At 43.2% G+C, this 144,179-nt stretch overlaps 1 protein-coding gene across 1 annotated transcript; it reads left to right on the forward strand.

Annotated features, from left to right (window-relative positions):
- Positions 1-28,778: 28,778 nt before the first annotated feature.
- LOC141112115 (3-galactosyl-N-acetylglucosaminide 4-alpha-L-fucosyltransferase FUT3-like) lies at positions 28,779-90,992 on the forward strand. Its single transcript, XM_073604582.1, has 2 exons — positions 28,779-28,897; positions 88,747-90,992. The coding sequence occupies exon 2, from the start codon at positions 88,754-88,756 to the stop codon at positions 89,810-89,812; it is 1,059 nt and encodes a 352-aa protein (XP_073460683.1). The 5' UTR covers positions 28,779-28,897; positions 88,747-88,753; the 3' UTR covers positions 89,813-90,992.
- The last annotated feature ends 53,187 nt before the right edge of the window (positions 90,993-144,179 follow it).

The following is a 144,179-nucleotide window of genomic DNA, read 5'->3' on the forward strand; positions in this document are numbered from 1 at the left end:
CAGGTCCTCCCAGTCCTCCTCCAGGTCCCCCCAGTCCTCCTCCTCCAGGTCCCCCCAGTCCTCCTCCTCCAGGTCCCCCCAGTCCTCCTCCTCCAGGTCCCCCCAGTCCTCCTCCTCCAGGTCCCCCCAGTCCTCCTCCTCCAGGTCCCCCCAGTCCTCCTCCTCCAGGTCCCCCCAGTCCTCCTCCTCCAGGTCCTACTCCTCCTCCTGCCACATCTCCAACTGCACAGCCACAGCCCGGAAGGAAGTGTGAAAGGAAGACCAGACAGTGATTGCCCTGGGTCCAGTCTGGTCGGCCAAAAAATGCAGCCTCTTGTGGTACCACAGCCTGGGGACACAGATGTCATCTGCTGCTATCCGGATCTCTGCGAATCCCGGACCAGACTGCCCTCCCTTACATATGGACTCCTCAGGCCACCAATTTTGATGTTGAAGAATTGATGTCTGCCGTGCGGGTCCCAGGCTTCGCTAATTTCTCCTGTTGATCCAGTGTTGCCTCCCTCTTTGTTTGGTTCTGATCCCTTAATAAAGGATTTTTGTTTTGAATTATACTCTCCTATGTGTTTTACTTCAAAAATGACAGTTTGTTTGTGAGGATTCAGGTACATTTCTAATATAAAATGTGAAATGAACAAGGGACACCATCAACAAACAAACAATCTCCTTGAGATTAAATAATAAAAGATATCAATGGTGTTGGGGTAACTTGCCACACAAAACACACACAAAAATATTCTGGAGTAAAAATAAAAATAACATTGAACAAAGATCAGCCTTGGAAAAAATCCAAACATTAAAGAAAAAAAAAGGCTTAAAAACAAAATAAAAAAAAAACATAAAAAATATAAAACTGTCAGATGTGACAACTAATAACAATATATTGAGGGAATCCCACTAAAAAAACACAAATAAAAGTTTGTGAGAAGTGTGTGTGAATATGAGCAGCAAAACTACTTAATTCTTGTCACATTATAAAGAAGAAGAGAGTGCGCTGTATTAAACCATTTTTTACATTGCAGCGTGACGAAAGTGCTGTATCCATTGCGAACGCTAAGTTTACCAGAACGAGCTGTCCCGTGTCGGAATTTCTTCTGAGCATGCGTGGCACTTTGTGCGTCGGAACAGGCCACACACGGTCGGAATTGACGCGATCGGATTTTGTTGTCGGAAAATTTTATCTCCTGCTGTCCAACTTTGTGTGTCGGAAAATCCGAAGGAAAATGTCCGATGGTGCCCACACACGGTCGGAATTTCCGACAACACGCTCCGATCGGACATTGTCCATTGGAAAATCCGACCGTGTGTACGGGGCATTAGACCGATGTAAGTATGGATGTGTCATTTAGGGCCCATCCTGCTGGAAAGCACTGTGGTAGGCACCGCTACTACAGTGATCGTCAATAATTTCTGGGTCATATGCCAAGTGGCCTCCTTGCTGCATTATGAACACAGGACCAGGGGCGTATCTACCACGAGGCAAACAAGGCGTTTGCATGGGGCGACATTTTTCAGGGGGGCGGCAATTGCACCGGCCTACTACTGTCACAGGGGATGTTTACATTCCTTGTAACAGCAATAAAAATGATAAACAAAATAAATAAAAAGCAACCGTGGGGAAAAAAAAAAAAAAAAAAAAATAGTAAACTGCCCCCATGCTCACACACAAAGGCAAACGCGTGTGTCAGTCCCACACGCACGCAAACGGCGATCGTCCCCACATGTGAGGTATCACCGCGAACGTCAGATCATGGGTAGTAATTCTAGCACCAGACCTCCTCTGTAAATCTAAAGTGGTATCCTGTAAACGCTTTTAATGCATTGCCTATGGATAGTAACATTTACGTTGTTTAAACTTGAGCACGCCCGTGCAACAGAGACAAAGCCGCTGGGGACAAATTTAGATGGGAGGGGGGGGCACCCATTTTTAGTCTTGCCTAGGGCAGCACAAAACCAAAATCCACCACTGCACAGAACCTACACTCTGCACAGGCGCCACTCAGAATACAAAGAGTTCTCTGACTGGACAAAGGTGAAAATTGTGATGTAACCTCCTGCCTTTCTAGCTCTTTCAGCACTCGCTCACGTTGACTGTGGCTTTGAAATCCTGCGACTTCATCTGAAAACATACGACTTCAAAGACGCACGTCAGTGCGACTTTGGGTGCGACTTGGAACACATCTGTTCAGCTTCATGCACAGGTGTCAATGCAAGTCACACCCAAAGTCGGCAAAAGTAGCACAGGAACTACTTTTTCAAATCTATGTGGCACCACAAAGTCAGCGTCGCACCGATTTGAACAGTGCAATTGCCAGCAATAGGGTGCAACTTGTCAGGCTATTTGACCTGTCAGATCGCATGACAAGCCGCTCCAATGTGAACAAGGGCTCAGAACATTTTGCATTGATTAAGAAAATGCACAGTGTTCTCCCATTGGCAACCATGCTGAGTAGGCAACAGCCTGTGTTCACTAAGCAGTAGGGCAGCCAATTAGCATGGGACTCAGAAGCCAACAGCGATCACTGTAGTAGCAATTGGAAATATAAAAGTGTTTAACCAGGCCTGCAGAAAACACCACTCAGCGCCAGAACACCCAAACAATCCCCAGATGCAGGTAAATAGATGAAAAAACAAAATTTAAAATTAAATAAATAATCAAAAATACATACCGTAAATAAACAGCAGTATGCAATTAAAAGATGAAATAAGATTGAAATCTACTGTGTCTGTCTAAACAGAGAGACAATCTAGTATGCAGCAGCTGTCTCAAACCAAAGAAAAAAATATATCTAAAAAAAGTGTTATAAAATAATCAACATTTAGACTAAATTAACACACTAGACAGCGCTAATGTTGAGCAAATGAAACTTGTGGCCAACAACACATACATGGACAGTCTTAGACCAAAAAAAGAGTCCTTTTAAAAGAGAATCCCTTATAAAGGGAAGTGATGAAAAGTTCAGGGTGTTTAATCAGATAATCTCCAGGTGATCTTAAAAAAAGACACAGATCTCCACATGCACCTTCCACCGATCACTTGTGTAATCCACCCGGTGACACACACTCTCCCCCCTAGGGGGTTAAACTCACCAGAAAGGAGAGTAATAAAGCCTTCAGAGCCAACACTCTTTAGATGCAGTATTTTGTTGTCATCATCACTAAACAAAGGGCCACAGGTTTGCAGGGCTCATAATAAACCAAAAACAGAAAGAAAGGTGCACATAGCGTAATCCTGTTTATTGATTCAAACCCCTTACACAAAGACAGACAGAGAACCCTTCAATAAAAATACGTACATCAAATAAAATAAACATCAAGCAATCGATCAAACAGGCAGATAATTGTCAGTATGCACACTTCACCCAGAGCTGTCAACGCCGCTACACAGGAAAGAATCGATACTTCCTGGTTGTGCAGGTGATCCAGGTGGAGCGCACACGTCACTTCCGGCGTCGTCTTGGCCAGGCCCTGACGCGTTTCGTCATATCCTTTGACTTCAACAGAGGGCGTGGTCAGACGACGTAATGGCCAGCTTATATACTCCTCCACAAGCCGCTCAGCCAATCACAGCAAGCCTAGGGGGACGGCAAATGCACATTCACAACTCCAGCTTCACTGGCGGCTTCATGTAAACAGCGCGGAGGGGCATAAACGGCCCTGCACTAATCCAATATAATAAATCACATTTAAAACGTGGACATAGGCAACCTTGACCAAAATACATTAATTTGAAAGTATGCATCTTAGCATTATTGATTACCATCCACAGACAACAAGTGCTTATTTTAAAAAACAAATCGTAAATAAAATACATACATAATAACATTGATAGATAATAAACTCATCTACCTAAAATCAAAAATCGAACACATTAATTGATATGTACACATAGAATATGCATGTAAAAAGGCATCTCTAATACATTTACATATCAGACCTTTCTGCACTCCTATGCACATATAACTGGTGAAAAACAATATTCTAATAAATAGGTAAAGAAAGGGACCATCAAAATGATAGTGATGTTAAATACAGCCCCCAACCTATACACCTATTGCTAGTTTTAATAATTACAGCCAACTCAGCAAATAGTTAAAGAACAAAACATCAACAAATGATCAAAGAAGAAAATATATAAATCAGAAATAAAGAGGTGACAAAATCGCATAAGAAAAGACGAAATGACAAAATTGCAAATCGCACAAAAAGCGCACAAAAGTTAAAAAGATGAAATCAATAAAATTAATCTGTATCTTATTATTTAAGAGCCAACATCATATCAAGGCATTCATATCAAAAAAACCAAAGATACGCCATAGACACCGTGGCTAAAAAAAAAATCGCATAGAAATAAATATAAAAGCAAAATTAATCCCAATCTCTATGTGAGAATCGGATCATTGTACATACTGTGCTACTAAAGGAAGAGCAAACCTATATCTCAGAGAGAAACCAGAGATGTGCCCTAAAGGAGAGCAAACCTATATCTCAAAGAGAAACCAGGGATGTGCCATCAACAAGGAGGCTAATCAGTCGCATGATAAAATAGAATTGATCCCCACTTCTATATAAGACTCAAGTGATCACACAGGCTATAAGCAGACCAAACATATATCACAGAGAAATATTTCACTTTAACCTCACAAGAACAAAATCAAACTGCCTGCTAAGCTACCAGCAACACATGCGATCAACCACTAATCGCAAATATTAATAATCGCTTATAAAGCAGTTGATATCCAAGTCCACATTGAGTCCCCGTGGTGACAAAGTGTCAGCCATGAAGATCCACTGGGTCTCTCTTCTTGACAGATCACGAACCAGATTGGACCCTCTCCACTTTGGCCTCAAATGATCTACACCCCAAAACTTGAGGCCTGAGGGATCTTGGTTATGCTTAAGCTTGAAGTGGAGCGATACATTGTGATCTTTAAAGCCCGCCTTTATGTTCGCTATGTGTTCTGCAATTCTGACTCTCAACAATCTTTTAGTGCGCCCTATATACATAAGGCCACAAGGGCATTGCATAGCGTATACCACGTAGGCCGTATTGCACGTAATAAATTCATTAATGCTGAATTCCCTACCATTAGAAGGGGATGTAAAACTTTCAAGAGCTCTCAATGGTCTATCAACTTCCCTACATGCCCGACATCTCCTACAACTATAGAACCCTTTTCTGTCCCAAAAGGTTAAAGGCCTGGAGGGTGGGTCAAGTACTTTTCGTACTATCTTATCAGCAAAACTATGGGCTCTTCTATAAATAAACTTCGGCCTACATGGGAGAAATGGGCCCAGTGTCTTATCCATACATAGCACATGCCAGTGGGCATTGAAGATATCTTCCACCTCCCTAAATTGGGAGTGAAACCCTGATATAAAGCTCCACTCATAATTTTCCTTATTCTGGACCTTAGGTTGATCTGTCAAAAAGGAATCTCTGGGTCGTAAAGCCAACTCCTGAATAGTGGAGTCAAGAGTCTCCCCCACATAACCTTTTTCCACAAACTTTTTTTTAACAACTTGGGCCTGCCTTAGAAAGTCAGCATCATTAGAGCAATTTCTTTTCACCCTAGTGAGCTGACCCTTGGGTATATTTCTCAGCCACTTGGGATGATGCCCACTACTAGTAGGTAAGTAGCTGTTAGAGTCTGTAGGTTTAAAATAAACCTTAGTACCCAATCCATCTCCTTGCCTGAAAATGTTTACATCCAAAAAATGAATGTCATTTTGACTAAATTCACTGGTTAACCTGATGTTGTTATTAGAATTAAGCTCCTTGAGGAATTCCTGCAAACTGTCGCTAGATCCTTCCCAGATAAAAAACAGGTCGTCTATGTACCTTTTATAAAGTAACAGCTGAGTACGGGTCGTGGAGAATATCCTTTTATCTTCCCATTCCCCCATAGACCATTGAGAGCTCTTGAAAGTTTTACATCCCCTTCTAATGGTAGGGAATTCAGCATTAATGAATTTATTACGTGCAATACGGCCTACGTGGTATACGCTATGCAATGCCCTTGTGGCCTTATGTATATAGGGCGCACTAAAAGATTGTTGAGAGTCAGAATTGCAGAACACATAGCGAACATAAAGGCGGGCTTTAAAGATCACAATGTATCGCTCCACTTCAAGCTTAAGCATAACCAAGATCCCTCAGGCCTCAAGTTTTGGGGTGTAGATCATTTGAGGCCAAAGTGGAGAGGGTCCAATCTGGTTCGTGATCTGTCAAGAAGAGAGACCCAGTGGATCTTCATGGCTGACACTTTGTCACCACGGGGACTCAATGTGGACTTGGATATCAACTGCTTTATAAGCGATTATTAATATTTGCGATTAGTGGTTGATCGCATGTGTTGCTGGTAGCTTAGCAGGCAGTTTGATTTTGTTCTTGTGAGGTTAAAGTGAAATATTTCTCTGTGATATATGTTTGGTCTGCTTATAGCCTGTGTGATCACTTGAGTCTTATATAGAAGTGGGGATCAATTCTATTTTATCATGCGACTGATTAGCCTCCTTGTTGATGGCACATCCCTGGTTTCTCTTTGAGATATAGGTTTGCTCTCCTTTAGGGCACATCTCTGGTTTCTCTCTGAGATATAGGTTTGCTCTTCCTTTAGTAGCACAGTATGTACAATGATCCGATTCTCACATAGAGATTGGGATTAATTTTGCTTTTATATTTATTTCTATGCGATTTTTTTAGCCACGGTGTCTATGGCGTATCTTTGGTTTTTTTGATATGAATGCCTTGATATGATGTTGGCTCTTAAATAATAAGATACAGATTAATTTTATTGATTTCATCTTTTTAACTTTTGTGCGCTTTTTGTGCGATTTGCAATTTTGTCATTTCGTCTTTTCTTATGCGATTTTGTCACCTCTTTATTTCTGATTTATATATTTTCTTCTTTGATCATTTGTTGATGTTTTGTTCTTTAACTATTTGCTGAGTTGGCTGTAATTATTAAAACTAGCAATAGGTGTATAGGTTGGGGGCTGTATTTAACATCACTATCATTTTGATGGTCCCTTTCTTTACCTATTTATTAGAATATTGTTTTTCACCAGTTATATGTGCATAGGAGTGCAGAAAGGTCTGATATGTAAATGTATTAGAGATGCCTTTTTACATGCATATTCTATGTGTACATATCAATTAATGTGTTCGATTTTTGATTTTAGGTAGATGAGTTTATTATCTATCAATGTTATTATGTATGTATTTTATTTACGATTTGTTTTTTAAAATAAGCACTTGTTGTCTGTGGATGGTAATCAATAATGCTAAGATGCATACTTTCAAATTAATGTATTTTGGTCAAGGTTGCCTATGTCCACGTTTTAAAATGTGATTTATTATATTGGATTAGTGCAGGGCCGTTTATGCCCCTCCGCGCTGTTTACATGAAGCCGCCAGTGAAGCTGGAGTTGTGAATGTGCATTTGCCGTCCCCCTAGGCTTGCTGTGATTGGCTGAGCGGCTTGTGGAGGAGTATATAAGCTGGCCATTACGTCGTCTGACCACGCCCTCTGTTGAAGTCAAAGGATATGACGAAACGCGTCAGGGCCTGGCCAAGACGACGCCGGAAGTGACGTGTGCGCTCCACCTGGATCACCTGCACAACCAGGAAGTATCGATTCTTTCCTGTGTAGCGGCGTTGACAGCTCTGGGTGAAGTGTGCATACTGACAATTATCTGCTGTTTGATCGATTGCTTGATGTTTATTTTATTTGATGTACGTATTTTTATTGAAGGGGGGTTCTCTGTCTGTCTTTGTGTAAGGGGTTTGAATCAATAAACAGGATTACGCTATGTGCACCTTTCTTTCTGTTTTTGGTTTATTATGAGCCCTGCAAACCTGTGACCCTTTGTTTAGTGATGATGACAACAAAATACTGCATCTAAAGAGTGTTGGCTCTGAAGGCTTTATTACTCTCCTTTCTGGTGAGTTTAACCCCCTAGGGGGGAGAGTGTGTGTCACCGGGTGGATTACACAAGTGATCGGTGGAAGGTGCATGTGGAGATCTGTGTCTTTTTTAAGATCACCTGGAGATTATCTGATTAAACACCCTGAACTTTTCATCACTTCCCTTTATAAGGGATTCTCTTTTAAAAGGACTTTTTTTGGTCTAAGACTGTCCATGTATGTGTTGTTGGCCACAAGTTTCATTTGCTCAACATTAGCGCTGTCTAGTGTGTTAATTTAGTCTAAATGTTGATTATTTTATAACACTTTTTTTAGATATACTGTAGTAGCAATGCCTACTATAGTAACCTTGGACATTGCAGGTATTCCACACCTCCATGTAGGTTTATCATTTGCTCCTAGCACCACATGCTGTGGTTTCTCTCAATGGCCCCTTTGTCTTATATTGACATTCGAGTCAATAGGAGCATACAATACATGTGGCAGGAAGAGCAGGTATTTGATATGTACGCAAGTGCAGAATACCTGCAGGCTGAAGAGCACACACCTTTAAAACTACACCCATAACCACTCTTTTCTCTTTCAAATATGTCCCCTTTTGTCAAAAACAGAAAAGAACAGAGAAATAAGAATGCATTATTTTCATTTCAATGGGGAGGGTTGCTTTATATGTCCCTGTTAAGGATTTTCCCTCATTACTGGTCTGGTAAAACCGTTGTCACTGTGGGATTGATTTACTAAGGCCTAGTTCACAGTTTTTGCAGAAATGCACTACAGTCTATTTAACATGGTTTCTTATGGGTCACTTTCACATCTGTGCATTTTCCACCAGTGCATTTTTTGGAAAGGGTCAGGGACTTTTTTTCCACAGCAAGCTGCGTTTTGGTTCCATAGATTTCAATGGAAGCACAGTGGGAATGCATCAAAAAGGCAGTGCTTGAGTTTCTTGTTGAGTCTCTGCTGAGTTTTTGCAGGTTTCTCCTGCAAGGCAACAGACATCTCCCAAAAATGCAAAAAATCAAAAACTCACCCGGAAAACGCATAACTCACAACTTGCATAGGTGCGAACCAGGTGTAAAACTGGAGAGTGCAAAATCTGGTGCAGCTCTGCATAGAAACCAATCAGCTTCCCAGATTTTTTTTTTTTTTTTTGTCAAAGCTTAACTACTTCAGCCCCAGAGTATTTGGCTGCTCAATGACCAGAGCACTTTTTACAATTTGGCACTGCGCTGCTTTAACTGGTAATTGCGCGGTCATGCAATGTTGTACCCAAACAAAATCTGCGTCCTTTTTTCCCACAAATTAGAGCTTTCTTTTGATGGTATTTGATTGCCTCTGCAATTTTTATTTTTTGTGATATAAACGGATAAAAACCGAAATTTTTGAAAAAAAAAAAAAAAAAAGATTTTCTACTTTTTGTTATAAAAAGTTTTTTATAAACCATTTTTAGTCATGCATTTAGGCCAAAATGTATTCAGCCACATGTCTTTGGTAAAAAAAAAAAAATGTCAATAAGCGTATATTGGTTTGCGCAAAAGTTATAGCGTCTACAAACTAGGAAATTGCTGAGAGGCATGTTGAGCCCATTGAATATTTTATTTTTTCACAAGTGATTGAAAAATAAAAAAAAAATAAAAATACACAAAGTTGTCACTAAATGATATATTGCTCACACATGCCATAGTTATATGTGAAATTACACCCCAAAATACATTCTGCTGCTTCTCCTGAGTATGGGGATACCACATGTGTGGGACTTTTTGGGAGCCTAGCCGTGTACAGGACCCCGAAAACCAAGCACCACCTTCAGGCTTTCTAAGGGTTTACATTTTTGATCTTACTACCTGTCACAGTTATGAAGGCCATAAAATGCGACGATAGCACAAAACCCCCCCAAGTGACCCCATTTTGGAAAGTAGACACCCCAAGCTATTTGCCGAAAGGCATGTTAAGTCCATGGAATATTTTATATTTTGCCACAAGTTGCGGGAAAATGAGAATTTATTTTTTTTTTTTTTTGCAAAGTTGTCAAATGATATATTGCTCAAACATGCCATGGGCATATGTGAAATTACACTCCAAAATACATTCTGCTGCTTCTCCTGAGTACGGGGATACCATATGTGTGAGACTTTTTGGGAGCCCAGCAGTGTACAGGACCCCGAAAACCAAGCACCACCTTCAGGCTTTCTAAGGGCGTAAAAATGGTGATTTCACTTCCTCACTACCTATCACAGTTTCAGAGGTCATGGAAAATTCCCGCAAAATATAAAATTCCATGGACTCAACATGCCTATCAGCAAATAGCTTGGGGTGTCTACTTTCCAAAAAGGGGTAATTTGGGGGGTTTTGTACTGTCCTGGCATTTTATGAACAACATTTAGAAGCTTATGTCATACATCACCCACTCTTCTAACCACTTGAAGACAAAGCCCTTTGACACTTTGTTTACATGAGAATTTTATTTATTTTATTTTTTTTTATTATTTTTGTTATCTCAGGGAATGTAAATATCCCCTATGATAGCAATAGGTAGTGACAGGTACTGTTTTTTTGAAAAAATTGGGGTCTATTAGACCCTAGATCTCTCCTCTGCCCTCAAAGCATCTGACCACACCAAAATTGGTGTGATAAAATGCTTTGCCAATTTTCCATTGGCGCTGTTTATATCCGGCGAAACCTAAGTCCTGAAATGCTCGTAGCTTCCGGTTTCTTAGGTCATAGAGATGACTGGAGCTGTTCTGGCCTCTGATCATCTCTATGGTCAGCTGGCGGAACCACCGGCTGCATTCTCGGGTTCCCTGTTGGGACAGGAGAGCCCGAGAAAACCATGGAAGACTGTTAATGTTCCCTCCCACTGCTTATAAAAATTAATTAGCCTAAATTAATTAAACTAATTAGCTGCTAGGATTGCTTTTACATGAAAGCCGACTGCTGGCTGAAAATGATACCAAGTGATACCTATACCTGCAGGCATCATTCTGGTATAACCACTCAAATTCCAGCAACATACCAGTACATTGCTGGTCCTTGTTGGGCATACATTGTAATGTTTTCTTTTTTCATGCAGCCTGTGGGCTGCATGAAAATAAGAGATTGATCAGTGGGTATGCCCACCATTACAATACCACCCTTCATCCACCCACTTCTAATGATGGGCATACATGTACCAACTGTGGTGGTGAAATCACCTCCTACAGAGCTGGAGTTGCTGATTTATGTATCATGGGAGCAAACGCTGTTGCGGTCAAGATAAATAAACCCGGGCTGCAGCTGAATGGCGTAACTGCTAAGCAAATGATGGTTAACAATAAAACAATGTAACATTACAGTATAACAGTAATGCCGTGTACATACGATCGGATTTTCCGACAACAAAGCCGTGGATTTTTTTCCAAAGGACGTTGGCTCAAACTTGTCTTGCATACACACGGTCACACAAATGTTGGCCCAAAATTCCGAACGTGATAACGCGGTAATGTTCAATGGGACTATAAAAAAAAAGGAAGTTCCCTAGCTAGTGCACCACCCTTTGGGCTCCTTCTGCTAATCTCGTGTTTATCTTGTGTTAGTAGAAGTTTGGTGAGAGACACTGTGCGCTTTTTAGCCTCGTGCTTTTCAGTTCGTTATTGCTTTTCAGTTTGTGCTTGTGGGTTTGTATCTGTTCTTCAGTGCGTGTCGTCAGTTCATTCCTGTCTTTCAGTGCATTCTATTTATAGTTCACTTCTGTTTTCCAGTGCGTTGTTGTCCGCTCGTTTCTGATTTTCAGCTCGTTCTTCTCAGGTCCTTTCTGATTTTCAGTGCATTCTATTAGTTCGTTCTGAGCAGCTGACCGTTTTCTAGCCATGTTGCGGTTATGTTCTCGTTGAAGAGCTTGTGTCATTGTTGGGCTTGGTGGTTGAAGTTCTTGCTTTGACCCAAGTCCAGTCCATAAAACAGGGCGAGGAGGAGTTCATGGACGAAGAATTGGTTGCTCCAGCGTGACCAATTCTCTCACATGCCTTTGCTGCGGGAGATCCAGGAGAATAATCCTGATGTTTTCAGGAATTATCTCTGGACGACGGACCCCATTTTTCACCATCTGTTGGCTTTGCTACATTCTATGTATTTAATTTTTGTTAACCACTTGCCGACCGCCTAACGACGATATACGTCGGCAGAATGGCACGGGCAGGCAAAATCACATACCTGGTACGTAATTGCCTTCCCGCGGGCGGGGGGGTCCAATCGGACCCCCCCCCCGGTGCCAGAGGCGGTCGGCTTTGGTCTGGGAGCGTTCAGTGATGAGGGGGAGGCCATCCATTCGTGGCCCCCCCTCGTGATCGCTCCCAGCCAATCAGAATCTTCCCCCTACCTCTGTATAGTACACAGAGGCAGGGGATGTGACGTCATCTCTCCTCGGCTCGGTATTTTCTGTTCCGGCGCCGAGGAGAGAAGACTGAAATGTGAGTGTAAAACACAACACATCCCAGTAGAACATGCCAGGCACACAACACACCCCCCCCCCCCCCCCCCCGTCACACTGACACCAAGCAGTTTTTTTTGTTTTTTGTTTTTTCTGATTACTGCATGGTGTCAGTTTGTGACAGTTAGTGTGGTAGGGCAGTTAGTATTAGCCCCCTTTAGGTCTAGGGTACCCCCCTAACCCACCCTAATAAAGTTTTAACCCTTTGATCACCACCGTCGCCAGTGTCACTAAGCGATCGTTTTTCTGATCGCTGTATTAGTGTCACTGGTGACGCTAGTTAGGGAGGTAAATATTTAGGTTCGCCGTCAGCGTTTTATAGCGACAGGGACCCCCATATACTAACGAATAAATGTTTTAACCCCTTGATTGCCCCCTAGTTAACCCTTTCACCAGTGATCACCGTATAACTGTTACGGGTGACGCTGGTTAGTTCGTTTATTTTTTTTATAGTGTCAGGGAACCCACCGTTTACTACCGAATAAAGGTTTAGCCCCCTGATCGCCCGGCGGTGATATGTGTCGCCCCAGGCAGCGTCAGATTAGCGCCAGTACCGCTAACACCAATGCACGCAGCATATGCCTCCCTTAGTGGTATAGTATCTGAAAGGATCAATATCTGATCTGATCAGATCTATACTAGCGTCCCCAGCAGTTTAGGGTTCCTAAAAAACGCAGTGTTAGCGGGATCAGCCCAGATACCTGCTAGCACCTGCGTTTTGCCCCTCCGCCCAGCCCAGCCCACCCAAGCGCAGTATCGATTGATCACTGTCACTTACAAAACACTAACCGCATAACTGCAGCGTTTGCAGAGTCAGGCCTGATCCCTGCGATCGCTAACAGTTTTTTTTGGTAGCATTTTGGTGAACTGGCAAGCACCAGCCCCAGGCAGCGTCAGGTTAGCGCCAGTACCGTTAACACCCACGCATGCACGGTACACCTCCCTTAGTGGTATAGTATCTGAACGGATCAATATCTGATCCGATCAGATTTATACTAGCGTTTCCAAAAACGCAATGTTAGCAGGATCAGCCCAGATACCTGCTAGCACCTGCGTTTTGCCCCTCCACTCGGCCCAGCCCAGCCAAGTGCAGTATCGATCGATCACTGTCACTTACAAAACACTAAACGCATAACTGCAGCGTTCGCAGAGTCAGGCCTGATCCCTGCTATCGCTAACAGTTTTTTTGGTAGCGTTTTGGTGAACTGGCAAGCACCAGCGGCCTAGTACACCCCGGTCGTAGTCAAACCAGCACTGCAGTAACACTTGGTAATGTGGCGAGTCCCATAAGTGCAGTTCAAGCTGTTGAGGTGGCAAGCACAAGTAGTGTCCCGCTGCCACCAAGAAGACAAACAGGCCCATTGTGCCCTTCCTGCTGCATTCGCCAATCCTAATTGGGAACCCACCACTTCTGCAGCGCCCGTACTTCCCCCATTCACATCCCCAACCAAATGCAGTCGGCTGCATAAGAGGCATTTTTATGTCCTCCCGAGTACCCCTACCCAACGAACCCCCCCCTCCACGAAAAGATGTCGTGTCTGCAGCAAGCGCGGATATAGGCGTGACACCCGCTATTATTGTCCCTCCTGTCCTGACAATCCTGGTCTTTGCATTGGTGAATGTTTTGAACGCTACCATACACTAGTTGAGTATTAGCGTAGGGTACAGCATTGCACAGACTAGGACACTTTCACAGGGTCTCCCAAGATGCCATCGCATTTTTAGAGACCCAAACCTGGAACCGGTTACAGTTATAAAAGTTAGTTACAAAAAAAAAAAATTGTAAAAAAAATAGTTCGCTCTCGTTCGCGCTCGCTCTCTCTCCTTCTGCAATGTTTTATTGTTATTATGTTTTATCATGTTTGCTTTTCAGGTATGCAATTTTTTTATACTTTACCGTTTACTGTGCTTTATTGTTAACCATTTTTTTGTCTTCAGGTACGCCATTCATGAGTGGTTTGAGTGGTTATACCAGAATGATGCCTGCAGGTTTAGGTATCATCTTGGTATCATTCTTTTCAGCCAGCGGTCGACTTTCATGTAAAAGCAATCCTAGCAGCTAATTAGCCTCTAGACTGCTTTTACAAGCCGTGGGAGGGAATGCCCCCCTCCCCCACAGTCTTCCGTGTTTTTCTCTGGCTCTCCTGTCTCAACAGGGAACCTGAGAATGCAGCCGGTGATTCAGCCAGCTGACCATAGAGCTGATCAGAGACCAGAGTGGCTCCAAACATCTCTATGGCCTAAGAAACCAGAAGCTACAAGCATTTTATGACTTCGATTTCGCCAGATGTAAACAGCGCCATTGGGAAATTGGGGAAGCATTTTATCACACCGATCTTGGTGTGGTCAGATGCTTTGAGGGCAGAGGAGAAATCTAGGGTCTAATAGACCCCAATTTTTTCAAAAAACAGTACCTGTCACTACCTATTGCTATCATAGGGGATATTTACATTCCCTGAGAACAATAAAAATGATTTAAAAAAAAAAAAAAAATATGAAAGGAACAGTTTAAAAATAAGAGAAAAAAGCAAAAAAATAAAGCACCCCTGTCCCCCCTGCTCTCGCGCTAAAGCGAACGCAAGCGTCGGTCTGGCGTCAAATGTAAACAGCAATTGCACCATGCATGTGAGGTATCACCACGAAGGTCAGATCGAGGGCAGTAATTTTAGCAGTAGACCTCCTCTGTAAATCTAAAGTGGTCACCTGTAAAAGGCTTTTAAAAATGTATCAATTTTGTTGCCACTGCACGTTTGTGCGCAATTTTAAAGCATGTCATGTTTGGTATCCATGTACTCGGCCTAAGATCATCTTTTTTATTTCATCAAACATTTGGGCAATATAGTGTGTTTTAGTGCATTAAAATTTTAAAAAGTGTGTTTTTTCCCCAAAAAATGCGTTTGAAAAATCGCTGCGCAAATACTGTGTGGGAAAAAAAAAAAAATGAAACGCCCACCATTTTAATCTGTAGGGCATTTGCTTTAAAAAAAATATATAATGTTTGGGGGTTCAAAGTAATTTTCTTGCAAAAAAAAATAATTTTTTTCATGTAAACAAAAAGTGTCAGAAAGGGCTTTGTCTTCAAGTGGTTAGAGTGGGTGATGTGTGACATAAGCTTCTAAATGTTGTGCATAAAATGCCAGGACAGTTCAAAACCCCCCCAAATGACCCCATTTTGGAAAGTAGACACCCCAAGCTATTTGCTGAGAGGCATGTCGAGTCCATGGAATATTTTATATTGTGACACAAGTTGCCGGAAAGAGACAAATTTTTTTTTTTTTTGCACAAAGTTGTCACTAAATGATATATTGCTCAAACATGCCATGGGAATATGTGAAATTACACCCCAAAATACATTTTGTTGCTTCTCCCGAGTATGGGGATACCACATGTGTGAGACTTTTTGGGAGCCTAGCCTCGTACGGGACCCCGAAAACCAAGCACCGCCTTCAGGCTTTCTAAGGGCATACATTTTTGACTTCACTCTTCACTGCCTATCAGTTTCGGAGGCCATGGAATGCCCAGGTGGCACAAACCCCCCTCCCCCACAACCCCCAAATGACCCCATTTTGGAAAGTAGACACTCCAAGCTGTTTGCTGAGAGGTATAGTGAGTATTTTGCAGACCTCACTTTTTGTCACAAAGTTTTGAAAATTGAAAAAAGAGGGAAAAAAAATGTTCTTGTCTTTCTTCATTTTCAAAAACAAATGAGAGCTGCAAAAATACTCACCATGCCTCTGAGCTAATAGCTTGGGGTGTCTACTTTCCAAAATGGGGTCATCTGGGGGGGTTTGTGCCACCTGGGCTTTCCATGGCCTCCGAAACTGTGATAGGCAGTGAAGAGTGAAATCAAAAATTTACACCCTTAGAAATCCTGAAGGCGGTGATTGGTTTTTGGGGCCCCGTACATGGCTAGGCTCCCAAAAAGTCCCACACGTGGTATCCCCATACTCAGGAGACGCAGCTAAACGTATTTTGGGGTGCGATTCCACATATGCCCATGGCCTGTGTGAGCAATATATCATTTAGTGACAACTTTGTGCAAAAAAAAAAAAAATTTGTCACTTTCCCGCATTTTGTGTCAAAATATAAAATATTCCATGGACTCAACATGCCTCAAAGCAAATAGCTTGGGGTGTCTACTTTCCAAAATGGGGTCATGGGGGGGGGGGGGGTTATGCCATCTGGGCATTTTATGGCCTTCAAAACTGTGATAGGTAGTGAGGAGTAAAATAAAAAATTTACACCCTTAGAAATCCTGAAGGCAGTGATTGATTTTCGGGGCCCCGTACGCGGCTAGGCTCCCAAAAAGTCCCACACATGTGGTATCCCCGTACTCAGGAGAAGCAGCTGAATATATTTTGGGGTGCAATTCCACATATGCCCATGACCTGTGTGAGCAATATATCATTTAGTGACAACTTTTTTTGTATTTTTTTTTTTTTTTTCCATTATTCAATCACTTGGGGCAAAAAAATTAATATTCAATGGGCTCAACATGCCTCTCAGCAATTTCCTTGGGGTGTCTACTTTCCAAAATGGGGTCATTTGTGGGGGGTTTGTACTGTCCTGCCATTTTAGCACCTCAAGAAATGACATAGGCAGTCATAAATTAAAGGCTGTGTAAATTCCAGAAAATGTACCCTAGTTTGTAGGCGCTATAACTTTTGTGCAAACCAATAAATATACCACTTGACATTTTTTTTTTTTTTACCAAAGACATGTGGCCGAATACATTTTGGCCTAAATGTATGACTATAAAATTGAGTTTATTGGAATTTTTTTATAACAAAGTAGAAAATATCTTTTTTTTTTTTTTTTTTCAAAATTTTCTGTCTTTTTCCGTTTATAGCGCAAAAAATACGGCAGAGGTGATCAAATACCATCAAAAGAAAGCTCTATTTGTGGGAAGAAAAGGACACAAATTTCGTTTGGGTACAGCATTGCATGACCGCGCAATTAGCAGTTAAAGCGACGCAGTGCCAAATTGTAAAAAGTGCTCTGGTCAGGAAGGGGGTAAATCCTTCCGGGGCTGAAGTGGTTAATGTATTGTATTTATTTCATCATTCCATAATTACCATGATTGTAATATGCTGTGAATGTCCTTTTTGTCCTCATGCATGCTGGAAGCTTTTAATGATCCTTTTTTGTCCTTTATGCATATTTGCCTTCACTAACCCCCCCCCCCTGCATGCTATCCTGGGCCCATACACACCTAGCCTGTATTTTGTCAGCTCCATTGTAGTGCTTACCCTAAACACCCCCTAAAATGTGTACAAATATTATTGTCCTTAAATTCAGTTAGAGTGTAACATTTTTTGGGGGGCCAAAACTCATTTGGAACCCCCCCAACCGCTAAGTCAACCGATACAATACTCTATCTGCTGACTTTGCCAAACCCATACACACTATACCTACCTCTTTTGTGGTCAGATTTATGGATGAATTCACCAAAGCATGTAGTTCAAACAATGGTGGGACAAGGTCAACTAGTGCCCAGGGCGAAAATGCCAAACTGTGCCCCCCCCCCCGCGAAGGAGTTAGATAAGTATATGCAGCGCTGAAACATATGTACTGGTTACAGCAGGCTGCTGCAATGATTACAACTTACCAAATCTCCCAATGACCCCCTAATTGCAAAAGCAGATAATCGGAGGTATACATTCTAATGCATATTGGGTCTGACATACTTTCCTCTTATGTATGTTCTAACCTATCAGAGTATACACATATCCTTATTCTTAGAGAGAGTAGTAGTACACATGTCAGACCTGATATGCATTAGGATGTGTAGCTAGTCCTGGGTACAGATTATAGTAAATGTTGGATATAAGGAGAAATCTTGATAAATTGTTTTATATATGGCGGTATACACATGCCAGGCTGTGATGCTTTGTATCATAGTATGGCAAAAATTCCCTGAAGTGTTTGGTGGGAAGTACTACCTGCAGAATATGACCTAATCGGCCACCCGAAAACCATTTGCAATTTGTGTACCCACAGCACAGTGGTGAAGACTTTTTAGAGGTTCAGGCTGGGTTCTCACTGGTGTGGTGTGGGAAACCCTGCAATTCCTGTGCGGGTTTCTGCATTGCACCTAAATTGCCAGCAGTTCACACTGACAACTGTGAACTGTTGCGGGTGTCAATATGAAGTTAAGGACACACCCAGATTGGTTTGCATATCGCAATGTGTAATGGTACAGGAATCGGATGGCATGGGTGTGAATACCCATGCCATCCGATTCCAGTGCGGACCAAAAAAATGTGATGTGAATTCAGCCATACAGCTTATACATCTTGACCCCATATCTGGCACGCTTGCTGGGAAGATACGGTTTGAATGACAAGCGGCCAGAAAGTGTAATCAGGGATTCATCAAACGCAGACAACTTGATTGAGAGTAAACAAGGCTGCAAACGGTTGAAGTGGTTTACGGGGGGCCGAATTTTGTAGAGCCGATCAAATCCAGGGTCACCACGAGGAAGAGTTAATTGTCGCTGAAATGCATGAACCGCAAGATCTGCTCGTATCGTGTCCTGGTCATGGAGGCAGAGAACACGGGCATATGGTGAATTGGGTCAGTGGACCAATATGACCGCAACTCACTCTTTTTAGTTATGCCCATGAGGAGGGATAGGCCCAGGAAGGTCTTAAATTCGGAAACTGTAATTGGTTTCCAATCTCTGGCAAGGGTCAGCTGGGGATTAGCGGCGATGAACTGACCAGCATACAAATTGCTTTGGTCCACAATAGATCTATAGAGATCTTCGGTGAGAAACCGTGAATAAAAATCAAGTGACGTAAAATAAACTGTTTCCACCTGAATTCCGGGTTGGCCAGTGAATGGGGGAAGTACGGGTGCTGCAGAAGTGGTGGGCTCCCAATTAGAATTGGCGAATGCAGCAGGAAAGGCACTATGGGCTCGACGGGCCTGTATTTGTCTTGGTGGCAGTGTGACACTACTCGTGCTAGCCACCTCGCCAGCTTGAACTTCACTTATGGGACTCTCCACGTCACCAAGTGTTACTGCAGTGCTGGATGTACGACCAGGATGTACTAGGCCATTTTTGTCACTAATGACACCAGTACAGCGATCAAAAAAATCTGTATGCTGCACTGGGTGACACAGTGACAGGAGGTGAAGGGGGGGGTGATTGGGTGGTGGCAAGTGTAGTGTTAGTGCACTTACTATTAGATGTTCTCTCTCCTCGGTCTGGAACAGAAAAAAGACCAACACGAGGAGAGAGGACATCACTTCCCCTGTCAGTGTTTACTAGGGATGAGTCAAACACCCCATGGTTCGGTTCGCAGCAGAACATGCGAACAAGCAAAAAATGTGTTTGAACACGCGAAGACCGTTAAAGTCTATGGAACTTGAACATGAATAATCAAAAGTGCTAATTTTAAAGGCTTATATGCATGGTATTGTCATAAAAATGTAGTAAAAGTGTAAATAAAAGTGAAATGTTCCTTTAAATTTCATACCGGGGGGGGGGGGGTGTCTATAGTATGCCTGTAAAGTAGCACGTTTCCCGTGTTTAGAACAGTCCGAGAGCAAAATGACATTTCTAAAGGAAAAAAGTCATTTAAAATTACTCGCGGCTATATGACTTGTCAGTCCCGGCAATACACACAAGTCATTGAAAAAAAAACAGCATGGGATTCCCCACAGTCCATTACCAGGCCCTTTGGGTCTCGTATGAATATTAAGGGGAACCCCAAACCAAATTAAAAAAAAAAAAAAAAATGGCGTGGGGGGTCCCTCCAAAAATCCATACCAGACCCTTATCCGAGCACGCAACCTGGCAGGCCGCAGGAAAAGAGGGGGGGGATGAGAGAGCGGCCCCCCACCTCCTGAACCATACCAGGCCACATGCCTTCAACATGGGGAGGGTGTTTTGGGGTAGCCCCCCAAAGCACCTTGTCCCCATGATAAGGACAAGGGCCTCATCCCCACAACCCCTGCCTGGTGGTTGTGGGGGTCTGCGGGCGGGGGGGGCTTTATTAAGGGGACCTCCAGATCCCACCCCCCCCGTGTGAATTGGTAATGGGGTACGAATGTACCCCCTACCATTTCACAAAAATAGTGTCAAAAATGTTAAAAATGACAATAGACAATTCTTTTATTAATGTCTTCTTCTTCCTCCATCTTCTTCTGGTCTTCCTCCATCTTGTTCTTCCCCCGCTTCATCCTCCGGTCTTCTCCTCCGACATCTTCCTCCAGTCTCCTCCTCCGGCTTCTTCCCTGTTTTGTCCGCCTCAATGGGAGTCCCCCGCTGTGTGACGCTTCTGTTCTTGTGACAGCTCTTATATAACTGAGGGCGGGGTCACCCCCCTCTGACGCACGGCGACTTCTCTATGGCTTCCCCCGTGGTGTCAGAGGGGGCGGGGTCACCTGTTTACGTAAACTGGTGACCCCACCCCCCTCTGAAGCGCCAGGAAAGCCATAGGGATGTCTCCGTGGATCAGTGGAGGGCGGGGTCACCCGGGAATGTCACTGTGTGGCCCCGCCCTCAGTTATAAAGAACAGAAGCGTCACACAGCGGGAGACTCCCATTGTGGCGGATTGTCCGGAGGGTGAAGCGGGAAGAAGCAGCTGGAGGAGAAGACCAGAAGAAGATGCCAGGAGGAGAAGACCGGAGGATGAAGCAGAGGAAGAGGGGGGGGGGAGAACAAGATGGAGGAAGAAGAAGAAAACTGAAAAGGAAGAAGTGAGGAAAGAAGAAGACATTAATAAAGGAGTTGTCAAAAACCGGCTATTGTCTAACATTTTTTACACTTTTTTTTTTTGTGAAATGGTAGGGGTACAAAAGTACCCCATTACCAATTCACACGGGGGGGCCAGGATCTGGGGGTCCTCTTGTTAAAGGGGGCTTCCAGATTCCGATAAGCCCCCCGCCCACAGACCCCCACAACCACCGGGAAGGGTTGTGGAGATGAGGCCCTTGTCCCCATCCTCCCCATGTTGAGGGCATGTGGCCTAGTACGGTTCAGGAGGGGGGGGCTCTCTCGCACCCCCTCTTTTTCTGTGGCCTGCCAGGTTACATGCTCGGATAAGGGTCTGGTATGGATTTTGAGGGGGACCCCCACTTTTTTTTTTTTTTTTTGGCGCAGGGTTCCCCTTAACCACTGGGTACTTAAACCCCCTTCCTAACCAGACCAATTTTCAGCTTTTGGTGCTCTCACATTTTGAATGACAATTACTCAGTCATGCAACACTGTATCTATATGAAATTTTTGTCCTTTTTTTCACATAAATGGAGCTTTCTTTTGGTGGTATTTAATCACCGCTGGGTTCTTTATTTTTTGCGCCGTAAAAGAAAAAAGACCGAAAAATCTGTAAAAAAATACATTCTTCATTTCTGTTATAATATTTTGCAAATTAGTAATTTTTCTTCATATATTTTGGCCAAAATTTATACCGCTACATATCTTTGGTAAAATTAACCCAAATCGGTGGATATTATTTGGTCTTTGTGAAAGTTATAGAGTCCTAAAGCTATGGTGCGAATATCTGAAAATTGATCACACCTGAAGTGCTGACGGCCTATCTAATTTCTTGAGACCCTAACATTCCAGAAAAGTACAAATACCCCCCAAATGACCCCTTTTTGGAAAGAAGACATTCCAAGGTATTTAGAAAGGTGCATGGTGAGTTTTTTGAAGTTGTCATTTTTTCCCCACAATTCTTTGCAAAATCAAGGTTTTTTTTTTACTTTTTTTTTCCCCACAAAATTGTCATATTAGCAGGTTATTTCTCACACACCGCATATGCATACCACAAATTACACCCCAAAACACATTCTGCTATTACTCCCGAGTACGGCGATACCACATGTGTGAGACTTTTACACAGCGTGGCCACATACAGAGGTCCAACATGCAGGGAGCACCTTCAGGCGTTCTGGAGCACCCAGGCAAATTCTGACATTTCTCTCCTACATGTAAAAATCATCATTTATTAGCTAGAAAATTACATAGAACCCCAAAACATTATATATGTTTTTTTAGCAAAGACCCTAGAGAATACAATGGCGGTCATTGCAACTTTTTATCTCGCACGGTATTTGCGCAGCAATTTTTTAAACGCGTTTTTTTTGGAAAAAAAACAGTTTTGTGCTTTACAAAAACCAAAGCAGTAAAGTTAGCCTAATGTTTTTGCATAATGTGAAAGATGAAGTTACGCCGAGTAAATAGATACCCAACATGTCACCTTTCAAAATTGCACGCGCTTGTGGAATGGCGCCAAACTTTGCTACTCAAAAATCCCCATAGGCGACGCTTTAAAATTTTTTACTGGTTACATGTTTTGAGTTACAGAGGAGGTCTAGGGCCAAAATTATTGCTCTTGCTCTACCGATCGCAGCGATACCTCACATGTGTGGTTTGAACACCGTTTTCATATGTGGGCGGGACTTACGTATGCGTTCGCTTCTGCATGCAAGCACACAGGGACAGGGGCGCTTTAAACATTTTTTTTTTTTTTTATTGTTCATTTTACTTTATTTTAGTTTGATGCTTTTTTCCAAAAAAAAAAAAAAATTTTTGACCACTCTTATTCCTATTACAAGGAATATAAACATCCTTGTAATAGGAATATGGCATGACAGGTCCTCTTTACAGTGAGATATGGGGTCAATAAGACCCCACATCTCACCTCTAGTCTGGGAAGCCTGAAATAAAAAAAAAAAAAAAAAAAAAAAAAAAAAAAGAGATCCTGGCTTCGATCGTAGCGGTGAGTCGGTAGAAGCGCGGGAGAGGGGGACATCCCCTCTCGCCTCCCGTAAGAACGATCAAGCAGTGGAACAGCTGCTATGATCATTCTCATGGTGTAGGGAATCGCCGGCTGAAAAAGCTGATATCTGAATGATGCCTGTAGCTGCACCCATCATTCAGATATCCCCACACAAAGTCAAGGACGTTGTATGACGGCCGGCGGGCGGGAAGTGGTTAAAACGCTTTTTTTTTTTTTAACACAAATTTGTCCATTTATACAATATTTCTACCACATAACATGTACATACCAAAAATGACACCCCAAAATAGATTCTCCTGCTCCTCCTGAGTACGGCGATACCACATGTGTGAGACTTCCACAGCCTGGCCACATACAGAGGGCGAGTACAGCTCAGCATGGCGGGGTATGGCGGGGTATGGCGGGGGCATGGCAGAGTATGGCGGGGGCATGGCAGAGTATTGCACAGCATTGCAGAGTATTGTGGGGGTATTGCACAGCATTGCAGAGTAGTGAGGGATGGCTGAGCATGGCTGGATGTCTCTGTGCAGCACTGTGGGCACTACACATCCAGCCCACAGCGCTGCAGACATCCATCCATCCCTCTCCCCGCTCACTGTGTACCGATCGGTACACAGGAGGGGAGGAGAGGAACCGGCATCATCAGATGACGCCGGTCTGTTTACATGTGATCGCGCCGTCATTTGACGGCGCGATCGCATGGTAAACGGCCGCGATCAGCGGCCATTTACCGGGATCCGTGATGCGCCGGGTCCTCTGGTCCTCTGCAGCCGTCATTCGGCTATGGGCCGGTTGGTAAGTGGGTAATATCCATACCAGACCTAAAGGGCCTGGTAATTGACTGTGGGGGAATACCATGCCGTTTTTTTTTTTTCAATGACTTTTATGTGTATTGCAGAGACCCGACAATTCATAGCCGCGATTTTTCATCAGATGAAGTTGTGTGAAATAACGTAACGCGTAGGAATTGGCCGGATAGAGCCGTGACCGGAAGTGACGTGAGAAGGCGAGGAACAACGCTTAATTTGTTCCCTGTTTTTAATTTTGCTTTCTGTAAGAGTATATGCCTTTTAATAAATACATTTTTAAAATAAACTTGACATACTGCACTATTGGAGCCCCCCCCCCCCCCCCCCTTTTCTCTCTCCCTGTCTCCTCTTCACGGAGGTGCCATCCCATCTAACAGGAGAGAGAGACTGAACGTAGCTAGGAGAGAGGAAACGGCATCACGATATGCCATCCAGAGGAGAGATGATCACTGCTTAGGAAAACCGAGTGATCCCCCCAGTGGTGACGGCGGTAATTGCATGCTATCACTAATCTCGAGGTAAGAGTTCTGGGAGACCAGACACATAAAGGAGCTGCAGCAGAAACATTTGGAACAATCATCCTTACCTCATCCTATATTCATAGGACTTTATTATCCTCTACCCACTCTAATACTGGTTGGACTTCCTACAGATTGCCCCTTATCACTGTCATACACTTTTAAAGTGAAACTTATCAAGACCAGACTATACTTATTTCATCTATCTAATTCCTTAAGTTTGGATATATATTTATTTGTTTATTGTTGATACTATTGCCTGCCAGGCACTGAGAATTCACATATGGACATTATTATTGCCATATAGATTATTGATTGAATATTTCCCATTTGAGAGATAATATTTTTAAATATTTGTATATACTTTTTATATTTTTCATATACTTTATATATTTTTTCCTAAATACCACGCGGTTCTATACGATATGGACATAATTTAAATACTCTCCTAAAATATTTTAATTCATTACTTTGGCACTATTTTAATATCTGCGCAGAATCACCTTATTATTTAATACTCATCAATGCTTAGCCATCCATCCCTAATCAGCAATACTCATCCATGCTCCTCCACCATCCATCCATACTCGGCAATACTCATCCATCCATACTCGGCAATACTCATCCATCCATACTCAGCCATACCAAGCAATTCTCAGCCATTCCCATCCTTGACTCATCCATCCCTATTCATGCTCATCCATGCCACTACAGTGCCTCACAAAAGTATAATAGGTAGTCAAATTAGATTTTTACATTTGATTTTATGCCCCTAGAACACCTGACGGTGCTCCCTGCATGTTGGGCCTCTCTATGTGGCCAGGCTGTGTAAAAGTCTCTCACATGTGGTAACACCGTACTCAGGAGGAGTAGGAGAATCTATTTTGGGGTGTAATTTTTGGTATGTACATGCTATGTATTAGAAATATTGTATAAAATGAACAACTGTGTGTGTAAATAAAAAATAAATAAATAAAAAAAGTTTTCATTTTCTTTACACATTTTCCAAAAACTTGTAGAAAAAAAGGACATGTTCAAAAGACTCATTATGCCTTTTTTTTTCCAAAGTGGGGTCATTTTTGGGGCGTTTCCATTGTCCTGGTGCTCCAGGGCCTTCAAAAGTGTAAGAGGTAGTCAAGAAATTATATGTGTAATTTTATGCTCCAAGAACGCCTGATGGTGCTCCCTGCATGTTGGGCCTCTGTATGTGGCCAGGCTGTGTAAAAGTCTCTCACATATGTGGTATCGTCATACTCAGGAGGAGTAGTAGAATGTGTTTTGGGGTGTAATTTGTGTTATGCATATGCTGGGTGTGATAAATAACCTGCTAACATAACAATTTTGTGAAGAAAAAAAAATCTTGATTTTTGCAAAGAATTGTGGGAAAAAATTACAACTTCAAAAAACTCACCATGCCTCTTGCTAAATACCTTGGAATGTCTACTTTCGAAAAAGGGGTCATTTGGGGGGTATTTGTACTTTCCTGGCTTGTTAGGGTTTCAAGAAATGAGATAGGCCGTCAGTACATCAGGTGTGATCAATTTTCAGAGATTGGCACTAGGGGTGCGTATCTTCACTGGTCTCACGATTCGATAACGATTATCCTGTCCACGATTCGATTCCGTGACGCATCACGATTACAGTGCATGGTTTAACTTTTTTATCTGAAAATTCAAGCAGTCAGAAAAACTTAATTTTTTTGCAGAGGGATGTTGGGATGAGAGGCAGAGGGGTGGTGGGATCAGAGGGATGGTGGGATCAGAGGGATGGTGGGATAGAGGGGATCAGGCAGATGGATGGTGGGATCGGAGGCAGATGGATCAGAGGCAGACGGGGGGGGGGGAGAATCGGAGGCAGACGGATCAGGCAGATGGATGGTGGGATCGGAGGCAGATCAGGCAGATAGATGGTGGGATCGGAGGCAGACGGATGGTGGGATCAGTGACACTAGCACTCAGGGTACAGGCATTCACATAATAGAAAAACACACTGCTGCCGGGAGGACAGAAGTGATGGAATCTGCTGCTGACAAACAGAATACAGTGAACTTCACAGATCTCTCAGTGCTGAGAGTTCAGCTCTTCCCTGTTGCACATTTCAGCACTCTAGGAGTTAACATAGTGGAATGTGTGAACGGGAAGAAGGAGCTGAACTCTCCCACCTGGTCAGTACAAGTTGTAAGCAGAGTACACTTATATGTACCCTCTTATTGTACATTAAGTGCCCCACTGTAAATGCTTTTTAAAAAATATGTAGCTATTTATGTACCACATATTTTAGACTGTTCCTCTGCTCACCTGTAACTCAGACCTGGCTGGCCACTTGCTGCTCTCCTCTCGGCTGACATCAGCGGAGGATTCTCAGCCCCGCCCACTGTAGCTGTTAGTTGGAGAGCTGTGCGCCGGTCAGTCACATAAGCGCAGAGGAACAGTCTGAAATATGCTTTATATCGCTAAATATTGTACACATGAACAATGGGGCACTTAATGTATTATAAGAGGGGATTTGTTAAGACATAGTTATTTTCTAAACTTGTAGAGTATGATGGGGTCCTTCTCCCAGGAGGGGCAGGGAAACTCGGGATGACGCCACCCGCCAATCGATTATGCCGGCCGTAGCATCAATGCCGCATCGTGGACACCCGAATCCCGATGCATCGATGCTACGATTCTATTCAACACCCCTAATTGGCACCATAGCTTGTGGACTCTATAACTTTCACAAAGACCAAATAATATACACAAATTTGGGTTATTTTTTACCAAAGATATTACATTTTGGCCAAAGTTATGAACAAAAATTACTAATTTGCAACATTTTATAAGAGAAACGAAGAAAATGCATTTTTTTTTTTTTTTTTAAATAGAATTTTCTGTCTTTCTTTTATAGCGCAAAAAATAAAAAACCCAGCAGTGATTAAATGCCACCAAATATAAGCTCTATTTGTGTGAAAAAAAAAAAAAGACAAAAAGTAATTGTCATTCAAAATGTGAGAGCACCGAAAGCTGAAAATTGGTCTGGTTAGGAAGGTGGTTTAAGTGCCCAGTGGTCAAGTGGTTAAACCACACCCATAACCACTCTTTTCCCTTTCAAGTATGTCCCTCTTTGTCAAAAACAGAAAAGAACAGAGAATTAAGAATGCGTTATTTTCATTTAAATAGGGGGACTTTTTTTTAACAGCAGGTTGCGTTTTGGTTTCATAGACTTCAATGGAAACACAGTGGATATGCATCAAAAAGGCAGTGCTTGAGTTTTTTTGTTGCGTCTCTGCAGGTTTCTCCTGCAAGACAACAGACACCTCCCAAAAATGCAAAACACTTCAAAAACACATGTAAAAAAAAATTCAAAACGCATCACTCACAACTTGCATAGGTGCGAACCAGTGTAACACTGGAGAGTGCAAAATCTTGTGCAGCTCTGCATAGAAACCAATCAGCTTCCAGATATTTTTTTTTTTTTTGTCAAAGCTTAATTGAACAAGATGAAGCTAGAAGCTGATTGGCTACCATGCACAGATGCACCAGATTTTTCTCTCTCCAGTTTTAGTAAATTAACCCCTGTGACATTAAGGCCCCTTTCACACGGGTGCCTCCGTGGAACGGCTTTTGCTTGTTCAGTGGGTGATCGATCTGCTGAGTAGGCGAATGACAGGTCCTGTCCGCTCCGCTGTGCAGAGCATTTTGAAATTGAAATACCGAACGCAAACCACATACAGTTAGAATTTAATGTGTTTGAGAAAAATCTTCCATCCTGCTCCTTCGAATTTTCTGGTCCCTGCAGTCAAAATGAAAACGAATTTGACTCACTAAATGGTTAGAAATAAAACGAGCAAACTTTCTTGGAACATTCTTTTCCTACCAATTTTCATTCAAAATTCTACCCATCTACGGCCAGCTTAGGTGAGGAGAAATCTTTCTAATGATGCCCTGAAAAGCAATTAAAACCCAGCAGCGGGTCCACTAGTTCTAACATCAATACAAAACTACCAAAAAAAGGGTTTAGCTGGAGTTACACTTTAAAAGGAGACCTGTACTAAGAAAAATATGTTTGCTAACATTTCTGATCATTTCACCATTAAAAAAAAGGGGAATAAGAAGGGGGGCCAATTACCTGGCTGTTTCCGGATTTTATATTTTCTGAGTCGCTGACCCAGAACAAGCAATTTTATATTTTTATATAGCTATATATATTTATAGTACAGCTCTAATATTTCTGTAAGGCTTTGTACAAAAATCTCCTTTGCAGTTGTGTCCTAAGTCAATAGGATTTGTGTCTTTATCCAGGTGTAGCCTCCCTCCGCCCATCTAATATACTCGTCCATCTAGTCCTTACAGCCAGTGCACCTTACCTTCACACATCCTCAACACCATATACTGGAGGCAGGGCTTTACTGGGCAGTCTAAACAGTGCTGATGCTTTAGAGGTAAGCTTTTGATTAATTTCATTTGATTTCACTCACCTGATTTATAAGAATGCTTAAAGTGCTTTTTTTTTTTTTTTTCCCCAATCCCTTAATATGAGCATAGACATGTATTTGCATTCCCTCTCCAGCAGACAGCAAAATACTATTAGTAACTTTAGAGTAAGCCTGCGTGTCAGAGCAGGTTCATTGCTTTGGTGTTTGCACTGCTGTGCATCTTTTAAGGCATTTTTTTTTTTTTTTTTTTTTAATATAAGACTTGTTACTTTTTTTTGGCAAGTACACCTTGCATAAAATAATTAATTGTTGGGGGTGGGCACAACCGAGAACGAGATTTTTTGCCTGTGGGAACTAATGCAGCCCAACTCAGTTGCTGTGAACACACCCTGCAGTTAAGCTAAAACTGTTCCCAATAAAAAGAAAATTTAATATATAATATTTGTATGCAACAGTTGTCTAGTTAGAAAAAAAAATAACATTTTGCTGAGGATGGATCTGTTTTTAGGCTGGGTTCACACATATGCGGCCACGGTTTTAGTGCAGCAGTCCAGTGCGGTTCTGTTCACTGGTTCAGGTGCAAATTTCTATCTGAAACCGCACCTGTCCCAGAATCGCACAGGATCCTTTTTAAAACCGCACCACGGCCGCCCCCCACATGTGTGAATTGGCTCAATTGAAAACAGGTCTGATTCACATGTTATGTGAATTGGATGCGGTTAAAAATGCATCCAATTCGCATATATGTGAACTTGGACTAATAGGTAAAAGTTGCTTATGAGTATATTCATTTAAAAAAAAAAAAGTCAATAATTACCAAACACTATTTGCCAAAAATCAGTGCCCTGAAAATATTCACTCCTTATCTAGATACAATAAGTAATCTATTTATTTGTGTGAATGCGGAAATCTGAGGTTTTTTTTTTTTTTTTTTTTATATATTCAAAATGCTGGTTAAATGAAAAAAACAAAGGTGTTTTCATTAAGCAGTCCACATCTTTTTACAGATTTCTTTTAAGGTCTAGCCAAAACCTTTTTTTTTTTCTTTTTTTTTTTCTTTTTTTTTTTTTGGGGGGGGGAGAATCGTGGGGATTAATTGGATCCACTGCCAGGCTTCTTTTGCTATCTGGAGCTCCCAGAGATTTCCCATCACTAACTGTCATGGAGACAGAGATTTCACCAACTAGGAAGTGAAGGAAAAAATCTGTAACAAGGACCCTAAGCCTAGGTTCACACTGACAGCAGGTTAGAAATCGTGCGAGTTCAGCTGAACTCGCACAATTTCATACCCACATGTCAGTCTGACTTTGGGAGCATTTTCAGGGGGTTCCTGCACAGATGTCTATACAAATCGCACACTGAAATTGCCAAAAGTAGTACAAGAAATATTTTTGACATGTCAAATCGCAGCAATGTGAACCTAGGCTCAAAGCATTAAAGAAAATGGGCAGAGGTTTTAGCCTACCACTCCCTTTGTTTGTTGAAACCTTTGTCTAATATGGGGAAATTTCTCTGAGTACAGGACAAATCCAACAGAGCTTCTAATTCTTACCTGTTCTACCCATAACCTAAAAAATATATAGGCTGGTCATACACTTTGATACAATGTTTTAAATAGTGTGATACTCAAAATATGTATTAAAAAAACAGCAAATCTGTTGCAGCTAACAAAATAAATATAAACATCGTATTAGAATATATCAAACTGAGTTACAGACATTAATAAATATTTCACTGTCCTGAGTCATCCTTGCTCTGACTCCTGAGATGTCTTATTCTCCATAGACCTTGCTGATGCACTTCAAGTTATTCAGGTTAGCTTTATTGGTAATTGTATCATAACTAGTGCTCTGTATGTTAGTTTGTCTTGATGTAAACTGTAAAGGTGTTTTTATGTCATATTCTTGCATGATTGTACATGCATACACACACGTATTTTAAGTGCAAATTTCAGTATTTAGGCTACAAACAAGGACAATATGCAATTAGCAATGTGATTTAAGGTATATATTAAGTCAAAAACATATATTTCTTCTTTTTTTTTTTTCCCAACATAGTAAGTAAGCAGCTCAGGGGCAGGATTTACGAGGGCAAGCAATTACAATGGGTAGGCATACATACATACATACATGAAATTGACTCTCACAGTGACACTGCCATCAGGGTGCAGCAGCACAAATGATGACACCTCACCAACATAACACGTCCCCTCCTGAGTCAGAGTGACAATCTTTCTCCATGCCAAGTGGTCCGTTCAGTCCACTTTAATCCAAACAGCACTGACAGTCCCGCTTCTGTTTGCCTTGTTCCCATCCTGCAGACTCGCACATGAGGCTCGGGCCACTTCACTCAGGTCCCTTGCACCATGACATTCCATAACATGCCCAGGCAGAGGCACACAACAATGCAAATAAACAGCTGCTCCTGTGCCTCGTGCATTCTTTTCCAGTATCAATGCAAAGGGAGGGGGTGGCTTTTACCTTGCCTAGGGCACTATTCTGTTTTTTATCTTTTTCTTCCTTCAGAGGCAGCTAGTCCTGAAAAAGCCCTCTAATATATTCAGTTGACTAATGTTTGTCCAAAAACACATGCACATACAAGAGATATAATGGCGTAGGTGTCAGGGTGAATAAGAAGCCAATTAACTTGATGGCAAGTGGTAACATGCTCATTTTATGATGTCTAATTTTATGGAACAATTCATTATGATTAGTCACTATGGGCAGCTTACAGTGAAAATAAAGAAACCAATCATGTTTAATTATATGGGAAGAAATCATTTCAATTCGTTACTATGGGCAGCTTAAAGTGAGAGTGCACCAATTTAACTGTTTCCCAAAAGGAAGCTCAAGTTAGAAATGTTCATTAAGGATAAGTTCACTATTTAAAAAAATATAGATGCACATTTTTTGTTGCAGGAGCATGTAAAGCATTGCACCAGCAGATCGTTAATGCCATGCAGGTCTCCTGCACAATGTCAGTGTATCGGCTTGCCCAGCCTGTTTGTTACATATTATGTTACACAATATGGATGTAACGAAAGGTGAACTTATCCTTTAAAAGGAAATAAACCCTTAATCAAACACGCCAATCTTTTCTGCAATGATTCCTTTACATTCTCTCTATTAGCACATATGCAGTGTGTGCTACATTCAAGGCATGCATCTTGTGATGACTATCAGTTTCCCTTGTTTGTCAGCTTTCAACCTATCTTTCACATCATCAAAAGGCTGGTGTCGTAACTGGACAGTGAACACGTAGGCAGCACCGTGACAACTGCAGGCCTAAATAAGGCCTGCCATAGACGGAGCAAATTTTATTCCTGCAAACACGAGAGAAATTTGCACGATTCCCCCATCAACACAGACAGTTTTGATTGGGAATCCCTCCCACTGAGCCATTGTATTCTCCTGGTCGGGGAAGCTGTCCCCTCCCGGAGAACACAGTGATTATTGCTAGCAGCAATAACAGCTGCTTGCAATAATCTCATGTAAAATCCAGCAGACTGGTTGTGCTCAATTTGGGTGCAATCAGCCTGCCCATTAAGGTTGCCACATCATCCCTTTAGTCCAGGACACGCATTAATTACACAGGTTCTCTGGCTGATTAAGTAATTAAACTCTGTGCCTTATCTGCATTAAACCAGCCTTAGAACCTGTGTAATTAATATGTTTCCTGTATTAAAGGGATTATGTGGCAACCCTACTGCCCATACATGGTGTGAATTGATTTAAACAGTCTATGGCCAGATTAAGGAGTAGGAGGGTTTAGTTTACTTTAATTTAATTATGTCCTTGTTATATCCCACCCATTCCTATACCTCCCAGCTTTCAGTGATGAAAGAGGGAATCTTTTTAGCACAAGTATGTAGACAAAATACACAACCCTCCCATTTTGTAGCTATCTTTTGGAGGAGTTTATGAGAAATGTCACTAAACCTGTAGGTAAAGTAAACCAGAGAAAACCTTATTTTCTTTTGATTTCAACAAAAAAATGCGTCAGGAGAAAAAATGCATACGGTGTGAATAGGCCCTATTACGATAGCTTTTCAAAATAACAAATTTCAAACACAAAATTAAGACTTACCGGTAATTTGTGCTATACACCAACAGTCCTAGATGCACAGATGGTAAGGGGTAAAAATGATTTTAGAGATTCCGCACACTCGCCCATAAGCAGAGACTGAGTTTCTTGTTTTGGGGTTTTGTGCTGGAAGTGAGGATGTGTAAATGCCTACTGTTTATAAAAAGGCAATGTCATATCTCTAAATAAAGAAAATAGTAAACTTTTATTGTATTCTATATATAATTAAAAAAAAGTAGAGATGTGGCAAGGTCTCCAGCCTCCTTCAGTGTAATGGGAGCCTCCAGGGCCAGAGATAGCTAACATTTCTCAGTATGTGGTGGGTTGTGAGGCATAATGGGTGCAAGGTGGAAGTTATTGAATGCAAAAGAGATGTTTATTTCTCTTACAAACTTTTATGGGGGAAGAGGGTTAGGGCCAGGACACCCTTGAATAGTTGCAAGTTCAATTAGCAGACACCGAGACTTCAATAAGAGAACAGTCGTGCAGGGAAAGGCCTCCAGCAAGAAGCCACATCTGCACGTGCAGGAATGCTGTCTCCTATGGCAACTGTCTTTAACAGTTCCTAACACAAAGCGTAACAGTTCTTTCACCTTCACTACAACTTCTCCTTGTAGTTCTTCAGCCCACTGAGCTCCCAGTCTCTCACTAGACCCTCTGATTCACTGCCACTGAATCCCTTGAGCTCCTCCAATCTTCACGGTGGTATCTTCCTCAAGCATCACCCCCTCTGCTGGGTCCCTAGCTTGGCACTCCCGATACTTCTCAAGCTTCACCCCGCTGTCCTGCTCGGTCCCTGACTTGACACACAAGGCTGCTCTGCAAGCATCGCCTCCACTGGCTGGGTCCCTGATTTGATCACTGTGTGAAGTTTCCCGATTTCTCCACCGTGCCCGTTCGGTGAGAATGTGACTCTGGTACTTGCTTCAGTTTCTCACTGTGGTCCCTGGTAATAAGGATGGTCCCTTTGTGGCAACAGCTTCCCCTCTACCTCCGACCACTGACAGGTTCTCTGGTCGGCAGAACCTTCACTTTTGGTTGGACTGCACGCTGCATTCCAACCCTGTGCTGCTCTCCTGCTTCTGGGCCTCCTAGGCCTCAGACAGCCTAGCAGCCAGATGCCACCAGATAGGCCCAATCTCCGGCCTAGCATCCCGGGGCAACATGACACATGTCCACCCAGACAGCTTTCAGGGTGGCACAGGACAGAGATCACCTGACTCCACCCTAATATAAAGGTTCTCCCAGCAGGCCAAGAAATCCCAGAAAACCCCTGCTCATTAACAGATACCCCATATACCCATAACCTGGCCTTGAGTTGCCCTTCTCATATCTAGTACCACCAAGTAAGGATGAACCGAGCACCAGAACAGGCAAAAAAACTCAGACAAACACACGAACACCGTTAGTCTATGGGACACGAACATGAAAAATCAAAAGTGCTCATTTTAAAGGCTTATATGCAAGTTATTGCCATAAGAAGTGTTTGCAGACCCGGGCCCTGCCCTAGGGAACATGTATCAATGCAAATTTTTTTTTTTTTTAAACGGCCGTTTTCTCGGGAGCAGTGTTTTTTTTTTTTTATTGCTTAAAGTGAAACAATGAAAAATGAAATATTCCTTTAAATATCAAGCCTGGGGGGGGGGGAGGGGTTGTCTATAGTATGCTTGTAAAGTGGCGCATTTTTTACTGTGTTTAGAACAGTACCACAGCAAATTACATTTCTAAAGGGAAAAATTTTTCATTCAAAACTGATCGCGGCTGTAATGACTTGTCGGGTCTCGGCACTATAGATTAAACTCATTAAAAAATATGGCATGGGTCCCCCCCAGTCCATTACCAGGCCCTTTGGGTCTGGTATGAATATTAAGGGGAACCCCGAACCAAAAATTAAAAACAAAATTGCGTGGGGGCCCCCCCAAAATCCATGCCAGGCCCTTCAGGTCTGGTATGGAAATTAAGGGGAACCTTGCACCAATTTTTTTTTTTTCTAAAAATGGCGTAGGGGTCCCCCCAAAATCCATACCAGACCCTTATCTGAGCACGCAACCTGGCAGGCTGCAGGAAAAGAGGGGGACGAGAAAGCGCCCCCCCCCTCCTGAACCGTACCAGGCCACATGCCCTCAACATGGGGAGGGTGCTTTGGGGTCTGACCCCAGCATGAATCAATCACAGGCAGCGATCTTCAGATGATTCCTCTTGGTTTATAAATGGATCTTCCTTCGCTAGTAATCTTAGTATGCGGGCTTAAGCATAAGAGAGAAAGATGCCCATAGCGTAATCCCATTTAGGAGGATTTTATTGTGACAGACAAAATAGATACACTCACTTTTTAAAATATGGCAAATGGCAACAATCCATGAGCGCAGAGCTCGTAAACTTCCGTCCAATCGTGGTAATACCTATCTCCAATCCCTAAGCGTATCATCACATCACGTGAATTCATCAGGGAGTGACAATAGGCTGTATTTTCCGTCCTTAAATAGTGTGTTTAAATTGGATTGACGGCAGCCATTTTAACGTAGTCCGCCACTGAAATACAAGGAGTCGGCCATTTTGCCTTAGTCTCCCATAGGATAACAATATGGCGGCCATTTTCCGTTGGTTTCTGCATATGTTAATATTGCAGTGGCTAAAACACAGCTGGTCTCAGTGTATACTCACACCAGACGACCAGAGCTAATATTCATGAGCAAAGGACCAACAGAATGCCCGCAATGCCAGTTCGTCGCGCACAGGTATGTGCGCGAACAGGTGTGTGCACACACCAATTACCATTTGGCGCCCAGTGGCCTATTTAAACTGCTCTGTTACTGCAAACAAGTGCTGGATGATCTTCAGCTCCTTCCCGAACCACCAAGTCCTGATCCAAGCCTGCTGACTTGGTACCGCATTGCCTGGCAGATACCCGACCTTGGTCTGCCCTCTGGACTTCCTTTTGCATGCTGATTCGGTGCCCTGCTGCCCGGTTGTTGCTGACTACTGCTCTTCTCCTGGTTCTGCTCCTGTCCACACTCTGATGCCCAGCTGCTTTCTGCTTCCTTCTCCAAGGATCGTGACTGCCAGCTCTACCCACCTTCGGAGGGGACATTACCAGCCAGCTACCCGGCACTCGTGCCACTCCTTGCCTTTACACTTTCTGTTCCCACCTTCAGGAGTGGACTTCAGCTTGAAAGTCGTTTTATCTTCTGCATCTCAAGATCCTCTACCTGGGGAACCTGCTCCTGCACCCACTGTAGTAGTTCCTTTCCTGGTACCTATCCCGGAGTGCTGTTCAGGAAATCGCTACAAGTTTCAAACTTTTCGCAATGCCTGCCAGCTGTATTTCGAGTTACAACCTCAGACTTTCTCCCTTGAGTTCACCAGGGTGGGTTTTGTCATTTCTCTCCTGCGGGAGGAACCACAGATATGGGCCCATCACCTTTGTGAACAGACTAGTCTGGTCCTTGGATCAACTACCTCTTTCTTCACAGGCATGGCTGAGATCTATGATGATCCCCAATGAACCTCCACAGCAGAGGCTAACTTACACATGCTTCAGCCGGGATCTCAGCCCGTGGAGAACTACATGGTTAAGTTTCGCCACTGGAGTTCCGACACTGCCTGGAATGATGCAGCCTTGCAATATCAGTTCCGCCTGGGACTTTCCAAAACTCTTAAAGATGAGCTTGCCAGACTAGATCCACCAGAGACACTCTCGGATTTAATCCAGCTTTCCATCCGGCTTGATCGCAGATTCCGAGAGAGAATGACAGAAAAATCTGGCAATACACAACCTACCTGGACCTCAGTGGCACCTGCACTCGCCCGCCATCCTCCTTCACAACGGGACCTGTTCACTTGGGACTTACCCGTTCACTGCTGTCGCCCAAATAAAGACTTAGATGCCGGCAAAATGCCTTTACTGTGGGGGCGTTGGTCATTACCTCTGCAACTGCCCCAAAAGGCCACAAAAAACTGCTCACGTGCCTGCTGCTTCCAGCTGTCCTGTAAAGAACATTTCCTCTCATCTTCTGCTGACACTCTCTCCTGCAGTTACCAGGGAGGAGCATCCAAACCCAAGCTATTATCGATTCCGGAGCCTGCAGTTGTTTTTTGGACTACACCTTTGCTAAACAACATCAAGTTCCACTGCAAACTAAGACGCAACATTTAAAGATTAATCTAGCGGATGGCTCAAACCTCAAGTCAGGACCTGTCACGCAAGAAACTTGTCCCCTACTGGCAGTAACCTCTTTGGGTCATTCTGAATATTTAAACCTGGACATCATCCCATCTCCCTTGTTTCCCATCATTCTGGGGATTCCATGGTTGCAGGCACACAACCCTCAAACTGGGAATCTGGAACAGTGTCGTTCCCTACTACCTACTGCCAGCAGCACTGCTTTCCCCAAGCGGTCACCACCACAGCGCCCCTAATGGAGCTGCAACCAGAGACTTCAGTTTCACATCTTGTACCACCTGTTCACCATGATTTTTTAGATGTGTTTGATAAGAAGAAGGCTGAGACTTTGCCACCTTGGCCATACGATTGTCCGATTGAACTGCTACCTGGGGCCGAGATCCCATTTGGACGGATTTTTCCTTTATCAGAACTTGAGCTGGAGGCATTGTGCCTATACATTGACGAGAACCAAGAAAGGGGATTTATCCGTCAATCCAAATCACCTGCTGGGGCTGGCATATTTTTTGTTGGAAAAAAAAAAAAAATCGCACCTTGAGACCTTGTGTGGACTATAGAGAAATAAACAAAATAACCATTAAAAACAGATACCCCCTTCCACTTGTTCCAGAACTTTTCCAGCGCTTCAGAGCAGCAAAAGTATTCACGAAACTTGACCTACGGGGTGCATATAACCTGGTGAGAATTCGGAAAGGGGATGAATGGAAAACGGCCTTCTGTACCCGTTTTGGGCATTTTCAATACTTAGTTATGCCATTTGGACTATGCAATGCCCCAGCTACTTTTTAGCATCTTGTCAATGATTTTTTTAGAGACTTTCTTGACCTCTTCATGATCGTGTATCTCAACGATATACTCATATTCTCCCCTTCCATAGAGGAATACCGGCTGCAAGTTAAAAAGGTCCTCAGCCCTCTCCGAAAACACCAGTTATACGCAAAAGCAGAAAAATGCGAGTTTGAGAAATAAACGATCCAGTTCTTGGGGCTTATTATCTCAACATCAGGCATCGCAATGGACCCTCAAAAAGGTTAGTGCCATCCTTTAGTGGCCAGAGCCAACTGACCGAAAAGGAACCCAGAGATTTATTGGATTCGCTAACTTACCGTAAATTTATCAAACTTTTCAGCCATCATCAGCCCCATCACTCAGCTTACTAAGCAGAACACCCGATTTCAGTGGACTTCAGCAGTGCAACTCGCCTTTGATAAATTGAAACTTCTCTTCACATCAGCACCAATTTTACAACATCCTGATCCTACATTATCCTATGTTCTTGAGGTGGATGCTTCTGAGAACGCAGTGGGCACCATCTTATCCCAACGACAAGGCGCTAAATCTCTCTTGCACCCCTTGGCCTTCTTCTCTAGGAAACTCAGCGTTTCAGAGAAAATTTACGATGTGGGAGATCGTGAGTTACTTGCCATCAAGGCCACTCTGGAGGAATGGCACTATCTGCTTGAGGGAGCAAGTCACCCAATCCTTATTTTTACTGATCATAAAAATCTGGAATACCTCCGTACAGTCAGACGCCTAAAACCTTGTCAGGCCAGGTGGGCCTTGTTTTTTCTCATGATTTACATTCCATATAACCTACAGACCAGGCTCTAAAAATGGGAAACCTGATGCCCTGTCATGTATGTTTCTGGAAGAAAAAGAAATTACTCAACCTGATACCATCCTTTCTCCACAATTTTCTGTTACTACAAGGAGATCTGGTGTCGCATCTTAAACAAGCTTCTAGGGAGGAGGGGCCACCGCAGGACTTCCAGTTGCAGGAACGGGATGGATTGTTCTTCCATGAGCAAAAAGTTTTTGTACCTTCAAGTTTGCGCCAGTCATCCTAAGTCAATGCCATGACCACCCCTTGGCAGGGCTTTTTGGGATCTGTAAGACTTTGGAACTGTTACAACGATCCTTCTGGTGGCCTGGCCTGAGACTTGATTGTCAGAAGTATGTGAGGAGTTGTGACATCTGTATCCGGAGCAAAGGGGACAAAACCAAAGCTTGGGGTTTGTTAAGGCCTTTGCCCATTCCTAGCAAGCCCTGGGAGATGATTAACATGGACTTCATTGTGGAACTCCCATCTTCTGAAAGTTGTGTTTTTTTTGTTTTTTTTTTTTTTCACTATTTTTGTGATAGTTGATAGGCTATCCAAAATGGCCCATTTTATACCAATGATTGTAACACCAACTGCTTCAGAGACTGTACAAGCATTTATCAAGGAGATAGTACGGTTGCATGGGGTTCCTCGGAGTATAACTTCTGACCGAGGAGTGCAGTTTACGTCCAAATTCTGGAAAGAACTTTGTAAAGCACTTAAAATTGAGTCATGGTTATCTTCAGCATATCACCCCCAGACGAATGGTCAGACAGAACATACAAATCAGACCTTAGAACAGTATCTTCGGTGCTTTTCTTTGTTTACACATGATGACTGGGCTTCGCTTCTTCCGCTAGCAGAATTCGCTTACAACGATTCTGTCCACTCAGCTACAGGTCAAATGCCATTCTTCGCAAACTTCGGATTCAACCCCTCTTTTTTGCCTGATGAAGTCTTTGATTCTTCTGTTCCAGCAATCCAGGAGCAACTGTTGTTTCTACAAACCAACAATAACATTCTACAAGAAGCTAATGCCAAGGCCCATCAGGATAACAAGAAATTCTTTAATAGAAAGAGAAGGGGTGATCTGGATCTTAAACCCGCTGACAGTTTGGTTATCAACCACTAATCTGAAAATGGCTTGTCCTTCCAAGTGCATTGGCCTATTTGCTGTAAAGAGAAAAATAAATCCAACAGATTATGAATTTTTGCTTCCAGAAAAGTATAAGATTCATCTGGTCTTTCATGTATCTTTACTAAAGCCTACTGTACCAGATCCCTTCCCTGCCCGTAATCCTGGCCCTCCAGCACCTGTTACTATTGATGACGAAGAAGAGTATGAAATTGAGGCCGTTATTGATTGTAGGAAGAGGGGTGGCCGTATTCAGTATTTGATCAAATGGAAAGGGTACAGTCCTGAGGAGAGTTTGTGGGAACCAGAAGACAATGTACATGCTCCAAGACTAGTAAGGAAGTTTTTTCAAACCCATCCTAAAAAGATGTCTCAGATGGGCATCCGGAGGCTGCCCATTGGGGGGGGGGGCAATGTAAGGTAAACTGGACCTCCACCACCAAAAGGCAAGTGCAGATACCTGCTCATGCTCGCTAACATTGCACCCATGCTAATATTCATGAGCAAAGGACCAACAGAATGCCTGCAATGCCAGTTCGTCGTGCGCACATTGGTGCGCGAACGAGTGTGCGGGTGCGCGCGCGTGCACACACCAATTAGCACTTGGCCTATTTAAACTGCCTTGTTACTGCAAACAAGTGCTGGATGATCTTCAGCTCCTTCCTGAACCACCAAGTCCTGATCCAGTGTTCCTGTTTGTTCGTGTATGACCCGGCTCGTCTTTGGACTTCCCCCTCTGCTTGCTCCTTTACTTTGTTACCTGGTATCCTGACTTCGGCCTGTTTATTGGACTTGATCTGCCTGCTGACTTGGTACCGCATTACCTGGCTGTTACCCGACCTTGGTCTGCCCTCTGGACTTCCTTTTGCATGCTGATTCGGTGCCCTCCTGCCCGGTTGTTGCTGACTACTGCTCTGCTCCTGTCCACGCTCTGGTGCCAAGCTGCTTCCGCTGCCAGCTCTACCCACCTTCGGAGGGGACATCACCAGCCAGCTACCCGGCACTCCTGCCACTCCTTGCCTTTACACTTTGTTACCACCTTCAGGAGTGTAGGCGGGAGGAGCAAGGGAGGCCTCCATCACATTCCAGTCTCCACCAGGTACGTGATAGCCAGTGAAGAATGTGAAACTCTCTTTTTTTGGAGGGTCAATCACACTCTTGACTAATTGATTATGGAGAGTGGGGGCTCTCCTATATATAAACCTACGTCTCTTGGGTAGTAAATCTAGAAGGAGTCTAACAGACTTCAAGATATGCCAATGACATTGTATTTTTTTTTTTCTATTTTCTTGTGTTGGATATTGTAATCCAACACTATGGGTACTAGATCTTGTTGTCAATCAAGTTTCCTGTCTTTAATTAAATCTCCCCTGTGCATGTTTGTTACTTCCAGGATTTTCCCTTTTGATAAATTCCTTGTCGTATCCTTTCTGTACAAATCTATCACCAATCTTATTGGTCTGTATAAGGAAGTACCCTACATCAGTGCAATATGTCCTTTTGAAATATTGAACAGCCAATTTTTGTGGTGCCAACTTTTAATTGGTAAGTAGCTGTTATGATAAACGTTCTTAAAATGAGTCTTTGTGACAAATTTGTCATTTACTCTGGATATTTCCAAATCTAGGAAAGAGAAAGTATCCTTGTCAATTTGCCATGATAGTTTAATATTCCTATCGTTATTATTAAGCAAGTTGAAGAAATTATGTAAATGGTCACGGTCCCCTTTCCATATAACAAACACGTCATCGATATATCGCCTGTAGAAAATAAGTTCTTCAGGTGGATCTGTGAAAATGCTTTCTTCCTCCCATTGGGCCATGAAAAGTCCTGCAACACTAGGGGCAAACTTGGCTCCCATGGCCACCCCAGTTTTTTGTTGATAATATTGATGACTGTACCAAAAATTACTGTGTTTAAGGCAGAAATCAAGACATTTGACAAGGAATTTTCTTTGCATACAGGGGAGTTTTGTAAATTTTCCTAAGCCCCCATTTAGTGGCTTTGCATGCCTGATAGTGGAGAATAATAATATATAAAGATGAAATGTCTGCTGTCGCCATCAGCAAAGGTGCAGTATCTGTTCTTTCTTCTAATAGCTGCAGTATTTGTTTGGTATCTTTAAGGTACGGTCTAGTCTTCTGCACTGCTGGTTGGAGATATCAGTCTGTGTACTGGCTGTTTCTGGCTGGGTCTCAAAGGGGGGTTCATATTGTCTTTGTGGATTTTTGGCAATGTGTAAATGATTGGAGTCCTACAGGCTTCGGGTATCAGGTATCTCGCTTCTTTTTTATTGAGAATGCTTTTCTTTAGTCCTAAATGGACAACCTGTTCTAATTCTTTTCTCCATTTAAATATGGGATCACTTGGTAAGGTGCAATATGATCTGCATCTTCTAACAGTTTGAGCATGCCATTATGATGGATCTTGGTTTTTCTCTTTTCTTTATCTTCTCTCTTGAGAAGATCTGCATCTTCCGTCACTAGACTTCTAAATACTTCAATGTGTTTATTATCGTTTGGTTTAGGGTTGAAGATGGATTTGTTTCTCAAGTTGTTGTGTACCACTCCTATAAACCCGCTGTAATCTGACATTGATTGGATTACCCAACAGATATTTCTTAATGTTTAATTTTCTTGCGTATTTTTGGACTCCAATGTAGGTTTGAAACTTTTCTAAATTCCTACCTGGTGCATATTTTAAACCCTTATCAAGTACTAATAACTCATCCTGGGGGGGGGGGTGTTCTGTTCCTCTCTCTAAGTAAGATCTGTTATGGCCTGATTCAGTGTAACTTCCCTGTTGATGTCTCTCATCTCTGTCTTCTCGATAGTCCCAAAGGGGGGCATAATAGTTATGTGTATAAATAGGGCTCCTCTCACGTTGTCTGTATGGCTCAGCTGGTGGGCCCCTTCCTTCTCTATGTCCATGAAGCTGAGTGGGGCTGGGACTCCTTTCATATGGTCTTTGGGTTTTGTATGGTCCTTCCACAACAGGCCAATAAGATCGGTGATAGATTTGTACAGAAAGGATACGACAAGGAATTTATCAAAGGGAAAATCCTGGAAGTAACACACATGCACAGGGGAGATTTAATTAAAGACAAGAAACTTGATTGCCAACAAGATCTAGTACCCATAGTGTTGGATTACAATATCCAACAATAGAAAAAAATTGGCATATCTTGAAGTCAGAGGGGGGCGGGGTCACCTGTTTTCGTCACCGGATGGCCCCGCCCTCAGCTATATAACAGCTGTCACCAAGAAGAAGCATCACTCGGCGGGAGCCTCCCATGGAGTCGGAACTGTTGCAGGTTTTTTTTTTCTTTTCCAGGCCGTCGGGCGGCGTGGATTTACATCGTGGGACTTTTTTTTTTTTATCTTTTAATAAAGGACTTGTCCCAAGCTGTTTCTGTTTTTTTTTTTTTTGTTTTTTTTTTTGTTTTTTTACCATTTTTGACACTTTTTTTTTTTTTGTGTGAAATGGTAGGGGTACAATGTATCCTGTTACCAATTCACATGGGGGGCAGGATCTGAGGGTCCCCTTGTAAAAGGGGGCTTCCAGATTCCGATAAGCCCCCAACCTGCATACCCCCACAACCACTGGGCAAGGGTTGTGGGGATGAGTCCCTTGTCCTCATCAACATGGGGACAAGGTGCTTTGGGGTCAGACCCCAAAGCTCCCTCCCCATGTTGAGGGCATGTGGTCTGGTATGGTTCAGGAGGGGGGGGGCGCTATCTTGTCCCCCCTCCTTTCCTGTGGCCTGCCAGGTTGCGTGCTTGGATAAGGGTCTGGTATGGATTTTGGGGGGCCCATGCCATTTTTTTTTTTTTTTATTTGGTGCAGGGTTCCTTAATTAACATACCAGATGTGAAGGGCCTGGTATGGATTTTGGGGGGACCCCCACCCAATTTTTTTTTTTTTTATTTTTGCTTCGGGGTTCCCCTTAATATTCATACCAGACCCAAAGGGCCTTATAATGAACTAGGGGGGAACCCATGCCGTTTTTTTCAATGAGTTTTATCTATATTGCCGAGACCCGACAATTCATTGGAGCCGCGATCAGTTTTAAATTACTTTTTTCCTTTAGAAATGTCATTTTGCTGCGGTACTGTTCTAAACATGGTAAAACTGCACCACTTTACAGGCATATTATAGACACCCCCCAGGCACAATATTTAAAGGAATTTTTCATTTTTATTGTTTCACGTTAAGCATTATTAAAATCACTGCTCCTATAAAAAAAAAAAAAAGTCCGCTTTTAAAAAAAACTATTTTGCAGTGATACATGTCCCCTGGGGCAGGACCCAGGTCCCCCAAATACTTTTTATGACCATAACTTGCATACAAGCCTTTAAAATGAGCACTTTTGTTTTTTCATGTTTAGTGTCCCATAGACTTTAACAGTGTTCCGCAGATTTCGAATTTGCCGCGAACACCACATAATGTTCGTCGAACGGCCGAACATCCAAAGTTATGCTCGGGCCGAACCGTTCACCCATCCCTACCACCAAGTACCAGGCCACCTAGGGGTAGAAGAGAAAAGTGCAATAAGGCCAAACTTGGGGAGAAATCAATAGATCTATAACAATCGACCAGGGGGACTACTCGTGGCGAGTAAATGTGTGAGGAGCATGGACGAGCGGCACCCCGCGGGTCAGTGGGTTTGTGTGGTGGGCAGCGGCTTCTCTCTGGGGCGGGTGGCAACGGGTGTTTTTTTTCCTTTTGAGATAAAGGTTTTACATAAATAAAAGCTGATTGTTGTAACACCCTGCCAGTGTTATATGGTTTCTCATCCCTGTAAACTGATACATTTGGAAGATCATGCCTGGTGGGAGAGGTCAAAAAAGGTGTAGCTGATGGTTATTTAAAGATACCAATTACAAACAAGGAGGCAATACCAGTGTTCCTTTTTAAAATAGCTTTATTCAACTTAAACTGTCAACAATTATGCATAATCCCTATTTAGACTCACCTCAGTAAGGTGCGGTTAACTGCAAACACGTTTATAAAAATGTAGCTCTTAAAGATGAGATCATATGAAGCATGCCTTTCTTAACCACTTCAATACCAGGCACTTAGACACCTTCCTGCCCAGGCCAATTTTCAGCTTTCAGCGCTGTCGCAATTTGAATGACAATTGCGCGGTCATGCAACACTGCACCCAAACAAATTTTCTATCATTTTGTTCCCACAAATAGAGATTTCTTTTGGTGGTATTTGATCACCTCTGTGGTTTTTATTTTTTGCGCAACAAATAAAAAAAGACCGAAAATTTTGAAAAAAAAAACAATTTTTTCTTTGTTTCTGTTAAAAATTGTTGTAAATAAGTACGTTTTCTTCTTCAACGACGGGCACGGATACGGCGGCACTGATGGGCACCAATGAGGTGGCACTGGGCACTAATAGGTGGCACTGGTATGCGGCACTGATGGGCACTCGTAGGTGGCGTTGATGGGTATGGGTGGCACTGATGGGTACTTATGGGTGGCACTGATAGGTGGCACTGATGGGCAGTGATGGATGGGCACTGACAGGTGGCACCGATGGTCACTGATGGGTGACACTAATAGGTGGCATTGCTGGGCATCACTGAAATATAATGGTGCCAATCAGTGCCCATTTGTGGGCACTGATTGGCACAGATTGAGCACAGACTGGGCACATTGGGCACATGTGGATGGCCATGGGGTACATACCTGGCCATCCACATGTTGCCCCCTTTCCTGGCGGCTTCCCTGGTGGTCTAGTGCGGGCTTCCGAGGGGGGCTGCGCTGATAAACAATCAGCGAAGACCCCCTCTGTCAGGAGAGCCGCCGATCGGCTCTCCTCTACTCGCGTCTGTCAGACGCGAGTGAGGAAAAGCCGATCAACAGCTTTTCTTATTGACATCGTGATCAGCCGTGATTGGACACGCCGGAGGCTTTTTACCAAGATCGGTGGAGCGGTGTGTCAGACTGACAAACCGCTCCACCGATCGCCGCGATGTGCGCCCCCATGTTATCCTGCTGGACGTCATATGACGCCTAGTCAGGATAACTCAACCACCGCCCAGCCGTCAATCTGCTATAGGCCGAGCGGGAAGTGGTTAAAGGAGTTGTAAAATCTCAGGGTTTTGCACCTTAATGCATTCAGGTAAAAAAACCTTCTGTGCTGCAGCTGCCACCCCAGAGCCCCCCCTTTTTCTTACCTGAACCCGATCATTCCAGTGACGAGGACGAGCACAGGAGCTCCAGCCGCTGTCTCGGGTCTTCATTGGATAGATTGATCAGAGCAGGATCCATTGGCTCCCGCTGCTGTCGATAAAATCCAGTGACACGGGGGCGGGGCCGAGTCCTGCTGCCTGTGTCAATGGACGCAGCAGCAGGACTCTGGAGTGCGCCCGCACGGTTGCCCCCATGGAAATCCGCTCTCCGTGGGGGTACTCGTTGAATAGGAGGAGCCAGGAGCACCGTTGTGGGACCCCAGAAAAGGAGGATTGGGGACGCTCTCTGCAAAACCCTTGCACAGAGGAGGAAAGTATGACAACCTTTACCATTACTTTAAACTGTAGAAAGGAACAGTTATTGGGGGTTGATTTACTAAAACTGGAGTGTGCAAAATCTGGTGTAGCTGTGCATGGTATCCAATCTGCTTATAATTTCAGCTTGTTCAATTAAAATTGTTGTAAAGGCACAAGGTTTTTGTACCTTCATGCATTCTATGCAAGAAGGTAAAAAACCTTCTGTGTGCAGCATCCTCCCATATTTATCTGAGCCCCCTCTCGATCCAGCGATGACCATCAGAGTCTTGGCTCTCCAGAGCCTCGCACTCCTGATTAGCTTTTGGTAGCAGCTGGATCTGTCAGTCACAGCCAGTGAGCCAATCAGGAGATGGAGGGGGTGGGGCCAAGACACAGCACCGTGTGTGTGAATAAACACAAAGCCGTGATTCAGAAGCTCACCTGTTTGGGTGCTCCTATTGCAAGCTGCTTGCGGCAGGAGGGAGGGACCAGGAGTACCGGCGTGGGAAGAGGAGGATCTGGGCTGCTCTGTGCAAAGCCACTACACAGTGCAGGTGAGTATGACATGTTTGTTTGTTTTTTTTTCTTTTTTTAAATAACAATTAATATCACTTTAAGCTTTGACAAAAAAAAAACCTGGAAGCTGATTGGTTTCTATGCCAGACCAGCTTTTGCACTCTCCACTTTTAGTAAATCAACGCCTTATTGTCCTGCAAATAACTGGATGTCTCCTCTTTATATGGATGCAATAAATTAAAGTGGTTGTAAACCTCTGAAATTGAACAGAGCTTATACCTCCTATAGCGTTTAATTGCCTCAATCTAAAGCATCGAGTGTGATTTGTGTTTCCGCTGCCATTACCCTGCTATCCGCATGCCTCACTTCTGACAGGTTATGCAGACACAACAGATTGTTGGGAGATGCCCCCTCCATGCACAGAGAAGGTGATTGACAGCTTCAGCTGTGCAGGTTTCCTTCTGAGACTGTGTAGCAGGGGTGTCTCTCTTCTCTACTCTGGTCTCAGATTACACTCCGCACTCCTCTCTATGCTGTTCAATATGCTGTTCCGTGTGTGACATCTCCGCTTACTGGCTGCTGGAGATGAGAAGTAGCCTTGATCTGTGTTTTAGAAGATTGTAGAAAAGAGATGAATGCAGATAAACAAGTACAACTTATGTAGAACAATTTTGTTTCATCTCTGTGTCATCTGAGGTTAGTCCTGTCAGTGGCTACATGTAAGGGTTTATTATCACGTCAAACTTTTGAATAGACATCTGGCACCAACACTCCAGGTCCCTTGGGCTTCAACCCACTCCCAGATGATGGATGAGACCTAACTGTCCCTCACAAAATGGGTTCCTGTACCTTTCTAGTTACTTCTCTCACACTAGGTGCCTCAATGCAGCTACTGATATATATAGCACTCCCCAAGATGGCTGCACCAAAACTTGTGATAACTCTATATCATTAGACATAAGCTTCCCCAGCAAGGCACCTGGAGCCCATGGCAGAAGACATACTAGACCTATGACAGGCTCTCTACAGCGACAGTATTAAGGGAGGGTATGCATACCTCCCAACTTTTTGAGATGGGAATAAGGAACACCTATCAGCAAAAGCATGCAGGCATAGGACACACCCGTTGCCATGCCCCCTTGGCATTGATTATAGCAGTGACACTTCTTCCACCTATACAGCTGCCTACAAGGGTGCTATATTGTACATTTTTTTTGCTGAAAACATCACAGCACCCTGCCTAATTCCTGGTACCAAATATAGTCAGTCAGTAAGCCAATCAGTAGAGAGAGGGGGCGTGGTCAAACTACGGCTCCGTGTCTGAATGGAGTGCCCCATAACAAGCTGCTTCCTGTGGGGGCACTCGGCTGGAGGGAGGGGCCAGAAGCACCGGAGAGGGACCCGAGAAGAGGAGGATCTGGGCTGCTCATTGAAAAACCATTACACAGAGCAGGTAAGTATGACATGTTTGTTATTTTTAAATGAAAAAATATTTACCTTTTTAGTATCACTTTAAAGAGAAAGCCCATTAATAACATCCCTCAAGTGCTGCTTACAGCTATCATTTATCTTGTGCAATACTGTCCAAAGAGTGCTTTTTTTTCAAAAAGTGCTCTTGTGTTCAGCAATAAGCCACCAACACATATGAGAACTCGCCAGACAGGATTAACCCTCTGCTAGAGTAGTGCTTTCCCCCAAGGGGTTAAAGCGGAGTTCCACTCAAACTTCCACTTATCTGTCTCCTCCCCCCCCCCACCTCTGGTGCCACATTTGGCAGCTTTCTGGGGGGGTACCTGTTTTTGACAGGCACCATTCCCCACTTCCAGTAGACGGGGCTGTGGCACAGTCTCTCGGAAGTTCAGCCCCCTCCACTTTCCTCCGCCGCCGGACCAATTAGAATGCGCAGCGCAGTAGGGAACCGGCTTCACTGCCAGGTTCCCTTACCAGGAATGGCAGCGGCTGCACCCGACAGCCGATCTGAAGATTGGCTGGGGTGCCGATATCGTGGGCTTCCTGACAGGTAAGTGTCCATATATTAAAAGTCAGCAGCTGCAGTATTTGTAGCTGCTGACTTTAAATTTTTCGTAGAGGGGCTGGACCTTCTCTTTAATCACCCATGGTAACCTCGCTCCTTCCTCTCACCACGGTCAGATTTCATGAAATTAAAGGAGATAAAGGGCTCCAATAGTGTAAAAACCTTTTTCTTTAGGCGACTGACATATACAAGTTTAAAAATAAGCTATCATGTTCACATTTAACTGTGCATTCCGCCCTGCACCCGGGTCATGTAGCATTTTTATCATACAGCACTGGCTTCACTATAACAAGCGCAAGCCCTGTTTGTAGCTCCAATCACTTGGGCCTCTCACCACATCTGGGTGTCTCCAGCGGACCAGCTTTCTTTCCTGTAATCCTACCAGTTACTTTCACAATTGCGCAATCGTGCAAGGCTGTACCCAAATAAAATGTATGTCCTTTTTTTTTTTCTCTTTTTTTTTTTTTTTTTTTGATCACATCTATTTTGTTTACGCTATGAACAAAAAAAGGCAGACGATTTTGAAAAAAAACAATATTTTTTACTTTCTGCTATAGAACAACTAAAAAAACAAATTTCTTCATAAATTTAGGCCAGTATGTATTCTGCTACATATATTTGATAACAAAAAAAAAATCCCCATATTTGTGCAAAAGTTAAAGCGTCTACAAACTATGCAATGTTTTTATTTATTTATTTTTTTTACTATTAATAGCGGCAATCTGTGGCTTATAGCAGGACTGTGATATTGCGGTGGAAATTCGGACACTTACTGATGCTTTTGACACATTTTGGTAACCAGAGACACTAATACAGTGATCAGTGATAAAAAATATGCACTGTCACTATACCAATGACACTGGCTGAGAAGAGGTTAAACATCTAGGGTGATACAACTTGGTGCCTAACCAGTGTTTGTGCTTACTATGTGTGCTGCTTTTATTAAGGGAAGTGATGTATTTTATTCCCTGCTTTGTACATCAACGGACAACATGAAAAAGGGACAACAATGCAACTCTATGGAAAAACGGATGATCATCTGCATTCGTCAACATTAGTGTTTTTTTTTTTTTTTTGTTTTTTGGAATGGTTCAAAGCCCTATTTTTTTTTTCTGTTAAAAAAGGAACAGACAACAAACGTAAGTAAACAAACGGTCCGTTTTTGCATTAGTTGTTAGGACGCCTAACAACCAGCGACTCATCTCTGCTGTCAGCAAGGGTTCCCGCTGACCGCACAGACTGAATGCAGTGGGGGCCGTGTGTACAACAGACAAGGAAGGGGGGTGGGCAGTGTGTACATACATGTCACTCGCTGGCTCTGAATGTAATCGCCAGGCTCTTTGATTACTTTATAGCGCCGGGGAAGGAGCATTCATTTGTCCCCACTTCTGAAGAAGGCAGATGGCTGATCCATTTCCGTTCTACTTATGCAGAGAGGACACATACACAGCCCGCTCTCCATCAATAGGGTTGCCACCTTTTCTTCAAGTCAAACCCGAACACTTTAGCAGCGCATAGAGATATAGATAGAGATATAAATATATCTCTCTCTTTTTTTTTTTTTTCTCAGAGAATAGGTGCAGGAACTCGCCCTTTCTGAGCCACCCCTTTTCTCCACCCCTACCTACCTCCGAGCACCATTCCTTGGCTCCATCCCCTACCTACCTCCCAGTACTGCCCTTTTAGACAATACAGAACCAAGTATCAATTTGTGGTGCCAAGTAATCCGTAAGGAATTTGGTAATTATAACAAGAAAAGCAGTAAAATGGAACCCCTGCAGCCAGTAACCATAGGGCCCATGCCAGCAACAATAGAGCCCCGCCAGCAACAATAGACTACCCCACCACAAAAAATCCCCCCCCCAGCAACAATAAACTCCCAGGAGCAACAGCAGATCTCCCCACAGCCAGCATCAATAGATTCTCCAGCAGCCAGCAACAATAGACCCCTCCCTCAACAGTAGATCTCTCCCAGCAACAACTGACCCCCCAGCAAAATAAGACTCACCCCCAGCAACAGTAGGTCTTCCACCAGCAACAATAGACTTTTTCAGAAACAATAGACCCCCATGCAAAAATAGATACCATATATTTTATATATATTTTATATATATATATATATATATATATGTGTATATATATATATATATATATATATATATATATATATATATATATATATATATATATATATATATATATATATATATATATATATATATATATATTAAACTATACATATATGTTGCTATTAAATAACATTTCTACTCATATGCATTTAATAACAAGAGTCCAGCTTTTACATCAAAGTCCACAGAGTTCCCCTTTTTTTTTTACATATGAGCTCACAGAGTTCCCTTTCACTGTATGGGGGGACTCTGCAGACTCTGATGTAAGGGAGAACTTTGGGGTCCTCAACATAAGGGAAGCTCTGGAACCCTGATTTAAGGAGGGGGAACTCTGATGTAAGGGAGCACACTGTGGCCTCTGGTGTAAAAAGAACTCTGATTTGCCTTAACGTACTCACTCAGAGGCAGGAGAGAGAAGGGGGAGACTTCAGTCACAGACAGGGATGGATGGTGGGCTCACTCACCTCTTGGCAGTCAGCACCTCTCATCCCGATGTATCTGAGGCTGCTGGACTTCAAATTTCCAGACCCCGCTTTTCTTTTCTGCAGCCAAAGGGACTGGAGTGTGGGCAGACACAGAGGAATAGGGGCAGGAGGAAGAGGTGCAGATCGAGCCCCCCTCCTCTCCCGTCTGTGTGTTTGGGGGGGATTGTTAGTGCTGGCTTTGAGCAGCGCGAAAGAGTGTAACAGACACTCTCGGTTTAGACAACTGCAGCCAGCAACCGTGCTGGGAAGCCATAGTCCAGTCTGAATAATGTGTCCGGGTTTCAGGCAGTCTGAAACCCAGACGCATGATTACAACCCCAAACTGTCCGGGTGAATCCTGGACAGGTGGCAGCCCTAGTGGTAAGCGGACCACCTGTCCATTTACACCCGATCCCCATACGTCTGTGTTTTGTGGATAGAATCCGACGTCGACGTGTGTGGATAGGGGGATATGGCGGCACTGACTGGGCACAACGTTCAATTAACCTGACACCTATGGGCTTCTTTATGGGGCCTAATAAAGGACAAGGTTTTTGAGAGCCCCACAAAGTGGACAATTTTAAAGCATTCATCTCCCAAGCATTTGTGGAGAGCGATGCTAACTAGAATTTGTGTGTTGAGTATCAGTGTCGGAGCAGAATTTAGGAATGTTGATGGAGGACATTTTGAGCACCTAGGAGACTAAACTGTGTCAGTATCAGGGACAGATTCTAGGGATGTTGCACCTAAAAGACTAAACGTGACCCAATCAGTACTGTATACCTATCCTGTATGGCCATCTCATTCTCAATACCTGTAAAAAGTAAAGTAAAAAATAATAAATAAATAAACATTAAATGAATAAAATTAAAATAAAATGCCATGATTCTATCAGAAATGTATACCTGTTATAAAATTTATAATCTGATCAGTAATGTATACTTACTTTTTGGCCCACCCTGTATAATTAGACTATTTCTTAAATAATTAAATAGCAGAAAAACAATGTTTTAATTCCTTTAGCATATTAAAATGTTAAGGTGCAATATTATCTAACTTCCTTGATATAGATATATATATATATATATATATATATATATCGCCTAATACAGTGCCTTGAAAAAATATTCATACCCCTTGAAATTTCCACATTTTGTCATGTTACAAACCAAAAATGTATTTTATTGGGATTTTATGTAATAGACCAACACAAAGTGGCACATACATTGTAAAGTGGAAGAAAAATGATCAATGGATTTCAAAATATTTTACAAACAAATATCTGAAAAGTGTGGCGTGCGTTTGTATATAGCCCCCCTGAGTTAATACTTTTGTAGAACCGTCTTTTGCTGCAAATACAGCTGCAAGATTTTTTTGGGGATATCTCTATCAGCTTTGCACATCTAGAAAGTGGTATTTTTGCCCATTCTTCTTTGCAAAATGGCTCAAGCTCTGTCAGATTGGATGGAGAGCGTCTGTGAACAGAAATTTTCAAGTCTTGCCACAGATTCTCAATTGGATTTAGGTCTGGACTTTCACTGGGCCATTCTAATACATGAATATGCTTTGATGTAAACCATTCCATTGTAGCTCTGGCTGTATGTTTAGGGTTGTTGTCCTGCTGGAAGGTGAACCTCTGACCCAGTCTCAAATCTTTTGCAGACTCTAACAGGTTTTCTTCTAAGATTGTCCTGTATTTGGCTCCATCCATCTTCCCATCAACTCTGACCAGCTTCCCTGTCTCTGCTGAAGAAAAGCATCCCCACAACATGATGCTGCCACCTCCATGTTTCACAGTGGGGATGGTGTGTTCAGGGTGATGTGCAGTGTTAGTTTTTCTGCCACACATAGCGTTTTGCTTTTAGGCCAAAAAGTTCACTTTTGGTCTCATCTGACCAGAGCACCCTCTTCACATGTTTGTGTGTATCCCCCACGTGGCTTCTCGCAAACTGCAAACGGACTTCTTATGGCTTTCTTTCAACAATGGCTTTCTTCTTGCCACTCTTTCATAGAGGCCAGATTTGTGAAGTGCACAACTAATAGTTGTCCTGTGGACAAATTCTCCCAAATGAGCTGTGGATCTCTGCAGCTCCTCCAGAGTTACCATGGGCCTCTTGACTGATTTTATAATTTAATGCTCTCCTTGCCCAGTCTGTCAGTTTAGGTGGACGGCCATGTTTTGGTAGGTTTGCAGTTGTGCCATACTCTTTCCGTTTTCAGATGGATTGAACGGTGCTCTGTCAAATGCTCAAAGCTTGGGATATTTTTATATAACCTAACCCTGTTTAAACTTCTACATAGCTTTATCCCTGACCTGTCTGGTGTGTTCCTTGGCCTTCATGATGCTGTTTGTTCACTTTGGTTCTCTAACAAACCTCTGAGGGCTTCACTGAACAGCTGTATTTATACTGAGATTAAATTACACACAGGTGGACTCTATTTACGAATTGGGTGACTTTTGAAGGCAAAACACTTCCACTAGATTTTAGTTAGAGGTATCCGAGGAAAGGGGGCTGAATATAAATGCACGCCACACTTTTCAGATATTTATTTGTAAAAAAAATTGAAAAACATTTATCATTTTCCTTCCACTTCACAATTATGTGCCACTTTGTGTTGGTCTATCACATAAAATCCCAATAAAATACATTTACATTTTTGGTTGTAACATGACAAAATGTGGAAAACTTCAAGGGATAAGAATACTTTTTAAAGGCACTGTATGTTGTTCCTCTGAGCCAGTTTCAGAACTACAGAATACCTGGACCTACGGAACTGGTTAAGAGAAGATAAACCAGCTAAACTATGATTGTAAAGCATGATTGTAAAGCAGACAATGACATAAACCATATATAGAATTATGGAAAGCATATACTCTATTTTTAATCCAGTTTTTTTAAATTGCGCCTCCATGTCTGCAGTATAAGTCTCCCAGGTTTAGGCTCTGTATTCAGCTGGTGGCAGACATAGCGCACATCTCACTCCAAAATATAATATGGCATGCAGATACCGCTGCACACTGTATTCAACTATGTAAGGCAAATGAAAAACAGACTACAACTCAGATCCCAGCCCACTGGTCATGCCCCTCTGACATGTTTCACCCACGTTGGGCTTAATCATAGAGGTGAGCATGTCTTGTGGCAAAAGGATTACTGTATACTGTACTGTATTTTTCACTCCATAAGATGAACCTAAGTTTTAGAGGAGGAAAACAAGAAAAAAAAATTCAGAACCAAATATTTAATATTAAACTACTACTATAGGTGGGTGGTAGACACACAGCAATACCACCCCCCTATCAAAACAGCTCAGCTACACTATACCATGGTGGTGGTGGACACTGCAACCCCCCCCCCCTTCCCAGATCGGCTTAGGGTGGCAGGGCAGACACAAGCACCCCTTCAGCCTCTTCTCTAACAACAGCTCAGGTGACTGGGCAGTGGATACCATACCAGCCCACACCTCCCACCCCCTTATCACCAGCTCACATCAGGCAGTGGAGGACACCGCCATTACAATCTACAATCCCCTCTGCCTGGCTGGCTGGCTCTTGGCCTCGGATTAGGGTGACCAGACATCCCCGGTTTCTGGGGACAGTCCCCGGATTGAAGACCCTGTCCCCGGACCAAGTCTGTGCCCAGTTTTGTCCCCGGATTGGATTTGAAAAGGGGCCGGGGCAATTTCAAAGACAGCCTGTGCAGAATAAAAAGAAAAAATATGAATTGCACCCCCCCTCCTCTGCCGCTCCTACTAGCTTATGGGGGTTTATTTTTTTTTCCATTATCTGTGCCCCTTTCTGATGATCATGTGCTGGTCGGATCGGAGGGACTATTTCTTCAGTTTCGGGCGCATGCCCATTGAGCTCCACCCGCATGTTCTTCTGCCTTGGCCCAAGTCCTGGCCAGCCGCCTACCTGCTTATCTCCTTGCCTTCCCTGGTGGAGTGATCTTCCTCTGCTCCCCACCCAATAGTAGCCGGGGCCCGAAGAGTAAAGCCCCATACACACTCAGATTTTCTGATGATTTTTGTCTTCAGATTTACCAAAACCATGTAGTGCAAGGGACTGCCTGATTGCATACAAATTGAAACTCCTAAGGTTTGACCTCATATTATATGGTTTTGGTAAATCTGAAGGAAAAAATCAGCAGAAAATCTGATAGTGTGTGTGGGGCTTTAGACTTGACAGGCTGTAAGGCAGGCGGAGGCGGGCAAAGAGTTGTCGATTGCTGCCATTACTAGTAAAAAAAAAAAAAAATATGTCCCTGGATTTCATTTTAAAAATCTGATCACCTTACCTCAGATACACCTGCAGTTAGGAAGGTCCAAAGGACTGGGGACATGGTTTGCAGCAGCAGCTGCCGGTGGGAGGAGCAGGAAATGAGACTGGACCAGGCCACGGCGCCGGGGGTGTTCTGGCTGAAAAAAAAAAACAGCCAGGGCTCTCACCGCTCTTAGGATGGTGTCACCTCTGGTGGGTGTCCCCCAACCTGGGTGCAGAGCGCACACCCTTAGCAACGCCACTGACATCCCCCCCAGGTTTTAGCACCCTGGGCAGACCACCTCCCCCCGCTCCCCTTTGGTATGCCCCTGCCAGGATGCGGGGGGGGGGGGGCTGGTCGGTATTCGCTCCATAAGACGCACAGACATTCCCCCCATTTTTTGGGTGGAAAAAGTACGTCTTCTGGTGCGAGAAATACAGTATATGCGCACACACACATCACAAGCCAGGTAAAACGTAATGATTGTAAACAGTGCACATGAATTAAAGTAGGACTATAGTCAAAACTTTTTTTTTTTCATGTTGGATAGAGTAAGGGAGGGTTTTAACCTCTGTAGGGTTTATAATTGACATCTTTGTCCCATTGGGGAGATCTGTCTTTGCTTGCTGTCCTATAGCCAAAACAGGAAGTGAGAGGAAATCCCTGCAAATTAATGGAATCTCTTGGGGACCCCCAGGTCACCAGAACTACTAGTATGCACAATGGAAGATTTCCCCTCTATTACTTTTCTGGGGACAATCTAAAATTTGGGATTTTCTTTTACGATCACTTTCAATGATAATAGTAAACAGGACAAATAGAGAGGGTTAAAGGGTTTGTAAAAAACACAGGGCAGTGACAGTCCCTCCAACCCCACTCCATTTTGCTTAACTGAGCCCTGGAATTTCCCACAGCGGAGACACGCTGTCCCTCTGCCTGGGGTTCTTGGCTCTTGATTAGATAGATTCATAGCAGCGCAGCCATTGGCTCCCGCTGCTGTCAGTCAGATCCAATGACGCGGGCGACGGGGGCGGGGCAGAGTCCTACACTCGGCGTCTATGGACGCAGAATGATGGACTCGGGAGCGCCCGCAAGGTAACCCCCCCCCCCCGGAGAGCGCTTCTCATAGGGGGTTATCTGATAGGCGGAGGAGCCGCGAGAGCCGCCAAGGGACCCCAGAAGTCGAGGATCGGGGCCCCTCTGTGTAAAACAAACTGCACAATGGAGGTATGATACGTTTGTTATTATTTTTTTTTTAAATCTAAGCTTTACAATCACTTTATCTCCCTAACATGGACACAGACAGCAATACAAGCTGACAGTTGTTCTAATCTATCTTCTCTCTATTCACAATAAACAAATAAAAAAAATTCTTTTGGCTAAGCTTTAAGAGCTACAGGTTCTGCTGCATTTCAGCTCACTATCAACAAAGTGCACCAGGCAAAAGGTTCTTTTTAATGACCACAGACAATGAAGATTGTGTAAACCTGTACATACCTTTGCAAATGGTGTATGCGGGTCTCAGGGCATACCTGTTTGTGGACATTAGGTCAAGAATGTATGTTATGATTAGGTACCATTTACTATTTGGTAGATTGGGATCTTCTGCTTCAACCTCCATCCCACTGGCACACCAAGATAAACAAGCAGATATAGGACTGCTACTGGGAGCACAGATAGAGCTGTCCTGGACAAAACGACGGTTCCGTATCAAAAAGCAAATATCAGACTGATTTGCGGTGAATGAACCCAATATATTGCCACAGTATGCACATGAGTAATTCAAAGATTTGGTCAATCACAGTTCACTAAACAATATGTTCACTAGGCTATAGCATCATAGAATGGAGTTTTATGCAGCTAAATTAGAGTAACCCTGGTAATCCACAAAATCTACAATTGGGCTGGGTTCACACTAGTGCGACAAATGCTCCAACATTGGGAGCTCATGTCACATGACGTGTGCAAATCCTACTTCAGCCCATTGACTATCATTGAAGTCGGATCGCTGTCTCGCATGATCCGACTTTGGCGTGCTCAGATCAGGGCTCGACAAACCCCGGGCGCCAGGTCGCATTTGCGACTAGAATTAGCGACCTGGCGCCTGGGGCGGCAGAGCTGGGGGTATCCTGTCTCCGTGCGGACATCGACCCCCCCCCCCACCCCCGTGCGATCGCGTCGGGCCGCGCCGGCCGGTAATTGAGGCAGCGGCTTTGCGGCCTTCTTCGGTCCTTCTGGAATCTGGCGCCATCTTGTGGTGGCCGTTGGTATTACAACCAGCAATGCTAATAGAGGCAGCGCTGCGATACCTGCCTGTTTTCACTACCCGCCCATCTCCTTCCCAAAGTGGAGGAGAGAAGAAAGTGAGTGTGGGGATAGCCTTTTTTTTTTTTTTTTTTTTTTTTTTATCGTAATAGCTTTTATTTTTATTTATTGATATTTTTAAAGTAAAAACTGTTTATTTTTTTTTTTTTTTCTTAATTAAAATTAATTTATTTGTTATCTCCCTGCTTGGCCCCTTTCCCACGGGCTGTCTGATCAGGTTCGCCTGTCCGTTTTTCAGGCGGACCTGGGGGACGTCAGTGGTAAAGCGGCGCTATTTTTAGCGCCGCTTTAGTGGCGTTATTGGGCCGCTAGTGGGGCGGTCTTTCTGTGTAAATTTAAGATTAGTTATTTTTTTTATATTGAAAATAAAGCTTTGTCGGTCGTTTAAAAAAAACCTGGCTCCTAACTTTTTTAGCTGGCTCCTAGATTCCAAGCAAATTTGTCAAGCCCTGGCTCAGATGATCTTGAGGGGGAACTCCGCGCCAAATTTCCAAATTTTAAATAAAAAACCGGCATGGGTTCCCCCTCCAAGAGCATACTGGGCCCTTGGGTCTTGTATGGATTTTAAGGGGAACCCCCTACACCGAAAAAACGGCGTGGGGGTCCATACCAGACCCTTATCCGAGCACGCAGCCCGGCCGGTCAGGAAAAGGGGTGGGGACGAGCGAGCACCCCCCCTCCTGAACTGTACCAGGCCACATGCCCTCAACATGGGTGGGTGCTTTGAGGCAGGGGGGTGCCCTGCGCCCCCCACCCCAAAGCACATTGTCCCCATGTTGATGAGGACAAGGGCCTCTTCCCGACAACCCTGGCTGTTGGTTGTCGGGGTCTGCGGGCGGGGGGCTTATCGGAATCCGGGAGCCCCCTTTAATAAGGGGGCCTCCAGATCCCGGCCCCCCACCCTATGTGAATAAGTATGGGGTACATCGTACCCCTACCCATTCACCTAGGGGAAAAAAAAATGTCAATAAAAAAAACACATGACAGGTTTTTAAAGTAATTTATTAGGCAGCTCCGGGGGTCTTCCTCCGACTTTGCGGGTCTCCTTCCTTCTTCTCCGTGCTCTCCGGCCTCCTCTCCGCACTCTCCGGTTCTTCTTCCACTCTCCGGTATCTTCTGACGGGCTCCTCCGCTATCTTCTGCTCTTTTGCCGGCTCTTTTGCTAGCAGTGGCTCGTTCTTCTCCACCGTTTTCTTCCCTCCTCTCTCCTTCTGATGTTGACACGACGCTCTCTCCAACTGTAATTCCATGTGCGCGGTCTGCAACGGCTTATAGGGATGGGGTGTGGTCACTTGGTGATGTCACCCGGTGACCCCGCCCCTTATTACGTCACAGTCCCGGGGCATGATGGGACTATGACATAAAATGGGACGGGGTCACCGGGTGACATCACCAAGTGACCACGCCCCATCCCTATATAAGTCGTTGCACACGGCATTAGATGACGGATCAGTTTACCCGCCCCCTGCCGTTAATACGTGATCGCTGTGACCAATCCCAGCAGATCACATGACAGTTGTAAACAATGGATTGCCCTTCATGCCCTTCATTGTATATAATTGTGTTGCTAGTTATGATTGGTCATATGATTCAGACAGGGCTAATCACAGCCCATTTGTACCATGTGATTAGCTGTGGCCAATCACAGCTCATCATAACTATACACTGTCATTCAGTAAAAATATTTGCTTATAGCAGTGAAATTCACTACTATGAGCTAACAAAGCATGTAGAGGGAAAAAAATCCCAATCAACTCCCCCAGAGTGGTACAGTGTTACAATGGTCACCGTATGTACAATAAAAAAATAAAAAAAAACATTTTTTATTTATTTTTTTTTTTTTACAGACTGTCACCACTGGTCACTGCCACACCAGTTATATGAGGACACTGTATTGCACTGGTGACAGTATGTAAAAAAAAAAAAGTGAAACAAACTTTTTTTTTTTTTTTTCTTCATTTACCAAAATATTGTGACAAAAAATTACAACGTCAAAATGCCTCTTACTAAATACCTCAGACTGTTTACTTTCCAAAAAGCTCTTTTATTTATTTATTTTTTTTTAAATACTGTCCTGGATTTTTCGGGTCCCAAGAAATGGGAAATGAAGCCATCAGGATTGATCGATTTTTCAGCTATACTACAGTTTGTGGACTCTCTAACTTTCCTACAGGCTAAATAATATACACTGATTTGGGTTATTTTCTCCAAAGAAATGCAGCAGAATGAGTCAGTTGAGTATTGTCAACAAGCCTGAACTGTATGCAAAAGAATTTTGTATATTCGCAAAAAGAAAAACCTCTGACTTTTTCAAGAATAAGCAAAGCCAAATCTTGTCATCAGACAAGCTTCAGCTAGACTTTCTAGAATGCTGTCACAACACCTTGTGTGTATAGGGCATTTTGCACTATTGATCAAAAATAGAAATTCCTCAATGCTGTTTTACAGTTTTGTTTTTTTTACACTGAGTGCTTTCAATCTTTTAACCCACACACAGAAAAAGTTACTAGCAATTGCACTGGTCTGCAGAGTCCAAATACTGCTTGATAATAAAGTTCACAGTCTGACAGTCTTGAGGAACACTGGTTGCTTCAGCTCACTAAAAACTCCACCGGGTGGTAGGAACACAATCAGAGAAACGAACCAGAGAGAGCGCACACCCACCCTAGTGTAACACAATTTTATTAAGATGTAATTTTTATCTTAAAAGCAGCACACATTACACATTGTTAAGCACACAGTTAGCCCCTAGATGTTAACCCTTTCCCTACAGCATCATTAGTACAGTATTTCACTGTATTAGCGTCACTAAAGATGTCCGTGTCAGTAAAGCCCCATACACATGGGCTGAATGCCAGACTACATCGGCCGATTCAATAAAAACCGCCTGACATTCGGCCCGTGTGTATGGGAGCCAGTCTAACAGAAGCCGAACGTTTGGCTGGAAAACCAACAGCCAACCGGCTCCCGATCAGCACTCTCAGCCAATAGCTGAGAGCGCTGACCAGAGTGTTCTGGTGGGGGCATCCCCTATCAGAAAACAACAGCTCAGTGGGGGAGATCGCTGTACAAACATCGGATCGTTTTTACAGCCGTTGCGACCGGAGATGAGTTTTTTTTGTTTTTGTTTTTTTTGTTCAACCCCCTGCGTTAAACGGCAAAAAGTCATATTGTGTACCAGGCTTTAATGACCCTCCCAGATAGTGTCTGTTAACACCAGATTGACCACCACCCTATCACAGTCCCACTATAACTCACTGATTACCACTATTACAGTATATTGTCTATAGCTGAGTAAATTCCAGTTTTATATACCATAGTAGTTCTATTTGCATGAAATAGATAATCTATAAATTTCATGTGTGTGACTGCGCAGTCGACAGTTAAGGTAACAGTGCTGAATAGCAAAACATGCCCTGGTCATGAAGGGGGTAAAACCTTATGGAGGTCAAGTGGTTAATATAGGATGAGAAGAAGTTCATGAATACAAAAAATATGTATAGTAAAGTCCATAAATGGTAGTGCTCCAAAAAATGCTTAAAGTTTAAACAAAACTGAAAAAAATATAAATAAAATGGTAACAATATATCGGTACAAAAAAAATAATTTTTTGATACCAAAAAATTTCAATAAGTGAAAAACAGTTCTTCAGTAACCAATATATATGATGGTGACATTCAATAATATCTTGTATGGTGAATCAATGTGACAACACCCGAGTGTGATCCTCCACTAGATGTACCAAACTGAGACCAGATCCAATAGCTGGTAACATTATAAACCAGCAGCTGCACCTTTTTCCAATCAACGCTTGAATCAGAAGTGCTTGTTAAGAAATGTACAAGGTCCTTTCCAATAAGGCCTCTTTCACACGAACGATCCGTTCAGGTCCGCCTGTCAGTTTTTTAGGCGGACCTGAACGGACCCTCCATAGACTTCTATGGAGCGTCGGATGTCAGTGGTGACATGTCCGCTGACATCCGACCCGCTCCGATCCGAAAAAGTGTAACGGAGGAAAAACCTACTTTTCCATCCATTTTCGGATCGGATCGAGTGACGACGGACTCTACGGTCTGTCGTCATCCGATCCCCCATAGGGGAGAGCGGTGCTCTGACAGATCCGTCGCTGCACAGTGTGCAGAGACATACCTGTCATCTGCCTGCTCAGCGGGGATCGGCAGAGCGATCCCCGCTGAGCAAGCGGATGTTCACGGGGCGGATCATCATGGATCCGTACCGTGTGAAAGAGGCCTAGTCTTGCCATGGTTCCTTCCCACAGACATAAGGGGAGGAAGAAGAAAGCTCCAATAGTGTGATAACGCGTATTGAAAGGTTTATTTAAAGCATTAAAAGTCACACTCACATATTACAAGTGTCAGACCAGTGTAGGGATTCTAGGCATAAATGTGTTCCAAATTGCCTCCAGCCGCTATGGTTCATGTGCAAGCTGCAAGTGCAAACTGTGAGTTTCACTTATTTGTCAATTCTCTTATCTCTAAATTACGTGTATTTTGTAATACATTTATAAGTATTATTCCTCTATTATATAAATTAAACCTCAGTATAAATGTATAATAAAGTGGACTCAAAACTATTATAACTTACCTTTAAAGTGGATGTAAACTCACTCTCATCCTTTCTAAACTACTGCCATAGGGGTTATCTATAAGGATATACATGCCTCCTGCATGTATCTTTACCTGTCAAATGTCTCCCCTCTGTCTGTCATGAGACCCGAAAAACTGCAGATTCTGTGGGTGGGTCTGTTGTCTGGAGCTCAGTGGGTGGAGTTGTGATGTCTGTAGACTCCCCGCCCACCTCTACACTCCCCTTGTCAACGTGCATTTTCTCCTGTGTATTTCTTACACTGAACTTCTGCTATGATCACGAACATCGAGTGAAAACCCAGAAAAGTCACCACATGACTTCAGCATGCCCAATCATGCTGAGGTGTGTAGTAGCCAATCCTGGGAGAGCTGGAGAAGAAAGGAGGAGGGGATCTGCAGTACACAGAATGTCTTTCTCAGGCTGGTGCATGAGATAAAGTAATCACCTGTCACTGGCAGCAAGGGGGAGAAATGGACTCCTATTTCTCTGTCTGTCTGTTTTTATCTCACTGAAAAAAAGGTAAGAGGACTACTTAGAGCTGTATTAACTCTTCCTGGCAAGACTGGGCACAGATGACATGAAATCCTATACTATAAGGTGCAAGCCTTAATTAAAACATTTTTTTTTCAGGTTTAGATCCACTTTATTAACCACTTCCCACCCAACCTATAGCAGAATGGCGGCCGGTTGGTGGTTGTGTTATCCTCACTGGGCGTCGTATGACGTCCAGGGAGATAACTTGCCGGCACGTGCCCACTGGGGCATGCAGCGCGGCGATCAGAGGTGCTGTTTGTCAGTCTGACACACTGCATCTCCGATCGTGGTATGGAGCCACTGACGGAGGCTCCTTGCTACGTGATCAGCTGTGACCAATCTTCCTGGTTCATCACATGAACCAGGAAGTGCCATTAAATGGCATTCCTCGGTTCATGCTGATGGGGAGAGCCGATCGGCGGCTCTCCCTGTCAGAGGGGGGTCTATGCTGATAATCAGCACATTAATTATCAGCACAGCCCCATTAGATGTGCCACCACAGCTGCCAATAAGTGCCCATCACCTGCCAGTCAGTGCCCCATTAAAAAAGTATGTCAGTGCCCATCACAGTGCATATCAGTGCCCAGCAGTAACACCTGTCAGTACCTCATCACCAGTGCTGCCTATCAGTGCAACCTGTGGTTGCCCATCAATGTTGCATATCAGTGCCGCCTATTAGTGCCCATCAATTCTACATATCAGTGCCACCTTATCAGTGCCCATCAATGAAGGAGAAAACAACATTTTATAACCGAAACAAAGAAAAACTTTTTTTTTTCAAAAATGTTGGTCTTTTTTAGTTTATTTAGCAAAAAATAACAACCCCACCACCAAAAGAAAGCTCTATTTGTGGGAAGAAAAATGCTAAAAATTTCGTTTGGGTGCAGTGTTGCTGACCGTGCAACTGTCATTCAAAGTGCAACAGCGCTAAAAGCTGAAAGTTGTCCTGGGCAGGAAGGGGTGAAAGTGCCCAGTATTCAAGTGGTTAACCGCTTCAGATCCACGCTATTGCCAAATGACGGCAACAGCGCGGACCTACATTGCCGGGACTACGTCTATTGACGCTGTCCCGTGCACGAGCGGCCTGCGCGCCCCTTGCAGGGCGCACGTGGCACGCTCGGTGATCAGCAAGTCTGTAAGACGCGCCTGATCACAGATCGGTCGGTCCCGACCCCTTACCACATGATCAGCTGTCAGCCAATGACAGCTGATCATGTGATGTAAACAGAGCCGGTAATTGGCTATTTTTTCTCCTCGCGCTGACAGCGTGAGGAGGAAAAAAAAAAAAGCATCAGTCCCGATCACGGCGACCATCTGCCCCCTGCCAGTGACACCTAGCAATAGGCAGCAGTGCCGCCTACCAGTGCCCACCAGCGTCACCCATCAGCGCCCAGAGTGCCATCCATCAGTGCCAACATCAGTGCCACAACAACAGTGCTGCACATCAGTGCCACCTATCAGTGCCCATCAGTGCCACCCATCAGTGGTACCCATCCGTGCCACCCATCCGTGCCGCCGTATCTGTGCCCATCAGTACCGCCTTATCTGTCCCCATCAGTGCTGCCTTAACTGTGCCTATCCGTGCCCATCAGTGCAGCCTATCAGTGCCCACCAGTGCCACCTCATCAGCGCATATCAACAAAGGAGAAAAAATACTTATACATCTGCAGCGTTAAAAATAGCGCCTGCAATCCGCCCTCAAACAGCTGCAGCATTGTCTCCAGTGTGAAAGCCCGAGGGCTTTCACACTGGAGCACTGCGCTGGCAGGACGGGAAAAAAAGTCCTGCCAGCAGCTTCTTTGGAGCGGTGAAGGAGCGGTGTGTTTACCGCTGCTCCACTGCTGCTCCCCATTGAAATCAATGGGGCAGCGCTGGGATACCGCCGGCAAAACGCCGCTATTGCGGCGCATTGCGGGCGGTTTTAACCCTTTCTCGGCTGCTAGTTGGGGGTAAAAGTGCCCCGCTAGCGGCTGAAATGCGCTGCTAATCCGACAGTAAAACGCTGCTAAAAATAGCGGCGTTTTACCGCCGACGCTATGGGTGGCCCAGTGTGAAAGGGCTCTTAGTAACGCGATCCTATAGTCGCATTCGCAGTCTTTGGTTATTTCCTATAGTCGCATTCGCAATCTCTGGTTATTTCCTGTAGTCGCATTCGCAGTCTCTGGTTATTTCCTATAGTCGCATCCACAGTCTCTGTTTATTTCCTATAGTCACATTCGCAGTCTCTGGTTATTTCTTGTAGTCGCATTGGCAGTCTGGTTATTTCCTGTAGTCGCATTCGCAGTCTCTGGTTATTTCCTATAGTCGCATCCGCAGTCTAGTCATCTCCTATAGTTGCATCCATAGTCTCTGGTTATCTCCTATAGTCGCATCCGCAGTCTCTGCTTATTTCCTGTAGTCGCTTCTGCAGTCTGGTTATTTCCTATAGTGGCATCCGCAGTCTCTGGTTATTTCCTATAGTCGCATCCGCAGTCTCTGGTTATTTCCTATAGTGGCATCTGCAGTCTCTGGTTATTTCCTGTAGTCGCATCCGCAGTCTCTGGTCATCTCCTATAGTCGCATTCGCAGTCTCTGCTTATTTCCTGTAGTCGCATCTGCAGTCTGGTTATTTTCCTATAGTCGCATCCGCAGTCTCTGGTTATTTCCTATAGTCGCATCTGCAGTCTCTGCTTATTTCCTGTAGTCGCATCTGCAGTCTTTGGTTATTTCCTATAGTCGCATCTGCATTCTCTGGTCATCTCCTGTAGTCGCATCCGCAGTCTAGTCATCTCCTGTAGTCGCATCCGCAGTCTCTGGTTATCTCCTGTAGTCGCATCTGCAGTCTACTTAAAAGTAGTTTCTGCTATTGCACTGCACAAATCACTTTATTACACTTTATTACACTTTATTTATGATATCTATGGCTATGCATATTTATTTAATCCATATTGAGCACTATATTTGATTGGCTGTTTGCTTCTGCTTAGGCCTGGCACACACGCACCATCGCACATGATGATGACTTCATCATCATGTGTGTGTGTGCCAAGCAGAAGCAGCCAATCAAATATAGTGCTCAATATGGATTAAATAAATAGTGGGAAGAATGTTCCTTACATTGGTGATCAGTGAGAAGAATGTTCCGTACATTGGTGGTCAGTGAGAAGAATGCTCCTTACATTGGTGGTCAGTAGGAAGAATATTCCTTACATTGGTGGTAAGAGGGAAGAATGTTCCTTACATTGGTGATCAGTGAGAAGAATGTTCCTTACATTGGTGGTCAGTGGTAAGAATGTTCCTTACATTGGTGGTCAGTGGGAAGAATGTTCCTTACATTGGTGATCAGTGAGAAGAATGTTCCTTACATTGGTGGTCAGTGGTAAGAATGTTCCTTACATTGGTGGTCAGTGGGAAGAATGTTCCTTACATTGGTGGTCAGTGGGAAGAATGTTCCTTACATTGGTGGTCAGTGGGAAGAATGTTCCTTACATTGGTGGTCAGTGGGAAGAATGTTCCTTACATTGGTGGTCAGTGGGAAGAATGTTCCTTACATTGGAGGTCAGTGGGAAGGAGGAGGAGGAGGACACACCCAAAGAGCTCTCTGAGAACCAGCTTTTTTCAAGCCTGGGCCTTGCCTGTTAGCTTGGCCCAGGAATAATGCCTGATCCTGGGGGAGGCCCAGGGAGGGATCTCCTTGATGACACGGGGCCTAGTGAGGAGGAGGTGGAGGATCTGACTGTGGGTCCAGGCCCCGGAGTGGATGCAAGTGTCTTCAGTCAGAAGATTATCGATCATTTTAGGGCGATTAGAAGAGGTGAAGAGAAACTTAAAGTTTTGAAAGCTGAGCATAAAAACTTCAGAGCTAAATACTTCCAGGCATGGAGTAAAAAATCGCACAGCCTTGAAGCCTGAGTTACAAGAATTGGAGGAAAAAGTAAAGCAGCAAACTTTATTGTTGGAGAAGTTGAAAGCCAGAAGTGGAGCTTTTAAAGAAAAATTTGAAAATGAGAGGAGATTTATCAGCCAGTCGTCGGCAAGTTGCATGGGTCAGCAGCCTTTAGGTAATGGATGACCCGGGTCCATCTGCCTCTGCACCTCTCCCTCCATGTCAGGCCTTGGAATCGCCAGCGGCAACCAGCCAGGGGGTTGAGAGTGAGCATGGCACCCTGACCTTCATCCAGCAGATGGAGTCACCCCTGAGAGCAGACAAGTTTGCCATTTCTGATGATCCATTAGAAATCTCTGAGGATGAGAAGAAAAATAAACAAGGGAATGAGGATGGACCTGCACCAAACACCCTGAACATGGATGTTTCTACTCCTGCATTTGCTGAGACCAGTAGTTCCTCTACAAAGTTTGCTGCATGTGTTTCACACAGAATGGGTGACACCTGCAAAGAGATTGCCTCACCTGAATCTCCCTATGTTCCAGCAGAGCTGATTGATGCTGATGGGGGGAGGGGATCAGCACATTGCACCATGTGCAGTGGAAGCCATGGATGTGTCAGACCAGCCTGCTGAAAGTCCTGTCCTGATGGAAGAGAACAGGCCAGCTGAAGATTCCACCAGCACAGCAGACACTGTTGGGAATACTGCAGGAACTGTGAATATACCAGCAAGTATTAAGAATGACAGTAATGATAAAACAATGAATATGGTGGGTGGTGGTGAAGGGGTTAATACTGCTGGGAAAACTATAAATGACATTGCTCTCCCTGCTCAGCAGAGGAAAGACTCATCGATTGTGCAGACCAAATCTGTACAATTGATATCTGCTAAAAATGTGTCAGATGTTTCAAAACACGCAAATGTTTCTTCTGCTGGGAGGAATGTGGGCAGCTATGCGTCAGTTTTGGGAAGTCACAGAAGGGTGGAGGGAATTTTGTAAATATTAGTGTTCACAATTTGGGGAGGTTTGGTGGTGGGATGGTTGGTGGGTACAGGAGGAGGAATGTGGTTCAGTTAAAGGGGGAGGGGACCCCACCAGTAAGGGGGAGGGTGGCTGAGTTGGTTTTAGAAATGGAGTTTAAAGCCTTGGATATATTTGCTTTGATTTGCCCAATGGGGAGTTATGAATTTGCAGGCCTTCCGCAGTGGAGTGGTTTGGTGCCAAAGGTGATTTCCAGGCAGCCTCTGATCAAATCTAGGACAATACTGGTGCGCAACGAATCCAAACCAGAGGCTGATTTAATAGTATGGCTACGACGATATGGTGAGGTCCTCGCTCCACTGCGGAAGGTCCTTGATGAGCATGGAATATGGACAGGGGCCTGGACAGTGTCACTAAAACTGGGGGTGCTGGGCAATGTAGTTCAACACCTTCCCTGTTCAGCCTTTCTGGGGAGGGACAGGCTGACCATTTTTTACCAGGGTCAGCCTAAAGTTTGTAATAAATAAATGTGGGGAAAAAGGCCATTTTGCATCTACTTGTACTCGTAAGAAATGCTCACTATGCCAGGATCTGGACCATTTGGCTAAGGATTGTACCGAAATTCAGTGCAATTTGTGCCAAAAGCTTGGTCATCCTTATAGTCAATGCCCGGAGGCATTACATAACTTGCCAGGATCGGAGGCTGAGTTGCAGAGGCTTGATAAGGAGGATGAGGCAGCTGAAACTGTTGTTGTCCCTCCTGTGTCTGTTACATCTGTTCCAGATTCTGTTTCCCCCAGTAATGTGGTCCCTAAATTTGTCCCTCCTGTGTCTGTTACATCTGTTGTTTCGGATTCTGTTTCCCATAATAATGTGGTGCCTGAGTCTGTCCACCATGTGGTGGTCCCTAAACCTACTGCATGCAGATCCTCCAGACTGGCAGAAGCTGCTGGGGGGGCAGGTTTAGCGGATCTTCCCTCTCAGCCTCCAGTCCCTGTCTCTCAGCAGCACAAACGTGGTCAGGGGAGTGTGGGGGTGCTGGATGGGGGAGGGGCTGATGGAAGGGTGTCCATATCCCATATCTCACCCTCTGTTGAGGGGGATTTGGATGATGAGGGGTGGGAGAAGTTTAGGAGGAAGAAGAAGAGGAAGACAAGTAAAGTGGTAATTTCTTCCTTAGAGTCGGACCCAGGAGGGGTTCCTTTTTGGTAATACCTTTTCAGTTTTGTCAGGTGATATGTCTGATCTATCTTTCTCTTCATCATCCATGGATGAGGGGGAGTCACGTAGTCTGAAGAGAGCTGTTTCTGGTGATGAGAGCGTGGCAAATGTTTAGAAACGACTACCCCAATCATCCTGATGGCAGTTCCCACTCTGATAAAGGTGGCGACCATTAATGTCTCCAGCATTAAATCTGCAAGAGCTCGTGATATTGCCTTATTTTTGCTCAGTGAGTTTGATGCCGAGATTTTATTTTTGCAAGAGACCTGGCTCAATACTTTGGCCGATGTCCATCTAGCAAAAAGGGAGTGGAGATGCGGTCCCTCCTTTTGGTCTCTTGCGGCTGAGCCCTGCAGCGGAGTTGCGGTCCTTTTTAAAACCAATATGGTAGCATGCCGGCGGGTAATTGAGGTAGAAATGGGGAGATGCATGGTCTTAGACGTCTCTGTTAGGGGGCAGGACCTGTGCCTGATCAATATCTATGGACCGCAGTCAAAATGGGGCAGGAAATGCCTCCTCACAGAGATCAAGCCCTTCCTTTTTACGTCCCAGCAGGTTGTCTTTGGAGGTGATTTTAACACCATAATTAGGCCTGAAGACAGGAGAGGCTCCATAGACAGGCTGGGTTACGATAGCGTTTTTCTTAGAGATATGGTGAGACAAGCAGGCCTGGTAAGCACTGTCCTGGCACTACGGGATTCACATTTCAGAGAGGGAATAGCCAGAGTAGGATAGATAGGTTTTTTTAAAAGGAGAACTCTGCTTTCTCGGCTTCTGAGTTGAGGGCGGTGGAGTTCTCTGACCACTGTATGCTGTCTGTGACTCTGAATGCCTCGGACACTCCACCTAGGGGAAGGGGTACCTGGAAACTGAATTCGGCTCTCCTGGAAGATGTAGAGGTAAGAGCCCTTGCACACTGGGGCGGTTTGCAGGCGCTATTGCGCTAATAATAGCGCCTGCAAACCGCCCCGAAAGTGCCGCTACTTTCATTCCAGTGTGCAAGCCCCGAGGGCTTGCACACTGGAGCGATGCGCTGGCAGGACGGTAAAAAAAGTCCTGCTAGCAGCATCTTCGGAGCGGTGAAGGAGCGGTGTGTATACCGCTCCTGCCCATTGAAATCAATGGGACGGCGCGGCTATACCGCCGGCAAAGCGCCTCTGCAGAGGTGCTTTGCGGTGGTATTTAACCCTTTCTCGGCCGCTAGCGGGGGGTAAAACCGCCCCGCTGGCGGCCGCATACCGACGGTAAAACGCCGCTAATAATAGCTGCGTTTTACCGCTGACGCCGCCCCCCGCCCCAGTGTGCAAGGGCTCTTAGACGAATCTTTTGAGGATTTTTTTCATGCACAGGTTTCTATTCTGGACTTTTGCAGCAGTAAGTCAGAGTGGTGGGAGCTTGTGAAACAAAGGGCAATTGGACTTTTCAAGGTCATAAGTAAGAAGAAGCAGCTTGGTATGTACATTGCCTACCAGCATTTGTGGAGGAAGCTTGATCGTCTTGTCTCGTATAGAGGAGATCCAGGGGAGATCTCTAAGGTGAAGTTTCTTCTTAGGAAGTGTCAATACGACCGGCATGCCTCCTTGGTTCTGGAGAGGGATTATGGAAAATATCACTCACCTGATCCTTACCAGAACTGTAAGCAAGGCATAGCAGTTAAGACGGTCATAGGCCTGAGGGATAGTACGGGTTCCCTGGTGAAGTCCAGATCAGGGATCCTGGAGATCTTCAGATCATATTACGCAGACCTGGGAAGAAAGGACCTTTGTCGAGACAGGATGGAAAGCTTTCTGGATTCTACTCCAGGATTGGGAAATGGTACGTTGCCTTTGATGGATTTGACAGAACCAATTTCAGTGGATGACGTAGTTCATGCTATAGAGAAGCTGGCTACCAAAAAATCGCCTGGGCCAGATGGGTTGACAGCTGAATTCTACAAGTGTTTTAAGTCCATTCTGGCTCTCTTTTTAGAAGAGGTTTATAACAGCTGTCTAGAAGAGGGTTCATTCCCTCCCTCCATGAGGCAATCCGCTGTGATTCTTCTGTCAAAAGGTAAAGACCCCTCAATGATTGAGAACTGGCGCCCCATCAGTCTTCTCAATGTTGATAGATCCTGGCGAAGATTCTTTTTTGGCGCTTGTCATCAGTGGCAGACGATTTGTTGTCCAGTCATCAGCACTGCTTGGTCCAAGGTAGAAGTACCTTTTCAGCAGTTTTAGCTGTCTGGGAGGCTTTGGAACGATGCAGGGCTGCTGGATGGAGAAAGTACTTGCTGGCATTGGATCAGGCGAAGGCTTTTGATAGTCACTCACGAGTACTTGTATTTGCTACTTGGTAGATACGGCCTGCAGGGGAGGTTTATAGATTGGCTGAAGACATTATATAGAGGAGCTGAGCGCTTCCCACTGGTTAATGGTTCGGTTGGACGGCCTTTTGAGGTTGGCTCTGGCGTGCGCCAGGGATGTCCTCTGAGCCCCCTGTTATATGTATTCGCAATCGACCCCTTCATAAGAAGGCTAGAGAGTGGATCTTTGTGCGGGGTGCCTTTGGGCATTGCTGGTGTGCCGCCTTTGAAGGTCGTGGCCTATGCCGATGATGTGTCTGTTATTGTCTCTGGGACGGAGGAGGTGCAGGAGGTGTTCTCTATGATAGAGCAGTACACGGAGGCTTCTGGTTCTAAAGTCAACCATGAAAAGAGTGAAGTTTTCTGGATGGGTGAGGAGGGTGAAAGCTTTGAACTCCCAGATGCCTTCTGAGAGCCCCAGCAGGAAATTAAAGTGTTGGGCATCAAATTTGGTCCTGGTGACTATGGTCATCGAAACTGGGAAAGCAGGTTGGTGTGTGCCAATGCCAAAGTAGCAAGCTGGAAGAAATGGAAGCTTTCCTTGAGGGAGAGGGTTGACTTGATCAAAACGTACCTGGTCCCAATCTATTTATATGTCAGTTTCGTCTCTATCTTGCCAGCGTCTCTCTATGCAAGGGTGTACAGCTGTTTTTTCCAACTGTTATGGGGAAATAGGCTGAACCTGATCAAACGCAATGTAACTTACCTGTCTAGACAGGAGGGTGGCTTAGGAATGGTCAACCCAATAGTTTTCTTTTCTCTGCTCTTTTTAAAGTACAATCTTGGTAACATGCTAGCAGAGAACCCGCCGGGATGGGTGGGCATTTTTCAATCTTGTTTTAGACCTTTTCTGCGATGCTGGGAAGATGGCGGGCCAGTGAAAAGTCTGAGAGTCCGACATGTCAAGCTCCCGGCTTATGTTGCCCCCGTGTCTGAAAATACTTCGGCAGTGGCAGGTGACAGTGGAGGATATCAAGTCCCTCCCCAGGAAGCTTCTGGAGAAGAGGATTTTGAGCTCTGCTTTCAGTGTGTCACTGGCCTTAAGGGATTGCCCAGGCTCTGTAATGAGGGAGGGGTTGCGTTTAATCAATTTAGAAAGAATTCCCTTGAAGTTTAGGGATCAAGCCTGGCTTGCTTTCCATGGAAGGCTCTATGTGAGAGGGAACTTGAAGCATCGCCCTGTGGATGATCGGGATTGTCCTAGAGCGGAGTGTGTTGGTAAAGTGGAGTCTATGGACCACTTTTTGCTGCAGTGTCCCTTTTAACATAGAGGTTTATAAAAGGGTGGGGAGGGCTCTAGGCATCCCCTTTTTCTATCGCATGAGTTATGCGGAGTGGGTGTACGGGGCATTCCCGACTCGCTGGGATTTTGATTTGGATACACTGTTTTTAGTTAGTATAGTTGTCCGTTACTTCACATGGAATGCACGGTGCCAGATTACCCCGCGGAAGAAAGTCCTCTGTTGAGGTGGTGGTGCACGATATTCTGGGTGAGGTTGGGAAAATTCGGGGTCTTGAGAAGGGCAGGGAGCCTCGGGCGGTCTGGAAAAGGGCGTGGAGGAATATCAGACCTGCCTTTGGTGAACTGCCCATCTCTGGGTGAGGAGTTCTTTTCTTTTTCTGTTTCTTTCACTCCCTTAGCTTTTGTTGGTTAGTAGTCTTCTTTTTGAAGAGGGGCTGCATGCATAATGGGTGCGGGTTTGTTTCTTGACCTCACAGTTTTGATGTCTGGTGTGGTGGTGTGAGTTGTAGTGAGATTATCCCCAATAATGACATGTTCATGATGAGTTTTGTTTTTGCTGTAAAGTCATTTTTTGTTTGAGAGCAGATTTGCTATATTTATTTTCATTTATGTAAATATGTATATATTTATGTATATTATATATAGTGATTTTATGCTTATTGATGGCAAGACTTTTAATAAAGAAAAATTGGGAAGAATGTTCCTTACGTTGGTGGTCAGTGGGAAGAATGTTCCTTACGTTGGTGGTCAGTGGGAAGAATATTCCTTACATTGGTGGTCAGTGGGAAGAATGTTCCTTACATTGGTGGTCAGTGGGAAGAATGTTCCTTACATTGGTGGTCAGTGGGAAGAATGCTCCTTACATTGGTGATCAGTGGGAAGAATGCTCCTTACATTGGTGATCAGTGGGAAGAATGCTCCTTACATTGGTGATCAGTGGGAAGAATGCTCCTTACATTGGTGATCAGTGGGAAGAATGCTCCTTACATTGGTGATCAGTGGGAAGAATGCTCCTTACATTGGTGATCAGTGGGAAGAATGCTCCTTACATTGGTGGTCAGTGGGAAGAATGTTCCTTACATTGGTGGTCAGTGAAAATTATATAAAGTAGATAAAAATAATTTAAAAAAAATGTAAAGCACCCCCATGACCCCTGCACACGCTCTATATGAAAAGCTTTATGTAGGATGAGCACATGTATGTAAACATGTGTCTATAGACACAAATGCTGGACACGGGAGCGCACCCACAAGGTAACCCTCCCCCCGGGAGAGCTCTTCTCCTAGGGGGTTATCTGATGCGGGGAGGAGCCGCGAGAGCCACCGAGGAACCCCAGAAGTCGAGGATCGGGGCGACTTTGTGCAAAACGAGCTGTACAGTGGAGGTAAGTATAACATGTTTGTTATTTAAAAAAAAAAAAAAAAAACGAGCCTTTACAATCACTTTAATTTTTGAAATGTACCGTTGTTGCACTTTCTTTAACCACTTGCTTACTGGGCACTTAAACCCCCCTCCTGTCCAGACCAATTTTCAGCTTTTAGCGCTGTCGCACTTTGACAATTGCGCGGTCATACAACACGGTACCCAAATGAAATTTTTATCATTTTTTTCCCACAAATAGAGCTTTCTTTTGATGGTATTTGATCACCTCTACGGTTTTTATTTTTTGTTAAAAAAAATTTAAAAAGACAGAATTTTTTTAAAAAAATTATATATTTTTTTATATTTTGTTATCAATTTTTGCAAACAGTTAATTTTTCTCCTTCGTTTATGTACGCCGATGAGGCGGCACTGATGGGCACCGATAGGTGGCAGTGATGGGCACTGATGGGTGGCGGTTATGGGCACTGATGGGTGGCAGTGTTGGGCACTGATTGGGCACTGACTGATGGCAGCACTGCTAGGTGGCACTAATAAGTGGCACTTGTGGGCATTGATAGGTGGCACTTGTGGGCTTTAATAGGTGGCACTTGTGGGCTTTAATAGGTGGCACTTGTGGGCTTTAATAGGTGGCACTTGTGGGCACTGGCAGATGGCACTTGGAGGCACAGATGAGGCATCTGTGCCTCCTTCCTCTTCGGGACCGATGTCCCTTTGACATGAGCCGGTGATCGGCTTTTTTTTTCCTCCTCACGCTGTCAGCGTGAGGAGAAAACGAAACCGATCACCGAGCTTTTGTTTACATCATGTGACCAGCTGTCATTGGCTGACAGCTGATCACATGGTAAGGGGCCGGGACCGGCCCCTTACTCGGATCTGTGATCACCCGAGTCTCCGTGACTCGGTGATCACAGCGCGCACACCGCGCACCCTGCAGGGTGCGCGCGTTGCGCGTGCATAGGGGAGGACGTCATATGACGTCCTCCCGGAGATTGAGGTCCGCGCTGTAGCCGTCATTCGGCTATGGCCCGGACCTCAAGTGGTTAATAAAAGTTTATTTTTCTTTATATTCTTTAATAAACATTTATTTTGAACATAGTGCAGATCAATTCTGTGATGAACGCATGTAGTGTGGGCAGTGCAAAATGTAGGTGGGGATTTGTGTGGGTGTGGCTTGAGTGCGGGTGGGAACACATGAGCGGGGACAGGGGGCCCCAGTATCTCCTATTGCCCAGGGGCCCCATGAGTTTTTAGTCCGCCTCAGTCCGCCCCTGTTTCCCTAAGAACATTCTTTTTTTTTTATCAAGTTTTTAAAGGGTAAAGTTCCGCTTTAAGGACTGAAGAGCTTAGACTGAGACTTGGAAAAAAGGTTTTAATCGGATTGACTGAGGGGAATTAAAGTGGAAATAAACCCTTCTATCATTTCAGCCAAGGAAGCTGCCATCTTGGCCTCTGTTTAACCACTTCCATACCAGGCACTTTCTCCCCTTCCTGCCAAGGACAAATTTTAACTTTCAGCATTGTCGCATGCACTTTGAATGACAATTGCTCGGGGTGCAACACTGTTTGGGTGCAACACTGCATCCAAACAAGATTTTTATCATTTTCTTCCCACAAATCGAGCTTTCTTTTGGTGGTATTTGGTCACCCTTTTAATTTTTGCAATATAAACGAAAAAAGACCAAAATTAAGGCCGCACTGATGGGCAGCACTGATAGGTGGCACTGCATAGGCAGCACTGATGAGGAGCTACTGACAGGCATTACTGATTGGCACTTTAGGGCACTGACAGGCATTACTGTTGTGGGCACTGATTGGCACTGTTGTGGGCACTGACAGGCATTTTTTATGGGGACAGGCAGGCAGGCGTTGGGCACTGATTGGCAGCTGATGTGCACCTTTTGATGGGGGCTGCGCTGATAATCAATGTGCTGATTATCAGCACTGACTCCGACCCCCCCCCCGACAGGGAGAGCCGCTGATCAGCTCTCCCTGTCAGTGTGAAGCGAGGAAAGCCATTTACTGGCACTTCCTGATTGGTCACAGCTGATCACGTGGTAAGAAGCCTCTGTCAGAGGCTCCATACCATGATCAGATTTGCGGCGTGTCAGACTGACACACAGCACCTCCGATCGCCTGCGGGCACGTGCCGGCTGTATTAACCTTATCATGTCATATGACGTCCGGTCAGGCTATCACAACCACTTTGCGGCTGTCATTCTGCTATATGGCGGGCGGTAAGTGGTTAAACTTCAATTGCCATGATTCTGCACCTGTGATCAGTTATGATCCAGCCATTGGATGGTTTGACAGTGTGGTTGAGAGTACAACCAATGTGACAGTTACATTCCTGGCATGTGCTGGGAATGTAACTGTTTTTTGAAACTGTTAAATTGATGGGTTTAATTCTGCTTTAACCCTTTCATGACTAAGCCTATTTTTGAAATTTGGTGTTTACAAGTTAAAATCCGTATTTTTTGCTAGAAAATTACTTAGAACCCCCAAACATTATATATATTTTTTTAGCAGAGAATCTAGAGAATAAAATGGCGATTGTTGCAATATTTTTTATCACACGGTATTTGTGCAGCGGTGTTTTAAATGCAAATTTTTGGAAAAGTGACACTTTCATGAATTTTAAAAAATCCAAACAGTAAAGTTACCCCAATTTTTTTGTATAATGTGAAAGATGATGTTACGCCGAGTAAATAGATACCAAACATGTCACCCTTTATAATTGCACGCACTCGTGGAATGGCGACAAACTACGGTACCTTTGAATTTCCATAGGCGACGCTTTAAAAAATTTTTACGGTTACCAGGTTTGAGCTACAGAGGAGGTCTAGGGCTAGAATTATTGCTCTCGCTCTGACGATCGCGGCGATACCTCACATGTGTGGTTTGAACACCGTTTACATATGCGGGCGCGACTTCCGTATGCGTTTTCTTCGCTGCGCGAGCTCGCGGGGACAGGGGCACTTTAAAAAAATTTTTTTTAATTTATTATTGTACTTTATAAATTGTGTTTAAAATTTTTTTTTTTTTTTTTTTTTTTTTACTTTTATTGCTGTCACAAGCAATGTAAACATCCCTTGTGACAGTAATATGTGGTGACAGGTACTCTTTATGGAGGGATGGGGGGTCTAAAAGACCCCCCATCCCTCCTTTACACTTCAAAGTATTCAGATCGCCGAAAACGGCGATTCTGAATACTGTGTACTTTTTTAAATTCGGCGCCATTGGCAGCCGAGTAAACGGGAAGTGACGTCATGACGTCGCTTCCGCGTTTACAACAAGAAGGCTGGAACTAAGCCGCTCGCAGCTTCGTTCCAGTCCGTCCCCAGCCGCCGAAGGCAGCCGAATGGACACCGGGCCTCCCGATCGCACGGGAGGCCCGGTAACAGCGGCGGGAGGGGGGGTTGTCCCCTCCCACTCCTCCGGTATAACAGCCGAGCGGCTTTTAGCCGCATCGGTTGTTATACACGGGTAGCCAATTGCCCGCTGTAAACAACGGTACCGGGATGATGCCTGCAGCTGCGGGCATCATCCTGGTATAACCCCGGAAAGCCGAGTACGCATATATGCGTACGGTCGGCGGGAAGGGGTTTTTAAGCAGACCTCTAAGACCCCTTCACACTGGAGTGCTTTACATGTGCTATATCGCTAAAAATAGCACCTGCAAAGCGCCTCTCCTGTCACTCCAATGTGAAAGCCCGAGGACATCACACTGGAGTGATGCTCTGGCGGGACGTACAAAAAAGTCCTGCAAGCAGCTTCTTTGAGGCGCTTTAGGAGCGGTGTATACACCGCTCCTAAAGCACCTCTGCCCATTGAAATTAATGGGCAGCACCGCTGCAGCGGTGATTTGCAGGCACTTTTAACTCTATTTTGGCCGCTAGCAGGGGTAAAAAGCGCCCCGATAGCTGCAGAAAAGCGATGGTAAAATAGCGGCGCTTTATTGCCGGGGCTCGGGCGCTGTGAGTGTGCAAGGGCTCTTAGTTTCTATCCTTTGAAACATCAAGCTTTATATGGTTTTCAATTGTCAACTTATTTTCTACTGATACCCAAACATTTATATGTCTTCAACAGCAGTATTTTAGAAACAATGCTTGCAGTAAAAGCCTCTAGTGTGTACATAATGTAAATGAACATTTTTGTGTATGTATTGCTAAAAAAATATATTTTTTAATATGATGGGGAAAGATGAAAAGCCATTTTAGTGTATTTTCTACTGTCTGTGCCCCATTGAGAAGATTTCCCTTCATTTCCTGTCTTGGAGAAGCAACAGAAAGGGTCCCTACAAAGTGATGGCAATTCTCCTCTTAGACAGTTGTCACAGCAACAGTCATTCCCATAGATAGATTTCTGTTTACCTACTGTTCTTACAACAACTGTAAAATTTGGGATTTCACATCACTTTTTTTGTTGGTGACAATGGGTCAGCAAGACAAAAAGAGGGGGGGGATCTCCCCAAGTGGAGACATGGACAATAAAGAGAATTCAATCCTTTTCTACTCATGTAATCTAAAATAAATAAATAAATCAATAAAGATTTTGGCTATACCCTTAATATAGATCTCTACTGTAAAGGTTGTGTGAACTCCTCTTGAAACTATGGGGCTCTCTAATCACACATTTATTCATTGGGTGCAAAAAATGACTGCCTTTCCAAGTCTCTGTATCTTGTAGAATGTTATACAACATTGCAATCCACCTTTCCATTCTTTGCATAAGTCTGCCCCTGTGCAAAACATAAGAAAAATGTATCTGCAATGTGCAGATACGTTTTTTTTTGTTTTTTTTTTGCCACCAGTTCACAAAAAGGATATTGGAGAACTGGAGACAGTTCAGACAAGGGCAACCAAACTAATAAGAGGCATGGAGAAGGTCAGATATGAGCTCAGAAATTCATTCACTCTTGAGTGTAGGCGATGAAGAGGGAATATGATCACCATGTATAAATACGGTATATAGGTGGTCTATATAGTGAATTTGGTTTTGAGCTATTCACTTTCAGGTCATTACAGAAGACAAGGTGGTATTCTTTTCATCTGGAAGATTACACAGAGTCACATCTCTGGGATCTTACATCGTTACATAGTTGGTACACTTGAATAAAGACACTAGGCGATGTAACCATAATCCATGAGTGAATGGTCGGCTGACCATAGTATTATTACAGACAGATTTTTGGCAGCCGTACCTATTTCTTCAATTGTACTTGAATCTCTATGATACCGTTTAGAAAGGTGGATCATTTTTGTGAAATTATATTGTTATGACTCACAATAACTGCTTTAGCTTTCGCCATACTCGAGTACATGTTAAAAGACTAAAATGTTTCATATCTGTATAATTGTTACTTTTGTGAATTTTACAATAAAAATTTTATTGGTAAAAAAAAAAGAATAAAGACACTAGTCCATCCAGTTCAACCTGTGTGGGGGGGGTGTGTTCATGTTAACTCAATAATTTCCCATATCCCACCCTGTATATTGTTTTTGAAAACCGATCAATACTTCCTACTGACACCACCGATTGTAGAAGGGAGTTCCACATCCTTGCCGCCCTGACCGTGAAAAACCTACTATGCAGCTTAAGGTTCAACCACTTCTCCTCCAGTTTCATTAAGTGGCCCGTGTCTTTCTACACTCCCTTAGACTGAATAGTTTTCTTATGATGCTGGACTCACCTTTGAGGTATTTGTGCGAGGGGTCTTCAAAAAGTTTCTGCACTTTTTTATATTTAAAGCGGACGTAAACTCATCCATTTACCAGTTTCATTTCCGGCACGTGCTGGAAATGTAACACTCCCATTGCTTGTGCTCTCATGCAAACTGTCAAACCATCCAATAGCTGGTGTTATAAATGATCACATGTGCAGCATCATGGCAGTTGTAGATTAAACAGAGGCAAAGATGGCAGCTTCCTTGGTTTAAAACGATAGGGGGTTTACTTACACTTTAATAGAGATAAAAAAAGAAAAAGTGCAGGAACTTTTTGAAGAACCCTTGTATATCACTATTACATCTCTTCTTACGCGTCTTCTCCAGGGAGAAAAAGTTTAGTGCTTGTAGTAGTTTCTTGTAACTGAGGTCCTCCAGTCCCCTTGTTAATTTTGTTGCCCTTCTCCGGACTCTATAAAGGAGAAACTCCTCTTGAAAATTGCACTTTTTGGGCTCAAGGAATGCACAAACATAAACTTAACATAGTATTGATACAAAGTATTTACTTATAACAATGGCACATAGAAAATTAATGTTCAATGGCCGCAAGGCAAAAAAGAACCACTCAAAGACAATGGTGGAGATTATGCGAATTGGTGACAACTGGACGGAATACTCCAGATGTGGCTGAACCAGAAGTTTTTTAAATAGGATTATTATTTTATCTCTAGAGTAAATTCCCTTTTTAATGCATGCTAATAGTCTTTACTTACTGCAGCTTGATATTGCATACTATTGCTTAGTCTGTCTTCTACTAGGACCCCCAGATTTTTCTCCATCCTGGATTCCCCCAGGAGGTTCTCCCCCTAGCGAGTAACTTGCATTTATTTTTAGTCTTCAAGTGCATTACTTTACACTTTTCAACATTAAACCTCATTTGCCATGTAGTTGCCCATTATTTTGTTCAGGTCTTCTTGTAAAGTTTCTATATCATGCTGTGTAGTTATTGCCCTTCTTATTTTTGTATCATCAGCAAACCCTGAGATTGAGCTATTTTTACCAACCTCTATATCATGTATGAGTAAATTAAACAGAATTGTCCCAGGACAGATCCTTAGGGTACCCCACATACCACTCCAGTCTGAGTACATGTTATTTATCACCACCCTTTGGACACGCCCCTGTAACCAGTTTTCTATCCAAGAACAAACCCTATGGTCCATGCCTACAGTTTTGTAAATTAACCACTTGACCACTGGGCACTTAAACCCCCTTCCTAACCAGACCAATTTTCAGCTTTCGGTGCTCTCACATTTTGAATGACAATTACTCAGTCATGCAACACTGTACCCATATGAAATTTTTGTCCTTTTTTTCACACAAATAGAGCTTTCTTTTGGTGGTATTTAATCACCGTTGGGTTTTTTATTTTTTGCGCTATAAAAGAAAAAAGACTGAAAATTCGGTAAAAAAATGAAATTTTCTTTGTTTCCGTTATAAAATTTAGCAAATTTAATAATTTTTCTTCGTAAATTTTGGCCACAATTTATACTGCTACATATCTTTGGTAAAAATAAGTACAAATCGGTGTAAATTATGTGGTCTTTGTGAAAGTTATAGAGTCCAAAAGCTATGGTGCCAATATCTGAAAATTGATCATACCTAAATTACTGATGGCCTATCTATATTCTTGAGACCCTAACATGCCAGAAAAGTACAAATACCCCCCAAATGACCCCTTTTTGGAAAGAAGACATTCCAAGGTATTTAGTAAGAGGCATGGTGAGTTTTTTGAAGTTGTCATTTTTTCCCACAATTCTTTGCAAAATCAAGATTTTTTTTTTTTTTTCCCACAAAAATGTCATATTAGCAGGTTATTTCTCACACACCGCATATGCATACCACAAATTACACCCCAAAACACATTCTTCTATTACTCCCGAGTATGGAGATACCACATGTGTGAGATTTTTACACAGCGTGGCCACATACAGAGGCCCAACATGCACGGAACACCTCCAGGCGTTCTGGAGCACCCAGGCCAATTCTGACATTTCTCTCCTACATGTAAAAATCATCATTTATTTGCTAGAAAATTACATAGAACCCCAAAACATTATATATGTTTTTTTTAGCAAAGACCCTAGAGAATACAATGGTGGCTGTTGCAACTTTGTATCTTGCACGGTATTTGCGCAGCAATTTTTTGAACGCTTTTTTTGGGGGGAAAAAAACAGTTATGTGCTTTAAAAAAAAACAAAAACAGTAAAGTTAGCCCAATGTTTTTGCATAATGTGAAAGATGAAGTTACGCCGAGTAAATAGATACCTAACATGTCACCCTTCAAAATTGCACGCGCTCGTGGAATGGCGCCAAACTTCGCTACTTAAAAATCCCCATAGGCGACGATTTAACATTTTTTACTGGTTACATGTTTTGAGTTACAGAGGAGGTCTAGGGCCAAAATGATTTCTCTTGCTCTAACGTTCGCACCGATACCTCACATGTGTGGTTTGAACACCGTTTTCATATGTGGGCGGGACTTACGTGTGCATTCGCTTCTGCATGCGAGCACACGGACAGGGGCACTTTAAAAATTTTTTTTTTTTTCTATTGTTTATTTTACTTTATTTAATTTAGTTTGACACTTTTTTCCCAAAAAAAATTTTTTTGATCACTTTTATTCCTATTACGAAGAATGTAAACATCCCTTGTAATAGGAATATGGCATGACAGGTCCTCTTTACAGTGAGATATGGGGTCAGTAAGACCCCACATCTCACCTCTAGACTGGGAAGCCTGAAATAAAAAAAAAAAAAAAAAACGATCCTGGCTTCGATCGTAGTGGTGAGACGGTAGAGGCACCGGAGGGAGGCGGGAAGGGGTGGGAGGTCCCCTCTCGCCTCCCATAAGAACGATCAAGCAGTGGAATAGCCGCTATGATCATTCCTATGGTGTAGGGAATCACCGGCTGAAAAAGATGATATCTGAATGATGCCTGTAGCTGCACCCATCATTCAGATATCCCCGCACAAAGTCAAGGATGTCGTATGATGGCCGGCGGGCGGGAAGTGGTTAAAACACTTTTTTTTTTTTAACACAAAGTTGTCCATTTATACAATATTTCGAACACATAGCATGTACATAGCAAAAATGACACCCCGAAATAGATTCACCTACTCCTCCTGAGTACGGCGATACCCCATGTGTGAGACTTCCACAGCCTGGCCACATACAGAGGCCGAGTACAGCTGAATATGGCCGAGCATGGCTGCGCATGGCTGAGCATGGCTGCGCATGGCTGGGTATGGCTGTGGGGTATTGCTGGTTATTGTGAGGTGTTGCAGGGTGTTGTGGGGTATTGTGGGGTGTTGCGGAGTATTGTGGGGTATTGCTGGTTATTGTGAGGTGTTGCGGAGTATTGTGGGGTATTGCGGGGTATTGTGGGGTATTGCTGGTTATTGTGGGGTGTTGCAGAGTATTGTGGGGTATTGCTGGTTATTGTGAGGTATTGTGGGGTATTGCGGGGTATTGTGGGGTATTGCTGGTTATTGTGGGGTGTTGCAGAGTATTGTGGGGTATTGCGGGGTATTGTGGGGTGTTGCAGAGTAGTGTGGGGTATTGCGGGGTATTGCAGAGTAGTGCGGGGTATTGTGGGGTGTTGCAGAGTATTGCAGAGCATTGTGGGGTGTTGCGGAGTAGTGCAGAGTATTGTGGGGTATTATAGTATGGAGGGATGGCTGAGCATGGAGGGATGGATGGCTGGATGTGACTGTATTTGTCACAGAGCAGCGTTGTGGGCACTACAGATACAGCCCACAACGCTGATACCATCCGATCCCTCCACCGCTCCTCCCCCTCTGTACCGATCGGTACAGAGAGGGGAGGGAGGAACCGGCGTCATGATATGACGCCGGTTTGTTTACATGTGATCGCTCCGTCATTTGACGGAGCGATCACATGGTAAACGGCCACGAACAGCGGCCGTTCACCGTGATCCGTGATGCGCCAGGTCCTCTGGACCCGGCGGTCACGGAAGTGGCGCGCAAGAGCAGTATTCTGGGAGGACGTCCATGGACGCCCTCCCAGGATAAGCCGACCGCGCTGTGGCCGTGTTTCGGCTATGGTCCGGTCGGTATGTGGTTAAGCATCTATAGGGGACTGTATAAATTGTTTTTGCAAAATCCAGATACACCACATCCACAGGCCTTCCTTTATCTAGATGGCAGCTCATTTCCTCGCAGAATGTTAGCCGGTTGGTTTGACAAGAATGACCTTTCGTAAACCCATGCGGATTACTACTAATGGTACTATTCTCATCAGCAAATTGTTGGCTATAGACCCTTATCATCCCTCCAATAGTTTACATACTATCCATATTAGACTGACAGGCCTGTAGTTTCCAGGAATATATCTCTGCCCTTTTTTGAATATTTGTACCACGTGAGCTTTTTCGCCAATCAGCTGGTACCATTCCTGTCAATATGCTGTCCATAAAAATTAGGAATGAGGACTCTCGGGTGTAAGCCATCCGGTCCTGGTGATTTATATGTGTTAAGCTTTTCTAGTCTTTTTTGGACACCGGCTTCTGTTAGCCACAAAGGTACATTCTGTGGTGCGTTACTAATTGATACTGTCTTGGTTACTGTACCCTTCCTTTTGCTGTTTAAAAACTGAGGAGAAGAATACCTTTAGTACAGTTGCCTTCTCCTTGTCATTTGTAACTAACTTCCCTTCACAATCCTTTGTGGCCAATATGCTCTGACCTCATTTTTTTATTGTTAATATGTTTAAAAAATGTATTTGGGATTTCCTCCTTTTTTTTAAATTTTTTTTTTAGCTGCTACAACTTTTTGGCCATCCTCTCCCCCAGCAGAGCTGCACCCTCACCATTAATGTGCAGTCAGTCCCTGCTATAGAGACGGTAACCGACTGAAAAGTCAGCCTAGTTCTCCAGGAAACCGAAACCCACCATCCTACACCAATTCCTCAGCCACTTGTTAAGTTTCCTAAACTATTTGCTGGGATGTACCAACTCAGGACTAGCCTCCCTAAGACTTTTCCCTCTACGCCTCCTTCTGTCACCCAGCTACCTACCTCTAGCTCCTGTACCTCCATATCTATACTGGCCCCCCGCCAGCACCTGCTGGGTAATGTCATAGCGCCTTTCCAGGTTGTTGATGCTTTGCAGTGTTGCCACTTGATTCTCTAGATCCAGGATCTTGGCTTCCAGAGAAAAACTTAGCTCAGCAACGTTTGCCCTCAAGCGGCTCTTCAAGGAACATATACATGGAGCAAGATGTGCACTGGGTCACATCTCCACTCATTTTGGACATTTTGCCTTCTACTCTAATAGCGACAATCCAAAAAAGTTACTCCCGGTACTCTACGCTACGCCAAGTTACTCCCGGTGCTGCAGTTACTCCCAAGTTCCTCACAGTCACTCCCAGTACTCTAAGTCATTCCAAATTACTCAGTTACTCCCAATACTCCAGGTTACTTCAATTTGCTGCAAGTACTCAAAGTCACTCTTTTTCTATCATGAATGAACAGGTGGCGCTGATTGTTCATTCATAATAGTGACAGACCACTGAGTACTGTGGCTCTGTCTGTCTATCTGCCGGCTGCTTTTATACATACACAGCCCTAACTAATGGATGACACAATGTTGCAGTGCTGTGTGATATTTCACTTTTATTAATGAAAAATGAGCAGCGACAGAATGATGGTAAGTATGACACTGCTGGGCAGAGCTAATCGTTCATTCATAAAACCGAAAGGTGCTCTGTGATCCATCAGCTGGACCTTGCAAATGTAAAAGCAGCCACTGGTAGACACAGCGCCACAGGCTGTGTGATCTATGTGAATAGCAGAGTGGTTCCTGCTGCCAGAGACGGAAGCTGTTATTCACAAATCTGGCTCCTTTCTAACAGCATGATCACATGGGGGAGGACTATCTATCCAGACTGCTTAGCAATGATTGAGGGTTGGATTTGAACGGGACCAAGTACCATATCCACATGGTCTCCAGTGGTTATAATACTAGCCTAGTGCCAGATCCCTTTATGTCAATAGAAAACTAAAAGATAATCCATTAGGACTTTTTAGGCAGATTACAAACCAATATAAGTGTGCAATATCGTAAAATCAATAAACTTTATTCAAGAACATTAAAACAAGTGATCAAAAAACGATTAATCACATAGAACAAGTTTATAAAGATTAAATAGACAATAGTACATAATATAGGTTTAGACCCCTGAAGCTATAGATGCTGGAGCATCTTGCTGGTCTAGTGCTCTAGTTTTCCCTTGGTCTCCAGTGGGGGATAGATGAAATTTAAAAAATTGTAAAAAGCCTTCCTCTTCAAGAGGAACACACTCACTTCATCTATGCCTTCATCATTGCTTTCCAAATTGTATCAATGCTTTTGCATTTGAAAGTCTCTTCTCTTGCAACGTTGAACTAATAAATCAGAGGAAGGGAAATGTGATGATGTTGAGCACAGTGATTAGACCAGTGGCGGCTGGTCTAATCACCCCGACTAGACCACTCCCCCTCTGATCGGGCTGCGGCTCCCCCCACTGTTTGCTGGTCTGTCCGGTATTTACCCCATCTAGGCAGGTGGCGTGCAGCGGCTCCGTGTCCTCTCCTCCATCGGCAGCTTCCAGCGTGCGGCTCCCCCACTCTTCCTAGGCATCCAATAGGATTGCCTGTCCTTTAGCCATTCGGGTGCGGTTATCAAAACCCACTTCCTGATTGGCCGGGAGGAGGATCAGTGTTACAACAGCGAATATTTATTTGCTGTTGTAACACACCTGGGTGGGCTCCGACAGCATTCTCTGCGCCCCAAGCCCACCCTATTTTAAAGCCTTTTAGAGCCTCTGTTTCTAATCTGTGCTTAAAAAAAAAAACACCCACCCCACATTGGAATGCATGCATCGGGCACCCTGAAAGGGGCTGGATGCATGGATAGGGGGAGGTGGCGCCCATGCACCCTTAATGGACAGGCCACCCCTGGATTAGACTCTAAAATCTGAAACATTCTCCAGAAATGTTTGGTAATTTTTTTCACTTTCCTTTCCTATAAGTTTTATGGTATGCCTATGAATTACTCTTGTCATCCAGGTGTGCTGCTTAAGTTTTTAATTGACTGACCTGTCTGGGCAGCTTTATGATGGCTACAGCGCGGGCCTTAATTGCTGGGAGGCGCACATGGAGCGCTCTGTGATCACCGAGTCTATGAGACTCGGCTGATCACAGATCGGAGTAAGGGGCCGATCCCAGCCCCTTACCACGTGATCAGCTGCCAATGACAGCTGATCACATGATGTAAACAGAAGATCGGTAATCTTCTTTTTTTTTTTTTCCCCCCTCACCGGCTTCTGTTACATCGGTCCCTCACACAGAGAGCAGCCGCTGCCTTATCTGTGCCCACCAGTGCCACCTATCAATGCCCACCAGTGCTGCCAATCAATGCCCATCAGACAGTACCTCATCAGTGCAGCCTCATCAGCACACATCAATGAAGGAGAAAAATTACCTGTTTTCAAAATTTTATAACAAACTATTCATTTCTGGTCTTTTTATTTATTTATTTTTTTAGCAAGAAATTAAAACCCAGCAGTAATTAAATACCACAAAAAGAAAGCTCTATTTGTGTGAAAAAAAAAAGTATAAAAATAAAAATTTCATTAGGGACCAGTGTTGTATGACCACGCAATTGTCGTTCAAAGTGTGACAGCGCTGAAAGCTGAAAATTGGCCTGGGCAGGAAGGGGGTTTAAGTGCCCAGTAGGCAAGTGGTTAATTAGCAACAGCGTTGTCCGTTTACTGTGTATGCTTCTTCAGTTGGCCCAACTGCCAACCTAAAAATCAGGCAGAGCAGGCTGACAACACTGTTGTTAATTGTGAAGCAGCAGCTTAGCATTGTCAATCTACCACAGGAAGTGACGTGCTGGTAGGATCTCCAGGTAAGAAATCTTGTTACTGATTCACAGAAAAATTATTTTCTTACAAAAACTAAAAACAGTGAGGCAAACATAGTTAAAATAACTTTGGGGATGGATAGATTGCTACGATTTTAAAACCCACCAAAAGTTCTACTGGCGTTTGCCTGAGCTTGGGACTTTCCTCGTGTTTTTTATATAAGTGTAGATAATGGACATCTCCACGAAATGTCAAATTAAGAAGCCCAGGTGCTTTTGTTAGTTTTTCTTTCTTTTTGTTTTATTTTTTTGCACAAAACCCTATATATGTGCTAAATAACAAGTGACTACCTTTTTATTTCTCTTTCTATATATGTATACATTATGTACAATGACTGTATTCTGATGGATCTGCATACCTTTTTATTGTTCTGTACAGTCACCTACTATATTTGTCAATAAAGTTTTGATTAAAAAAATTTTTTTTTTAAATTTGGGGCTTGCATACACTTTAGGGGACGTCTGCAGAGCGATTTTCTGTTTGTTTGATTTCAGTTCAAGGGAAACTCCACTTTTGCGGGAAAACAAATGATCAAATAAAAAATAATTATATACTATTGCAACACAAGTCATATTGTAACTGAATGTTATTAAAATGACCTTTCCTTTTCAATCTGCAGCTCTGTAATTTTCTGTACAATGCAATATGGCAACCTAGAGGTGTTATGTACAATGATGGTATACAGAATGCCCCCAAGAAATGTAATTTCTTGCTTGTGTGATTGGCTTACTAACTTTCCAAGAAGTCTTTAATTTGAACACTGATTTGTCTCTTTGTTCTTGATTTTTTTTAGATCTGCAATGAAGTCAGTACAACAACCATCACTGCGGTGTCATTATTTTGCTATATTCCTCATCCAAACTTTAGTTGCCCTTGTGTTATTCGGTTATAATCGTATTAGTAATAACCACATCATAAACACGGTTTCCATCGAGACAAACTGCACAAATTCCTCACCTATTTCCAAGAATGTTGTTGTCTTGTTATGGACATGGCCTTTTGGTGCTCAGTTCCCTTTAGATAAGTGTCCAAAACCCTTCGATAGCCCACGGTGCCTCCTTACAGCCGACCGTAGCTTGTATAACACAGCAAATGCAGTTATCTTTCATCACAGAGATGTATGTGGATCCAAAGACCAAATGCCCCAGATGCCAAGACCTGAAGGACAATATTGGGTGTGGTATAATTTGGAATCTCCAAGTCACAGTCCAAATCTGCACTTCATGGACAAACTCATCAACCTCACTATGTCCTACCGCATTGACTCTGATATCTTTACTCCTTATGGATGGTTAGAGCAGAATGAAGTTGCTATTAACTATACAATCCCAGAAAAGTCTAAGCTGGCGGCTTGGCTTGTCAGTAACTGGAACCGTAATTCCAAACGAGTCCAGTTTTATGAGGACTTGAAAAATTATATACCAATAGACATTTACGGTCGACAACATATACCTTTAGCCACTGAGCAAACCATTTCAGTTGTCTCTAAATACAAGTTTTATTTATCCTTTGAGAATTCAATACATACAGACTATGTAACAGAAAAACTCTGGCGTAATGCTTTTGTGTCAGGAAGTGTCCCCGTGGTTCTTGGCCCAACCCGAGAAAACTATGAGAGATTTATTCCATCTGACTCATTCATTCATGTGGATGACTTCCCCAGTGCAAAAGAGCTGGCTTCCTATCTCCTTGAACTGGACAAGAATGATCAGAAATACCAGGAATACTTCAAATGGAGATCAAAACTGAGACCAGTGACAGAATTTACTTGGATTGTGCATTACTGCAAAGCATGTGTAGAACTACATAATGCCCCTTCGTATAGAACCGCATCAAGTCTTGGCAAATGGTTCACATGACAAGCAAACATGTCCTCGCTGGGAAAAAATGTTCCTAACTCAATGAAATGTACAAAGTGGGGAGTTTTGGGATTTTAAATGAAGCACATAAATTTATGTGCCTCCATCCCTGGTTCAGGTAATTAAAGAAGGGCAATTTGGGACTTTTAGGTTACTTTCACACTGAGACGGGCGGGAGCTGGCGGTAAAGCTGCGCTATATTGAGCACCACTTTACCGTCGTTTTAGCGGCACTATTCAGCTGCTAGCGGGGCAGTTTTAGCCCCCACTAGCAGCCGAAAAAAGGGTTAAAACAACCCACATAGCGCTGCTGCAGCAGCGCTTTGCCCGCGAGTTTGCAGCGCTGCCCCACTGTTTTCAATGGGAAGGGGCGCTTTAGGAGTGGTGAATACACTGCTCCTACAGCGCTCCAAAGATGTGGCTTGCAGGACTTTTTTGACCGTCCTGCAAGCACACCGCTCCAGTTTGAAAGCCCTCGGAGCTTTCACATTGGAGTGAATTGAGCGGCTCTTTCAGGGCGCTTTGCAGGCGCTATTTTTAGCACTTTAGAGCCTGAAAAGCACATCATCTAAATGAGGTTGTTGACTGGTAGAGGTTAAATGGACAGCACATATCTATTAAAAACTGATAATTAGACTGTTGAAACAAATCATTTAAAACTGACAGTAGTGCTTTCAACAGTCAGCTTTTGTTCATTTCTGTAAAATCTTGATCCCAATAGTACTACATAACAAACTGTGGGTCCATCTAAATCTGCTAGTGCATCTAACACTACTCTCCCCTAAGACTGACAATGCTGCTGTACAAAGGTGTCTCTGTTGCTCTTCCATCCAGAATGGAGACACCCTAAGACATGAATTGTGTTACTGGCGGCATCACTAGGTGAAAGAGGGAGGAAAAAAATGCTAAAGAATAAAACAAATGCAGCCACCGTATTTAAGGACTGGTAATATGCAATATTTTGAGTTTTTGGGTTTAATACCATTTTAAAAACATGTGTTGCAGTCATGAAGTGTCTAAACTGAAATTTGCTCAGGTAATACTATCTACACATTACAATAATACTTTGCACTGCCTTATTTGATATTATATTTGTGATTATTATTGGTGTTTCTAAGATATATTTATAAATACCAGTTGCCCATGGAAACCAATAAAGAATTTCCTTTTTCCATTTCTAAGCCAAGCTGTAAATTAAGAAAGTTGAATCAGCTGCACGCTACTAGCAGCACTGTGTCTAGAAATTGTCAGAAATGCTTTAACCCCTTTGCTGCCGGTGCCGGAGCAGTTTTTGTATTTTTTGCACACATTTTAAAAAGTAATTTTAGGCCTGAAGATTACGTAATAAACCAGAGAAAGATACCCCCCTAATGGGACTTTGACAGACCACAAACTCTTAAGTTAAAAAATATATTTTTAATGGTATACAGTAAAAAAGACGTACAAACGTCTACAACATATAAAAATGTACATTCCATACAGAAACAGAACCGAAGATATACCAATGAATAATGATCGTGTTATAAATACTCTCCAAGGGGTGGTGTACCCCAATACCCAACGCGTTTCCAGTATTCTGATACCTTTATCAGGGGTTTGAGAGTTGATGATGTTTTACAAATGTATAGGTTCTAAAAATATATAAAGAGGTACATCAGAAAAAAAACATCGCATTTTAAACGTGAACAGTGTCAAACAACTGAGACCCAAAAAACAGAAAAATGATTGAATGAGCATATATGAAAAAAAATGAGTAACAGAAATAAACATAACAAATGAATCGGGGTTATGCATACAAAATAATAATAATGACACATACCCAGTGGAATGACACTGTGTTCAAGCAGCACTCAAGGCACTGGGGTCAAATAAAGTATTTCATGGATGCCAGACCCTAATGATAAAAAAAGCTGTAGATGTACTGTGTGTCCAACATTGAAAAAAATAGAAAAGAGTGTTGTGTAATTTGTAATATTCCCACAGAGGACCAAGAAGGACAAGAAAAAAGAAGAAAAAAGAACTGAAATAAAAAATCGAAATAAAAAGTGCAAAAGTGTGATGAAACAAAGGCTCTGACAAGGAGCCCGCACCCGCGAAGAGAGGATCCTCCCCAGCAGACACAGGACCCCACGACAGTATATTACCAGACTCGCACGGCGCGGTGGCCACCCAAAAGGGGAGCAAAACAGAAAAGGGAAAGGTGTACCAGATCTCCAGTGGCAGGATGTGTACTAAATACCAACACATGGGGAGTGTCTGTGATGATAAGATATCTAAGATATCAGGAAAGCAATAAAAAAAGTATCAAGACTATCAAAAAAATTTAAAGAGATAATATATTTACCAATCTGTATTGAGCAAATCTACTTAGGGCAGACGATCGTTGGAGCCTGTGTGATAAAGGCTATACAACGGGCGGATGAATATCCAACCATCCCTCAGTAGATGTGTCCTAGGTGGGACCATGTAAAAATTAAATAAATATATGCAATCACCTATGGGGAACACATCCAGGGGTTATGCATGTGTCTCCGCAAAGTATGAACCTACCTTAGGATGTCCGATGTGTGGGTGCCTTCCGTATATCTGTGCTCAGACAAGCTCGGATATCACCCTGTATTTATATAACGGCGCCAAACGCCGGTGGATGCGCACTTGAGACAGCCCCATTGCGCCTGTGTAGAATGCAGGCAGTGTACCAATGACAGAGTGGCCGCGCCCCCTGACGTGAACGTCAGTGGAGCGCAGCGTCTGTGTGTTACTTAGAACCAGCAGAGATAGGAGGGAACTGAAACGGCTTGCAATAGCCAGCCTGTTCACTTGCGCCAATCATAGTTCACAACATGTGTGATAATAGAAGAGCCGCAAGTGAATAGTAAACAAGGATTGTATCTTAGTGGGAAATAGACAAAACAAAAATTAAACACAAAACAGAAATATGAAGACAAAAAATCCGTACATACAGAGCCCAAAACAGTGGTCTGGTACCATCTAGTGGTAAAATAAGAACACAATATTGGTAGAACACAGAGTCATTCACAGTGGTGGGATATACATAGGCAATATGGACCTAGCAAATCTCAGAGATATTGTTGGAATAAATCACTGCCCCACTGAGTCAATGTGTCCAGATAAATAAATAGGTATTATGTAGTGGGTCGATACAGATGGTCATGGTGAGATTGGTAGGTGCAAAACAAGTGGTCCATGTACCTAATGTATGGTGTGTCAAAATGAAAAAACTGCTCTTAAAGGTCGCAGATGGTGTGTCGTCTCAGGTCCAAGGCTACAATCGGGTTTTTGGGACATAGGTAGTTGGTGGATCGGTGAAGAGGGGTGGCTATAGTGGGTAAGCACAAAACATGTTGTGCATAACAGCCCACCCCGAGAAATAAGGCCGCAATACAGATAGGAGGGGGGAGGGGAGAAATATATTTATTATTATATTTGTGATTATTATTGGTGTTTCTAAGATATATTTATAAATATCAGTTGCCCATGGAAACCAATAAAGAATTTCCTTTTTCCATTTCTAAGCCAAGCTGTAAATTAAGAAAGTTGAATCAGCTGTACACTACTAGCAACACTGTGTCTAGAAATTGTCAAAAATGCTTTAACCCTTTTTGCTGCCATTTTAAAAAGTAATTTTAGGCCTGAAGATTACGTAAAACACCCAAACCTTATATATTTTATGAAAACAGACACCCTAGAGAATAGAATAGTGGTAGTTCCAATTTTTTATCACATGATATTAGTGCACCAGTTGATGAAATGCAAAATTTCTGTAAAAAATACACTAAAATGAATGTTAGGGCACATATTTGTGAATTTTAGGGCACATATTCGTGAATTTTAGGGCACATGTTCGTAAAAGGAAGAGAAAAGAGGAAAACCTCTTTCTCCAAAGCAAATGGGATTTTACAAGGAAATACTATGTCCATCAGCAGTAGGTAAAGATCAATCAAGTTGATAAAAATATACAAATTGTATTTAAATATGATTAAAATATATAACAAAAATTAACATTTTAAGAAAATATGACCATCCAGTATTATATTTCAGAATTCATACGTGACTATCAGCCAACATGTTTCGCAAAGAACTTTTCGCTTCATCAGGGCTAGACACGATATCACTGATTCATATTAACTGTGTAAACAACATACAATCTACTAATAAAGGTCAAAAGAACAGAGCAATCACGACCATTCGCCTGGCGTCATCTGTTGAACCAACTGGTGCAGATTATCCCTGGGTGCCAGATCCCAAAAGGACAATACCAATAGGAGGACTGGACCACACAATTAGGGGCAGAAATCTGGTAAACCCGTACCCTAGTGAGAAAGTGGGAGGAAGAAGCCTAAGCGTAGCTCCTAATCAGGAGAGTATATTTCTGCCCGTCGCGATGAATGGCTGCAGGATGCGTCCTGTCAAGCTGTAAAGCGGCAACAAACTTTAGTACTACATGCATTGGTGGCAGTAAAGGGTTAAAGCTGCGCTCCAAGCAAATGGCTTAAAGCGGTTGTATTCCCATTCAGAGCAGTTTCCTTTAAATGGACAATTGCAGGTTATATTATTATTTGCGCATGTTGAATATGTTCTTACCTGCTTGCTTTTCTAGAAATCTATAATTTTATTTATAATGTTGTCACCTGCGCATGCGACGTTAGTCCTTATTTTCCAGCAAGCTTATGCTGCTGGAAAAATGCAGGGTCTATGTCGGGGCTGCGTCATTTCCTATTGTCGGCATCGCCCCGAGATCCCGCGATACTCCTTTCTAATGCAGCAACAGGATCAGCTCTGATTCGCTGCACTTAGTTTCCGTTGTAACCAGAAACAAAGAAGAGGCTTGGATACGGCTATTAATGAGCATGCGTGGGATTATGGCCATGGAATACTACTGAGGGCGGAAATAATTTACCATACAGACACAGAAGTCCACAGTTGCTATGGCGGTGGCGAACAGCAAGCATGAGTGTTTACCAACTAATGATTTATGACTGTAAGAAAGCTTTTTGAGCATACTGTTAGTGGCATGTTCATTGCAAATAACTAGTTAAATTTAAATCTTGTTTAAATGTTGTATCATTAGGAGAGTTTACTATCGCTTTAATACTAACAGAAGCATCTTCACCTGCCAAAGAATTAGTATTTCTGTCCAGCTTGTGACCTGCCTTTTTTTTCCCATATGTATAGTGTTTTTAAAACATTTGTCATACAGGCCTTTAAGAAGGCAAATGGGGATATGCAAAATGTAGTAACAAAACTAAAACCGTGACTTTCATTGTTAACTGCTATAAACTGATAAAAATGCAAATATGTGCGAGCGCTCAGGACAAATGTGAAAGATGCGCTATGCGATAAAATTAAATTCAAAATCAGTCAACCAACTAAAAGAATTATATATATAAAAACAAAGCTATAACTGTAAGATATAGTAATCAGTAGTCCATAGCAATAGCCGGTCCATAGCAATAAACTTTATGCAAAGGGGTAAGGTAAGAACAGCTAAAATGTCTCTGTCTGAGGACCAGCACTGAGGGCAGGCTTTCCGAGTGAGCGAAGTCAGCTCTCTAGTAAGCATAAAAAAGAACGAAAGGAAAGTGCCTCTGAGTGCAGGTATTTAATTATAACAACAAATAAGTTATCCACACTTACAGATTGGTAAGGAGAATTACAGCTACAGAAGGGGAACGGCTCCAGGTTCAGTCCCGGCGTCCATGGTGTGGATACGGCAATGTAGATCAGGAGAATTAGCCTCGGTCCCCCGCAGGAGAAAGCAGTACGCTGGGCTAGATGGAAGTCCCGTAATCCAAGACGAGGACGCTCGTGGGTGTGTGACGTCACCGGAGTGAAGAGAACCACAACGCGTTTCAGAGCATGCGCAAAGTACCCACTGGGCATGCGCGCTCCTTTATCAAGTGTAGGGTGGACGGAAAGGAAGACAACTTATATAGCTCCGCATAGAGGGAAAAAACACACTACAGCTGATCGTATAAACATCAATGACTAGAAACTAAAGGAAAGTGTATATATATGTGTATATCATGAGAAAAACAACATGTAATGGTAATGGTGATATTATTGCTGAAACATAATATATACATATATATACATCATGAGAAAAAACAACAATATGTGTATATAAAAAATATTAGTGGTGGTAATATTATTGCACAACAAATAAATATAAATTTAAATAATATAAAAATGAAGATGAAAACTATAAAGGGGAAAAATATAAAGGGGAAAAATTATAAAGGGAAAAAAACAGGGAGGAAAAATAATAATCATCAAAAATGAATAATATATAATAAAGATTAATAGAAATTGAGAGAATTTATAATACTCAAAAATAAAAAAATAAAAATAAAAAAAATAAAAATAATAAATAAAAATAAACAAAAATAAAATCAAAATGTAATAATGATAATAATAATAATAATAATAACGCTAGAGGACTCAAATGGATGATAATAATATATGAGAAGTAAGGCTATAATATCACACTACATGAGGACGCAATCTTATAATTCTACAGATATGTCGCATGACAGCGACTTCTATCTGGAAATGGATATTGACTGGATATAGATAAAAAATATTCATTATGGGTACATTACCGCTAGGTTAATGAAGTGATGGAAATGAGAGTTCCTAGTAACAATTATATATGCTGGAGATAAAAATATGTGTATATATATATATATATATATATATATATATATATATATATATATATATATATATATACATACGTATACAAAAGTGAATATGAAGGTAAAAATAATAATAATATAAAAAAAGATAATAAATAATAGAATTTAAAAAGAATGATAATAATCTGAATCATGTTGATAATAATAATAATAAAAATAAAAATAATAATAATAACGATAGGGGACTCAATGGGATGATAATGATGTTTAAGGAATAGGGCTATGACACCACAATACGTGGAGACGCAATCTTATTCGTCTACAAATATGTCACAAGACAGCGACTACTATCTGGAAATGAAATGTGACTGCATGTAGATAAGAAGATATTAGTTAAAAAGATGTATAAATAATATACATTAATAGGCTGAGGGTACATAACAGCTAGGTTAATGAAGAGCTGATGGAGATAAGAATTCCTAATAACAGTGATATATGCATATACATACATATACACATATATGCACATACGCTAAACAACGTACACCATGCATACATGCATATAAAATACAGGTGAAACCTAAAGGGTATATATATAAAAATATATAGCAAAAATACACACCAAAAATACATGAAGAATAAGTACATGAAGAATAGATACAGTGTGAAAGACACATTTACGGGCAAAAATATCCATGCTAAGATGGAAAGGGGAAAGGAGGAATAAATAATTATATGATGGTATTAACTTCTATTTCTTCATTTAACCCATTGGGCGCCAGAGTATCGAGGGTGTAAATCCAAAATGTCTCGCGTTCGCATAACTTGGAGAACCGTTTGGCTTCAGACAAGTTACGTGGTATCGACTCAAGGACCCACACCTGTAAGCCAGCAGTAGATTGATTGTGGTGCTCTAAAAAGTGGCGAGGAACGCTATGTTCGTCGCAGCCTTTCTCGATGAATCTGTGATGTTTGCCAAACCGTTGTCGTAATGGGCGAATAGTACGGCCAACATATAGTGATTTGCATGAGCATGTCAAACAGTAAACCACATATTCAGTAGAGCAGTTATAGAATCCCTCCAGCTGGTATATATTATCTGTATGTTGAAAACTCCGTTGGCCATGTCTCACAAAAGCGCAGGTTTTACAAAGTGATTTATTGCACCTATACATGCCAGTGGGAGGGATAAGGACCAGGGAGTTATTAGGTTTGGTGCATATTGGTTTACTGGGCGCTATCTTATTTTTCAGTGTTGGGGCCCTTCTATAAGTGACCTTAGGTCTGTTGGTGAGACTATTGTTAAGGAAAGGGTCTTATTTTAAGATGTTCCAATGTTTATGGAGAATATGCTCCATTTTCTTATATTTGCCATGGTATCTGGTGATGAAACGCACAGTATCATTTTCCAGCTCTTTTTTAATCTTAGGTTTTTTTCCAGAAAGGAAGGTGGTGTATCTAAAAATTTCTAAAAATTTATTTTTAAGTTTTAATAAAAATACATTTTTACATAAGGGATACCCCAACAATTTAGTAGACCAGGCTTACACCACCTTCCTTTCTGGAAAAAAACCTAAGATTAAAAAAGAGCTGGAAAATGATACTGTGCGTTTCATCACCAGATACCATGGCAAATATAAGAAAATAGAGCATATTCTCCATAAACATTGGAACATCTTAAAATAAGACCCTTTCCTTAACAATAGTCTCACCAACAGACCTAAGGTCACTTATAGAAGGGCCCCAACACTGAAAAATAAGATAGCGCCCAGTAAACCAATATGCACCAAACCTAATAACTCCCTGGTCCTTATCCCTCTCACTGGCATGTATAGGTGCAATAAATCACTTTGTAAAACCTGCGCTTTTGTGAGACATGGCCAACGGAGTTTTCAACATAAAGATAAGATATACCAGCTGGAGGGATTCTATAACTGCTCTACTGAATATGTGGTTTACTGTTTGACATGCCCATGCAAATCACTATATGTTGGCCGTACTATTCACCCATTACGACAACGGCTTGGCAAACATCGCAGATTCATCGACAAAGGTTGTGACGAACATAGCGTTCCTCGCCACTTTTTAGAGCACCACAATCAATCTACTGCTGGCCTACAGGTGTGGGTCCTTGAGTCGATACCCCGTAACTTGTCTGAAGCCGAACAGTTCTCCAAGTTATGCGAACGCGAGACATTTTGGATATACACCCTCGATACTCTGGCGCCCAGTGGGTTAAATGAAGAAATAGAAGTTAATACCATCATATAATCATTTATTCCTCCTTTCCCCTTTCCATCTTAGCATGGATATTTTTGCCTGTAAATGTGTCTTTCACACTGTATCTATTCTTCATGTACTTATTCTTCATGTATTTTTGGTGTGTATTTTTGCTATATATTTTTATATATACACCCTTTAGGTTTCACCTGTATTTTATATGCATGTATGCATGGTGTACGTTGTTTAGTGCATGTGCGTATGTGCATATATGTGTATATGTATGTATATGCATATATCACTGTTATTAGGAATTCTTATCTCCATCAGCTCTTCATTAACCTAGCTGTTATGTACCCTCAGCCTATTAATGTATATTATTTATATATCTTTTTAACTAATATCTTCTTATCTACATCCAGTCACATTTCATTTCCAGATAGTAGTTGCTGTCTTGTGACATATCATTATCATCCCATTGAGTCCCCTATCGTTATTATTATTATTTTTATTTTTATTATTATCAACATGATTCAGATTATTATCATTCTTTTTAAATTCTATTATATATTATCTTTTTTTATATTATTATTATTTTTACCTTCATATTCACTTTTGTATACGTATGTGTATATATATATATATATATATATATATATATATATATATATATATATATATATATATATATATATATATATATATACATATACATATTTTTATCTCCAGCATATATAATTGTTACTAGGAACTCTCATTTCCATCAGTTCTTCATTAACCTAGCTGTAATGTACCCATAATGAATATTTTTTATCTATATCCAGTCAATATCCATTTCCAGATAGAAGTCACTGTCATGCGACATATCTGTAGAATTATAAGATTGCGTCCTCATGTAGTGTGATATTATAGCCTTACTTCTCATATATTATTATCATCCATTTGAGTCCTCTAGCGTTATTATTATTATTATTATTACGTTTTGATTTTATTTTTGTTTATTTTTATTTATTATTTTTATTTTTATTTTTATTTATTTATTTATTTCTTATTTTTTTTGAGTATTATAAATTCTCTTAATTTCTATTAATCTTTATTATATATTATTCATTTTTGATGATTATTATTTTTCCTCCCCGTTTTTTTCCCTTTATAATTTTTCCCCTTTATATTTTTCATCTTCATATATTTTTCATCTTCATTTTTATATTATTTAAATTTATATTTATTTGTTGTGCAATAATATTACCACCACTATTATTATTATATACACAGATTGTTGTTTTTTCTCATGATGTATATATATGTATATATTATGTTTCAGCAATAATATCACCATTACCATTATATGTTGTTTCTCTCATGATATACACATATATATACACTTTCCTTTAGTTTATAGTCATTGATGTTTATACGATCAGCTGTAGTGTGTTTTTTCCCTCTATGCGGAGCTATATAAGTTGTCTTCCTTTCCGTCCAACCTACACTTGATAAAGGAGCGTGCATGCCCAGTGGGTACTTCGCGCATGCTCTGAAACGCGTTGTGGTTCTCTTCACTCCGGTGACGTCACACGCCCACGAGCGCCCTCGTCTTGGATTATAGGACTTCCATCTAGCCCAGCGTACTGCTTTCTCCTGCAAGGGACCGAGGCTAATTCTCCTAAACTACATTGCCGTATCCACACCATGGACGCCGGGACTGAACCTGGAGCCGTTCCCCTTCTGTAGCTGTAATTCTCCTTACCAATCTGTAAGTGTGGATAACTTGTTTCTTGTTATAATTAAATACCTGCACTCAGAGGCGCTTTCCTTTCGTTCTCTTTTATAAACTGATAAAAGGTTAAAGAAAACCTATATATTCCTAGCACATGTTCTACCCTTCTACTTGCATTAAAAGAGATGGATTTTTTTGTTTGTTTTTTGCAGAATCATACTTGTCTAGGTGGATACAGCATTGATCCCACGCTGGCTCTAACACTGAGAACCGAGCGATCAAACACCGCCGATCGCTCAGTTCTCAGGTCTCCCCAGGCAGAGAGCTGTTGACTGCCAGTCACCACTGTCTGCTCTTCAACCCCCCCCTCGCTCCATGGAGTGCTGAGCTGTGGAGGGGGCGGGAGCGGCTGGCTCAGGCCGAGAGACTGGGCCGGGTGGTGGTCCAGGCATGTGGGTGGATCGTGACTTTATTGTCTCAATTTTTCCTAAACCTGGACCAGCTCTCTGATGTCAGCCGTCTGCTAAAAATGGGTCACAGGCAGTGGTGGGACAAGGTAATTCAGTGCCCAGGGCGAAGATGCCAAAATGCACCCCCCCCGAGCAGGGGGCGGGGCTAGTTGAAGCATGTGTAATGGTTGCCGAGTACACCAATAATGGCTGCCCAAGGTTGATTTCTGAAGACTGTAAATGGAGCTCAAGAACTAGCTGAAGCTGATCTTGGCTTCTGTCAAATGGTCCTGCTGGAAATCCTCCTTTGATCAGTGGGCTGCAGTGCTGATCATTGTATTCTGATCAGTGGATGAGTCCTGTTGTCAGAGTACAATAGAACAGAGGGCAGAGGGGAGTTTCTGAATCCACCTTGTTTGTGTGCATGCAGGTATCTATTAGTTTTTCTTCCAGCAGGCGGAACAAAAAAAAATTAATAGTGTGTACCCAGCTTTAGACAATGTGTCAGGGAAAACATTTGTCATTCTAAGTAATCATACACATGAACAGTAAAGGTGAGCATACACTTTACAATCTGATTGTACAATTTCTGCACAATCTCCCTTCGATTTACCAAAACTTTGCAAAATGAGGACAAACCTAAACAATTCATTATCCAATTAGTAGTATCCAATCAGGCAGACCCTTGTACTACATAGTTGGTGGTAGATCCAAAATATATTGTACAATCAGATTGTATAGTGAATGGTAAGCTGGCCATAGATGGATCAGTTTTTCTGATCAGTTAGTGTGTGATTGAAAAAAACTTAGCCGATCTCCTCATCCACACAAGCGAGGTGGATGGAGGTATCCTCTCCACTGAGACATTGCATTCTGATAGTGGTCTGAATACAATGATTAGCACTGCAGATCAAAGGAAAATTTTCCAACAAGCTGGTTTGAGAGAAGTTGATCATATTAGATCGACTTCTCTTTAGCAGGAATGGCCATAGATGGATTGAAACTCATCTAGTCCTTAGTGAACCACCTTAATTTTCATCCATGTCCAGACTTGGTAGCTCCTGTGTAAAATCCCTGTCTGTTTCGGATGCCTGAGGAGCTGGGGAAATCACTAAGCCTCTATGTACATGAGTTGTTTAGGCCCATTCAGACATGTGTGTCCTGTGCAGGGCTCTCTTGTGCATTGTGTGCATCCCTGTGCCAGTGTTCTAATCATTTCTATTGGGACCCAAACCTGCATGTCATATTAGAATACAGAGGCTGTGTACATGCAACCTCTTGTCCCAGTAGAAATGAATGGAGTGCTGGCACAGGGATGCACTCAATGCTCATGCATCCCCATGCTGTTAAAGACAGCCCTGCATGGGAGCCACATGTCTGCACCTAATCTTAAAAGGTCCTTAATAAAAACAGAATCAGAAAGAACAGTTGTCTTCACAGCTAGAACTGTGATATCATGCTCGAATGAAGATCACCCGTTAGCTGAGTAGTGGCAGCCTCAGCAGCACAGAGACAGAGGAGAGAGACACCACTCACTTTACAGTAAGACTGGAGAGAAGGGGACCCGAGGGAAAGAGCACAGGAGGGGAGGGGTCACAACACAGAGGAGGAGTTACCTCCACATTATCCAGAGCAGGAAGGAAAAAACAGGAGGCTAGGGGGCAGGGCTGGTGATGTCACACAGACATCGGGACACTCTGAGAGTAGGAGTGATAGGAATAAATGGAGAGCGGGAGGAGCCACTGTCCGGGCAAGCAGAGGAGCAGGAAAGCTACATGTACCTGGAATCGTAGGAAAGCATTCATATGCTGCGCCCTAGGTCCAGGTTCAAGCCCTACCATCCAAGTGGACCTAGAGGGAGAATAAAAAAGTGCCAAGCGAAGCGAGGCCGTGCCCGAAGCGTGGCGAGCGAAACGAGCCCGCGAGGGGCCCTCTTACAGGCGCCCTGTACAGCTGATTTCTATTCTATTCAGCTTCGGCTATTTCCGCTAACTCCTACTGCGCAAGCGCTGCGCCTGCGCAGTAGAGGGGGGTCCTTATCCACCGAGGAGAACTTTCTCGGCAGAACACCGGCCCTGGTCACAGGAGTGCAGAACGAACTGCACTCTTGCGATTCATAGAAAAAGTACAGCCAAATGAGCTTTGGCTGTACTTCTCCTTTAAACAGCATTCACCTCCAAAAGTTTATTAGAGGCTTCTGTATTTTCATGGAGAGACCAGAGCGCTTCCTAACCCAGGGCACTTTGATGTGCAGGTTTTAAATTCCTAAATGTGTTTTTGGCATAGCTCTGCCCATTCCTACCTTATGTGCCCCTCTATGTACATATCTGTTATTTCCCGGCACGCTTATGCACCGTACACACGGTTGTATTTTCCAACGGAAAATGTGCGATCGGAGCGCGTTGTCGGAAAATCCGACCGTGTGTGGGCTCCATCTGACTTTTTCCATCGGATTTTCCGACACACAAAGTTTGAGAGCAGGCTATAAAATTTTCCGACAACAAAATCCGATCGCGTCAATTCCGACCGTGTGTGGACAATTCCGACGCACAAAGTGCCATGCATGCTCAGAAGAAATTCCGAGACGGAACAGCTCGGTCTGGTAAAATTAGCGTTCGGAATGGATAGAGCACTTTCGTCAGGCTGCAATGTTTAAAATTGTTTAATACAACACACTCTCTTCTTTATAATGCTAGAAGAATTAAGTAGTTTTGCTGCTCATATTCACACAGACTTCTCACAAACTTATTTCTTTATTATTTATCGTGATTCCCTCAATATATTTTGATTTGTCACATCTGACAAAATTTTTTTTTGTTTTTTTTATTTTTGTTTTGTATTTTTTTCAAGGCTGATTTTTCTTTTTTTTTACTCCAGAATATTTTTGTGTGTGTTTTGTGTGTCAAGTTACCACAACACAATTATTATCTTGTATTATTTAATCTCAAGGAGGTTGCTTGGTGTTGGTGTCTCTTGTTAATTTCACATTGTATTTTTGAAATGTACCTGCCTCCTCACAAACAAACTGTCCTTTTTGAAGGGAAACACACATAGGCGAGTATAATTGTAACAAAAATTCCTTTATTAAGGGCTCAGAACCAAACAAAGAGGGAGGCAACGCTGGAGAAACAGCAGAAATTGGCGAAGCCTTGGACCCCCAGGGCAGACATCAATTCTGTTACAGCAAAATTGGTGGCCTGAGGAGTCCATATGTAAGGGAGTGCAGTCTGGTCCAGAAGTTCCAGAGATCATGAAAGCAGCAGATGACATGTATGTCCCCAGGCTGTGGTACTACAAGAGGCTGCATATTTTGCCAGACCAGACTGAACCCAGGTCATCACTCTCTGGTCTTCCTTCCACGCTTCCTTCCATGCTGTGGCTCTGGTGTTGGAGATGTGGCAGGAGGAGGAGTAGGACCTGGAGGAGGAGGAGGAGGAGGAGGACCTGGAGGAGGAGGAGGACTAGGTGTGAGGTCACAAATGTGGGTTGCACATGTGATTTGGCCCCTCAAGCCCTTATTTAGAGCTTCCAAAATTAAGAACTCACACAGGAGTCATTGGCCCTCCTCCATCTGCATCATTTTGAATGCAGTTAGGCCAGCAAAGTCCTCCTCCACACTGTGGGGTGTTCTGAGGGCCTCTGTAGCCTTCCAAAATAGGCCTATGGCAGCCTCCTCCAGGTTACTCCTCTTCCTGCCACTTTGTCTTTGAAGGCAGAGGGGAGGGACCTGGGTATCAGGCAGCCTGCTTGGTCCGGCCACCTCCTGGCTGAGACTTCCCTGTGTATGAAAAAGGGACATGGTTTTAGTTTTTGCTTCATCAATCACAATCATAAATTAGTACTCCAAACTAACATCTAGTTAACATCATTGATTGGACAACCAGAAATATTTAGAAGAATGCTATACCTGGCTCAATCTTGGCTCCTCCACATGTTGCTGCCTGGAAGGCCCAGGTTGGGCGTCAGAAGCCTCAGCTGGGGGGGAAGGAAGAGTGGAGAGTGCTGGCCTGGGTTCAGTCTGACCTGCCAGAAAATGCAGCCTGTCATAGTACCACAGCCTGGGGACATGAATGTCATCTGCAGCTCCTGATCTCTGAGAATCCTGGACCTTCTTGTGCTCCCTTAGATAAGTGCTCCTCAGGCCACCAATTAGGATCTTCAAATATATTATGTCTGCCGTTGGGATCACCATCTTCACAAATTCCAACAAATTATCCAGCGCTGCCTTCCTCTTTGTTTGGTTCTTATATTCAGGGTGGTTTATCTGCCATAGACAAGGCAGCTCCCTGAACATATCAATGAAGATTGGAATAAAGTCCTGATCCTTCAAGATATCCATTTTCACTGCAAGACACAACACAAGACAAACCCTAATGTCAGCCTAAAGTCTTCTAAACTTGTGCAAATATAGGCCTCAATCTAGAAGCAGTATAGGCCCAATGTTAAGTCTTACCTTCGCTATCACGATCAGCGCCTCCGTTACTCCTTCCTCCGCTCACAGATCATACGTACTACGCATGTGTGTTACACTTTATAGACACTGCGCATGCGTGACATTCCACGCGCCCCTGACGCTCTTTCTAGTCTATTCCCTGCCCCTTCTCGTTCGGCGCAGTGGGGGAAGAGCACATGGCGGAGACACAGCAGGTGCCAGATAATTACAGCAACGAGGAGGAGGAGGAAAGGCCGGAGCCTGAAACGTCCTGATCCAGAAGGAGACGATTTAAGGCATCAAATATGTCCTTTGGGGAGATGTTGGAGATGGTGGACATCCTGAAGAAGGCCGACTATGAAGTATGGACCTTACCCCAACCCCAATGTCCGAAAGGCCAAGATCATGGCGAAAGTGGTCAAGAGTCTGCACCAGAATTTCGGGGCACGACGATCGAAAGATCAGCTCAGGAAGCGGTGGTCGGACCTCAAAATAAGGGAGCATGAGCAGTACAGAAGGATATGGAGAGGGCTGCAAAAAAGTAAGTAGTTGTCCTGTGTTCCTATTCTTTATTTTTCTTACGTTCGTGCTGCTCCATGTGCTTTTCTTAACTGTTGTACAGTTTAAAATGGCAACTTTCATGTTCATGGGCACATTATTCGTTCGTATAAAACATTGTTCTTTCGGCCTAGAAAACACCATTGTTTTGGCCATATGCATTTGCCAACATTTTTTATGGCCTACTTGTCTGAAAAAAATTTGGTTGTGTAGATGGGTTTGTAACTAGAATGAAATGCAAACTAGATTCTGTGTAAGGAGAGGACACTCAGCGGTTTTCACATCTGGATGCTGGAGCACTAGTGTGGGACACAAGAACACACTTTTTATTAGGGGGTCCCACACAGGTGCTCCAGTGTATACTATAGGGGTGACTCCATTTGTGAAGCTTGTACTAAACAGGTAAAGTATTGAAGCTTGACAAAGGACAATAAAAATTCAACATCTTGGAACTCTGCCAAAACAGACAATTGTACCACACTTCCAAGCAATGTTTCATATTCCTATTTCTGTCATCAAATATCTGTGTGCTAAGTATACCTATTTTTTTTACATAGGGGATAAAAGACTCAGAGGACACCCCTCATCCGAGGAGACCAGAGACCCCCCACCTCATGAAAAAGTGGAGACCCACCCAAGCCAAGCAGAGCAGGAGGAGGAAGGAGATGTGGAAATTGTCACCACAACAGATGAGTGTCTGCGACCACAGGCTCAGGTAAGAGATGGATGCCGGCATATTTATAATACATGGTGTGTTTTTGTTTCTATCTTTTTAGGTAATCGTGATGTTGTGGATCCAGGGCATTTCACCTCAGAAAGTGCACAGATCCTGATCGGGGAGATCATGGGGTGTAATAGGGACTTGGAAAACATCCAGAAAAGCATCAGTGATGTTCAAAAAAAATGAAGAACATCATTGATATTTTAGAGAGAGTTTAAAACCAATCAAAATCCCTTTGTTTTTTTGTGCTTTTTGTAAGCTAAAATTTTTTACCATTTTTTGACAGTGTGTCAACATGTGCAATCTGCCATCACGGGAGATCAATGTAGGCGTTTTGGGGGTGCAACCCCTTCCTCAATAATAAAGTAGCTGTGAGGAAGGGGTTGCACCCACAAAACACGTCCCTTCATCCCCCGTGATGGCAGCTAGCACATGTTGACATTCGGCAATTTGTGTGCATCTTCAAAATTTGGCTTTTCCTGGGGTGAGTTCACCCCATCTGAATGCAATATCAAACACAGTTTGTAAATACTCATGTCTGATATTGCCTTCAAGTTCTACCAAATGTGAACTTTGTAAGTTCAAGATTTGTGTCTTTCTTGTTGGTTTTAAACATGCCTGTTTTATCTTAAATGGACATTTCTACTTTTTCTAATGTGACCCCAAAATTGTTATACAACAAACATGTTGTTTTTTTTTAAAAACCTTTTCTAAATGCACATGTGATTGTGCTGGTATTAAAAAGATTGATAATCAAGAATGTGTGGATTATTGTTTCAACACTCCAAAACTGGTGTTTTAAGTGACAATGGGAGTTATTTCCTAAGGGAAAATCCACTTTGCACTACAAGTGCAGTTTCAAATGCACTTGTAGTGCAAAGTGTATTTGCCTTAAGTAAATAACACCCAACAATGCTTTGTAATGTTACACAATCACGCCATTTTCAGGACTCACCACATTTCTGTCAGGGTCAGCTAAAAGAAACACAAGCAGTAAATGTCACCAAAGATTTTAGTAGTTACATTTTTTTTTATTTGAAAAAGGTTTCAGACATCGTCTACCATATTGATAGCCCCCCTACCTGCAAAGTATTCAAGGTATCTTAGAAGGACATCACGGGCACTCAGGGGGGGCAAGCCAGGATGGCCACTTTCAAGCGCCGTCAGGGTTGGTTCATTTTGAATTCCAGCCTCAGGCCCAACTGAGCCAGCATAGTTGGCAGAATGTTGCCGTAAAAAGTTGTGTAGAACACAGCACGCCAGGATGATGTGATTCAGTTTGTACTCCGCCATGTGTATGGGTGTAAGAAATAGGCGGAACCGGCTGGCCATGATTCCAAACGTGTTCTCCACCACTCTTCTGGCTCTGGCCAGCCAGTAATTAAAAACCCTCTGGTCCGGGGTGAGGGTCCTCCTCGGGAATGGCCACATAAGATAGTCCCCAGTGCAAACGCCTTATCCGCTACGAAGACGAATGGGAGTCCTTCTACATTGTCTTCTGGAGGTGGCAAGTCCAAGCTTCCATTCTGGAGACGCCTGTAGAACTCCGTCTGGGCGATGACTACACCATCGGACATCTGGCCATTCTTCCCCACGTCCACATACAGGAACTCGTAAGTAGCCAACACCACCGCCAACATCACAATACCATTGAACCCCTTATAGTTGAAATAGTATGACCCCGAGTTGGGTGGTGGGATGATGTGGACGTGTTTCCCATCAATTGCCCTTCCGCAGTTAAGAAAGTCCCACTGCTGGGCAAAGTGGGAGGCCACAGTCTGCCATTCCTGTGGCGTGGAAGAAAACTGTGGAGTCAAACAACAACAAAAAATTAGTAATTTTGCACATAAACAGGGAAAGCAGATTAGACACAAACATTCTTGGCCAACATCAAGATAACATTTATTTGAGGGAGTTTTTAAAGACCAAAGTATAAGGTCCACCTATCAGATTCCCCCTCCCCCCTCTCATGGGCCATTTCTAACATTTTTTTTTGGGGGGGAGCTCTTGGACAGGTAACCCTCTCCACTTCATTGAGAGATGAATACCTAAATAATGTGTATTACTTTGGCCAGCCCCTCCTTACTTACACTATTGACAGCCCACTGGACAGGTAAGAAGTGTCATAATACAAAGATATAAATACACACTGTACACATTTTAGCACATTTGGAAATTCTGCTATTAGCTATCAAGATAATAATAGGATACAAAAACTTTAAACAGTACCATTTGAAAGTATTCAGGCAGGCCCTTGCACTACATGCTTTGGGGAATTCATCCATACATCTGACCACTAAAGAGATGGGTATAGTGTGTATGGGTTTGGCAAAGTCAGCAGATAGATGATTGAGGATAGATAGAGAATTGTTATCAGCTGACTTAGCAGTTGGGGGGAGGGAGGGTTCCAAATGATTTGGGGACCCAAGAAAAAAAGCCTCTGGCACTCTGCCTGAATTTAAAGCACAAATCACATTTAAAAACATTTTAGGGGTGTTTGGGGTAAAGCACTACTATGGAGCTGATAAAATACATTGTTAAGTGACTACATGAGGTGAATATAGGGCCAGGAGAGCATGCTGGGGAGGTAAGTGAAGGCAAATATGTATGAAGGACAAAAAAAAAATTACAGAAAAATCCAGCATGCATGAGGAGAAAGGGGACATTCACAGCATATTACAATCATAGTAATTAAGGAATGAGGAAAGAAATACAATATATTATCAAACATTAAATACAATAAAATGTGATATTAAAGGATACAAATCTTACCTTAATATACTCCTTCTGCAGGACCTGAATGATGACAGAACAGGTCTCTGGGATAATGATCCGCAGAGCCAGGGGGGAGATGCCTGTCGAGAACTTCAAGTCCTGCAGGCTTCTCCCCGTTGCCAAGTACCGCAGGGTGGCGACTAGCCTCTGCTCCGGAGTGATGGCTTGCCTCATGCAGGTATCCTGCCTGCTAATATAAGGGGTCAGCAAAGCCAACAAATGGTGAAATACGGGGTCCGTCATCCGGAGAAAGTTCCTGAAATCATCAGGATTATTCTCACGGATCTCACGGAGCAAAGGCATATGACAGAACTGGTCACGCTGGAGCAACCAATTCTTGGTCCATGAACTCCTCCCCACCCTGTTCATGGACTGGACTTGTGTCAAGGTCAGGACCCCAACACCAAGCCCCCGCACAGCACGAACTCTATGAGGAGTACGTATACGCAACATGGCTAGAAAATGGTCGGCTGCTCAGAACGAAGTAACAGAATGCACTGAAGAACAGCAAGGCCTGTGAAGAGCGACCTGAAAAACAGTAACGAACGAACAAGAACACAATGACAAGAGTCACGCGTAACTCGCTGCAAACTTTTACTAACATGAGATTAGCGAAAGAAGCCCAAAGGGTGCCGCTCTTGGTTCTGAACTGGCCTTTTCTAGTCTCGTTGTACGTGGTGTACATCATCGCTTTCTTGGCGATCGGAAATTCCGACAACTCTGTGCGACCGTGTGTACGCAAAACAAGTTTGAGCCAACATCCGTCGGAAAAAATCCATGGATTTTGTTGTCGGAATGTCCGATTGTGTGTACGGGGCATTACGGTGAAGCCGTAAGCTATCACGGCCAGGTGCCCACAGTATCAATGGAGGAAAAGCAGAAAAAGCTCATCTTAAATGTAGCACGTACCTCTGGAGGAACCGCTGATGGACAGGATGGGCTCATTTACACTTGCTTTGGCTTCAACAAGGCTTCGGACAGGCTTTGTTAACCACTTCAATACCAGGCACTTTCCCCGCCCAGGCCAATTTTCAGCTTCAGCGCTGTCACTTTTTAAATGACAATTGCGCGGTCAGGCTACACAGTACCCAAACAAAATTTTTATCATTTTGTTCCCACAAAAGCTTTCTTTTGGTAGTATTTGATCAACCTGTGCGGTTTTTATTTTTTGCTAAACAAATAAAAAAAGACTGAAAATTTTGTGAAAAAAAAGGTTTTCTTTGTTTCTGTTTTTATGTCTGTATGCTGTTCCGACGTACCAAAAATGACACATGCTCTGAAGCAAGTACGAGACGTTGTACGTGTTGTCCCGTTGTACGTGTTGTACGTCACCGCATTCTTGACAGTCAGAATTTGGTGTGACCGTGTGTATGCAAGACAGCTTGAGCGGAATTCCGTTGGAAAAACCTTCAGAGTTTATTCCGATGGCAAAACTGGTCGTGTGTATAGGGCATAAGTAAATTTTCTCCTTCACTGATGGGAACTGATAAGGCGGCACTGATAGGTGGCACTAATGGGCATTGATAGGTGGCACTGATGGGCACTCATAGGTGGCACTGGTGGGCACTGATAGGTGACACTGGGCACTGAAAGGCTGCACTGATAGGTACTTATGGGTGGCACTGATGGGCACTGATAAGCGGCACTGATGGGTGGCACTGATAGGCGACACTGATAGGCATCACTGATGGCACTGGCAGGCATTGCTGATGGGCACTGATTGGCATCTGCCTGGGCACTGATTGGCATCTGCCTGGGCACTGATTTGCATATCCCTTGTGGTCCAGGGTGGCATACCTGGTGGGCGTCCTTTATGGGTATCCCTGGTGGTCCTGGCGGCATCCCTGGTGGTCCTGGGCAGGCATCCACAGAGGGGGCTGTGCTGATAAACAATCAGCGCAGACCCCCCCCTGTTAGGAGTGCCGCCGATCGGCTCTCCTCTACTCACGTCTGCGAGACGCGAGTGAGGAAAGCGGATAAATGGCTCTTCCTATTTACACTGTGATCAGCCATGATTGGAGTGTTTAGCTTGACCTCATATTGTATTGTTTTGGTAATTCTAAAGCAAAATTGTACAAGGTAGTTGTATAATGTATGGTCAGCTTTAGGCTGAAGAAGGAAAATTTATTTGGACCACATGTCCAACAAAACAACCAAAAAATGTGAAAAGCAGTAAACCGTCACAAAACAAAGCAAATGTTTGCAGTACAACAATACCAATGTGTGAACCAAGTATTTCTGGATCCAAACTCCACCTGGTACCTGACTACCTGACTCTAGAGGGGCCCTAAATCTAGGTGAAACCCATTTAGAGGCTGAGAGTCCTAAGACCCATACACACTATTCGATTTTCTGCAGAGTTTTGTCTTCAGATTTACCAAAACCATGTAATACGAGGTCAAACCTTAAACCTTAGGCTGGGTTGACACTGATACTACATGACAGTCATAGCACTATCATCCTGCTTTGCTCTGCGACGTCAGTCCTACATCGGTCCTACATTCATCCAACTTGAATGAACTTGAATGAGTAGTATCCTACTTTGATCCGACTTTGTGCTAGTACAACTTGTCCTTTGACCAATCCAAACAATCCCAGTGTGACATAAATTCCTTTTACTGCCGCTGTAATCACCATGTCAAATGTCACAAGTTGCATGGTTAGGACAAGGATCCTACTTTGATCCGACTTCAATGATATTCAAGGGGCTGCAGAAGCGTATCTAGTGAAAATGGCGCCTATGGCAATCACTGAAACTGCGTCCCTGTCAAAACAAAAAAAAAACTACAAGTCAAGCTCTTTAATCGTTCAATTAACAAATTATGGATTGGCACTATATAAAGTGCCCAAGTGCCTGATGGGTCAGTCTGCCCCTGCTCATTAAACAGTCTACATTCAGTGAAAGTTCATGTACTGCAAAGTTTGCAGTACATGAACTTTCACTGAATGTGGACTGTTTATTGAGCTTGTGTTTATTTATGATATCTACTCAGTGGAACAATCAAAGGACCAAATCCAGAAACAATGGTCTGATCTCAAGCACCGTGAACTTGACCAGATGGAGTACATACATCAGATCTTAAAAAAAGTAAGCAATATTTGGATCTAATATATATATATATATATATATATATATATATATATATATATATATATATATATATATATATATATATATTATATATATATGTGTGTGTGTAAATTAGCTGTCTCTATATGTTCTTTCTCCAAGTAGCTCTAGAGAATTCTATATAAGCTTTTCTCCAATCTTTGTATGACTTGGGATTCCAAAGATGAAGGTAAATATAAAGCATATATGAAAATTTTTATTAGGTCATTTTTTTGAACATTCCTATTTTTTTTTTTTGGAACTTATTGTTTTTTCTTCTTTCATCAGGGAGGCACCAAAAAAGGAGGCTCCAGCCAAGCCACCACAAGGGATGAAGGGAGGCTACTCTCGCTCGGGCCCCTACATGGGAGGCAACAAGGCCATCTTCCCCCCAAAAACGTAAGTGCCAACTTCAAACACACTCATTTAGCCACCAACAGGAGTGTTTCTATGTGGACAAAAGGCCATGGGCTTAGTGCAGAACTTAAGGGGTAAAGAACACTTTCTGGTTGCTGCTGGGCTCATCAGTGCCCATTAATGCAGCCTTGCCAATGTAGACATGGGTAGAGGAGAGGCCCCGGGGCTCCCAGTCACACAGAGTAGTCATGCCTGCTAGGATGGTCATCATATATCCCATATCCCATAGGAAACAAGAGGGGTGGGGGCAACTGCAGGACTTTTTCAGTGTTGGCACTTGTCAAGTGTTTGCCCTCTGGATAATGCCATCACCTTCCCTTTTCTATGCATTTTTCACAGAAAAAACCCAGAGTGCAGCATGGTGGAGTCCACTAGTCAGGAGCAAACATTGACATCAGACCAAGTGCAAGGTTGGTCAACTAATGTAGCAAAATGGATGCTAGAAACAGATGTGACTTGGGGTGGCTTAATGAATGGTGTATTGTTTCTTTTTAGAGGAAAGTGAGTGTGGTCAGCTCACCCAGGATGTTTCTTTGGAGCCATGGGATCTGACTCCTGGACCCAGCACAGACATTGCCACTGTGGACGTCAAATCCCCTGACACGAGTCACAGTGAGGGCCAAAGCGAACCAGAAGAGGAAGAAAGTATTCGGGAGCCTCTTGTTTGCGCAAGTAAGTATTCTTGGAATCTTGCTTCAAATGTGTATACATGTCGAGGGTTTAGATGTTCAAACCAAACACCCACTCCACACATTAGCAAAGTATGTAGTGCCATAACTTTAGCATGGAGAAGGAAGAAGTGGAAGAGACTGGCAGTGTTGCTAGGTACCCGAGTTTTGGAGACCCAGGCACCAGAGCCAAGATTACAGAGTAAGTGCAGTGTGTACATTTCTAGTAGTGTAGGTGTCTGAAGGGCAAGCAGGTTGCAAGCAACAATAGACTGGGTAGGTAAGTATTTCCTGAATATGACTAGTAACTTGACCATAACTCACTATGTAGGGCCTCAGCCACTTGACCATCGTTCCCTTAATACTTTTTACTCTTCTTACTAGGTCATGATCTTCCTCAATGTACTATTGGCAGAATGAGTGCAGATATGTTGCGTTGTTTGAAGGACTTGGAGCAAATCAAAGAGGCTGCCACTGCTTTACAGCGAAGAATAAGAGATTTTGTGGACATACTTTCCAAATTTTAATTTCCTCTTGTCTGGTCTGAAGTTTATTATTCCACTTGTTGGCTCCTGTTTGCCCTTTTACCAATTACCATGTTTTAATGACTTTTAAAAGTGAAAGTTTAGGGACAGAACTCAGTGTTTCTATACTCCACTCCTCTAGGTGCACCTCCAGGTCCTGTTTTCTAGATTTTCCTCAGTCTAAAAATTACGAATGCGAATTACTAACAGTGAAAATGACAACATCACCTGTGCCAAATTCAAGAAATCTCAAAAACATGACCTGGGTTTGCATCTTGTGGAGGAGAGTTAGTTAGGGCAGAAACACTGCCCTAACTAATGTGGATTGTAATGTTTATGTGTTTTAGAATCTAAAACCCAAAATTTAAAGGTGCCCCCAAATTGGGCCTTAACATTCTTGTTTATCCCATGCCTAAAATGTGTGTAGTTCCATACATCTATTTTTCTAAAACCCCAAAACACACAGTGGGGGTTATTTATGAAAGGCAAATCCACTTTGCACTACAAGTACAAACTACAAGTGCAAAGTGCACTTGAAATTGCACTGAAAGTGCACTTGGAAGTGCAGTCGCTGTAGATCTGAAATGAGGTGAAGCTCTGCTGATTTTTTTATGTAATCATGTACAAGCTAAAATGCTGTTTTTTATCTTCCTTGCATGTCCCCCTTGGATCTACAGCAACTGCACTTCCAAGTGCACTTTCAGTGCAATTTTAAGTGCACTTTGCACTTGTAGTTTGCACTTGTAGTGCAAAGTGAATTTGCCTTAGTAAATAACCCCCAGTGTGTCAATATGTGCTATCTCCCATCACAAGGTATCAATGGATGCGTTTTGGGGGTGAAACCCCTTCCTCATAACAAAAGCACCCCCGAAACGTGCCCATTGATAACCTCTGATGGGAGATAGCACATGTTGACACATTGTGTGTTTTGTGGGTTTAGAAAACTAGATGTATGTAACTACGCACATTTTAGGCATGGGATCATAAGGTACATTTAATCGTTATGCCTCTACGTGTACATGGCTTCAAATTTTGGCTTTTAGAGGAGTGAGATCACCCCATCTGAGGAAGGCAACATCCACACAGTCTTGGGATAATAATGTCTCGTTTGGCCTTCACTTTACCAAACTCGAACTTTGTAATTTCCTGAGTTTGGGATGTGTATCTAATGTTTTAGAACATGCCTGTTTAGCCACAAAAAAGGAGAAATAATGCAAAACATACATGTTATACACCAAGATGTTGTTTTGTTTTAAAACCTTAACCACTTAAGGACTGAACCTCTTTCTGACATTTGTTGTTTACAAGTTAAAAACTGTTTTTTTGCTAGAAAATTACTTTGAACCTCCAAACATTATACATTTTTTTCTAACACCCTAGAGATTAAAATGACGATCGTTCCAATACTTTCTGTCACACCGTATTTGCGCAGCGGTCTCACAAGTGCACTTTTTTGGAAAAAATGAGTAACAGTAAAGTTAGATCAATTTTTTTATATTGTAAAAGATATTACGCCGAGTAATTTGATACCCAACATGTCACACTTCAAAATTGTGCATGCTCGTGGAATGGCAACAAACTTTTACCCTTAATAATCTCCATAGGCAACGTTTAAAAAATTCTACAGGTTGCATGTTTTGAGTTACAGAGGAGGTCTAGGGCTAGAATTATTGCTCTCGCTCTACCAATCATGGCGATACCTCACATGTGTGGTTTGAACACCGTTTTCATATGCGGGCGCTACTCACGTATGCGTTCGCTTCTGCACGGGAGCTCGGTGGGACGGGGCAAGTTTAAAAGATGTTTTTTTCTTATTTATTTTACCTTTTATTTTTTATTTTTACATTGTTCTTTAAAAAAAAAATTGTGTCACTTTTATTCCTATTACAAGGAATGTAAACATCCCTTGTAATAGAAAAAAAAACATGACAGGACCTCTTAAATATGAGATCTGGGGTCAAAAAGACCTCAGATCTCAGATTTACACTAAAGCGCAATAAAAAAAACAACTTGACCTTTAAGAGCTATGCACGGAAGTGACGTTTTGACGTTGCTTCCGCCCTGCAATGGTATGAGATGGGTGGGGGCCATCTTCCCCTCACTTGTCTCCATACCAAGCCAGGGAGAGGACCCGATCGCCTCAGCCACTTCCGACGGCTCCGGTTAGTGGCAGAGGGCATCAGAGAGTGGCAGGAGGGGGACTCTCCCGTCGCCGATAAAAGTGATCTTGCAGCGAATCCGCCGTAGAGACCACAATTATCGGAACCTGGACCGCCCGCTGAAGGAGAGGATACCGGGGTTATGGCAGCTAGCTGCATCCATAACAAAGATATCCCTCTTCAAAGAGCCGACATATATCGGCGTGCGGCAGTCCGGAAGTGGTTAAAATGCACATGTGAATGTGCTTTGAGTAAAATTATTTTTACTAAACAATGCGTGGCTTATTATTTCATTGCTCAATACCAGTGTATTTCGTAAGTTGGTGTAGTTACAGTGACAAATGGTGCCATTAAATTTGGACAACTCCTGCAATTTTTTGGCCTCCAAAAAATTAAAGGCATAATGTTTTTGAACTTCATGCATTAGATCCATTAGGAACAAAAATATTGTGTGTGTGTGTGTGTATCAGACCCATAGCACATCATAATAGTAAGCTGAAGAAGATATTGTCACCTCATGTAGCAATTAAGGTACATTTGCACTTTTGGAGCAAGTGGCCAAAATAAAACCCATTTGGGAACATATTAGACATATAAGAAACACAGACAACAGTAGGTCAAATGAAATAGCAGTTTATGATCTACAAAAAAAGTTACAAATAATGAGCTACAATTTGCTGCCAAGCCACTGCCCCTCTACCCACAAAATATTCCAGGTATTTCTGCCGCAAATCTCTGACAATTTGTGAGGGCAATCCAGCACGGGCATTTTCATTAGCCGTCAGCACACCCACAGACGGACGAGCTGCAGTCTCTTCAGCTGGGCCTGCCACTGCAGGGTCCACGTCACTTGGCAGTGAGGTTAGGTAGCTGGTAGCATTCCTCCCTAAAAAATTATGTAGAATACAGCAGCACAGGAACACATGGTTTATCTTGTAGAGTGCCAGGTTTATTGGAGTCAAAAACAGCCTGAAATGACTCGATAGGATGCCAAAGGCATTTTTGACCACCCTTCTGGCATATGAGATCCTGTAATTGAAGATTCTCTGCTCTGGGGTAAGGTTCCTCATAGGAAACGGCTTCATCAGATGTTCCCCTAGAGCAAAGGCCTCATCTGCCACAAAAACAAAATCGAGGCCCTCAACATTCTCCTCAGCAGGTGGAAAGTTTAAGGTGCCATTCTAGAGCCGCTTGTAGAACGCTGTCTGCATAATCACTCCTCCGTCAGAGTTGCAGCCGTTCTTCCCAACATCCAGATACAAGAACTCGTAGTTGACAGACACTACAGCTAGCATGACTATGCTGAAAAGGCCATTATAATTAAAATAATAGGAGCCAGAGTTGGGTGGTGTTACAATCCAGACATGCTTGCCATCAATAGCACCACCACAGTTGGTAAAACCCCACTGAAGATGGAACTGGGCTGCAACATCCTGTGCTCTGGTTGGAAGGAAACTGTGGATTAAAAAAATAAAAAATAAATTACTACTACTGCACATAACATTGCAAACAGATTTGACACAAACATGTTTAGCCAACATAAGGATACACTTAAATGAGTATTTAAAGACAATAGTGGAAGGTCAACTTATCTGATTCCCCCCCCCCTCTGGTGGCCATTAGACAAATTATAGGGGGGGTAATGGGAAGATGTTTTGGACAGGTAACCATCTCCACTTCCATGAGAGCTGTTTGCATAAATAACCAGTGATACTTTGGCCAGCCCCTCCTTACTTACACTATGCAGATAGAGTATTTGGATCTGTTGACTTAGCATTTTTGGGGGGGGAGGGAGGGTTCCAAATGAGTTTGGGCCCCAAAAAATGACCTCTTGCACTCTGCCTGAATTTGAGGAAACAATAACATTTGTACACATTTTAGGGGTTGTTTAGGGTAAGCCCAAAAATGTAGCTGACAAAAAACATTGTTAACTTACTAGACTAGGTGTGTATGGGCCTAGGATAGCATGCTGGGGAGTAAGGATGAGCCAAACACCCCCCCGGTTCGGTTCGCACTAGAACCTGCGAACGGACTGAAAATTCGCACGAACGTTAGAACCCTATTGACGTCTATGGGACTCGAACGTTCGAAATCAAAAGTGCTCATTTTAAAGGCTAATTTGCATGGTATTGTTCTAAAAAGGGTTTGGGGACCTGGGTCCTGCCCCAGGGGACATGTATCAATGCAAAAAAAAGTTTTAAAAACAGCCGTTTTTTCAGGAGCAGTGATTTTAATGATGCTTAAAGTAAAAAAAAATAAAAATTAAATATTCCTTTAAATATCATACCTGGGGGGTGTCTATAGTATGCCTGTAAAGTGGCGCATGTTTCCCGTGCTTAGAACATTCCCTGCGCAAAATGACATTTTTAAAGGAATAAAAGTCATTTAAAACTGCTTGCGGCTTTAATGTAATGTCAGGTCCCAGGAATATGGATGAAAATCAGTGAGACAAATGGCATGGGTACCTCCCTGTCCATTACCAGGCCCTTTGGGTCTTGTATGGATATTAAGGGGAACCCCACACCCAAATTAAAAAAGGAAAGGTGTGGGGCCCCCAGGCCCTATATACTCTAAACAGCAGTATACAGGCGGTGCAAACAAGACAGGGACTGTAGGTTTGTTGTTAAGTAGAATCTGTTTGTAATTTTGAACTGGGTACATTTTTAACGTGTTTAGCTCCAGCCAAAAAATCTATTTTAAGCTTTTTGGAAAACATAGGGAAGGGTTATCACCCCTGTGACATTTGTTTTGCTGTCTGTGCTCCTCTTCAGAAGATTTCACCTCACTTTTTGTCCCAATGGCAAATGTTTTTTGAAAATTTGAAATTTGGGGTTTTTAGTGAAACAAGGATTGGTGATAAAGGATCAGTGTAAAGGAGAAAAGTGTTTCCCATATTAACTCTTACAGGAGAGAATTTCCATTCCTAGGGGTAGATTTCATCTCACTTCCTGTTGTCTCCTTCCGTTTGCAAGTAGGAGTCGTTTGTAAGTTGGATGTTTGAAAGTAGGGGCCTGCCCTATATACTCAGCAGAAATTTGGGCCTTAGGTGTTATTGTGGCCACAACCTTGTAAGCCCTCACAGGGCCCTGCTGTGAAATATTAGATCAAGAATTGTAATTACCGTATTTATCGGCGTATAACACGCACGGGCGTATAACACGCACATTCATTTTAAGAGGGAAGTTTCAGAAAAAAACGTAAATTTTAAATAAGGAACTTTGAAACAAAATAAGCGTCAGTGCCCATCTGCAGCCTCATCATTGCCATCAATGCAGCCTGATCAATGCCCATCTGCAGCCTCACAAGTGCCATCAATGCAGCCTCATCAGTCCACGTCAATGCAGCCTCACCATTGCCCTCAATGCAGCAGCCTCGCCATTGCCATCAATGCAGCAGCCTCACCATTGCCATCAATGCAGCAGCCTCACCATTGCCTTCAATGCAGCAGCCTCACCATTGCCTTCAATGCAGCAGCCTCACCATTGCCTTCAAAGCAGCAGCCTCACCATTGCCTTCAATGCAGCAGCCTCACCATTGCCATGAGTGCAGCCTGATCAATCTGCAGTCTAGAGGGGGGAGGGACGAGCGCCGACAGATTACATACAGTGAGAATCTCCTATGATAGACAGAACAGTGGTCAAATGGCGGCCCAGGAGATGGGACTTCCTGTTACAGAGGCCGCCAAGTAAAAAGGAGATTCTCACTGTATGTAAACTGACGGCGCTTGTCCCGCCCTCCTCCCTGTCCCCTCCGAGGCAGCTAAAATTAAAGTATTGGCGTATAACACGCACACGCTATTTGCACCCAATTTTCATGGTGAAAAAGTGTGTTATACACCAATAAATACAGTACATGCCCCTGTTGAACAGGGGCAGAAAAATTAGGCCTTTCGTGGTGGTGGTGGTGGTGGTGGTGCTGCTGGTGCCACAACACTGTAAGTCCTAACAGTTACTCTTAGTGGGCGCAGAAACAGGCCCTGCTGTGAAATATTAGATCAAGAATTCTAATTACATGTCCCTGTTGAACAGGGGCTGAAAAATTGGGCCTTAGGCACTGGTGCTAGTGCCACAACACTGCAACCCCTCACACATACTCTAGTTGGAGCGCAGGAACTAGCCCTGCTGCAAAGAATTGCATCAAAAATTGTAATTACACGCCCCTGTTAAACAGGGGCTGAAAAATTGGGCCTTAGGCACTGGTTGCGGCGCCCAGAACCAAAAATGTTCTTACAAGAACGCAGGAACACTGTCTGGATAAAGGGGGCCTTGAGAGCTAAGGAAGTCCTCCTCTTCCTGCCTTTGTTCTGCCTCAAGTGCCCTGTCCATTATTCCATGCAGCGTGTGCTCCAACAGGTGGACAAGGGGGACAGTGTCACTGATGCATGCACTGTCACTGCTCACCATCCTCGTGGCCTCCTCAAATGGTGACAGGACAGTGCATGCATCCTTCATCATGGCCCACTGGCATGGGGAAAAGAAACCAAGCCCCCCTGACCCTGTCCTGGTGCCATGGTCGCACAGGTACTCATTGATGGCCCTCTGCTGCTTGTGCGGCCGCTGCAGCATGGCCAACGTTGAGTTCTACCTGGTGGGCATGTCACAGATTAGGCGGTTCTTGGGCAGGTTAAATTCCTTTTGGAGGTCTGCCAGCCAAGCACTGGCATTATATGACCGGCAGAAATGCACACAGACTTTCCTGGCCTGCCTCAGGACATCCTGTAAGCCCGGGTACCTGCCCAAGAACCGCTGCACCACCGAGTTAAGGATGTGAGCCAAACAGGGCACATGGGTCAGTTGTCCCTGTCGGAAGGCGGAGAGGAGGTTGGAGCCATTGTTGCAAACCACCATTCCTGCCTTAAATTGGCGTGGCATCAACCACCTCTGAACCTGCCCCTGCAGAGCTGACAGAACCTCTGCCCCAGTGTGGCTCCTGTCCCCCAAGCACACCAGCTCAAGCACCGCATGGCATCTTTTGGCTTGCGGACTTGCGTAGCAGATGAACGCCTATGGAGCACCGCTAGTTCTGAGGACAAAGCACAGGAAGAGGCCATGGAGGAAGAAGAAGAGGAGGGGGTGGAGGAGAGAGGTGTGTCAGAATCACTAGTAGTGGCATTTTGGAGGCGTGGAGGCGGAACAACCTCCAACACTACTGCACCTTGTCCTGCATCCTTCCCAGCTGCTAGAAGAGTCACTCAATGTGCTGTGAAACTTAGGTAACGTCCCTGTCCATGCCTGCTGGACCATGAGTCAGCGGTAATATGCACCTTACTGCTGACCACCCTGTCCAGCGAGGCCAAGACAATGCCTTCCACATGCCGGTAGAGAGCCGGAATCACCTTCCGTGAGAAAAAGTGGCATTTGGGAACCTGCCACTGAGGAACCGCACATTCCACAAATTCACGGAAGGGGGCAGAGTCTACCAACTGAAAAGGTAGCAGTTGAAGTGCTAACAATTTTGCCAAGCTAGCATTCATCGCTGGGCATGTGGATGGCTGGGAGCGAACTTTTTGCGGTGCAGCAGCTGGGGCAGGGAAATTTGCCTGGTACAATCTGACGTTGGTGTACCGATAGCAGATTGCCTGCAAGTACTAGGCTGTGACACACCTAATTCTACACCTTTATTCCTCTCAGTGCAGGTCTCAGAGAGGACTGAAGGTATAGTGGGGTTGGAGATCCCAGCTGATGAGGAGTAAGGAGAGGTCCTCTTTGTTTTTTGGTGTGGTTCTTTTAGGTACGCTTGCCAACCAACTGCATGGCAGGTCAACATATGTGTGGTCAAGCATGTGGTGCCCAAGCGGGAGATGTTTTGGCCACACGAGATACGCTTGAGACATATGTTGCAAATAGCAGCGGAGCCATCTGATGCACTCGTCTCAAAAAAGGCCCACGCCAAAGAACTTTTGGAATAACGCGCAGAGACAGCAGCGCCCTGCACATGTGGATTTCTGAGGTGTGATGCAGTCAGTGTGCTGCCCTTGGGCTGGCCCCTGGAGGGCATCCTGCTTCGTCGGTGATGTGCCTCCTCCTCCTCCTACTCCTCTCTCCTATCAGGCACCCACGTTGAGTCAGTGACCTCATCATCCCCTCCCTCCTCATCACTGGAGCAAACCTGGCAGTATGCTGCAGCAGGGGGAACATGACTGCCAGATTGCTGTCCTTCTTGGGCACCCCCTCTGTCTTTGCTCACGTTACTGCCTTCATCTAGCTCAGTATCATCATAATCAGAGCCTTCTAAACGCTGGGCATCCTCCTGGAGCATGTACCCAACACTGTGGTCCAACAGTTCGAGGGACTCCTCAGGAGGACATGGTGGGGCTAGGGAAGGAGTCACTGATGGCTTGTGACTGTCTGCCTCTCCTTGTTGGCCTTCCAGACATACTAATGGTCTGCAGTGAGATGTAGCTGCACTAAGCTGGGATATATATATATATATATATATATATATATATATATATATATACTGATACTGCAGCTAGCAAAATCAACTGCCTGCCTGTAGTATTATTAGTATGAGTACAACAAAAAAAGAGAGAGGAAATGGGACTTTATATGAGGCAAGTCATTGGATAGTTTATTAAGAAATAGCAGATTTCATTAAGGAAAGTATCAATCTGTAATACAGGACACAATCCGGTGTAATACATTTGCATAAATATGAATATAAAACAATTGTACAGAAGAAGGTACAGAGTAATAAATAAACATCTTAATTACAAAAGGACACTCATCCATTCATAAAAGTTCAATGAACATGATCGTTTTTACATGGTAGACCGAAATTGTTTAAAGCATCAGTTTGATATAACTCGACGCATGTTTCATGGCTCTTGCCAATCATCAGGAGTAGGATGCTCTGAAAGTAGATCAGTAATGTTTATAAGTAGGGATATCCTTTAAACGGAGAAACAATCTCTCAAAAATAAAGGTGTGTAACTTACAGTGCGGTCAAATGGTGGCGCCCAACCTAGGATCCAAAGGGAGAAGGGGGACAAGGATAATCATCTCACCCGGGGCTGAGGTGAGGAATCCCGTCCAGGCCAGAAAACAGCAGCCAGGTGAGGACCAGGTGACCATGTCACAACCATGTGGTTCTGGTGTGTGCTTATCAGTCCAAACTGCTCTGCAATGGTAAGAAAATGACATCATGTGAAATTAATGTGTGTAAGTAATGAGTGGAGCCTATATCAGTAGGTGAGTGAAGTGATGAATGGTGTTGTGATAGAGTGTATGAACTAAAAAACAAAGAAAAAACCCCGCAAAAATAAAATAAAAAAGTGTGTGATTGTGTCCAAAACAAAAATGAATAATGGGCTGTGTAATGTGAAAGCTATAACCCAAAGAAATTGTTATTAGTATGAGAACACCAACAATCTTCTACAGGTAGCTTTAGCTGAACACTGTGCAGAGGTCACCCTACACTAACTTGTAGCTTTAGCTGAACACTGTTCAGAGGACGCACTACACTAACGTTTAAATAATGTAGCTGCCTGCGGTAGTGGTAGGATCAGGAAAACACCACCAACCTTCTACAGGTAGCTTTAGCTGAACACTGTGCAGAGGTCACACTACACTAACGTGTAAATAATGTAGCTGCCTGCGGTAGTGATAGGATCAGGAAAACACCACCAACCTTCTACAGGTAGCTTTAGCTGAACACTGTGCAGAGGTCACACTACACTAACGTGGAGCTTTAGCTGAACACTGTGCAGAGGTCGCACTACACTAACTTGTAGCTTAAGCTGAACACTGTGCAGAGGTCGCACTACACTAACTTGGAGCTTTAGCTGAACACTGTGCAGAGGTCGCACTACACTAACTTGTAGCTTTAGCTGAACACTGTGCAGAGGTCTCACTACACTAACTTGTAGCTTTAGCTGAACACTGTGCAGAGGTTACACTACACTAAAAAATAATGTAGCTGCCTGCGGTAGTGATAGGATCAGAAAAACACCAAACACAAAAAACACACTGTGCAGAGGACGTATTACACTAACTGTAAATACTGTAGCTAATAGGACTAATAGAATCAGAAGAACACCAGCAATTTTCTTCAAATACTGTAACAACACCTGCCTGCCTGTCAGTAGGAAGATAATAACAGGAACGGATCTAGCTAAACTGAATACAGTGTGTGTGTATATATATATATATATATATATATATATATACAGTTACACAATACCTGGGATGCATATATATATACACAATACACTGTAAGTGCAGCTAACTGACTGACTGTCCTGCCTAATCTAACTTAAATCAAATGACACTGTCTCTCTGTCTCTGTCTCTCAAGGCCGGAACACACAACACAGGGCCGACGTGCAGGCGGCCTTATATAGTGTGGGGCGTGTACTAAACCGCCTGAGCCATAATTGGCCAAAGCCACCCAGGCTTTGGCCAATTACAGCTCTCTGTACAGACGGCGCTGTGATTGGCCAAGCATGCGGGTCATAGTGCATGCTTGGCCAATAGTCAGCCAGCAATGCACTGCGATGCCGCAGTGAATTATGGGCCGTGAAGCGCCACTCGAATTTGGCACGAACGGCCCATATCGTTCGCAATTAGGCGACTATCAAACAGATGATGTTCGAGTCGAACATGGGTTCGACTCGAACACAAAGCTCATCCCTACTGGGGAGGTTATTGAAGGAAAATATGCATGTACTCCAGAAAAGGAGCAGGAAAAGCTTACAGCATGCATGAGGACAAAGAGGACATTCACAGCATATTACAATATTGATAATTATGTAATCAACAAATGAAGACACTACATTAGCAAACATAAATACATAGAATGTGATCTTAAAGGTAAAAACTTACCCTATTATAGTCCTTCTGCAAGACTTGAATGATGGCTGAGTGGAGTGGGTCTCTGGAATAATGACTCCCAGAGCCTGGTGGGAGATCCCAGTGGTAAATTTAAGGTCCTGGAGACTTCTCCCCATCGCCAAGTACCGCAAGGTGGCTATGAGCCTTTGCTCTGGCGTGATGGAAAGCCTCATGCATGTGTCCTGCTTCTTAATATAGGGGGACACCAGTGCCAAGAGTTGGTGAAAGCAGGGGTCCGTCATCCGGAGATAATTCCGAAAATCATCCGGATTATTCTCCTGGAGCTCCCACAGCAATGGCATATGACATAATTGATCACGATTAAGCAACCAATTTTTAGTCCGTGAACTCCTCCTGTTCCTGGACTGGACTTGGGTCAAAGCAATAACTTCTAGCCCAATAATCACACGTTCTCTCCTCCGATTACGCAACATGGGTGGTTGACGAACGGCCATTCAGAAACGAACTGAAAAACGCAAATCAACACTCACTCAACTTCTAAAACAAAATTTGCAGAAGGAGCCCAAAGGGTGGCGCTTGAGAAATTAACTTCCTCTTTATAGTCTCATAGTACGTCTAGTACGTCACTACGTTCATGTTGTTGACCGAAAATTTGCATACCGTCAGTATGCAAGACAAGATCCTGGCACAGGCCCTTAAGACAAAATCAGACAAAAATTGTTGTTGGCCAACAATCGTACCGTGTGTATGAGGCTTAATTACGCACCTTTTTACAATTGTTATCCAACTTTCGGCCAACAAATGTTGGATGACAGGCTAGTAAATTTTCGGCGGACAATGGCTCCACCTCTAATTTTCGTATGGTCAGTACACAAATTCATCACAAAAAAGTTGAAAGTACAAACACGCATGCTCGGAATCAGTGCTCACCAAATATGAAATTAGCAGAAGTGGCCCAAAGGGTGGTGCTCAAGAGCTGAAATTCCTCGTAGTACGTCACTACGTTCATGTTTGTGGCACGACAATTGTGTAACATTAGTATGCAAGACAAGAACACTCGGTTGGCCAACAATTGTACCGTGTGTACGAGGCTTTAGACCCCATACATACTATTAGATTTTCTGCAAATTTTTGTCTTGAGATTTACCAATACCATATAATATGAAGTCAAACCTTAAGAGCTTTAATTTGTATGCAATCAAGCATACCCTTGCACTACATGGTAAATCTGAAGACAAGAATCTGCAGAAAATCTAAAGCCTCGTACACACGGTATGATTGTTGGCCAACCGAGCATTTGATTTTTGTCAAAAGGGCCTGTGTGCCAGGATCTTGTCTTGCATACTAGTACGTTACACAATTGTCGTGCCACAAACGCAAACGTAGTGACGTACTACGAGGAATTTCAGCTCTTGAGTGCCACCCTTTGGGCCCCTTCTGCTAATTTTGTGTTTGGTGAGCATTGATTGCAAGCATGCGTATTTGTACTTTCGACTTTTGTGTGATGTGTGATTTGTATACTGACCATACAGGTCATCAATGTACCTTCGATATAACTTCAACTGTGGCCACTCTTCTGTAAAAATATCTTCATCTTCCCATTTTTTAAAAAAAGATATTAGCTACGCTGGGGGTGTATTTAGCCCCCATAGCAACCCCTTTTATCTGATTAAAAAATTCACTTCCATACCAAAAAAATTATTCGACATGGCCATTTTCAACCCTTCAGTCAGAAATGTAATTTGACTGAACAAGTATGCTTTTGTAAGGATCATTTAACCGCATCCAATGCATCATTCTGCTTAATGTTGGTGTAGAGGAACTCGACATCTGCTGTCACCAACAATGCCGGTTCCTCTACACACAATTCCTGTAAAAGTCTTTTTAATTCCTTCCCATCTTTCAGAAAAGCTGCGCCTTTTGCCGCCATTGGTTAGAGAAATCTATCCAAATACTCACCCATGTGGGAATACAGAGAATTGATCCCACTAATAATAGGTCTCCCTGGTGGGGTGATTTTATTTTTATGCATCTTGGGTAGTTGATACATTACTGGTATTTTAGGAGCTCTTAGATTAAGATACTTAGCCTCCTTCTTATCCAGGATGTCTTTTCTCATACCCTTTTTTAACCATTCCTCTAATTTCTTTTTTAATTTAGGAGTGGGGCTACCCAGTAACTTAACATACGTGTCCCTGTCCCCTAAAATTCTATTAATCTCTGCTTTATACTCTAATTTCTTCAGTACAACAAGCCCCCCTCCCTTGTCGGCAGGTCTATTTTTTTCTTTTTTTCTAGCTTTTTGATAGCTTCCCATACCAACTTTGTTTTCCTTTTTTTTCACTTTCTATTTTTCTAATATCTTCCTGTACCATATTTAACTGGGTAAGTTGGGTAAACTACATTCAGTTTTTGACAATTCCTTTATTTAAAGTCTTCTTTATATAAGTTGACTACATTGACTGTGTCATTATGCAAAGAAAGGGGATGGTCCTCTGAGTGTATATCTCTCTTTACATATGTTTGAATAAACAGTGTTGCTTCCCTAAACTGCTGTCTCGATAAGTGAATGTGAGAGCTAAGGGACCTTGGACCGTGCTGGTACCGGACAAAGGAAGCTTATACAGTGGACATAGTCCTGTTGAGGACAGGGGTCCGTGACACAACTAAATCCTTTGAAAAAAGCATATGCACTACTATATAAAATTAATATATAAAGGATGTTTTATTTGTAAAACAAATGTCAAAAAATGTCATAAACCCGGTTATGTAACGGGTGACCCCGCCCCCTCTGACGTCACGGGAAAAGCCACAGGGAAGTCCCTGTCAAGTCCCCATGCGTCAGAGGGGGGCGGGGTCACCGGGTGACCCTGCCCTCCATTATTTAAGAAGTGTCAGGAGAAGAGAAGCGTCACACAGCGGGAGCCTCCCATGGATGTGGAGCGGCCCAAGAACGAAGCGGGGAAGAAGACGCCGCGGAAGAAGATGCCGGACGAGAACACCGGAGCAAGAAGCAGAGGATCGGAGGAAGAACCAGAGGAAGAAGAAGATGGAGGAAGAAACCAAAGGAAGAAGGAAAGAAGAAGACCCGAAGAAAATGGAAAGAAGAAGACTTTAAATAAAGGAATTGTCAAAAATTGTCTCTTGTTTTTAACATTTTTGACACTTTTGTTGTGAAATGGTTTTTGAATTTGTGAATTTTGTACCCCATTACCATGTCACACGGGGGGCAGGATCTGGGGGTCCCCTTGTTAAAGGGGGCTTCCAGATTCCAATAAGCCCCCTGCCCGCAGACCCCCACAACCACCGGCCAAGGGTTGTGGGGATGAGGCCCTTGTCCTCATCAACATGGGGACAAGGTGCTTTGGCGGGGCCGCTACCCCAAAGCACCCTCTCAATGTTGAGGGCATGTGGCCTGATACGGTTCAGGAGGGGGGCCACTGTCTCATGCCCCCCTCTTTTCCTGCGGCCTGCCAGGTTGCGTGCTCGGATAAGGGTCTGGTATGGATTTTGAGGAGGACCCCCCCACACCATTTTTTTTATAAATTTTGGCGCGGGGTTCCCCTTAATATCCATACCAGACCTAAAGGGCCTGGTATGGAATTTAGGGGGACCCCCACGCCATTTTTTTAAAAATTTTGGTTCGGGGTTCCCCTGTGGGGAAATCCCATGCCATTTTTATCAATGAACTTTTATGTGTATTGTCGGACCGACAATTCATTAATAGCCGCGAGTAGTTTTAAATGACTTGTTTTCCTTTGAAATGTCATTTTGCTGTCAGACTGTTCTAAACACGGGAAACATGCGCCCCTTTACAGGCATACTATAGACACCCCCCAGGTACGAAATTTAAAGGAATATTACACTTTTATTGTTTCACTTTAAGCATTATTAAAATCACTGCTCCCGAAAAAAAATCACTGCCCCCATTTTTAAAACTTTTTTTGCATTGATACATGTCCCCTGGGGCATAACCCAGGTCCCCAAACACTTTTTATGACAATACCGTGCATATAAGCCTTTAAAATTAGCACTTTTGATTTCTCCCATAGACTTTTAAAGGGTGTTCCGCAGCTTTCGAATTTGCCACGAACACCTCAAATTGTTCACTGTTCGGCGAACTGGCGAACAGCCAATGTTCGAGTCGAACATAAGTTCAACTCAAACTTGAAGCTCATCCCTAGACACGAGTAATATTGTGCAACCCAATTACACAATATTTGAAATATCTAAAGGGTCAAAAGGTACAATAAATGCATATATTGTTTCTACAAATATTGGTTTTATTGGGTTTATTCGGGGACTGGTCTAGATTGCAGATGTGTTTTTAACTTGTAGCATTTCAGAACACAGAAGTGTTCTTTTTTTTATCCTTTCTGGGTTGCCAGAGTCAGGATTGTTGAATTCTACATTCAGCACATGCACAATGGTTTTCCATAGTATGTTGAATGTATTTATTTTACATTGTAGCAAGCAAAAAATGATGTAGCTAGGAATACATACAGTGATAGAGAATGCAAAAAATATTTTCTTTTCGTGGCTGTTAACGGAAAACACTGCAATAAAAAATGTTAGGGTAGCTCCAAAACAGAATTAAAAATATAAATTGTAGTTTAGGAAAATATAAAAACCTCCCAAATTTTTAAAAATAATAATGTATGCTTCCCAAAAAGTTCTTAACTGAAGGCATCTGAATGGATCCATACAGTGCTGTGCAAAAGTTTTAGGCATGTGTAAGAAATGCTGTAAAGTAAGAATACTTTCTAAATCAAGTCAATGTTTGCCCTGACTACCCTTTGGCTTCAAACCAGCATCAATTCTTCTAGGTACAGTACACTTGCACATAGTTTTTGAGGAACTTGGCAGGTAGGTTGTTCCAAACATCTTGGAGAACTAAGAACAGATCTTCTGTGGATGTAGGCGGCCTCAAAAACTTCTGTCTCTTCATGTTATTTCAGAAAGACTTGATAATGTTGAAAGGGCTCTGTGGGGGAAAAAGGACCACTTCCAGGACTCCTTGATCTTGTTTACACTGAAGATAGTTCCTAATGACATTGGCAGTATGTTTGGGTTAGTTGTCCTGCTGCAGAATAAATTTGGGGCCAATTGCACGCCTTCCTGATGGTATGGCATGATGGATAAGTATCTGCCTGTATTTCTCAGCATTGGAGACACCATTGATCAAGCAACGTTGAGGACCATAGATGTGGTTGGCCAAGGAACCTAATGCAGCAGATGAAAGACACATCATTCCTACTTTCCTATGACATCGGAATATGTCCTAAACAGGGGCTACTAGTAAATTTAGCATTGCTGGGTTGTAGTTAATAACCTGGCTGATTTGTAGTCTTTGTGACCATTTGGCTTTTCTCCTAAACCTGGTATAACTGTAGTTCCTCCCTTTTGTCAGTAGGTGTCACTGGTGCCAATGGCATTAGTATGATGAGCTGCAGTAAATCTGGGTTATTAATATGCATACTTCTCTCAGACAATCAGTAGAAGTTTTCTGGGTCACTGGTGCATGCTGGGAAAGTATATAAACATTTAGGGAGGTCAAAAGATCAGGTTCCTCCTACCCAGACCCTGGCCTGGGGTGGGTGTGTAAGGAACAGCTGCTTTGGTTAGGACTGGAGCCTATAGCCTAGCCATGTTCTATAGGCTCCACATTGGAGCTAAAGAGTACCTGAGATGGAGTACCAGAAGCCTCTCTGACATAGGCTGGGAACTGTGGAAGAGACTGGGAGAGCATTTGCTCTCTACCTTTCTATTTTTGTCTAAGGCTGCAAGTCTGCTTACTTGTTCTGGGGTGTCCTGTGCCCTAACCCTCTCTTCCTGAGTTTTTTTTGTTTGCTGTTTGTTGCCATGACCTGAGTGAGTGCAGACCTGGGGGGGGGGTTGTTTGCCGCACCCTCAAAAAGTTTAGCCTGAGCCGCCACTGAGCATGAGTCCCCATAAATGTGATGTGTTTACCAAATACTGTTCTGGGCAGCAAAGGGAATCTCCTTCAAGTCAAAAAGTGACCTACAAAGTTTGGCAACAAAGTTCATCTGGAGGGGAAACTTTTGAATCACTATATTTCCATGGGTCTTTAATTAGCACAGACTACAACCAGTATTGCCCCATAGACACGGTCGGAGATTGATCGCACATTCCGACAACAAAATCCGAGGATTTTTTCCGACGGATGTTCGCTCAAATTTGTCTTGCATACACACGGTCACACAAAGTTGTCGGAAAATCTGATCATTCTGAACGCGGTGACGTAAAACACGTACGTCGGGACTATAAATGGGGCAGTAGCCAATAGCTTTCATCCCTTTATTTATTCTGAGCATGCGTGGCACTTCGTGCGTCAGATTTGTGTACACACGATCGGAAATTCCAACAACGGATTTTGTTGTTGGAAAATTTTATAGCCTGCTCTCAAACTTTGTGTGTCGGAAAATCCGATGGAAAATGTATGATGGAGCCTACACACGGTCGGAATTTCCGACAACAAGGTCCTATCACACATTTTCCGTCGGAAAATGCGACCGTGTGTACGGGGCATTAGACTTGATTTAAAAAAAACACAAACATTTATTTTTATTTTTCATTTTTGCTATTGGTTTAGTTGCTAGCCTACAGATATGTCAGGTTGCTTTGTGACACCAGTCACCATTTTTATAACCAGTTAGATAAACGCTTTGTTCATCTCTGTGATGACATGTCAACTGACATTTCATCATTTCATGTTGCTTGTTCATGCTACTTCATGTGTTCTTGTGGTCTATTCCTTACAATAACACCAGCTTAGAACTACAGTAAAACCTTGGATTGCAAGCATAATTCGTTCCAGAAACATGCTTGTAATCCAAAGCACTTGTATATCAAAGCAAATTTCCCCGTAAGAAATAATGGAAACTCAAATGATTTGTTACACAACCATTTATTCATAGGTCCCTCAGTTTATAGTCCATATAAAAAGATTATAGCAATTTGACCAGGTTGTGTAACCACAAAATGTCCATCCACAAATGGAAGCCTCCACAAGGGGATTAGAAGCAAAATCCAGCAGAAGCTACAGATTATAAAAGAGAAGAGAAGCACCTCTAAGTGTAGCAATATGTTGCTAAATGTTGTACCTTCATTAAATGGAACCATATTGCTACACTTAGAGATGCCTCGCTTCTATTTCATACTCACTTGTGACCTGTTGACTTGTATATCAAGACATCACTTGTATATCAAGTCAAAATGTATTAAAACATTTTTGCTTGTCTTGCAAAACACTCAAACCAAGTTAATCTCAAACCAAGGTTTTACTGTAGCTTTATTATACCTACAGTGTGATAATGTTTAAATATGGTTAAAGATCAGTTACTGCGTAAAATGTTTGCAGAAGTTGGTTTCAAAAACCATGCCTTTGTGCACGTCACTGACATGTACAATGTAAATCAAAGAAACACTTAGGTTCTTATTTATGAAAATTAAATAAGGACTAATAGTGACTAATGGGGCTTATCTCTAGTGTGCAACTGTTTATGACGCCAAAAAACCCATCTGTCCCTGATTTCGTGGGACTGTCCCTGATTTGGAACAAAGTCCCTCTGTCCCTCTTTCCTCCTTATTTGTCCCTCATTTTGAATTGATCTATATAGTTGTATATAAAATGCACATTTTTATAGTTCAAAAAAGTCTTTCACAATGCTAAACCTTTCATCCAATTTCTAAATTGCTGCATTTGTAAATTTCAAAAGCCAATATAAAGAAATAGTAGTGGAAAAAAAAACACTTGTGGGTTTAACTAATCTTGGCAGGGGGTGTGTCCTATGTCTACATACTTTTGCTAAAAGGTGCCCCTCCTTTCCATCTCAAAAACTTGGGAGGTATGATGACACTGTGCTGAGGTGTGGAGATGCTGCCAATGACAGCAATACAAATGGCCAGTTTACCACTTCCCCTCTCACACCTGTACACCCCCTATGGGCCTAAGAAGTTTGTACATTTGGGCCTGTTTAGTCTGCAATAACTTGTTCATTAAGTGGAACTAGAGACACTAATGGTCTGGTGTCAGGAGCGTCTAGCGCTCCTGCTCCTCATTCCAGCATCCTGGTTTTGGCTATTGCATTCTCCCTGTCTTTGTCCACCTGCAAGGTGATTGAAGTGGTCAGTCTCTGGGTGGAAACCACATCTGTTATAAGCAAGCCAAACCTTCATTCTCATGCTTGTGAAAGAGAGTGATACGTGTGTATTCCTTATGAAGCCCACGTCTGTCTGCCCTGCTCTGCTAGATTGGATTTCCCAGTGTATGACCTTGAACCGGTGTTCTGCTGAGAAAGTTCCGCTCGGCTGCTAAGTTCCCCCCTCTACTGTGCAGGCGCTGCGCCTGCGCAGTAGGATCCGGCAGGAATAGCCGAAGCGGAATAGCTGAAAATCAACTGTACACGGCGCCTGTAAGAGGGCCCCTCGCGGGCTCGCTTCGCTCTCCACGCTTCGGGCACGGCCTCGCTTCGCTCGACTCTTTTAGATTACCCCTCTAGGTCCACTTGGATGGTGGGGAAGGAACCTGGACCCAGAGCGCAGGCGCCGTGTACAGCTGATTGAAGCGTTTGAGCTTCGGCTATCTCTGGTGGCTGACAGTAGTCCGTACTGCGCCGGCTTTCGGACTATTCCCTGAACTCAGCCTACCTTTTACCTGGACTGTCATAGAACCACTCTGCCAACCGCAAATACCTGTTTGCTTTGCTCAGTTCGCACCTGCCCTGGCGTGGTGGCCAGGCACTATAACATTATGTATAAGACCTGGGGGCAACTGAGTACTGGTAGGCCTGCTTGCCTTATGGGAAAGGGGGCTGCTATAGGTGAAGAACACAGTAGCCAGCTATAGTGTCTGACCACCTGCGTTGGGGTAGATGTGACATTTGGTGCTTGCGTAGTCCCTTGCCAGCACCAGCATCTTCTTCCCAGCATTTTACGAGTGCCAGCTGTCTTTAATGACAAGTGCAGGATGACGTCATTTCAATGCATGCATGGGAGTCGTTCACTGACATTGTGCTGGAAATGTATACAGAGCTGCTCAGCTCTGTGTACATAAGACTGGGTGAAGATGGAAGCCCCGGCAGCAGTGACAGCATGCCACTGAAGGGCTTTATTTAAAAGTATGTTATAATGTGCTAGTATGCTCCACATTATGGCATAAACTTGCTTTAATGATTAATAAAATGTAAATAAAAAAAAAACTATAGATAAATACTATTTGAAAGAAAGAAGTAGTTAATTAGCGCTGATTAGGGTAAAGTACAAATGTCAAAAAACATACTCTCCTCTGAGAGTTTTATATGTGGGAAAATAGCCATGATGTGTAAAGGCATTTCAGATAATGCTTTAATAAACGTACACAATACAGAGGACCTTGTATTTATATATATTTTTCTTTTTGCAGTGAGCTTTACTGCTTCAATTATGCATTCAAGGCTTGACTATTTTTTCATATCACTATCACACCATATTAGATTGGAGATTGCTGTCAGGAAACTATACTTTAACTGGAATTCTGATTGCTAGCTCTTTGGGTTATTAACCCCTTTGCTGCCAATATGTTTGTTTGTACTATTGTCTATTTTTTTGTGGTTGATTTGAGCTTAGTGATCCCATCCATGGCATTTTTTTATTTATATTTTGCTGCAAAGCTTCCCTTTAAAAAAAAAAAAAAAAAAAAAAAGGGGGGGGGGGGGACTTTTGTTTCAGTGGTTGGTAATTTGGGGGTATATTTGTTTTTATTTTATGTTGCCTTCATTCTCAGGTAAACAGTTTTTTTCTTTTGCTGTTTTTGCTGCAGGGCTTCGCTGTAAATACAAAAGTGGAATTTTGTTTCAGGGGTGGTCGTATGGGGTTTTCATGTCTTTTGTTATTTTATTTGTTTTATTTAAAGTTGATAAGGCCTTTTATTTAAGTTTGATAGCTCAAAGTGGAGCCTTCATTTGTTATGGACAATCTGTTCTCAGAACTGCCTTTTGTTCGCACGTCTTTGCCAATGGAAATTTAGCACTGCTATATCCTCTGCAGTATCTTAACTTCTGTAGTAAAATCCAAGTCTGTGTTCCTTGTCTCAGTAAATTTGGGCTTAACCTTGCTCATTAAAATTGTTCTGCTGCTGGCCTATTTTAAACTACTGTATTATCTGTGACCTCTTAACCAGTTGCAGACCAGGCTGTAGCCGAATGATGACTACAGCACGGTTGGATAACTCTTGGAGTCCGTCATATGATGTCCTCCCAGAATCACTTTCTCCCGTGCACCCCCTGGGGTGCATACCTGGGAATGTCCATGACCGTCGGGTCTTCCAGACCCATCGCGTCACGGGTCGGGGTAAAGGGCCAATGACAGCTGCCTTTTACCATGTGATCGCTCCGTTGTCAACAATACAGAAAATTTCCGGTTCAGCTCCTCCCCTCTCCTTGCACTGATCGGTACAATGTGCAAGGAGAGGAGGGAGGCGGTGCAGCAGCACTGTATGTTGGATCTGAAGTTCTCATAGCGCTGATCTGTGCCTAGCCATGGCTCATCCATCCATCCTCATTCATGCTCATCCATCCTCATCCATGGCTCATCCATCCCCATCCATGGCTCATTCATGCCCATCCATGGCTTATCCATGCCACATCAGTGATCATCTGTGCCATATCCATGCCACATCTGTACTCATACATGCCACATCAGTGATCATCCATGCCACATCAGTGCTCATCTGTGCCACATCCATGCCACATCAGTGCTCATACGTGCCACATCCATGCCACATCAGTGCTCATCCGTGCCATATCCATGTCACATCCATGCCACATCCATGCTCATCCGTACCACATCCATGCCACATCAGTGCTCTTCCGTGCCCCAGGGATCTGTCAATGTAAACAGATACCCATTCTGTCAGGGGAGAATAGACAGATCTGCTATTCCTAGTGATTAGGAACAGTGATTTGTCTCCTCCTCCAGTCACTGCACTGCCCCCACAGTTAGAAACACCTCCCTAGGGAACACTTAATCCCTTGATCACCCCCTAGTGTTAACCCCTTCCCTGCCAGTGACATTTATACAGTAATCAGTGGCTATTTTTAGCACTGATCGTTGTATAAATGTCAATGGTCCCAAAAAAGTTTCAAAAGTGTCCGATCTGTCCGCTGCAATGTCGCAGTCCCACTAAAAATCGCTGATCACCGCCATTACTAGTAAAAAAAAAAATTTATAATAAAAATGCCATAAATCTATCCCCTATTTTGTAGACGCTATAACTTTTGCACAAACCAATCAATATACGCTTATTGAGGTTTTTTTTTAGCAAAAATATGTAGAATAATACATATAGGCCTAAGCTGATGAAGAAATGTGATTTATTACATTTTTTGGATATGTATTATAGCAAAAAGTAAAAAATATTGTTTATTTCAAAATTGTCTGTCTTTTTTTGTTTATAGCGCAAAAAAAACAAAACGCAGAGGTGATCAAATACCACCAAAAGAAAGCTCTATTTGTGGGGAAAAAAAGGACGTCAATTTTGTATGGGTACATGGTCGCATGACCATGCAACTGTCAGTTAAAGCGACACAGTGCCATAGCGCAAAAAATGGCCTGGTCATTAAGGGGGCAAATCCTTGTATGAAAAAATGGACAAACATTTCATATGGGTACAGTGTTGCATGACTGAGTAATTGTCATTTAAAGTGTGATAGCACTGAAAGCTGAAAATTGGTCTGGTTAGAAAGGCGGTTTAAGTGCCTAGTGGGCAAGTGGTTAATTCATGTAGTAAAACACCTGCCTGTAATCTTTGTCTCTAGTACATTTTAGCACAATAATTCTGAATAAAACTGTCCCTGCTACTGGCAACCTTGTAGTAAAGCCCCAACCCGTGCTCTTTGCAAATAGTAAATTTAGGCCTAGCCATGATATTTAAAATTGTTCTGCTGCTGACCAATTTTACACTGCTGTGACATCTGCCACCTCTTAACCCGTTAAAATCATGTACCTCTGCGTCATTTTGCTTAAGTGGCTACACCCCAGTACAGTGTTTTAGAGCCGATGGTCAGCTTTCTTGTATTAACAACTGATGCAACACCCCCCCCCACCCCCCCGCACGCCGCTCCGCCTGGGTCTCCCATCACCAGCTGTCACATCTGCTGGCTGGCCGGAGACCCGAACAAAGCCGGATTCGGCTTTGATTGGGCCTCCAATGTAGAAACCCGGAAGCAATGTCATAAGGTCACTTTGTGTTTACTCGGCAGCCAACGGCGGCAGTTTTAAAAAAATGTCAGTATTCAAAAAAGCAGATCTTGGCGTTTTGAATACTTTTAAGTGCAGAGGAGGGGTTTGGGGTCTTTTAGACCCCAGATCCCTCTATAAAGAGTGCCTGTCACTGGCTTTTACTGTCACAAGGGATGTTTACATTCCTTGTGACAGCAATAGAAGTAATCAGGAAAAATTTTTTTTTTAAAGGGATTTAAAAACAAAAAGTTAATTAATTAATTAATTTTAACGAGCCCCATCCCTCTGTGCTTGTGCGCCAAAGAAAACACATACAGTGGTACATTGGATTATGAGCATAATTCGTTCTGGAAGAATGCTTGTAATCCAAAGCACTCGTATATCAAAGCGAGTTTCCCCATAGGAAATAATGAAAACTCAGATAATCCGTTGCAGTGGCACTACTAGTGTATGCAGCACCACATGTAACTAGAGGTGGGGGTGCCGGAGACATTTGAAAACACTCGTAGAGCACTCAGAGCCGCTCGGATGCACTCTGAGAAGCTCGGAGACACTCGGAAACGGGGTTTGCCCCAAAAGGCTCCGAGTGTCACCGCGCCCCCACACCTCTGACCAAATGCGGTACTACACATACCAGAGGCTTGAATCCTGCTCATTTTGCAAGACAACGCTCGCAAACTGAGTCAGGATTTTAAAAAAATAATTGCTTGTATTGCGAAATGCTCGTAAACCGCGTTATTCCCGCTCCAAGGTATTACTGTACGTAAGTCGCATCCACAAATGTAAACAGGGTTCAAATCACACATGTGAGGTATCACCATGATCATTACAGTGAGAGCAATAATTCTAGTGCAAGACCTCTTCTGTAACTTTAAACAGGTAACCGTTACAAATTTTTAAAGCATCGCCTATGGAGATTTTTAAGTACCGTAGCGTGTCGCCATTCCACGAGTGTGTGCAATTTTAAAGTGTGAGATGTTAGGTACCTATTTACACGGCGTAACATCATCTTTCAGATTATACAAACAAAATTGGGCTAGCTTTACTGTTTAGCTTTTTTTTTCATTAATTGAAGTGCATTTTAAAAAAAAAAATGCATTTGAAAGACCACTGCGCAAATACAGTGTGACATAAAATATTGCAACAGCTGCCATTTTATTATCTAAGGTCTCTGCTAATATATATATATATATATATATATATATATATAAAATGTTTGGGGGTTCTAAGTAATTTTGTGGCAAAAAATACTGATTTTAACACGTAAACAACAAATGTCAGAAATAGGCCTGGTCTTGAAGTAGTAATGCATTAAGATAAAAAGCCTTCTGTGTGCAGCAGACCCCTCCTCAGCTCCCCCTTATACTTATCTGAGCCCCATCTCGATCCAGCGATATTGCACAAGAGACTCGGCTGCTCGGGACTCTCCCTCCTCATTGGCTGAGAGAGCAGTGAAGCTCTATTGGCTCCCACTGCTGTCAATAAAAGTCAGTGAGCCAATGAGGAGAGAGAGGAGGCTCTTTGAATGGACACACAGAGCTGCGGCTTGGCTTGGGTGCCCCATAGCAAGCTGCTTAGTGTGGGGGCACTTAACAGGAGGAAGGGGCCAGGAGTGCTAAAGAGGGACCCAAAAAGAGGAGGATCTGAGCTGCTCTGTGCAAAACCACTGCACAGAGGATGTAAATATAACATGTTTGTTAAATTTATACAAAAAAAAATTTGACTTCAGTATCATTTAAAGCCCTCGTTCACACTGAACACGGTCAGTTCGACTTTGGGGGCGACTTAAAAAACATCTGTGCAGGTTCATGAATAGATGTCTATTGAAATTGCCCCCAAAGTCGCCAAAAGAACTACTTTTGGAAGTCGGTGCTGTGCTGCAAAGTCAGCGTTGCACCGATTGCTGGCAATAGGCTCCGATTTGACATGCGATTTGACCTGTCAAATTGCGCCGATGTGAACAGGGACTAATTCATCTACTAAAACACCTGCGTGTACTCTTTTACTATAGCATATTTCGTCCACTTCTTCCTCATTAAAAATGTCCTGCTGCTGGACAATTTTAAGTTGTGGTATCTACAGTTTTGCATCAGTGAAACAGGGATAGCTGCAGTGAACTTCTGCCCAATTTCTATCTAATTCCCCCAGATTAAGATATTATTAGATTTGGATTCCTGCATAAAAATTATTTCAGAACTTGTTCACATTATGATTCTTTAATTTTTTGGAAGGCGTTTTGGCAAGTAGTTATGGGGGAAGGCTAGGTTGCATGGCAGTCTGAAACCTGACAGTTGGGTGCAGTGTTATGTTGTGACAGTCCACATGCTATCTACTGTCTATTTGCTACATCTATGGTGGTTCAAATGTGAATATGGTTAGATGTTTTTCTCCACTTCTTTTTCAGGCTGTTATGTGAAATAGGAAATAGATGTAGAAATGCAGTTAGTTTTACTGGTGACAAAACAGACCATAGATCCAAAGAGATCCATCCATGTAATTCAATCTGCAAATGTAAATGGAAGGGGAACAGAAGTGGGGAGGGGTAAGCCCAGCTTTCAACATCAAGCTATCAAGCCCTGTATTTAGGAGATACTGGATGAGTAAAAAAACAGGTGCTACAAGGATTCAACAATACTTTGCTGATGGTGAATCAATTGATTAATTTAAAACATTTATCACAAGAGAAGTAAAAAAAGGGCACAATACTCAAAATTTGAGGGGGCACTCCCTTATAAAGTGGAATCCGAAGGTATAGCACGGTTGCTAGTGAATCAGTTATAACCTTTTGATTCATTTATTAAATACATTGATTCAAAATCAGCAACCTTTATACTTCCTGAATCTTCATTATGAGGAGGGAGTACCCCCTCAAATTTCAATAGATGAGCAATTTTTTATTTTTACTTTTTTATGAATAAATAAATAGATTTACAGAAAACAATGTGGAACTATTTTCTGTGGGTCATAGTTTACATTACAATTTACACATCCATAATTTTACTAAGCAGGACAATATACAGTCCCCAGTATATATTGTCCCCCACTCTACCCCACATTCTAGCACAAGTCCTCCACCTCCCAAAGTGATCCCCCAACATATGCCCAAAGCCTGGGTTTTGTTTAACCATGTCATTAGGCCCCTCCCATTGTATAGTTTGGCCAAACCCACTTTTGCTGTGACGCGCCACAGGCTTCTACCTCCCTCAAGTGTCCCTAATTCTCAAGTTTAAAAGTTGGGAGGTATGCAGAGAGACAGCAGTACACTGACCTTTCCAGTGAAGGGCTGGGCAGGGGAGCATGTCAGCAGAAGTCTGATCACTGGAGTACATGTAGGCTGTGCTACCAAGTAGAACGAACAAAGAAAACTGATCACGCTGGGATGGATGTGCTTCCATTCCCTGATGTGGTAAGTTTGAAATAGAAAAGCAGGGGGACTGGCAGGCTACACGCAGCATACAAAATAAGACACATGGCATTAAGCAGCAACAGTACATACAGAACAAAAACAGATGCTAAGAATAACACCCAGGACATACAGAAATTGAAAAGGTGTTGTGTCATGTTTACATATAAAGAGCAAACAGATAATCTTATCAATTTTGAATAACAAAATAAGTAGTTCTATGCTATACTTCCATCTGTAACAGATGTCAAACATTTAGATGTTCATATCAGTTGCAGATAAAATATATGTAGTTCTATGCTACACTTTTATCTGTAAAAGATGTCAAACATTTAGATATTCATATTGGTTGCAGATAAAATATAAGTAGTTCTATGCTATACTTCCATACTGTATGTAATAAATAGCAAGCATTTAGATAATCATATACATTGTAATAACAAAATAAGTAGTTATATGCTATACATCCATATGTAAAAATAGAATATGTTACATTTCGTGTTCCCGATATGTGTCTTTTGTACCATGTACTTGTGTTAAAAAGTATCCTGTTCCTTGTATTGCTTGAATGAATGAATGAATGAATGAATGAATGAAGGATTTGTAGAGCGCTGCAAATGCGAACTGAATCGCCTCAAGGCGCTAGAAATGCGTTCTCTGTTGCCAGCTCTTAGAAAAGGAAGGTCTTTAGTTTTTTCCTGAAGACCTGATGGTTTTCTTCCATGCGGATGTGGGTCGGAAGAGCGTTCCATAGTCGAGGTCCTTGGACTGCGAATCTTCGTTCTCCCTTTGCTTTGTAGAGATATTTGGGCATGATGAGGAGGTTTTGGTTAGCTGATCAAAGGCTGCGATTGGGTGTATAGTGTTTTATTTTCTCCTGAAGATATAGCGGAGCGTTTCCTTGTATGCATTTGTGGGTGAGGCAGAGGGTCTTGAATTTGATCCGATTCTTTACGGTTAGCCAGTGTAGGCACTTTAGGGATGGTGAAATAGATTCCCAGGGTTTTTTTCCTGTTAACAGTCTTGCCGCCGTGTTTTGAATGAGTTGTAAGCGCGCAAGCTGATATTGGGGTAGTCCTAATTGCTGTATTGCTTCCTTTGTGTTAAATACCTGGTGTTCCTGCCAGTACCCCTGTTTTCCCATTTCAAACTGACCACGCTAGGCATAGGAGCACATCCATCCCAGTGTGGTCGGTTTTCTGACTGTGCTAGGAGCACAGTCTGCCTGTCTCCCAATGGCCAAGACATGTGCTGATAGGTGCGGGGAGGTGCAACATGCTGCGGCGGCAGTAAACACTCAGAGTCCAGTTGCAGAAAACAGAGCATGTAATACATTTCGCCAATCCACAACTAGTCCAGCGGAATAGCACCCAACTGGGAACTCTCAGAGGATGCAACAGTAATGTGTAGTAGAGCAGGTCTCAGATGTGCCGACAGCATCAATCTTGAGGGGCGGAATGCGGCCTGGCCAATCTGTACCCAAATAGGCCTGTTGGTGTTGATACCCTTTCTTTTCTTTTTTTGTGACATTTGATCTTGTGAAAACCCCCCCCCCCATCATATTGTATGGGTGGCACCCCTCTATAAGTAGGATTCAAGGCCGGGTTCCCATTACCATAGATTTTTGGAATAGGATGGTGTGTCCCTATCTTTTCCCTACTCGTCTGGAACCACACCCTACCTCTAATCACTATCCCTGACAGATGGGTGACCTGTCCCTGTATAGCGATACTCTGAGGGTGAGCTGGAGATTGTTTGAAAGTCCATGAGGACTAGCTCAAAGGGCTCTGAGGTAGTGATGGTCATGTATGTGGTCTTTTCAGGAGGGGCTTTATGCAGTGAGCAAGTTTCACACACCCGACAAGCCATGCCAGCTGCGGGCAAAAGAAGTACCTCCTGACCAAAGAGACCAATAGTGTGGGGCGTAGACTTAGCCCCCTGAGCCATGTTTGACTAAAGGCACCCTGCCTTTGGCCAATCATGGCTCTCACAGCAGAGCACACTGTGATTGGCCAAAGCATGCAGGTCAGGTGCATGCTTTGGCCAATCATCAGACGTCAATGCAGTGCGATTTTGCAGTGCGTTATGGGGCATTCCACGGCGCTCAAATTTGCCACGAACGCCCCATAATGTTTGATATTCGGCGAACGGGTGATCGGGCCTATCCCTACTGTCAAACAGGTGCAAAAAGATTGGTCTTTGGGTGTTAATTGTGCCCATAAAATCTACACCAAAACATTCTTCCAGATTAAATCAACACCCACAACACTAGGCAGCCTAGAAGTCCTACAGAGATTCCACACCCCAAAAACACTTAATCGGCAACATTGGCATCAGGGGCTTCATAGCTGCTGGTAATCCAGGACTGATTCATTTTGATAAAAGTCAGACGGTCCACCGAGTCTGTGGACAGACGTGTTCTATGATCAGTAACAAAACCTCCAGCAGCACTGAATGCCCGTTCGGAAAGAAGACTGGAAGCAGGGCAGCCCAGCAGCTCAATAACATACTGTACAAGTTCTGGCCAGTGGTCTATTCTCATGACCCAGTAAGCCAGTGGATCGTCGGCTGGAAAGCTCTCCATCTCTGTTTTCGACCCTAGATATTCGTCCACCATGTGATGCAGACGCTGCTGATGGGATGTGGAAGCTGACAGCCCTGGACTAAAAAAAAAAAGAGAAGTGCATCACTTATGCACCGCTCCTCTCTTGACCAATAGAAGCCTCAAAACTACGTTTTCCACGACACTGTAACCTACCAGAGTCAGGAAAAGCATTTGATAAGATTTTATCTTCTGCACTCTCTGTGGGGACAGGATCAGTTCTGAGACTTTACCCTTATAACGGTGATCAAGGAGGGTTGCCAACCAATAGTGATCCTTTTCCTTTATGCCACGTATTCTTTGGTCCTTTCGCAGGCTTGGAAACATGAGGGAGCCCATGCACCGCAAATTTGCTGAGACATGAGAAGCAGACTCCTTGGGGTCACAGAGGATTACTGTATCTGGAACTGCCTCCTCCCAGCCACGTACTACTCCCAATGGTCCTGGGGATGGAAAACCGTCTCTTACTGTATGACGTATGTCTTCCTCTGCTTCAATGACTCAAAAACTGCCAGAATCCTCCTCTTTCTCCTCTCTCTCCTCTTGTGTGTTCTGTGACATAGGAACAATGGTGTCTGCATAAAGTAGGCCTTGAGAGGAAAGGAAGCCCTCCCCTTCTTCCTGCTGCTCTGCCTCGAGTGCCCTGTCCATAATGCCAAACAGAGTTTGCTCCAGCAGGAACACCTCAAATCAGCTTCCATGCAGCATGTTTCCCGTGTTTATAACAGTACAACAGCAAAAAGACATTTCTAAAGGAAAAAAAGAGTCATTTAAAACTGCTCGCTGCTGTAATGTACTGTCGGGTCCTGGCAATATAGATAAAAATCATTGAAAAAAACAGCATGGGTTCCCCCCCCAGTCCATTACCAGGCTCTTTGAGTCTGGTATGGATATTAAGGGGAACCCTGCATAGTAGGTGTATGG

The sequence above is a fragment of the Aquarana catesbeiana genome, linkage group LG11, assembly GCF_042186555.1.
Source record: "Aquarana catesbeiana isolate 2022-GZ linkage group LG11, ASM4218655v1, whole genome shotgun sequence".
NCBI classification, from domain to species: Eukaryota; Metazoa; Chordata; class Amphibia; order Anura; family Ranidae; genus Aquarana; species Aquarana catesbeiana.

Bases quoted from the DNA above. Each gene is read 5' to 3' on its own strand.
- LOC141112115 (XM_073604582.1), top strand. From the start codon at position 88,754: ATGAAGTCAGTACAACAACCATCACTGCGGTGTCATTATTTTGCTATA.